The sequence below is a fragment of the Oncorhynchus clarkii genome, chromosome 28 (assembly GCF_045791955.1).
Source record: "Oncorhynchus clarkii lewisi isolate Uvic-CL-2024 chromosome 28, UVic_Ocla_1.0, whole genome shotgun sequence".
NCBI classification, from domain to species: domain Eukaryota; kingdom Metazoa; phylum Chordata; class Actinopteri; order Salmoniformes; family Salmonidae; genus Oncorhynchus; species Oncorhynchus clarkii.
Window position 1 is genome coordinate 30,049,713 of NC_092174.1, and position 144,179 is coordinate 30,193,891.

The 144,179-nt window shown below is 40.7% G+C and overlaps 2 protein-coding genes across 6 annotated transcripts; one reads left to right on the forward strand and one right to left on the reverse strand.

The window, feature by feature from the left end:
* The first annotated feature begins 26,158 nt into the window (after positions 1–26,158).
* On the forward strand, positions 26,159–30,321 carry LOC139386954 (myosin light chain 1, cardiac muscle-like). Of its 2 annotated transcripts, none has more exons than XM_071132861.1 (6): positions 26,159–26,396; positions 28,153–28,180; positions 28,978–29,127; positions 29,404–29,577; positions 29,838–29,915; positions 30,026–30,321. In XM_071132861.1, exons 1-6 carry the CDS (start codon positions 26,295–26,297, stop codon positions 30,052–30,054), a joined length of 561 nt encoding a protein of 186 aa, XP_070988962.1. In that variant the 5' UTR covers positions 26,159–26,294; the 3' UTR covers positions 30,055–30,321. The 2 variants fall into 2 exon arrangements, with proteins under 2 accessions (XP_070988962.1, XP_070988963.1); XM_071132862.1 differs by lacking the exon at positions 26,159–26,396 and adding an exon at positions 26,597–26,665.
* A 4,283-nt stretch (positions 30,322–34,604) lies between these two features.
* On the reverse strand, positions 34,605–105,539 carry LOC139386900 (corticotropin-releasing factor receptor 2-like). Of its 4 annotated transcripts, XM_071132772.1 has the most exons (14): positions 105,087–105,335; positions 101,774–101,867; positions 96,744–96,863; positions 96,152–96,169; positions 57,139–57,224; positions 55,007–55,113; positions 54,563–54,680; positions 54,311–54,464; positions 47,399–47,459; positions 44,639–44,711; positions 44,240–44,325; positions 39,482–39,617; positions 38,598–38,639; positions 34,798–37,963 (listed from the first exon to the last, which is right to left on the reverse strand). In XM_071132772.1, the coding sequence occupies exons 1-14, from the start codon at positions 105,126–105,128 to the stop codon at positions 37,823–37,825; spliced, it is 1,278 nt and encodes a 425-aa protein (XP_070988873.1). In that variant the 5' UTR covers positions 105,129–105,335; the 3' UTR covers positions 34,798–37,822. The 4 variants fall into 4 exon arrangements, with proteins under 4 accessions (XP_070988876.1, XP_070988875.1, XP_070988873.1 ...); XM_071132774.1 differs by lacking the exon at positions 96,152–96,169 and having other exon boundaries at positions 34,700–37,963; positions 105,087–105,539; XM_071132773.1 differs by lacking the exons at positions 101,774–101,867; positions 105,087–105,335 and adding an exon at positions 96,970–97,147.
* Positions 105,540–144,179: the final 38,640 nt, after the last annotated feature.

The window sequence follows — 144,179 nt, forward strand, 5'->3', positions numbered from 1 at the left end:
TGCGGTGGGAAGTTCAAATGATTCTTTGTGGAGAAGAAACCAGCGCTGTATTTTTAGGTCTTTTAAATTTCCCTTCAGACTAACTTAAACACTTCAGTATGGAGCTGTGCGCCTTTATGCCATATCCCAAATTTCCTTCCCAAGAACCCCTTCCAAATGTTACTTGTTAAGTGGACAAAATCATATGAAAATGTCACTTATTATATGACCTAAGATAATTTACATATAGTGCACAAACGCATGGTTCATCATGTCATCTGTCACAGTGAAGAACTATGGACAATTGAATTACATAATATTTTCTCGGGAAGCCGTGTTAAAATGAAAAGTGAATCTCAAGGCAAAGCGTCATGTTAGTCTTAGAATTATCAACTTTTTCTAATAAGATTCGTGCTATGACGAAACATTTTATCGTGTAGGCTGTCCCAACAGACATTAATTTCTAAACTGAATAGATGATGGACCATGCATACGAATGACCAACTATTCTAGACATTGTATCGAACTATAAAAAGTGTAACTTCATACTTATATTCATTCTATGTGGATGTATCAAATCTACAAACGTAACCATGCTCTGTTTACGCAAGGTGGTGTAGACAGTCCAAGGAAATCGCAAAGCAGGCTATAAAGATCACACTTACGCTATTTGTGACAAACCAAACTCTGATGCATTTCAGCTTTTTCAGAACCACCTAAATCTAAAAAGGCAGCCTCCTTTCGAAATAAATCAGAAAGTTAAAGAGTTAACCCTAATATTCAACGCGGCGCCAGATGTGAACGGCAGTTGCTCGACACCAGTTGTGAGAGTATGAAGGCGGATGAAAGAGGCAGGTATTAGAGAAGCGCGTGAAAGGTTCTCATTGGTCCGCGCTCTCTTGCGTTAGATTAAACCACGTCTCTAAAATGACATACAGTATTTTCTCACCCCTTTCCACACAATCTCCACATTCAACATATTTCTGAGTGTTGCCAGTTTATTACAGCAAACTACGCTAACATTTTGCATATATTATTGTATTTGCTATCAACAGATAATGTATGGGAGGAGATGTTCCAGGCAAATTTAGCCTACACTGTTATTTTTCCACTGGTAGCCTAGCCATACTGTGCATATCCTCTAACATGATATGTCCACTTTGTCATAATATAATTGTTATCGACATACATATTGTTATTGTTACTGTATTAGTACATACATTTCCAAATGTAAGTGACCCTTCATAAATGTACAATTTACAATCTTTCAAATTGCCAACTATTGTATCTTCAGCAGTGTTGAGCTACCAATTACTTCATAATGGAAGAAGTTTTAAGCTACACTAAAGCTGAAGGGTAGGTAGTATAAACTTAACCACATGTAACATCTTGATTTGCAATAGTATACACATCAAAAATCCCAATGCGAAGTTACACCTCAGTTTTATTTTAGTTTTTACATAAAACCAGAATTCCGAAGAATGCCGAAGTCATTTAGTGATGTAATATGAATGTCATGATCATTGGAATGAATGGACCAAGGCACAGCGTACTTAGAGTTCAACATGTTTAATAAATATGCAACTCACCAAAAACAATACAGTGTGTAGCTGCTCACATGCAGCTACACAAAAACAAGATCCCTCGAACAACAGGTGGAAAAAGGCTGCCTAAATATGATCCCCAATCAGAGACAACGATAGACAGCTGCCTCTGATTGGGAACCATACCAGGCCAACATAGAAATGCAAAAACTAGATTACCCACCATAGGCACACCCTGACCTAACCAAAATAGAGAATAAAAAGGATCTCTAAGGTCAGGGCGTGACAATGGAGGAACTGACAAGCCAGCCTAAATTTCAACCGAAATAACTTCCTATGTATAACTTCAAATTAAGCCAAATTGTTTGCACTCATGACTACTAGTTTCAATTTCATTTTCAGCCAAATTACAAGCAAATACAGTACTTTCTACATTTACTGTTACAAATCAACATGCAAGATTGCTAACCAATTAGCATTCTAACATTAGCCATACCAGCCTGCTAACGTTATGTTAGCACTACATGAGTCAGCCAGTTGCTATCAACACCTAGTTTACAGCTACATTAAAGTAAACCAAAGTTTTGGAAAATTAATAATGGCAAAGAATGTTAGCTAAATGCAATTTTCTTAGCCAGAAAGCTAGCCAGCCATCGAACTTTAGCTATTTAACTAACTAGCTATTAGCCTAACTAGCCTAGCCAACCACCATGGTTATGGTCGGCAACCTAGAGCCCAACTACTGGAGACCAGCTAGAATACAACTAACACAACACAACTAAAAGATAACCACAGATCAAATCAAAGAGAGAGCAGAGACTTGATGGCTGGGCCCATCCAACGGTAAAAATGTTTAAAGAGTGAAGGCTGAGTTAGCTACCATGGTGGGGGCGGGTGTTTCACCGGTCATTGGAGAGTCAGGGAAATCCCAAATAGATAGACTCCATTTCCTGTGATCGGTGGATTGTAGCTCACCACCGTCAACACTTGGTCTGGAATGTAAATACATGCTAGCATGGTTAGTGGCTCACGTTAGCCAGCTTGAGCTAGCTACCGAGCTAGCATACGAACACGTTAGCACAGAGGAAATCCTCCATATGATGTTCAGAAATTGTGTATTGTGGATAGTGTAGAAGATATCCGGAAATAAGTTAATAAAAGTGTAATAGCCAAAAACATAACTGTGTTTTTACTTATAGGAAACCAAATCGTGACTTAAACAAAGTTACTATGTCTTTGACCACAATGTGTGGTTACATTGGTGAGTAGAAACTCATGAATCCTATGGTTTAAGAAACTACTTCTCATATATAAATCTGAAATTTAATACACTAGAAATTGCAAGAACATACAGTGCCTTCGGGAAGTATTCAGACCCCTTGACTTTTTCCAAATTTTGTTATCTTAATCCATTCTAAAATTGATTAAGTAAATAAAAATCCTCAGCAATCTACACACAATACCCCGTAATGACAAAGCAAAAACAGGTTTTTAAACATTTTTCTACATTTCTTACAAATTAAAAACCGAAATAAGTATTCAGACCCTTTGCTATGAGACTCAAAATTGAGCTTAGGTGCATCCTGTTTCCATTGATCATCTTTGCGATGTTTCTACAACTTGATTGGATTCCACCTGTGGTCAATTCAATTTATAAGGTACCACAGTTGACAGTGTATGTCAGAGCAAAAACCAAGCCATGAGGTTGAAAAAATTGTCCATAGAGCTCTGAGACAGGATTGTGTCGAGGCCCAGATCTGTGGATGGGTAAAAAAAATATGCAGCATTGAAGGTCCCCAAGAACACAGTGGCCTCCATCATTCTTAAATGGAAGAAGTCTGGAAACACCAATGAGCAATTGGGAAATAAGGGCCTTGGTCAGGGAGGTGACCAAGAACCCAATGGTCACTCTGACAGAGCTCTAGAGTTCCACTGTGGAGATGGAAGAACCTTCCAGAGGGACAACCATCTCTGCAGCACTCCACCAATCAGTCCTTTATGGTAGAGTGGCCAGATGGAAGCACGTTGGAGTTGGCACCTAAATACTCTTAGACCATGAGAAACAAGATTATCTGGTCTGATGAAACCAAGATTGAACTCTTTGACCTGAATGCCAGGTGTCACGTCTGGAGGAAACCTGGCACCATCCCTGTGAAGCATGGTGGTGGCAGCATCATGCTGTGGGGGTGTTTTTCAGCAGCAGGGACTGGGAGACTAGTCCGGATTGAGGCAAAGATTAACGGAGCAAAGTAAAGAGAGATCCTTGATGAAAACTTGGTCCAGAGTGCTCAGGACCTCAGACTGCAGCGAAGGTTCTCCTTCCAACAGGACAACGACCCTAAGCACACAGCCAAGAAAACGCAGTAGTGGTCTCTGAATGTCCTCTCTGAATGTCCTTGAGTGGCCCAGTCAGAGCCTGGATTTGAACCCAATCAAACTGAAAATAGCTGTGCAGCGACGCTCCCTATCCAACCTGACAGAGCTTGAGAGGAACAGCAGAGAAGAATGGGAGAAACTCCCCAAATACATGTGTGCCAAGCTTGTAGCGTCATACCCAAGAAGACTCAAGGCTGAAATTGCTGCCAAAGGTGATTCAACAAAGCACTGAGTAAAGGGTCTAAATACTTACGTAAATGTAACATTTTTGAATTTATTTTTAATAAATTAGCAAAAAATTCTAAAATCCTGTTTTTGCTTTGTCATTATGGGGTAATGTGTGTAGATTGATGAGGGAAAATAAATATTGAATACATTTTAGAATAAGGCTGTAACCTAATAAAATGTTGAAAAAGTCAAGGAGTCTGACTACTTTCCGAAGGCACTGTATATGGATATTCTAGGTATTCTAAACTGAGTGTACCAAACATTAGGAAAACTTTCCTAATATTGAGCCTCAATTCGTCGGGGCATGGAATCTATAAGGTGTCGAAAGTGTTCCACAGGGATGCTGGCCCATATTGACCAATGTTCAGACAGCAGCATACCACCCTGCATCCCACTGCCGGCTTTTCTCTGGAGCTAAACAGAGTTGGTCCTGGGCGGTCGCTGGATGGGAGACCAGATGTTGCTAGAAGTGGTGCTGGAGGGCCAGTTGGAGGAACTCTTTCCTCTGGTCTAAAAAAATATCCCAATGCCCCAGGGCAGTGATTGGGGACATTGCCCAGTGTACAGTGTTGTCTTTAGGATGGGACATTAAACAGTTGACTCTCTGTGGTAACTAAATATCCCATGGCACTTATTGTAAGAGGAGGGTTGTTAACCTAGATGTCCTGGCAAAATTACCAATTTGGCCCTCATACCATTATGGCCACCTAGTCATCCCCAGCATCCAATTGCTTCCTTAATCCTCATGTAGCTATTCCCTGGGTCATTGCTGTAAATGAGAATGTGTTTTCAGTCAACTTACCTGGTAAAATAAAGGTCAAATCAATAAAAAATGACTCTAACGCTTCCCACAGTTGTGTCAAGTTGGCTGGATGTCCTTTGGGTAGTGGATCATTATCGATACACGAGGGAAACTGTTGAGCGTGAAAACCACAGCAGCGTTGCAGTTCTTGACACAAACCGGTGCGCCTGGCACCTACTACCATACCCCGTTCAAAGCCACTTAAATCTTTTGTCTTGCCCATTCATCCTCTGAACGGCACACATACACAATCCATGCCTCAATTGTCTCAAGGCTTACAAATCCTTCTTTAACCTGTCTTCTCCCCTTCATCTACACTGATTGAAGTGGATTTAACAAGTGACATCAATACTGGATCATAGCTTTCACCTGGATTTACCTGGCCAGTCTGTCATGGAAAGAGCAGTTGTTCTCAATGTTTTGTATACTCAGTGTATATGGCTGTTCTACATATACTACATGGTGTTAATTGCCTTTATTTAAGCATTTAAGTAATTGAAAACACATTATTTTCTACAATAACGACATGGTGTTTGTAAAACCATACTTGTACTCATTTGTTGGCATATTTCTACATGAGGAACAACCATATCATTTATATAGATTCTGTATAGATTAGTGAGTCAGCACGTAGACTTAATGACGCCAATAAGTGCAATGTCGAACAATATTGGTTCATTGATTGGTTTTGTTAGAGGAACATTTGTATCTATTGAATGTCACCACATTCAGGTGACAAATTCAAAACATGTGCCTACTGTGTTTTTTTTCTTCTTTCAAAACCATGAATAAACAAGACTATCAACCACCAATGTGTACAGAAGCCTTAAAGGTAATGCACTCAATAAGAAAAATTGGTCAAGTTCAGTAGATAAATCGCCCTACTGCATGTACTGACACAACCATTCATCTTACTGCTTACTCATTAGAACAGATAGACAAATACCTTTCATTTTATAAGAAAATTATAAATATATTACTAAAAGTAAAGAGTCTGGGAATTAGTCATCAAAGTGTCTTTTTATAGTAGCTTACATGTTGCCTACCACACACATAGCGACAAGGTGATGTGTGTGGTGAGTAGATTGATTTGGATTAAGGCGCCATCTAATCTATATCCATTATACATGGGAGAGAATGATGCTCCTGTGCCACAGAAATGCTCAACCGTATATCACACTGACAGAGATTGTCACACAGCATAGATTTTTCATCTAAGAGTATCTCACCACTCCTATGTGCATACGCTATGCTTATGATAATATCACATTTTATACAGTCTCTACAATATGTAGTCTTATGTTTCACATTTTATCTAGCTTGCAGTCCTCCTGCAGGAGTTAAACATTCATTTAAATTGTCATTTATATGCACGAATAAGCACATAATTAAACATTAAATTACAACATACTCAATAATGAGATGCTTATGTTTTGTGTGCTATGCCGTACTCCCTCTAACCTTACCGTTGCTGGTGTCCCACTGGCTGGATGAAACAGGGTGGCATGCAGGCTAATTTGGATGATAAAGAGCCATACTTTGGTGACAGACTAGGACATTGGTTGTTTTTAGCTGGTGACATCTGAGAAATACTGGCCTTGTGTATGTATTGTGTATGCATAGGGCAAACTGCTCTAGAGAGCAATGGAGGCTGCTGAGGGGAGGATGGATCATAATAATGGCTGGAATGGAGTCAAGGGAACAGTATCAAACACATAAAAGACGTCGTTTCTATATGGTTGGTATGACACCATTGACTCTGTTCTAGCCATTATTATGAGCCGTCCTCCCTCAGCAGCCTCCATTGATAGTCTCACCCAGTTGAATCACAATACTGTTGTGAAATACTTGAACTGTATAATAGAATATGTACTCTACAAAGAAAATATAAAGGAACATGAAGTTAATTATTGTAGCTGATGTCATTCTAACTGACAGTTTATATAGCTCAACATTGGACAGATAGAAGGAACAAATATGCATGATAAAGTATGCATTATTATCACATACTGATACGAGCAGAAAGAACTCAAGATATTTGAAATAACATATACAGTGGGGAAAAAAAGTATTTAGTCAGCCACCAATTGTGCAAGTTCTCCCACTTAAAAAGATGAGAGAGGCCTGTAATTTTCATCATAGGTACACTTCAACTATGACAGACAAAATGAGAAAAAAGATCCAGAAAATCACATTGTAGGATTTTTTATGAATTTATTTGGAAATTATGGTGGAAAATAAGTATTTTTTGGTTTGTAAGGCCTCTATGGACAAATTAAAACCCAAAGTCATGAAATGCCAATGTGTGGTTGGGTTTTAGGGATGTGGTTGCGAGTGGAAAAAATTTAGACAAGGGCACACTCCATTGATTGAACTCAATTAGTTGATGGACCTAGCTAGTCTGGATACATTGGGTCAGAAGTTCAACTCTCTGTTGGACTGCAATGTCAACCCATTACAACCCATTACATTCACATGTATTTTATACCAACTCTCAACCAAAATCATTGAGTTGGCTGTATATTTGACAAATTTATGGTGGCTGGGAAGTACCCTTAAACCTAATCTAGATTATACCAAATGTTTTGCCAGGTTTTTTTGCAATATTGTTAGTAAAAGTTAAAATAACTTTTTTGTTGGGACACCTTAGTGATGACAGTCATGAGTCAGCGGCCCCGAAAGTGTAAAATACAGACTCAATCTGGGAACACAGTTGGGTAGAATGGGCATTGTAGATAGAATAAGAAATAGCATGGTGCATCTCCTCCTGAGCATCTTGCTTTGCTTAATCAGTTGTATAGATGTCATCTGCTTGGTGAGAGCACAACATTCACTCCTATGTTGGCTATGCCTTGTGATATGCCTGAAGTGAAGGGGAAATTATCAATGATGCGGAAACTCAGAGAGAAAGAGAGAGAGTGGGACCCAGGTTAATGCCCCTAGCTGCACAATGTGACACAAGGCACAGTTTATTAGCTTGACAGACAGACTCGTAGCCTTTTCACTTTAACTTCTCATCATCATTGAAGAGTCTATCTATATATATATCAAGAATATAGATATGTTTGATACATGTATCACTTTTGTTGTCTTGTGGAGAAGGATGTAATCACAATCAAGTGATTTAAAAATGTTGCGTTCCAACATTTTCACTTGATTCTTTAGTTTCTTCAAAATACGACCTCCACTATTGTTTTTTTTACCTTCTAAACATTACCTTCTGATCCAATCCTCAGGCTTGAATTTCACAAACTTAAGCATAATGCTTACTACAAAATCAACAACACGTAGATGACGTACATGTTTCCCAAACAATATATACTGAAAGAAAATGTATACGCAACGTGCAACAATTTCTACAATTTTATTGAGTTACAGTTCATATAAGGAAATCAGTCAATTGAAAAAATATATATTATGCTCAACCATGGGTGGGCCTGGCTCCCAAGTGAGTGGGCCTATGCACTCCCAGGCCCACCCATGGCTGCGCCCCTGCCTGGGGAGACATGCCCAGACAATCTGAATGAGTTTTTCATACAGAAATGAGTTTTACATACAGAAATACTCCTCAGTTTCATCAGCTGTCCGGGTGGCTGGTCTGAGACGATCCCGCAGGTGAAGAAGCCAGATGTGGAGGTCCTGGGCTGGCGTGGTTACACGTGGTCTGCGGTTGTGAGGCCGGTTGGATGTACAGCCAAATTCTCTAAAACTATGTTTTGAAGCAGCTTATGGTAGAGAAAATAACATTACATTCTCTGGCAACTGCTCTGGTGGACATTCCTGTAGTCAGCATGCCAATTGCATGCAACTTGAAACATCTGTGGCATTACTCTACACATAAAACTGCACATTTTAAAGTGCCTTTCATTGTCCCCAGCATAAGGTGCACCTGTGTAATGATCATGCTGTTAAATCAGCTTCTTGATATACCACGCCTGTCACCTGTCAGGCAAATGAGCAATGCTCACTAACAGCAACGTAAACCAATTTGTGCACAACATTTGAGAGAAATAAGCCTTTGGGACATTTCTGGGATCAACACTTTTCATGAAACATGGGACCAACCCTTTACATTTTGCATGTATATCTTTGCTCAATATACATTATGTAGAAGTTATAGTAAAAGCTCATGGTCCTCCAGTTTGCTTGCATCCCTCATCCACTCTAACTCTGCGAAAGAAATATGAGGTAATCGATGGTAATAAACACTTCATTACAGTATAATACTTTGGCTTTGGCTTATCTCTCTAATTATGGTTGAATTATTGTTCCAGGACAACAAACAAGGTGAGGAAACACTCTCTCTGAACGCAACAGAACAATAGTTTACTGCCGCCCTCCCCCATCTCAATCTAATATGACAGCAATTCTTATTGCCTTGACAGCTCACCACTCAGATCTCCCAACGGGAAACTGAGAAACAGGAAATAAGATCCAAGCCGGATAAGGAATCTCACGATCTTCTCCCAAGCTGGAAAAAACAATATGTTTCAAACAAACTGATTACTTCACAAATTGATTCTGGCAGCCTATTCTGTTGATCTTAACGTATCAATAATTGATTTTCACCCAACAACCATTTTCCTCACAGGCTTATAGAGGACAACTGTAGCCAATGATCCTTTCACTATAACTACACTTGACTATATCTGTCACGGCCGTCCTCCTCCTCATATGAAGAGGAGAGGCGAGATGGATCTGAGGACCAATACGCGGCGTGGTAAGTGTCCATGGTCAATCTTTAATAAAGAAAGTAGTGAACACTGAACACTATACAAAACCAGTAAACAAAATAACAACCGTGACGCTAATCATATGGACTGTGCTGAAACAAGCCATCAACATAGACAATCACCCACCAACAAACAGTGCAACCCAGGCTACCTAAGTATGATTCTCAATCAGAGACAACTAATGACACCTGCCTCTGATTGAGAACCATACTAGGCCGAAAACATAGAAATGCCCCAAAACATAGAAAAACAAACATAGACTGCCCACCCAACTCACGCCCTGACCATACTAAATAAATACAAAATAACGGAAATCAAGGTCAGAACGTGACAATATCCAAATACTGTATAAGCAGCAGTATTAATATGGCTTGGGAGAAGCATTAATACGTTAATTTGGGGTAACTATCCCCCCTAAGAACAATATCCAATTGCTGACACAAAAAAGCAAAGTTTGGTCAAAATTAGGCATGTGGATGATGGAAGCAAACAAACATAGAAGAGAAATAAGTGGCCTCAGATTACACTTTTTTTTGTTATTTAATTAAATGTTGATTTTAGAAAAAGGTTGTTTTTCCAAAGTATCTTTGGGCTCCCCTAATGGTTAATGTAAAGCGTTTATAGATCTAACTTAGATTATATATATACAACTTTTTGTAAATGACAAAATATTAGATCAACTTACCTCAGAATCATTTTTTTTTAGATTGACTTAAAAAATGTAGATGAGACAGATAACCTTTTTAGTTGAGCAAGAGTAGTGGTAGCTGTGTAGGTTCCTCAGAGGTGGAAGGGGAGGACCATCCTCCTCATTGAATTTCAGCAAAATAGTGAAACAAAAAAAAGTTAGCCTTTTTAGAAAAACCTACACTAAATATATTCACTTCACTAAATAATGTATTTAAACACTGTTTTTCAATGGTGATCTACAGTAGCCACAACAGCACTCTCTAGAGTAGCACCATGACGTAGCCAGAGGACAGCTAGTTTCTGTCCTCCTCTGGGTACCTTGACTTCAAGGCAAAACCTAGGAGCCTCATGGTTCTCAGCCCCTTCTATAGACTTACACAGTAATTATGACAATTTCCGGAGGACATCCTCTAACCTATCAGAGCTCTTGCAATATAAATTGACATGTTGTCGACAGAATCAGGTCTGTTCAACGCTGGTCCGAACAATCTGATTCAACGCTCCAAGACTGCTTCCATCACGTGGACTTGGGTATGTTCCGCACTGCGTCCAACAACAACATTGACGAATACGCTAACTCGGTGAACGAGTTCATTAGAAAGTGCATTGAAGATGTCGTTCCCATAGCAACGATTAAAACATTCCCAAACTAGAAACCTTGGATTGATGGCAGCATTCGCGTGAAACTGAAAGCACAAACCACTGCTTTTATCCAGGGCAAGGTGACCGGATACATGACCGAATACAAACAGTGTAGCTATTCCCTCCGCAAGGCAATCAAACAAGCTAAGCGTCAGTATAGAGACAAAGTAGAGTCTCAATTCAACGGCTCAAATCAAAATCAAATCAAATCAAATTTATTTATATAGCCCTTCGTACATCAGCTGATATCTCAAAGTGCTGTACAGAAACCCAGCCTAAAACCCCAAACAGCAAGCAATGCAGGTGTAGAAGCACGGTGGCTAGGAAAAACTCCCTAGAAAGGCCAAAACCTAGGAAGAAACCTAGAGAGGAACCAGGCTATGTGGGGTGGCCAGTCCTCTTCTGGCTGTGCCGGGTGGAGATTATAACAAAACATGGTCAAGATGTTCAAATGTTCATAAATGACCAGCATGGTCGAATAATAATAAGGCAGAATAGTTGAAACTGGAGCAGCAGCACAGTCAGGTGGACTGGGGACAGCAAGGAGTCATCATGTCAGGTATTCCTGGGGCATGGTCCTATGGCTCAGGTCCTCCGAGAGAGAGAAAGAAAGAGAGAATTAGAGAGAGCATATGTGGGATGGCCAGTCCTCTTCTGGCTGTGCCGGGTGGAGATTATAACAGAACATGGCCAAGATGTTCAAATGTTCATAAATGACCAGCATGGTCGAATAATAATAAGGCAGAACAGTTGAAACTGGAGCAGCAGCACAGCCAGGTGGACTGGGGACAGCAAGGAGTCATCATGTCAGGTAGTCCTGGGGCATGGTCCTAGGGCTCAGGTCCTCCGAGAGAGAGAAAGAGAGAAGGAGAGAATTAGAGAACGCACACTTAGATTCACACAGGACACCGAATAGGACAGGAGAAGTACTCCAGATATAACAAACTGACCCTAGCCCCCCGACACATAAACTACTGCAGCATAAATACTGGAGGCTGAGACAGGAGGGGTCAGGAGACACTGTGGCCCCATCCGAGGACACCCCCGGACAGGGCCAAACAGGAAGGATATAACCCCACCCACTTTGCCAAAGCACAGCCCCCACAACACTAGAGGGATATCTTCAACCACCAACTTACCATCCTGAGACAAGGCTGAGTATAGCCCACAAAGACCTCCGCCACGGCACAACCCAAGGGGGGGGGGGGGGGGGGCGCCAACCCAGACAGGATGACCACATCAGTGACTCAACCCACTCAGGTGATGCACCCCCTCCAGGGACGGCATGAGAGAGCCCCAGTAAAGCCAGTGACTCAGCCCCTGTAATAGGGTTAGAGGCAGAGAATCCCAGTGGAAAGAGGGGAACCGGCCAGGCAGAGACAGCAAGGGCGGTTCGTTGCTCCAGAGCCTTTCCGTTCACCCTCCCACTCCTGGGCCAGACTACACTCAATCATATGACCCACAAGAGGTATGTGGCAGGGTCTACAGTCAATCACGGATTACAGAAAGAAAACCAGCCCCATCACGGACCATGATGTTTTGCTCCCAGGCAGACTAAATAACTTTTTTGCCCGCTTTGAGGACAATACAGTGCCACTGACATGACCCGCAACTAAAACATGCGGACTCTCCTTCACTGCAGCCGACGTGAGGAAAACATTTAAACGTGTCAACCCTTGCAAGGCTGCAGGCCCAGATGGCATCCCCAGCCGCGTCCTCAGAGCATGCGCAGACCAGCTGGCTGGTGTGTTTACGGACATATTCAATCAATCCTTATCCCAGTCTGCTGTTCCCACATGCATCAAGAGGGCCACCATTGTCCCTGTTCCCAAGAAAGCTAAGGTAACTGAGCTAAATGACTAGCACTCACTTCCGTCATCATGAAGTGCTTTGAGAGACTAGTCAAGGACCATATCACCTCCACCCTACCTGACACACTAGACCCACTCCAATTTGCTTACCGCCCAAATAGGTCCACAGACGATGCAATCTCAACCACACTGCACACTGCCCTAACCCATCTGGACAAGAGGAATACCTATGTGAGAATGCTGTTCATCGACTACAGCTCAGCATTTAACACCATAGAACCCTCCAAACTCGCCATCAAGCTCGAGACCCTGGGTCTCGACCCTGCCCTGTGCAACTGGGTACTGGACTTGACCGCCGCCCCAAGGTGGTGAGGGTAGGTAACAACATCTCCACCCCGCTGATCCTGAACACTGGGGCCCCACAAGGGTGCATTCTGAGCCCTCTCCTGTACTCCCTGTTCACCCACGACTGCGTGGCCATGCACGCCTCCAACTCAATCATCAAGTTTACGGACAACACTACAGTGGTAGGCTTGATTACCAACAACGACGAGGCGGCCTACAAGGAGGAGGTGAGGGCCCTCGGAGTGTGGTGTCAGGAAAATAACCTCACACTCAACGTTAACAAAACTAAGGAGATGATTGTGGACTTCAGGAAACAGCAGAGGAAGCACCCCCCTATCCACATCGATGGGACAGTAGTGGAGAGGGTAGTAAGTTTTAAGTTCCTCGGCGTACACATCACAGACAAACTGAATTGGTCCACCCACACAGACAGCGTTGTGAAGAAGGCGCAGCAGCGCTACTTAATATAATGTTTACATACCCTACATTACTTATCTCATATGTATATGTATATACTGTACTCTATATCATCTACTGCATCTTTATGTAATACATGTATCACTAGCCACTTTAAACTATGCCACTTTGTTTACATACCCTACATTACTCATCTCATATGTATATACTGTACTCGATACCATCTACTGCATCTTGCCTATGCCGTTCTGTACCATCACTCATTCATATATCTTTATGTACATATTATTTATCCCTTTACACTTGTGTGTATAAGGTAGTAGTTTTGGAATTGTTAGGTTAGATTACTCGTTGGTTAATACTGCATTGTCGGAACTAGAAGCACAAGCATTTCGCTACACTCGCATTAACATCTGCTAACCATGTGTATGTGACAAATACATTTGATTTGATTTTTTTGTCACGTCTACTCCTGCTCCACCTATCCGGCGTTCAACGTTGCTGGTTTACTAACCACCGGTCCAGGCAACCAACATTACGCACACCTGGCATCAATCATTATGATTATGCGCACCTGTGCATCATCATGAGGCACACCTGGACTCCATTACCTCACTCATTACCTCCCCTTTATCTGGCACTCCCTTAGATTCATTGTAGCAACCTCATGATGGGTACAGGGAAAATATTGACTATGGTGAAGTAGCCTAAACCTATTGATTTTACATTGAGCTGGGTGAATGGAATATGAATTACAGTCAGCCAATATGCTATAATAGAAATATCGTGCTCCCTTTAATTGTATTTTTTTCTGTTAATTTCATTTGGAGGCATAATGCTTATTGCTTACGGAACCAGCAAGCTGTCTACTAGAGAGTGAATATTTAAGTGGTATTCAGTAATGAGACATCAGGTCATTTATCATATCCTGCCCAACAGACATCGAGACAGATGTGTTAAAGCTTAGTCTCTCAGGCAACAGCTACATATGCACACACATGCAGGCGTGCACACACACACAAACACACACACATACTCCCAGTGACTGCCAGGTGAAAGAGGAAGCGCCGAACAACAAGATGGGGGAGTATACATTGTTGGATTACTTCATGGAGCAAAAATGTATTTAGTTTCATAATGGAGCATTTTCTCAATTCCAACGTTCTACCTGCAACTAGCCATGGGAGGTTAAAAGACACTGGTCTTTTCAACCAAGTAAAGGTTGGTCGAAAATGATACAGCTAAACAGGAGCATCGTACGTCTATCAACAGCTATCACAAACCAATTAAATTAATTAGCTAATGATGATAGTCGTTAGATTTGATATTGGCTAAAGGACATGACGCAGCAGGAAAAGGATGCAAAAATGTGCTCAAATTGTGGTTTCTTTCCCAAAATAAGGATAGCGATGGCGCAGTGGTTAGGATATAATAATGTCGGCAAAATAGGTCAAAAAGGACTTTAAAAATCAAAGAAACTATGAAAAAACAAATGGCCCCAAAGAAATCAAAATCAAACTGAACTCAATCCAGGATATTTCCTGGTCTAGGAAACGGTATAATGTCAGACAAATGTACAGCCTACAAACACAAATACGCTCCCGATCAGAGCACAGAACACTGGTAAAGCCAGGTAGAAATAGGGCCTATCTTGTGCCACTAGCTGGGTAATATAAAGTAGCAGGGGTGGAAATACTGAGCGAGTTCCCACTTCAGTTTTTCAGGGGAAACGTAAGTTAGTTGAAAACTGGATGTTAGTGTTTTCTGGCAACTCTGCATAGGCTACAACCTGTGAAAAACCATTGCCTCACCAAGAGGGGTGCCAATATAACTGGCCAATTATAACATTTAAGCTGAAGCCTATACAAACGTATAGAAGCAGACTTAATCATAGCATCACATAACATTTACAGGCTCTTCTCCATCCAACCAGTATACATTTTCAATATGAGAGATCTCATTAAACAAATGAATACATTAGAAAATGACAGAACACGTGTGAGAAATGGTGCTACATGAGCAGAGCTCCAAGAAGTGGCGGGAAGCACTCTTCATGCATCTTCAACACCAGTGACTTTTTCGCAGCATGTTAGGATAACTTACACAGCAGGTTAGGAGAATTAACATAGCAGGTTAGGAGACTGAGGATAAGGTTAGGAAAAGGTTAGGGTTAGCAAAAATCCTCTGCTAACCTGCTACCAAAATCACTTTGTATCGAAGTGGCATGGAAAGAGTGTACCAACAAGAAGCCGGGAACAGAAACAAGATAGACTCAAGGTAAGCACCTGAAATACATTTTCAAATTGAAGGAAAAGAATTTCACTCGAATTGCATAGATAACTTGCTGGCAATAAGGGTAGGGTAGCATTTACAAGATACACATTTATTGAAAGGTTGTGGACATGGGGCAAGTCAAAGTTAGCCTAATTCAAGAGCGCACAAGGAGAGCGGAGCTTGCATTTGGGAGGGAGTGTATTTGAGCAGCAGCAGGCCTAGTGTTGATTTCAATGTTAAATATTATTATTGTGTAGATCTAAATCAGTGTTAATATTTTTTGTAAGTGGGACACTTTGAGTTGACACATTCATTCAGATTGCCGCACAGATCTTTAATTTGTACTTTTTCTTCCAATATTATCAATTATCAATTGAAAGCAAATTCAGAGCAATAGAGCACATGCAATTGATTTGATGTACAGCACATCACAAATATATACATGCACACATCAAATAGGTTACATCACATGTATAAGACACATATTAAGGGTTACCTCAGTAGTTGGATGAGCAAAAATTTCCCTTCGGCTCCTTGACTGAATTAATTATCGATTTATTGTCTGTTGTGAGGCAATCCAGGTCAGTCTGTTTCTCTGTTTTTGTTTCACAATGTTCATTGTTGAGTCCCTTCTCCTTCCCTCGCACTTTGGGGGCGCCGTCAGTGCACTCAGATGCCACATTTGACCAGTCAATATTATTATAAGCAAAAAATGTAACAAGGGCTTTCAAAATATCCCCTCCTCGTGTTTGTCCCTGAAGGGGAAGTAGATATAAAAGTTCCTCTCTGAACGACTCGTTTTGAAGGAAGCGGAGCCAAACACATAATTGGGCAATGTCACTTATTAATACATTTAATAAATGGATCTAAAAAAGGTATCACTATTCACTTTAAGTAACGCCACTTTAATAATGTCTACATATCCTACATTACTCATCTCATATGTATATACTGTATTCTATACCATCTACTGCATCTTGCCTATGCCGCACGGCCATCGCTCATTCATATATTTATATGTACATATTCTTATTCATCCCTTTACATTTGTGTGTATAAGGTAGTCGTTGTGAGTGTTAGATATTACTGCACTGTCGGAACTAGAAGCACAAGTATTTCGCTACACTCGCATTAACATCTGCTAACCTTGAGTATGTGACCAATAAAATTGTATTTTATTTTATTTGATGTGCATAATTGGTCTATTAATAACTTTTCAAGTTCATAACCGTCCTCAAACAATAGCATGGTATTATTTCAGTGTAATAGCTACTGTAAATTGGACAGTGCAGTTAGAATAACAAGAATTTAAGCTTTCTGCCAATATTAGATATTTCTTTGTCCTGGGAAATGTTCTTGTTACTTAAAAACTCATGCTATTCGCATTAGCCTACGTTAGCTCAACCGTCCCGAGGGGGACCCAGCAATCCTGTAGAGGATAAGTGCTTTCGTCAAGCGCAATACTAAAATATGGTGCCACAGATATGTCAGTAATCAGTTGCTTACCGATGTCCTCGCCAATATCTTCTATGCGTCTTGTTATGGTCGAGTCTGAGAGTTCCAGTCCCTTGATTTGCTTTAAAATAGCTTCCTTGTTTGTGAAATCAGCATGCAATATTTCGGCTGAGGCCAAAAAATATTCTTTGACAATCTCTGCGCCTGTAAAGGCCTTTTTGTTTCTTGTGAGTACCCAAGCAATCTCATATGTTGCCTCTATAGTTTTCTCTGCAACAGTGCTAGATCTGTCCAACATATGTTGTTGTCCTTTGAGCTGTCCTTTGAGTTGCACTATTTTGTTGCTTTGTGGTTGCTTTGTGGTGTATATGTTTTTCAAGTGGCATGGTGTGACTGGAAATGTTGCTCTTTATTTGCATGTTTAAAACAATTGACTGCCTTCTGGCAAATAAGACAAAGTGAACTAGTCCCATTATGCAGTACAAAAAAATACTAGCTGCATTTCCCTGCCCCAATCTTCCTGATTTTCCTGGTTCCTCGGTGGTTGTTCATTCGTAGTTGTCACGTTGTTCTCCAGCTCTTCCCCTCATTTTCATTGTCAATAGAGGGGGCAGAACATCCTTTCATTGTGTTTACGGATCACAAGAATCTGGAATATCTCTGCACCGTCAATTTCAGGCAAGCTAGGTGGGCCCTGCTTTTCACACGGTTTGACTTCTCCCTCTCCTACTGCCCGGGATCCAAGAATGTTACGCTTTCACGCCTCTATAGACCCGCGGCTACACCCTCAGAACCCGAGACCATCCTTTCCATCTCGTGTTTGACGGCAGCACTCAGCTGGGGAATAGAGAATCAAGTCTGTGAGGCGTAGCGTTCCCAGCCGGGGGGGGGGGGGAGCAGATAACCGAATGTTTGTTCCTGACTCTGTCCACGCTGTCCACCCCTCCAGGCTTGCCTGCCACCTGGGCTCCCATCGGACCATGGCCTTGGTGCGACAACGCTTTTGGTGGCCCACCATGGTCCCTGACACCTCCGCTTTCGTCGCCACCTGCACGATCTGTGCACAGAATATAACTCATCGGCAAACTCAAGCTGGTCTCCTTCAACCACTTCCTGTCCCTCACCGTCCCTGGTCACACATATCCCTGGCCTTCATCACTGGCCTTCCACCGTCTGATGGCAACACCGTTGCCTTACAGTAGTGGACCGGTTATCCAAGGCCGCCCATTTCATTCCTCTCCCCGAGCTACTCTCTGCCAAAGAGATGGCTCAGCTCATGTTGTAGCACGATTTCCGGATCCATGGACTCCCAGTGGACATGGTCTCCGACCAGGGTTCTCAGTTCTTGTCCCGATTCTGGAAGGCGTTCTGCATGCTCATTGGCCAGCCTGTCCTCTTGGTTCCACCCCCAGTCTAATGGCCAGTCGGAGCGAGCCAATCAGGACCTGGAGACAACTCTTCGCTGCCTTGTCTCCGACAACCCCACCACCTGGAGCCAGCAACTCGTGTGGGTTGAGTACGTCCACAACACCCTCCCCTGCTCTGCCACTGGTCTCTCGTCTTTTGAGCGTTCCCTCGGATATCAGCCCCCACTCTTCCCGGAGCAAGAGGAAGAGTTCGGACCTGGAAGAAAACTCGGTCGGCTCTTCTCAAGTCCACCTCCAGGTAGACCACCACCGGACCCCAGCTCCCCGGTATCGTCTCGGGCAGAGGGTATGGCTGTCCACTCGGGATCTGCCCCTCCGAGTGTAGTCCCGAAGACTTTTCCCCCATTTTATCGGCCCTTTCCCCAACTCCAAGATTCTTAGCCCCTCTGCTGTTCGTCCTCTGTTGCCCCGTACCCTCCGTATACATCTCACTTTTCATGTGTCTAGGATTAAACCTATGTCTCACAGCCCTTTGTCTCCTGTTTCCAGAAGCCTGCCTGCCGTTCTGTACCTTACGAACTCTGCCCTGGATTACTGACCTCTGCCTGCCCTTGAACTGTCGTTTGCCTGCTCCCTGTTTCGTAAATAAACATTTGTTATTTCGAACTGTCTGCATCTGGGTCTTATACTGAGATCTGATATGTGCCCAATAAATGTGCATTAAAGTCGGGTGTCCAATCTTTTGATCAATGGGTAAAATAAAATGCTCATTCTGTAGATACTCCGCTAAATTGACTTATTGGAAAATTGTACCATCATCATCATCTGCAGGAGAAAGGGCATAATGTAGTTTTCCTGCCCAGGTGCAATTTAGATATTGGCTAAACATGTGAAAGCAACAGCAAACATTTCAACAGGAGAAAAATATAGTTTTAAGAGCTCTAGTAAAGAGCCGCGCCTATGGTGTGTCTTCGCCACAGTAATAATTCATTTTAAACAAATTCTAAACGCAAGATTCATGAGTAAATTCGACATTTCCAGCAACTGTTACATACCAAAATACCAGTTGGCCTATGCTACTAATTGATGCCCCATTGCTGATGAGCTTGCAAAGTAAATATTCATATTCTTGATCACCAAACAATTTTTGGAGCTGCATATATATTTATTATGACAATCTGCTCTTCCTATAATTTCACATCTGTGCTGCACCTGATCCAATCTGCTAGCTCACCCGACCTGTGTTGATTGACAGTTTGCTGGTCCAATCAGAGTGCTGCGTGTGCGTTTCACTAGGCAATCTGTTGCAGTTTTCTTTGCAAGGGAGATGCTGCAGCTACTGCCTCTGGGTGCATGGAGAGTAATCCAGGTAGACTCTGTGCCACAAAATGAGTGACAAAACATTATAAAACCTGGCCAGATTGTTTCAAGTCATCAGTCTCAAGTCAAGTTCAAGTAGAGTCCCGAAGTCAAGTCTCACGTTATTTTATTTCTATCAAGTTGAGTATCAAGTCATGAAATTTGGGACTGGAATCAGACTCGAATGCAAGTTATGTGACTCGTGTCCACAACTTTGGTATTAGGTAACTTTGTCTCTCTATTTAGTCAACAGTCAATGTTAGGCATTTGAGCTGGCCCATAATAGTTGGATGTTCTTTGAATGAAATCTAAGAAAACAAATATTTTTAAGTTTAATGTAGATTAAAATTGTTCAAGTGGGTGTGCATGGGTTCGATCGAACAGAGCTCTTGTAAAGTTTTCTTGAGATACTGTACATTCTACAGGAATTATAGTGATGGGGTCATCAAAAACCATGATTTCATGCTTTCATTCATTCAACAGCTTTCATTCATATAAAATTGTACAGCTTGTTCCCTGTCTGTCACATAGAAAGTAAGTGGGTGTTGTTGACTCCATGTCACATATTTAACCTTTTAGCCAAAGGAGGGCACTGTGTCCCAGTCCATGCCTGGTGACAGTTTGACAGTGTGGCACTAGCCTCATAGTAACAGGTTCAAGTTTAGGTTTTTCTATTCAGTGCTGCTCCATGTTGTATGACTTGAAATACTCACAAATATCATGCAATGTTTAACTAAGTGTTTCCTGTGAGTTTAAAATAGGCAAATGTTTTTATAAAGATTGTGTCTTTTTCATATGTTAAATCTAATCAACGAGTACTGAGGTCTAGTCCTATCACTGAATAGATAATACCTGAATATTTTACATACATGCACTTCAATGGTCAGAGAAGAACAGAGGAGATCAAAGAGACCATCAGATCTGAGTAGAGTTCCTGTAGAGAACATATTCCTGATAGCAACATACTCCCAAATGTCTGATCGCCTTTGGGATGTGAACTGGAGACAATCATCAGCTCAGATGAAATGTGAGACGTTTTCTGGAAGAAGATGAGGTACAAATCCGAATGGCTGAATGGATTCTGTAGAAACATGTTTTAGAAAGCTTTACGTGACTTATCTTTCAACCCTTACTGTGTTAAAGTAAGATTCATAAGGATCAACAAAAAGCTACCCAGACAGTGTCTGTTACTGGTTTCCAGATCCAAAATGTGACCATAATAATTTCTTAATAAAAGTACATCAACAAGTTCTTAGTGAAAGTAAATCATTTTTTACTAAAGTTACAGTTGCATGATGAGCACAGTTGCTATGTTCAGATATTACAGCACACTGTTGAAAGACAATGCCTTTTAGGAAACTGTAAAGTGATCTTGTATTAGGTCATTCTGTCTCTCTATTCAGCCAATCGTTAGTGTTAGGCCATTGTGCTGGCCCATAATAGTTTGATGTTCTTTGAGTGACAAGATTGCTTTCGACCCTGCAGGTCTTCAGTAAATACAAATTGTATATCATATACATTCATCCATGCTCTGTTGTAACAGTAAATCAGTATAAATTGTATGTTCCATCATAACGGTCCTATAAGGGAGACCGAGGGCAATTGGTACATTGCAATTGGAACACCTTGAATTACTCCAATCAGAAACAAGTTATGAAACCCCATTGACAAATAAATGTACAACAAAGTTGAACAACTCCGAAAGTAATATATGTTAAGCTTGTTGGGTTAATCTAAAATGTGAAATTACTTTTTGTGTCATCCTCTTTTTTTAGAATGATGTGATACTTTACTTTATTTGATTCTATTTCAGCATGGACAATACACAGCAGAGTAGGCTGTTTGTATGATCACTAAAATACCCATTTGGAGGAATACATTTTCCAGAGGTAAATGTCAATCACATAAGGACATTCATTGTCATCAACATAAAGCTAATCCCGGACATGATGCAGCTGTACGTATGACGGTTACAAAAAGTTCACAAAAGATCGAACTTAACTATTGCCATTCAATAGCCACAGTATGATGACACAGTATGAAGCCTACACTTCGATTATAGATGCCACTGATAATGTACTCCAAACTATGCTTGTACAATCATTTGTTAAAGTTGACTATCTGATTGCAGACTTGGTTCAACAGTATTCAATAATTATTGTCTACAAGATGCTACAACAAGGTAAATTGTCCTAAAAAGTTTGTGTCAGCGCAATTAACCATTGTGACTCTCAATATACAAAAATGTAAAAATGTAGTTTCATATTAGTAGAATGAGTTGAATCGCAGTTCAATGCAACCATTTTTATCTCAATATCAAATAATTTCTAGGAAACTATAAAGTGACTGTGACTTACTGTGACTGTGTTAAATTAAAATGGTCAAAAATAAACAAAAACAGCTTCTTAGCAATGTGCAATTTCTCAAGCAAGAAATTTGCTAGGACTGACTGGGGGTGGCCTGAGTGGGGAGGGGAAAACTGAAAACTAGCTATTATTGGCAGAGAGATTTGGAACTCTCTTTTGTATTGGTCAATTAAGTAATTTCCCACTCAAACTCCATCCAACCAAAACAGGCTGAAATTTCAGGCGGCCTTTTCAAACAGCTCTTACACTCTTAAACGTAAAGGGCATTATCACCCTTTACACAATTTTACAGTATTATTCCAACCTCATAGTGTGGAAATATATATAAAACACAGGAAATCACATGTTTGACAGCACTAGACCCTTATTCAAGTTATTCAAGAAATGAAATTCTTGAATTCAGAAATTCTGGTGAAGGGAAGCTCTAACAATCCAGTCCTGGCCATTGAACTATTATGCAAAGGGATCCACACTAGTTATCGGGGACCTTGATAGGTGTTTCTCCTTCTAATCATCAACTCTCTTCCTCCCTGAGAACGTCCTCCTGAACTTAGACAGAAGTATAACCTGCCACGCGGCAGGGCAGAACCATAATTTGAGACATTGCCAGCTGAATTTCCTGGATAATTGTGCTCTATGGCTGTTATTCGACAGTGTACAGCTTATAAATTAATTAATTTGAGTTAGTACCCTTCTCTGTTTGTCCCTTCTGGATTAAGGGATGTTACTTTGTTTCATTGAATCCAAACAGAAACGTTCAAACTAAGTGTGTCTATACTTACTTAGGACTTTAGTTTGCTAAGCAGCCTCTGCTACAGTACAGCTGCACTGAAGGTCGCTTCGCTTTGTTTGAGGGCCAAATAACAATTGACATTGTAAATCATCTGGACCCTTTCCAAGGTACGTACCAGAGAGAACAACAGGCAGCACCAAAATAGCAAACTGGACAGATCATGCATGTTTTACGAGCTTCCCCATGGGGTGGTCATTCTGGGATGACTGCAATAGCCCTCTTCAATGTCAATCATCTGATATAATGTTCGTGGTGTGGCAGTTAGAGCTATGAAGGGCTTGATCCATTTATACCCTAACTGACACACTGAGTTTCCATCTGTGCCTCTATGTAGGTTGACACTCATTGACTGGCCGGGGTTCTGTTCAAGTGCAAGTGCAAGCCAGCAATGAGTTGGATAGGCATTACAACATAATAATGGCAAGCTGCAGTACTGTCTGTTCAGAGAGTCATTTTATTGACATATATATGCAATTATCAGTAATTTCATGGCTGGAAGAACATTTCACTTTGATTTGATAACTGATGCAAATGACATTGAGCTGGATGATTTCTGAATAGAGGAGCTGATCAATTCAGTAACACAAACAGAGTTCACCAGTAGCCAGTGTATGATGTTTGATGCAATAATTACATTATATTCACAGTATTGTGGGTTATCACAGCCTGTGATAATGAAATCTGCACTGCTGGCCTTAATTAAGCCTACCTTGCCTCTTTCACACATGGCTCTGTAGAGTTATTACCTGATAAGCTTGTATTTTGCCTTTGATTGGTAGGCTCTCCAGGTAGAGTGAGATGTAGCCTTGAATAACCCCTGTATGGATTAACTTCATTCAGCCCAGATTGACACATTGAGAGTTTGGGACTATAAAGTTTTATCTGCAAAAAGATGATTCTGAGATGCTTGGCTTTAAAGGTCCGAATCCTCATTGGTTTGAATGGTGTCGGCAATTTTGAAATTGTATTCTTTTGAACTTAACAACATGAATTGGGGTATTTAGAGCACTTTATCGGTAGAGAACATTCAGAACAAGGCTATGTCAATAACTCAATTTTGACTAAAATGCCGATAGAACATTATAGTCCAAAGCTCTCAATGATCATATAACCCTGTTGTCAGAGTAAAGCTGTTAGCCACCTGTGTGACCATTTAGTTGAGGAAAAGGAAATCTCATTTAGTATTTATATTCCCTTTAGCAGTATACTCACTCATCATTACAAACAGGAAATCTCTAGGCTCATTCAGTATTTACTTGCCAAATGTTGAAACAATTCAAAGACAATCTGGAAATAGGAAGCAATCGGAAGTTAAAAGTGGCACACTGGGAAGCTCAGGAGATGGTGTTGAACCAATCCAAACTTGGTCACATGCCTGTGTGATATTCTAGGAAACAAAAGTACATAAGGAAGAACAGTTCATTTAGATTATATCGGTCACACCGTAAACTTTATTTAACGAATCAAACAAATTGTCAAATTTTCACGTGACATGGGCATAGAATAATGTATCAGTCTTGAAATACAACCACAAAGCAGCTGCCAGAGTCCTTGTACAGTAGCATACAGACAAGAGGACACAAGCATTGTCAGAAACAAACAATGCAATGTGGACTATTATAGACATTGGATGGGAGACCACTTTCTTCGGATTAAATAAAGATACCATTACTTGGCAGGTTCTTGATAGTTCATTGATTATATTAGATGCAGTCATTATTTGGAGGAGTGTGTGCTGTGTTTATGCTTTGTTTCTCTGACACTGATCTTATTTCCATATTCTTCTCTCCATTTTTCTATCCATAGTCAGCAGCATGCATCACTAAACACAGAATTTCAATATCCTCTTATAATTAAAGTTTCCTTCCTTGTCTTTTTGTGCAAGGCAAGCTGAGCAGTCAGTGTGAAACTAACCAATAATTCCATCAGATTGATCCTGCATGTTAACTGAAGGGGAAAATACATGGTGCGGTGGATTTCTCTGGGGCAAGCTGTTCAGAAAGATACAATGGCATCTTGTCATGGATCAAGCAAGCCATTTTTTTATTAGCAGGTCCATAAGCTAACATCTGAAAAGTCCAGTCCAAGAGCAATTAATATGCTGTTGGGTCTACTGCCAGCAGAGAGACTATTCAAATCTCTCACCACACTGTCACTAATGCTCTGCAAATCCCTGCAGATAGGAACATCTGTCCCATAAATAAATAATAATCTCACAGACCCACCATGCTTGCCACACACATGTCCTCCGGTCCTATCCGTGGCAGATAATACTAATTTATTAGCCATTATGCAATATTCAATCTGAGTGGAGAGTAATTGCAGGGTATTATCAATATTATTATGGCAGGATAATGTGAGTCGCATTCACCGTCTGCTTCTCAGATGATCACATACCCCCCCTCAACACCTTAGCTCAGTAGGCGGCAGGGTAGCCTAGTGGTTGGAGAGTTCAAACCCCCGAGCTGACAAGGTACAAATCCGTCGTTCTGCCCCTGAACAGGCATATTAACCCACTGTTCCTAGGCCGTCATTGAAAATAAGAATTTGTTCTTAACTGACTTGCCTAGTTAAATAAAGGTAAAAGAACTAAAAAATAACTGGTAGAACAAAGAGTTCCGGTTACAACACTATCATTTTCCCTTAAAGGGAAAGTTCAGGGTTTTGGCAATAAATCCCTTTATCTACTTCCCCAGAGTCAGATGAACTTGTGGATACCCTTCTTATTTATTTGTGTTTAGTATGAAGGAAGTTAAAGGTAGTTTTGCGAACCATCTACAGGAACAGTTAGCATGCACACCTGAACACATATATGGACTAGATAGAAATAGCTGGATTCAAGGATGAGGACCCAGGCGGGGGATTTCGATCCAAATTAGTAGGCATCTTGATGATGTGCATCCGCAGCCTGTTGTCTGTCTTAAATAGAAGCACAAAGCATGGCCTTTTATAGTACACTCACTATTGTTGGCAGCTCTGCGGGCCAGGGAGGGGGTGAGGATGACACCTGGACTGACAGAATAAAGGGCCCCAGCCCCTACCCAAAGTGTTACCCTCTGCTGTGTTGTTCCTCCTGTGGCTCCTGTGCTTAGTTGTGCATCTCTGTTCTCACAATGGCGCCCAAGAAGAAGGAAGAGCCAAAAGAAGCACCCAAACCCAAGGCCCCAGAGCCTGAGCCCGTCAAGATCCCGGAGTTTAACCCTGCAGAAGTTGTGGTACAGAAAAACTCCTATTTTCACTTTAGTTTGCATGACGATGGGAATAAGGAAAATGTGATGAGCTTTGGATGTGAGTGTTGGATGGTGGTCTAGATGGTAGGGGAAACATTAACATAAACATGTTTTTCAATTATTCGTTATCTTCAAATGTGTTTAAAATGATTAGGGATTTATTCAAGATTGAAAAAGGCTGTTTATTATATGTTTATTAGATGCAACAATTGATACTGGGCTATCAGACAGGACATAATTTTACTATCATATGGGTGAGGTTCCATTCTTTTCACATTCATAAAATTGATAAGAAAAATGTAATACCCTTAATCTCAAGATCAAGCCATCTATCCACTTGAGGGCAAAACTGACCTTTCAAGGAGATGGCACTAAGAGTTCGGTCTTCCATTGATAGTCATCTGTGTTTTTCAAGAACATCAGAGACACCATGTGACGTGAACAGTGCAGTGCATTCAAATAGGAATCCTACTGTTCAGCCGTTTCCACATTGATAAGACAAAACACCAGTAGCATGACAGATTGAAGAGCAACAATGATCATTTTATATGATATGCAAACACAGGCCTTGAGCTTTCTTTGTACTATTATTTACCATTGTAAGTCACATTGTTTTGTACATAAGCCAAAGTAGCTTGAACTTGATGGAGGTTTGAGCTGGTATATATTAGCTTACACAAGACAACGTTTGTTTCTTGCTATTTCTGCCTCTTCTATGTGGGTAAACATGTCCCATGGTTGAGGGAGCAGCTGTATTACAATGTAGTGAGGTTAAAGCCACACAATGTGATTTTAATTTATGTCCATGCATAGCAGACCACCCAAATCGAAAGGCTGACTGGCTTTGTGCAAAAAAGAAAGGGGAAAAAAGTGCAAAGATAAATACATATATATCTTACCAAGGCCATTTATTTAAACATGCAAAAATATGTAGCTCCACCGTTGGCTGGGATCTCTAAATATCCACAGATCTGACAGTAATTTATGACTATCTGAAACAAATCCAACACACACAATAGGAAAATCGCCAAGAAGGGTGCGATCCTCTTTACATGAAGGATATCAAATGAATATAAATTGGATTTTAATACAGCTTTAGGTTAGACCTTTGAAGTTATTCAGACAACCAGAAATGTGGGATAAGCACCATTTCATTTTAGTGTCCTTCTCCTCCTTTTCTCCTCCATTTCACATTCACTTTACAGTCAGGATCATCCAGAGGGACTCAAGTGACTCCACAATGACCTCCTTCATCAGCTGTGAAATGCTTACCCTTTTAATAGGGCACTTTCTCTCTATGCTGGTGAAGTGTCACTTAATCATTTGCATGACACTTGTAACCTCCATCTTACACATCATATTGCGTTAAGACAGCAGACCTGGTGTAAAACATAGACAGGAAAAGCAGTCGGTCAAAGGCATGTGCACAATCAAAACAGTCAGCAGGAGGCATGTGTGTGGAGGCTGTGTGTGTCTGAAGGTCAGCCATAAATTGACACTGACCAAGCCCTGGCTTCAAATAACTAGAATAAGTGGAGTGTAACTGGAGCCTGGGGAATCTCTATATTGTTTGGACACCTACAGTGGGGGCGTCATAAAGGCGAGTGGGGTGATACAACTACTATCAAGGCTTTATGTGTTTGACCTCAGTTTTTCAAAGTCATTTTCAATTGTTGCTCACTTCCCTTCACATTCACATCCTGCACCAAATAGGGTTTAATGATTTTGCTTTTCCTTTCAGCTTGAATTCACCCCCGAGCAAATTGAAGGTAAGATTGAGATTATTGTTGTTAGAGTTTTTTTTTTTTTTTCACAATATATCTAGTCTGGTACATGAGCGTGCAGTGTGACAGAAGTACATGAACATGGCCAGTGGTGTAAAGTACTTAAGTACAAATACTTTAAGTACTACTTAAGTAAATTTTGGGGGGTATCTGTACTTTACTATTTATATTTTTGACTACTTTTACTTTTACTTCACTATATTCCTTAAGAAAATATTGTACTTTTTACTCCATACAATTTCCTTGACACCCAAAAGTACTTGTTACATTTTGAATGCTTAGCAGGACAGGAAAAGAGTCCAATTCACGTAGTTATCAACCGAACATCCCTGGTCAAACCTACTGTCTCCGATCTGGCGGACTAACTAAACACATGGTGCCATCTGTTTTGCTTAATACAAGGAATTTGAAATTATTTATACTTTTACTTTTGATACTTAAGTATATTTTAAACCAAGACTTTTAAACTTTTACTCAAGTAGAATTTTACTGGGTGACATTTACTTTTACTTGAGTCGTTTTCTATTAAGGTATCTTTACTTTTATTATATTTAGTATGACAGTTGGGTACTTTTTCCACCACTGAATGTGACAGAGGTACATGAAAGTGATAGAGATGTGATGAGAGAAAGCAACAGTAAATCATTGTCTTTTGAAAATGTCCATCCTATACTCAAATTGAGATTTGCATGCTGTGAGACCAGCCTGCTTTTAGGGCCCTGACAGACAAGCGTAAAATGATCTAGAAACACACCGCCACTTTTGTGTTGCTCTCTCCACAGATTTCAAGGATGCTTTCCAGCTGTTCGACAGGACACCACTCAATGAGATGAAGATCACGTACGGACAGTGTGGTGATGTGATCAGGGCACTGGGGCAGAACCCCACCAACGCAGAAATCATGTACGTCCTTGGAAAGCCCAAGCCTGAAGGTAAGTCCATGCAACATTCCATGATCAGTTTATTTTGGGGAGTTTCTAAAACCATTAAAAATATATATGTTGATCAGTTGGCTTTCTTTGATGTTTTATCAATAAGCTTTTAAAATGTACCTATTATTAACTTTTTATATTTGAAATCTAATTTGGTTAATCATATATGGAATATGTATTATTTTAATACAAGTTAATGTTCTACATTTCTAGCTCCTCTATTGGTGGTAGTGTGGATGGTTTCAATGACATTTGATTTTGTTGTTTCATACACAGAAATGGCGACAAAGATGCTGGACTTCGACAGCTTCCTGCCAATCCACCAACACATTTGCAAAGCCAAGGACCGCGGCACATATGAGGACTTTGTTGAGGGACTGAGGGTGTTCGACAAACTGGGCGATGGCACAGTCATGGGCGCTGAGCTCAGGCACGTCCTGGCATCACTGGGTGAGTCCATGGCCTTAGACATCTTTAACATAGCATGCAATAACACAGTCTAAAATAGTTTGACTTTGCCTGGTCCCATCCTATATGGGAAGTAGCCAACTCTTTATTGTCAGACCATTGACAACAGTAGAAGAGTTGGCTACATGACATACAGGATGGGACACAGCTAATGTAGACTATAAAGATTTTAGGGCAGACTCAATTTAAATGCTATTTAACTAAAAAAAAGGGAATTGAACAGTATGTTTGATTGGTTATAGGTGAAAAGATGAAGGAGGATGAGGTTGAGCAGCTCATGACAAACCAGGAGGACGCCAACGGCTGTGTAAACTACGAAGGTAAAAAATTATACCCTCTTCTTGCTCTCTTTGACCAAACATTCCAAAACATACTTTTTAAATCAATCAATATTCCCGTACCTAATTCCCTTGTCTATTTTTCTTCACAGCTTTTGTAAAACACGTCATGGCATCTTAAAAAGGCTGCCACTGCCGAGACACCTGATAGTTGAAGACAGATGATTGTTCATATGTTTATGTAAAGTCCACACCATGCCTCTCATCTCATGTGTTCATCCCTATGTGCCCAGTTGGATTGCTATTCCATCACGTGACAGGACCGTTCAACTAACTGTTCATTGTTTTTATCGTTCCCCTTCATGTTGACTCAAATAACAAATGTTATTGTATATCCCCACTGTTCATTTGTGGATCAAAACTTGTAATTAAACAGAATGATTCATTATTATGGTATTATGCAACTTTACTTCCTCATTTTCATTTGACCTATTGCAACCGATTTTCCTCTGTCATATTTCTCTTGCCATGTGACATGTTCTGTATTGGGGTCTATGGTCAATGCTCCCTCATGTAGCCTACAAACAAAAGAGTGTGCTATTGGTCTAACTAACATAATTTACCAAACAAGCACCTCACAGTGATAAATTCAAAGAAACTGCCAAAAATATAACTTAAACAGAACAGGCAAACTCCATACTGAGGTCCTTCATCTTTATATATCAGAAATTACAATTCTTCTTACTGCATCAAGGTAAGTTTATGAACAATCTTTAGCATGAGCTGAAGACATATACAAATTATGTTTTTACGGAGAAAGGAGATGGACTCCTTTTATGACATGTGTGTTCTGTAAGGTACTATATGTCCTTCACACATGGTCAGTAGCCATTGTAGTATTTCTATCACATACATTCTCAGTCCAGGCACACACTATGTGTAATGAAGGATATGGTCACAAAGTATATTTTCTTCCACTGTCTCGTCTGTCTTTACTTTACTTAATAAGACAATTTCACTTGAAAGGAGTAACTCTGCTTAAAGTTATCGCAAATGTCTGAGGTGATTATTGTCAGTGTCCACATACTGTAGAACAAGGTCCCCTTTTTATGTCTCCATTTTTCTCTTCTGTGGTTTATCAAACCACATGATGTATTGTGGCACCTGAATGATGCCACTTGATTTCCCTGATTGCAGACACAAGAGGACAGACTTGCAACTGTCCCGAAAAACATGTTGCAGACCTAATCAAACATTGAATACAAAAGCGGAATTTATTATTATTTTTAAACAAAAAAATCATGCCATTTTATAAGAAGAATTTTGTTGCGTTTTTAAAGATCCCACACATTACTGTAGTGGGTAATGTATAGGCCTACAGTATGCAGTAGGTTCATTGGCCTCTCACCTCCAACCAATAGATGGAGCCAGTGGTCTGAAAACCAGAGACCATTTAGTGGCTGTTTGGTTTGTTTGATTCATTGTTTTCAGCAGGATAATACCCAATAATCACATGGTATTACAAATCTGATTTAAGATGATTCGATACAGATCAGTAGGCATACATCAGTCACCAGTGTTGTCCTTTTTTCTTTTTAAATATTTCCATTTCAGTATATCGGCTTCATCGTGACTGCAACTTATTGACCTTTCATGTGGAACAAATTGTTTGCCAAGTTGAATAACTGACTTCTATGAAGAATCGAGTGAACAGTGGTCTCATTGTCCTAATGTGCTGTAGCAGTAAACAAATCATGTTGTTTTAGCCCCAGACCCTGTGGCTCAACCCCAGGGAGACCCCTACATGCTGCTTGCTGTACTAACTGACACTGAGGGTCAATAAGCCTGAATGACTTGATAAACAAACCTGCTCCCGTCAGTCGTTCTCTGGAGGCACACTGAGACAAATACTGCAATATAGCATGTCTCTCATGTGCATTGTTATTTTACTGTTGTTTTACCATCTTAATTTGTCTCTTCATTTTGTCTCTTCATTTTATTTAAGCACTTTGGAATGCATCCTCTGTAAGAAATGTGCTATGACAAACACCGCTATAGCAGGTATAGTGTACTACTGTACTTTTACAGCTATAACTACAATAGTACTGCTAAAATACTACCATCATCACAACCTCTCCTACTTTTACAATTGCCACTATCAAATCTCCTTCCACTACCACAGAATAATGATCATAAACTACTATAGTTTGAAGGCGTGTGTTAATGCATGCATGTGGCTGTGCGTGTCTACAGCGTTTGGATGAATGGGGTCTGAGTGGTCACATTTATGTGGATGTTATTTGGAGCAGAAAATCCATGTGCAATCATGACATGCCAATCCCTTTAAATTGATCTATGAAATCACAGGGAGGTTAACTTAATTTTCATTGGTAATTAGTTGTTTATATGTACAGTACCAGTCAAAAGTTTGGACACATCTACTCTTTCATGGGTTTTTCTTTATTTTTTTTTACAATTTTCTACATGGAATGCATTTCAATTAACAGGTGTGCGTGTGTTGTTAAAAGTTAATTTGTGAAATTTCTTCCTTCTTAATGCGTTTGAGCCAATCAGTTGTGTTGTGACAAGGTAGGGGTGGTATACAGAAGATAGCCCTATTTGGTAAAAGACCAAGGCCATATTATGGCAAGAACAGCTCAAATAAGTAAAGACAAATGACCTTCATAAAGATATAAAGGTCAGTAAATCCAGAAATGATAGTTTCTTCAAGTGCAGTCACAAAAATAATCAAGCGCTATGATGAAACCACAGGAAAGGAAGACCCAGAGTTACCTCTGCTGCAGAGGACAAGTTCATTAGAGTTAACTGCACATCAGAAATTGCAGCCCAAGTAAATGCTTCACAGAGTTCAAGTAACAGACACATCTCAACATCAACTGTTCAGAGACTGTGTGAATCAGGCCTTCATGGTTGAATTGCTGCAAAGAAACCATTACTAAAGGACACCAATAAGAAAAAGAGACTTGCTTGGGCCAAGAAACACGAGCAATGGACATTAAACTGGTGGAAATCTGTCCTTTGGTCTGATGAGTATGCCATCAAATCAAATTGTATTAGTCACATGCGCCGAATACAACAGGTGTAGGTACAACCTTACAGTAAAATGCTTACTTATGAGCCCCTAACCAACAATGCAGCTTAAAAAAAAATTCTGTATAAGAAAAATAAATAAAAGTAACAAGTAATTAAATAGCAGCAGTAAAATAACAATAGCGAGACTATATACAGGGGGGTACCGGTACAGAGTCAATGTGCGGGACCACCGGTTCATATAGGTCATATGTACATGTGGGTAGAGTTATTAAAGTGACTATGCATAGATGATAACAACAGAGAGTAGCAGCGGTGTAAAAGAGGGGGGAGGGGCAAAACAAATAGTCTGAGTAGCCATTTGATTAGATGTTCAGGAGTCTTATGATTTGGGGATAGAAGCTGTTTAGAAGCCTCTTGGACCTAGACTTGGCGCTCCGGTACCGCTTGCCATGCGGTAGCCATCCCATCTGGTTTGCGCTCAGTGAGACTATAATTTTTTTTCAACAGGACAATGACCCAAAACACACCTCCAGGCTGTGTAAGGGCTATTTGACCAAGGATAGTGATGGAGTGCTGCATCAGATGATCTGGCCTCCACTAACACCCAACCTCAACCCAATTGAGATGTTTTGGGATGAGTTGGAACATAGAGTGAAGGAAAAGCAGCCAACAAGTGCTCAGCGGGGGAAGTCCTGATGGACTGATGGAAAAGCATTCCTCATGAATCTGGTTGAGGAATGCCAAGTGTGTACAAAGCTGTCATCAAGACAAAGGGTGGCTACTTTGAAGAATCTCAAATGTAAATTATATTTTTATTTGTTTAACACTTTTTTGGGTACTACATGATTCCATATGCGTTATTTCATCGTTTTGATGTCTTCACTATCATTCTACAATGTAGAAAATAGTAAAAATAAAGAAAAACCCTTGAATGAGTAGGTGTGTCCAAACTTTTGACTGGTACTGTATATATATTTATACATTTATACATTGTAGCCGGAATTATCATGTTCGTTTTTGATGGAGACACGTAGTTGAGGCCCCTTTGCTCCACTGATTCAATGAGGTCAAGGACACAGGTCATATTCGTGTAGTGCAGTTTGTGAGAGTTATGTCAGATTATGATGACTAAGTAAAGTATATATTTCATTAAAAAGATTCCTAGCTACTCTACATGCAGTTATGACATTTATCATTAGCTAAATTTACGACTGGTGAAATGCGACTGAAAATAGTCACAGTGCACTTGAGGGAAATATTACAAGTTGATGGAGGAGGACCCAGTAGCATCTGGCCCTATAGCCTTGGGGGCACATCAGATCCACAATCCACCTTTGATGCGCCTGTCAAGCAACAGGAGCAGTTATTTTCAAAACAAGTCTTTATTGGCTTGAATAAGAGATACAGCTAATTGTTGAGTGTTGAGGGGTCTGGGCATAGGCAGCCTATTCTGCTCCACTTCACTCAGTCCAACCACAGTCAGAATAATATAAAATCCAATCCACAATCATATTATATAACCTACTACTTCCTTAGGCCATTGTAAAATAATCCCAATGGGTCTAACATCTGCATGTAAGGCTAGCATGCCACACTGGCGGTAAAGCCAGCATCCTTCATCATTCAAATATTTATTCTATTCAGTCATATTAATGGCAGTCTGCGGTTAGAGATGGCAAGCCTTTATCAAACCTTTATTGGATCCAAAATATCCTAATCCAAATCAGATATTGGTATAATGAAATAGAATGAATACAATGCACAACATGCAATCCCTTCTCCTCATTGTCTCCTCAGTGAATACTGTTTATTGAATAAGTATGAATATGTCTGGAAATTCTGGACAAGATTGCAGGTAGCAGACAGTACAAACCAGAGAGAGATATTTATTTCAAATCTGAAGGTTGATTTTATCACATGTACTTGTATAAATGCATATCGATCATACACCGTACAACATTTACTGTAGAAACACAGTTTTTCTTCTTTCCACAAAAACACACTTTTCTGTTTTTCTAAAAGGCAACGTTGGTGTTTCAACATACAGCCAAAATTCCTGTACATGAAGAAGTTATTAAATCGAGAATACATCAGAGAATGGGGAAGCTGTACAAAATATGAAAAATAAATGATTTGGTCAGAGAAAGTGCACTGACAACAAGTAAACATATTCAGGTAAACGTGTCTGTTATCTTTGGTGAATTTGTCATTTTGAATGAACTATTCATTATATATTCATAAAATAATATAAAAATTGCAACAAAAAAATCTAAATTTTCATGTTTCAATCAAAGAAAAATGTTGGGGGTGATTTCGCTTGGTGAGTTTTAACTTTCATAGGAGTATTGTAATATGTACTGTATGTGCAGAATTGTAATGAATTCAATAGACTAAAAACATAATGGAAAGTACAATTTAAGCTGCACAAGAAGAGATTGTGAGATGATGAAGTAAAATGTTATTAAAATATTCATACCTTTCTATGATTGCTTTGGATGGTCCTAGGTATTCATGTAACCTGAATGCTCTGAATGTTCTTAATGAATTACTTTCACTCCAACAGTATAATAGAAAAAAACATATTTACGTCATAACATTTGTACAATTACTAATTACAATATACAACAAACTTTAAAAGAGTTTATGTACATTACAACGAAACATTTTGGTTATACATGTTTTATCGCACTCTTTGATGATATATTCTTCTTTTTAGACCTTCTCAAACTAGAACCCCTAAATCTGAGTAAAACTTCTCCAAAATAAACATTCAACTTGGAGGCACCTCCCAAACATAAATAACAAAATGATGTTCAACCAACAGTGTTTAGTGGTTTAGGACCAGAAAATAGCAAAATATTGACTGTTATTTACGTATTTATATAGATCTCGGGACTGTTTGCTTGAATACTTTGATTCAAGAGATTTCTTGTGCATATGGACCTAGTCACAATTATGAAAATATACATTTTGTATGAAAATATCACAGAGAACTGCTACATAGACAACTGTTCCAGAAAATTAGGCCTAGAGCATGTAAACTCTAATGGTCATGACAGGTCAATCATGTTCACGGCAATTATCAAACGATACTTTCCCCTACAAGCAATTTTAGACCATTTGTCAAGTAATTTTAATTAACTTTTGTACAACATAAATATGGTTAGAGTACAATTTCAATTGCAAGAGAATGTGTAAAGCAATAATTACTTCTGATGTAGTCACAGCCATATCTAAGCCCTTTTCACAACAGCAAACCTCAACAGATGTGATATTGTTTTATTGGAACGGTCTTCCTTACTACTCCAAACATAACAAAAATAATGAGAAAGATTGTTGCCATAATCATTATCTTCATGGCAACTAGTCAGGTAACAAGCATGTATCATTGATACCAAAGAAGTTTGCTTTTGAACCCAAATCAGAGAAATACCTCCACACCAGATTAGTGAGTTTGTCCCCAACATGCCGTCTATTTACACAATTTCTACAATTCCAAATCCCAAGTTAATTCCATGGGTGCATGAGTTCTACTGTTCTATTTCCCAGAACTGCTTACTGAAGCTTGAATAACCAGGCTTGCCTAAGTGCCTGGAACTTGTATGGCACTGCAATGGGCCTGGAGGGAGAGGTGGATAACACCCATGCAGGTCAGATGGTCGGTCAGTCACTACCGGGGCAGGTCTTGGCATGTTGACCTGAGCAGGGCAAAGCATTAAGGAAGCCAAATGGAACTCTAACTCATCAGGCTCTATCTCTCTCTGGCTCCTGGAAACAACAGCTTAGCATTGACAATGATTAAGTTGGGATTTGAAAGAGAGAAAATGATTCAATAATTTTAATACATTAAAATAATTTAATGTACTGTACCTTAAAATGTATCTTGACTTGGGACAGCTGTGGCATTATGCGGACTGAAATAAGGGTCTGCGACACTAAAATAGTGTTTGTGTTTAGTTTTTGAAATAAGTGTCATATAAATGTATCTGAATCACAGTCTCATCTCCATTATTTGCATTAGATAATGGATATAATCTGAACTCGAACCCAGTGAAAGATAGCTTTGATTTATTTAGAGTAGCCTTAGGGTTTTTTATACAGAAGTGAGAAAAACACATCATTGACGTTATGCTGTTCAAAAGAGTTTGAGAGTGATTGGCAAGGAACAATCGGAAAATAAATTAGCCTTAAGACATTTATACAAATGAAAAGCTCTTAGGGTGACATTTTGACAACTCATAAAAGTAGTGCTGATGACAAACCAAAGAGTATCACTTCCTTATTTAACAGTATAATTACATCTCTCTAATCTCATCTCAAACTTGGTGTGCAACAGACACAGAATGCAATTGCATCCCGTGCCCGCACTGTTAAAGCACAATCCTGCTTAAATGATCTCTGCCCTCTCATAGATATCAAATAATGAAGGGTTATGGATATAAATACCACTAGTACAGTACAGTGCTGGGAGTTATTAGGGTCTCTTTTGACACTAACACAGGTTTTGTTTTGCCTCATCAGCATCCAGCACGGGGCCTTGAAAGGTCAACCTTCCTGACCTATTAAAATATAACCTGATGTACTATAGTATGATAACAGCTCTTGATGCAATGGCAGTACAACTTAGACTTTGCAATTACTTCACAATGTTCATTTGGAGAGGCAACCTTGCCCATCTGTTTTGAATGGTCCTGACTTCTGTGTGACGTCCTAGGACGTATTATAATCTGGAAATCCTAATGGTCTCTTTCTCAAAGTGCTCTGTCTCTGTCTTTATGCAGAAGGGAAAATAAATAAAGCAAATGGACAACATTTATGGAGAGATGCCTTAAGACAAGTGTCTTCCCTAGAAAAGGGACGTTTCCAAAGGCGACCTTTGAACTTGGCGATCTAGGTCAAACAGCTGTGGTCTGTTTTATACTGTGGAAGCTGATCCTGGTGGGTGACGTGGGGATGGACATGGCACGTGCCACACGTACTCTCAGGGCATGGTTGTCCTGCCAACGATGCCATCTTTTCCTGGCGGCTGAGCGCACCTGGAAGATTACAATGAAATACTGTATTAGTGGTGGGCAGCCAATGTTTCTTTGTCCTTCCTACAGTATACTACATCTAACCCCACACAAAGCATCTAGGACACACAATATGTAGGACACAGGAAATCCCTTTAACTTAAATTGACATTTGAATAACCGCCAAGAAAAAATCTTTACAAAACAGTACAGAACAATAAATGTCAGATACATGAGGATTCACGTCAAATAGTTTCCAAGGTAGCCACTGTAGACTTCAAACAATTTGTATTTGTTTTGTGTGTATACCAATAACAGCTTCTTAAAGGAAGTGGAGAACAACAGTAGCAGCAGCAGCAGGAGGGAGTCACATTTTTCCAGATTACAGAATGACTCATGACCCTTTTTATGGCACTTAATGACTTTCAACAATCATGCATCACTAAAGTAAGGGGGAAATATGGGGGAAATAGGTCTAGAAAAATAAAGAGCATCTACAGTAATGTATGTTCAAACATAGCCTGCAGGGTAATGATGGCGTTCCATGATAGAGGTGAAATAAGGGTCTCAGGACTAGAAGTCTACTGCCTCTCAGACCTTTACATAGCGATCTGACACACGGCAATGCCCACACATGATAAGATCATTGTTGACTCACTTCGCCATTTAGAAAGCAGTAGAATACTGAAACAAAGAACCCCTGGAAAGCAAGACAGGACACTGTTAGAATGTATAGTACAGAATGTATTTACAATCTGTTTTCATTGAGCTATCTTTATAAATTAACTAAAATAAGGATGCACAGTATTGGACAATATCAGCTATTGGTCAGATATTTTATAGTGTTTAATCTGAGTCCAGATAATCCGACTTCCACTCAAGGTATGCTAGCAATAGGCATTTGTTTCAGAATTAAAATTGGATTAATGTAAACAAAATGCTGCTTTCTGAGAAGTGGAAGATCACATTTTCTTCCCAATTGAGTTAATTTTACAAAGTGCATAGAAATAACAACAAAGTAATTGAATGATTCACAAACTTGTTTACCTTTCCCATTTCAATTATACAGTATACAGAGCAATAATAGGAATATTAAATCAGGATTGAACAACCTCTCATAACATTTGTATAAGAATAGTCTAAAACTGTTATAAAATGGACCCTTATCCTATCCTATACACATCCCTTCACTCAGCACCATTAACAAAGTACCTTCTCCACACCCCCTCAGCCTTGCATTGTGGAGGGAAGATTTACACTGAAAATACCCACTGTGCACAACTCACGCCCACATACATGTCTCTACAAACATTCTCCTGACAGCTCAGAACACTTAAAGCAGCCAGGGCCAGGTTCACAAAGCCTTACAATAGTAGCCTAGAAATAGTCCTTCTTCCACAGGCTATAAAACCTATAACACCTTCAATTAACAGTATATTAAAGCTACAAAGATAATGACACAGATTTATAAAGGTTCAGGGTTTTTGTGTTCTTGGGAAAAGAGGGGCACAACTTGGAAAATAACAGACTCCATGATCTTACCTGAAATGATTGTAGAAATGAATTGAAATAAATAAAAACTATTTGCGAGATGTCGTCCTCTCCGGGATTAACAAAAAATAGCATGTAGGTGATCCCCAGCAGAGGCAGTAACACTAACGTCGCTTTGACCGCTTTTCTGTGAAGGAAATAACAGAAAAACATCAGTACTCCCATTTACTGTACAATAGTTACAAAAGTAACTGGGGAAAGTGGTAGCTTGTTTCAATGTACGTCAATACAAAAAAGCATTGAAAGACCCAAAAAGTTTCCTTTCTATCTATTTTTGTAGATTGCTTGCTTTTAATCATTACCACAATCTGTTTACAAAAGACCCCAAATAATGAATGTCAGAGATACACATTCTGAGTAAGTATGATTAGAACCCCATCCCACAAGACTACTGACATTGTTGACAATGTTGCCCAAGGCTTGCTTCCAGCAGGTTGAGGAGGGAATGGAGCTTATTTCTTAGGGTTTTGCGGTAGATATTACATAACAAAAAGCACTTATCAAAATAAAGCTGAATTAAATTATGCAAGGATTGTTCTACCATTCTAGATGAAAGAACCGCATTGAGAAGAAATACATTTAAAAGTGAAAAGCCGTGGTGTCAACAACTTGATACCAGAACAAAAGTCTGACATTATAAGCCCATTTGAGTATCTGGTTGCAAATGGCGTTATTCATTTTATCGAAATATGATGGGATTTCAGCTAATCTACCTAAGCAGTGAAGCAATTGATGGCCCAGGTTACACCTCAAATAGCACATTACATATTGTATCTAAGGATATAAATCCACTGGGAACCCAATGACAGCAATGTCAGCATAGGAGTAAAATAAGCCATACCCTTTTCTTTAGGACAGAGGTCTGCAGATGTTGCTGGGATTTGAGATTTCCCCCCTTTGAGCTCTCAAATAATCCACCATGAAAAAGAGCTTAAATGTGAATTTGAGGACGATGCAAGTTGTTCTATGAATATGATATGCAAGGTTATTAGACACTGTGCAACATCAGCACTTCATTTATATTGAAAATGTGTGTGTGTGTGTGTGTGTGTGTGTGTGTGTGTGTGTGTGTGTGTGTGTGTGTGTGTGTGTGTGTGTGTGTGTGTGTGTGTGTGTGTGTGTGTGTGGCCATATATTCATAGGAATGTTATGTAATGGTGCGTGCAAGTTAAGTACATATTGAAGGGATTCATCCATAATAAAGCAGATGACTGTTTCATCACTTTGTTGAGTAGAAGGGAGTTTAAATGCTCCGTCAATTTCTCCATAAAATGTGAATGTTGAGCAGTCTCGCATCACAATATATACAATGTATTACGAGTAAGGAGGAAGAGCACATTAGGATAGAGCTTATTTTACAGACCACCTATAGAGCAAACAAACAGTGAGTGGACATTCCAATGTTAACTATGAATTAGAGTAGCCATTGGTACACTATATATAGAAAATTATGTGGACACCACTTCAAATTTGTGGATTTGGCTATTTCAGCCAAATCTGTTGCTGACAGGTGTGTAAAATTAAGCACATAGCCATGCAATCTCCATAGACAAACATTGGCAGTAGAATGGAATTACTGAAGCGCTCAGTAACTTTCAATGTGGCACCGTCATAGGATGCCACCTTTCCAACAAGTAAGTTTGTTACACTTCTGCCCTGCTAGACCTGTCCCAGTCAACTGTAAGTGCTGTTATTGTGAAGTGGAAACATCTAGGAGCCACGAAGTGGTAGGCCACACAAGCTGACAGAACAAGACTGCTGAGTGTAGTGTGTAAAAGTCGTCTGTCCTCGGTTGCAACACTCACTAAATCAAATCAAATCAGTTTATTTGTTACGTGCGCCGAATACAACAGTGAAAACGGAGTTCCAAACTGTCTCTAGAAGCAATGTCAGCACAAGAACTGTTCGTCGGAAGCTTCATTGAAACGTGTTTTCATGACCGAGCAGCTGCACACAAGCCTAAGATCACCAATGCACAATGCCAAGCATCGGCTGGAGTGGTGTAAAGCTCGTCACCATTGGACTCTGGAGCAGTGGAAATGCATTCTCTGAAGTGAGGAATTACGCTTCACCAACTGGCAGCTGGCAGACGGATCTGGGTTTGGCGGATGCTAGGAGAATGCTACCTGCCCGAATGCATAGTGCCAAGTTTGGTGGAGGAAGAATAATGGTCTAGGGCTGTTTTTCATGGTTCGGGCTAGGACCCTTATTTCCAGTGAAGGGAAATCTTAAAGCTACAGCATACAATGACATTCTAGACGATTCTGTGGTTCCAACCTTGTGGCAACAGTTTAGGGAAGGCCCTTTCCTGTTTCAGAATGACAATACCCCTGTGAACAAAGCGAGGTCCATACAGAAATGGTTTGTCGAAATCGGCGTGAAAGAACTTGACTGGCCTGCACCGAGCCCTGACCTCAGCCCCATCGAACACCTTTGGGATGAATTGGAATGTCGACTGCAAGCCAGGCCTAATAGCCCAACATCAGTGCCTGATCTCACAATGCTCTTGTGGCTGAATGGAAGCAAGTCCCCGCAGCAACGTTCCAACATATAGTGGAAAGCCTTCCCAGAAGAGTGGAGGCTGTTGTAGCAGCAAAGGGGGGACCAACTCCATATTAATGCCCATGATTTTGGAATGAGATGTTTGACGAACAGACTTTTGGTCATGTAGTGTACTTCCTGTAAGTGATTGGATTAGGTTGTGTTTTTATCCTCCCCTGACGGTCTTCAATGCACCAGCATCAGAGGGAAAAACAAAATGGAACCTAGACAAGTAGGTTATGTGGTGATAATATTCTTGGAAAAAACAGTCCACTCTCTACCATTCAGTCACATATCATGTCTGTCAAAATTATAGGAAATTCTGTTCCTTTTAGCAAAATTTCACTTCTGGATGGCTTGAAATTTGCAGTGGTGTAAATTACTTAAGTACTACTTAAGTAGGTTTTTTTGGGTATCTGTACATTACTTTACTATTCATATATCCAGCTTTTACATTCCCTTCACTACATTCCTAAAGAAAATAATGTACTTTTTACTCTATAAATTTTCCCTGACACCCAAAAGTACTCGTTACATTTTGAATGCTTAGCAGGACAGGAAAATGGTCCAATTCACGCACTTACCAAGAGAACATCCCTGATCATCAAATCCAAGCAAATTAAATTTGATTTGTCAAATGCACCGAATACAACAGGTTACCTTACAGTGAAATGCTTGCTTACAAGCCCTTAATCAACAATGCAGTTTTTAGAAAATAAGTAAAAGATAAGAATAACAAATCATTAAAGAGCAGCGTCCGACAAGTGTCGGAGCCAGTGTAGTGTGATTCGATCTTAGTCCTGTATTGACGCTTTGCCTTTTTGATGGTTCGTCGGAGAGCAGAGCGGGATTTCTTATAAGCTTCCGGGTTAGAGTCTCGCTCCTTGAAAGCGGCAGCTCTACCCATTAGCTCAGTGCTAATGTTGCCTGTAATCCATGGCTTCTGGTTGAGGTATGTATGTACAGTCACTGTGGGGACGACGTCCTCGATGCACTTATTGATAAATCCAGTGACTTATGTGGTGCATTCCTCAATGTCATCGGAAGAATCCCGGAACATATTCCAGTCTGTGCTAGCAAAACAGTCCTGTAGTTTAGCATCTGCTTCATCTGACCACTTTTTTATAGACCGAGTCACTGGGGCTTCCTGCTTTCATTTTCGCTTGTAAGCAGGAATCAGGAGGATAGAATTATGTTCAGATTTGCCAAATGGAGGGCGAGGGAGAGATTTGTATGAGTCTATGTGTGTGGAGTAAAGGTGGTGTAGATTTTTTCCCTCTGGTTGCACATTTAACATGCTGATAGAAATGAGGTAAAATGGATTTAAGTTTCCCTGCATTAAAGTCCCCGGCCACTAGGAGTGCCGCCTCTGGATGAACGTTTTTCTGTTTGCTTATGCCGGTATACAGCTCATTGAGTACGGTTTTAATGCCAGCATTGGTCTGTGGTAGTCTGTAGACAGCTACGAAAATTACAGATGAAAACTCTAGGTAGATAGTGTGGTCTACAGCTTATCATGAGATACTCATGATTAGCTCATCGAGCAAAAAGAGTTAGATATCGTGAACCAGCTGTTGTTTACATATATGCATAGGCCCCCGCCCAATGTCTTACCAGAGACTGCTGCTCTATCCTGCCGATAGAGTGTATAACCCGCCAGCTGTATGTTCTTAATATCGCTGTTCAGCCACAACTCGGTGAAACATAAGATATTACCGTTTTTAATGTCCCGTTAGTAGGATATACGTGCTTTCAGTTCGTCCCATTGACATCCCTACTGCCTCTGAACTGGCGGACTCACTAAACATAAACGCTTGTAAACTATGTTTGTGTGTTGTTGTGTAGCCCTGGCTATCCGTAAAAATAAAAAAAATAAAAAATTGTGCAGTCTGGTTTGCTAAATATAAGCAATTTGAAATAATTTATACTTTTGCTTTTGATACTTAAGTATGTTTTTGCAATTACATTTACTTTTGATACTTAATTATATTTAAAACCAAATAGTTTTAGACTTTTACTCAAGTAGTATTTTACTGGTTGACTCACTTTTACTTGAGTCATTTTCCATTAAGGTATCTTTACTTTTCCTTAAGTATGCAGAATCTCATCTAAATCTTTTATCAAAGATAGGAAATGGGGGTCAAGTAAAGGTGGCATAATATGGCATGAGATATTCCAAATAACAACCCCACGGGAGAAGTGACTCACCTGTACTGTACGGTTTCTGATGTGGTAGAAGCTCTCAGCTTGGTCATGAGAATTCTTACTATGTTGAAGAGGAAAACGAAGTTTATCTAGCAGAGAATACAGATGGAAAACTTTAATTATGAGTTCATTATGTAGAACATGATGTTTTAGTAATGAAAAAACAACAACTGAGGAACTGAAATGTGTTGTTGCATTAGAGCAGCTTATTTAAAAAAAACAATCTTTAATTTAACCTTTATTTAACTAGGCAAGTCAGTTAAGAACAAATTCATATTTACAAGGATGGCCTATCCCGGCCAAACCTGGGCCAATTGTGCGCCGCTCTATGGGACTCCCAATCACAGCCAGATGTGAGGCAGCCTGGATTTGAACCAGGGACTGCAGTGACTTGTTACTTACCAAAAGAACAAGGATGACCGGCCCTTGATAAATGTAGTCAATATACTTTCCAGGTTCTTTCCCAAACCAGCATCTGTTGACAAACTTTAAATGAATGGCTTTGCTTTCAAAATGTAGCATATGAACCATTTGTATCAATCTACCCTGAGTGTACAAAACATTAGGAACACCTTCCTAATATTGAGTTGCACCCCCCTTTGTCCTCAGAACAGCCCCAATTCGTTGAGGCATTGACTTGACAAGGTGTCAAAAGCATTCCACAAGGCTGCTGGCCCATGTTGACTCCAATGCCTCCCACAGTTGTGTCAAATTGGCTGGATGCCTTTTGGGTGGTGGACCATTCTTGATACACACAGGAAACTGTTGACCATGAAAAACCCAGCAGCGATGAAGTTATTGAGACACTCAAATCGGTGTGCCTGGCACCTACTACAATACCCTGTTCAAAGACACATCTTTTGTCTTGTCCATTCACCCTCTGAATGGCACACATACACAATCCATGTCTCAATTGTCTCAAGACGTACAGTAAATATGCTTATTTAACCTGGTTCCTCCCCTTCATATACACAATCTAGAGCCATAATCATTATGCTTAATTCTGCATATCTAAGCATAACTCTTGAGCTGACTGGTGCTAAAATCTGGGTAAAAGATTGAAAGGAATGTGAGTCTTATTCAGTACATATAGTAATTGCTTGCTTTTCTAAAGTCTACTAACCTTGCCAGCAGGCAAGCCGGCTACGATAGTTAGACAAGCTAGCTATCTAACTTGATTGATAACCTGAAATGGCTTCTTGGTAGCTAGTTATGAGGTTGGGAGATTGGGAACCTATCTAGGCTAGCTAAAGCCAACTTCAGAAAATTGCTAGATGGCTTGTAGTATTACAGAAACATTATTTTATATACTTATATATAAAAGCATTCTTCCTCTCTCTCACGCACATTTACTTTGTCACATGGAACTCTGACCAATCAGCTCGGCTTTAAATGTGGCTAGGTTATTCGTGGGCATGGTTTTGCACCAAGTTTGGCTTGGATAAAAATTACGTGCCCATGTGCCCCCTATGGCCATGACGCCTCTGTTCCAGAGTACCCAAGTCAGAAAATGCTACTATGAAAGAAAGTAAATTTGATCTGAATGAATTGGAGAGTGAATGATGACTCTTCATTTTCCGAGAAGTACCTTTATAATAGCAGCATAGACCTCAAAGTCAAAACTATAAAACAGGACCTCTAACTAATGAACTGACGTCTGACTTTCTTGTATTAAAAAGGACAGAAATAACAATTTCAAATACACTTATCTATCAAATAACTTTAGATAATATAAATTATCCTCTTGTAAATGCTACAGCAAATGCCTCTGTGACACCTACAATACAGTAAATTGCTGAATCAGTATTAGTAGTTTCCCCACCATACTTAAAGGATTTAAATAAATCTCGTTAGGGTTAGGGGGCAGTATTCGAAAGTTTGGATGACTGAGGTGCCCAAAGTAAACTACCTGCTACTCAGTCCCAGAAGCTAGAATATGCACATGGTAGTGTTGGATAGAAAAGACTCTAAAGTTTCTAAAACTGTTAAAATTATGTCTGTGAGTATAACAGAACTGATTTGGCAGGTGGAAACCCGAGGACACATTTGTTTCTGTTGATCTGTCAGCCAATTCAAAGGTTAAGCTATTGAAAACAAAGACTTCCGCCTCCCAAATTGCAGTTCCTATGGCTTCCACTAGATGTCAACAGTCTTTATACATGGTTTCAGGCTTGTATTCTGAAAAACCAACGAGGAATAGTTGTTTATCCTCAGGAAGTCCAAAGGCAAAACTAGTGTCATTGCGCGCGTGACCGAGGGAGCAAGCTGCGTTCTTTTCCTTTCCGATTGAAAATAGTTCACTCTGTTTGAAATATTCTTGTTTATTTAGATATTAGACTACCTAATAATGAATTAGAAATGTTGTTTGATTTGTTTGGAGTACCTAAACGGCCTATTTGGGATATAAAGAAGGAATTTATCGAACAAAACAACCATCCATTGTGTTCCTGGGACTCTTGTGATTGCGATCAGAGGAAGATCTTCAAAGGTAAGTGACTTATTTTGTCGCTATTTGGGATTTTGTGACACCTGTGATTGTTAGGATAATATGCTGTTGTGGGGCGCTGACCTCAGATAATTGAATGATGTGCTTTCGCTGTAAAGGCTTTTTGAAATCCGATGATGCGTTTAGATTGCCAAGATTCTAAGCTAAAGAATCATGTATGACACTTGTATTATCATGAATATTTAATATTGGGTTTATTTTTATATTTGGCGCTCTGCAATTTCACCGGATGTTGTCGAGGTGGGTCGCTAGCGGAACACCTGCGCCAGAAAGACGTAATTACTACACTGTACCACAAAGGATATAAGACATCATTCAAAAAGAGGAACCTTTTGGTCCAATTCTTTAAAAAAATATATTTTGTTAATAATTGTTTTGAGTTCCATCTGCCGTGAACTGTTTTTGCTAACAATAGTTTTGGCCATGGTTTGATTTTGAATAGTGTTACCAATACTGTTACCAAAAACCAGAAAGGCGTAATTACTACACTGTACCACAAAGGATATAAGACATCATCATTCTGAAACGTGATACGTATAGGTTTCTATGCACTCCATCAAAGGTCATCAAATACAACAAAATGTCTACTACACAAACTACTTACTATAAAATGCTTGAGATTCCACTGTTGTTGTTAATTAGAAATGTGCACTTACTGTTCATTTTCATTGTAAAGCTTCCCAATGGCCCAAGCAACAATTATAGGACATGGAATGCCTGAAAGAAAGATATATTTTTTTAACTTATTGGCAATAAACATCACATCTAAAAGTATTGAAGACTACAACGTCTGAGTGATAGTGTTAATATCATTAGGGAGTAGGGACATGCTCTAAATTAGAATCAGGCTGCTGTGTTTAGCAGCTATTACAGAGATTAAATTAAGGGAATCCATTGAGGCCAGTTGGATCCGTCCAGTTCTACTTTGATCTGGCTTAAGAACTTCTTATCTTCTTGGTCTCTAGTGTTGGACAGATAAAGTTAAAGTTCCACTTTTTACATTCAGCGGTTAAAAAAAAAGAAAAAAGATCCCAGAAATGAATCTTAAATTGATCTCAGATCGATTGTCTGGGGCCAAGTTAACCTCCCCTTTCATGTAAGAAAGTCATGGCCATCATGCTTTTAGGGATTGTGGATTATTTTGTTTATGTATTAAACTGTGAGTTCCAGACCCGTTCCAGACTCGTTGCTTAGGGGGTCCGGGGTCTTCCCTGGGATAATTTATATGTAGGACGGAGAAAATCAGTTCTGGTGACTTTTTAAAAGGACATTCTACTCAACATTCATGATAAAAAAAGTATGCTGACACCATCTAAAATATAATTTCCACCTCCAGAAATGGGCCCAATAACATATTGGTAAAATGTATGTAAAAATTATTTGTAGCCAATGCATATCATCAGATGTGTTATTAGCAATAAGCATTATGTCCTATAGCCCAACTGCTGCAGCATAGGGGCATTTTTTCGTTTCTATTACAAAGTATGTCATTGTCCCTTTAAGATGTAATTTCCCCTTTAAGAGCTCTATTGCGCAGCTGGACCTGAACCATGCTTGAAACTCAGTTGTAAAACTGCATTTGTAAAATGATGTCACACGCGCAATTGAAGGAGTAGAGAAATAAATGTGGTAGCGATGGAAAACTGGGATCCCCCTCTTTTTTAGCAAAATACGTTTGCCAAAACTGCTTTCAAAAGTGTTTCCCCGTAATTCCATTAAGAATTGTTGTGCGTTGACTGCTTGTCAGAATACATGTTTTCCTCATATGTCTTTCCCAACTTGAATGCGCCCCTGAGAGGACAAGAATGTCTTGCTCCCAGGCAGACTAAATAAATGTTTTGCCCGCTTTGAGGACAATACAGTGCCACTGACATGGCCCGCAACCAAAATATGCGGACTCTCCTTCACTGCAGCTGACGTGAGTAAAACGTTTAAATGTGTTAACCCTCGCAAGGCTGCAGGCCCAGACGGCATCCCCAGCCGCGTCCTCAGAGCATGCGCAGACCAGCTGGCTGGTGTGTTTACGGACATATTCAATCAATCCTTATCAAAGTCTGCTGTTCCCACATGCTTCAAGATGGCCACCATTGTTCCTGTTCCCAAGAAAGCTAAGGTAACTGAGCTAAACGACTACCGCCCCATAGCACTCACTTCCGTCATCATGAAGTGCTTTGAGAGACTAGTCAAGGACCATATCACCTCCACCCTACCTGACACCCTACACCCACTCCAATTTGCTTACCGCCCAAATAGGTCCACAGACGTTGCAATCTCAACCACACTGCACACTGCCCTAACCCATCTGGACAAGAGGAATACCTATGTGAGAATGCTGTTCATCGACTACAGCTCAGCATTTAACACCATAGTACCCTCCAAACTCGTCATCAAGCTCGAGACCCTGGGTCTCGACCCCGCCTTGTGCAACTGGGTACTGGACTTCCTGACCACCGCCCCAAGGTGGTGAGGGTAGGTAACAACATCTCCACCCCGCTGATCCTCAACACTGGGGCCCCACAAGGGTGCGTTCTGAGCCCTCTCCTGTACTCCCTGTTCACCCACGACTGCGTGGCCATGCACGCCTCCAACTCAACCATCAAGTTTGCGGACGACACTACAGTGGTAGGCTTGATTACCAACAACGACGAGACGGCCTACAGGGAGGAGGTGAGGGCCGTCGGAGTGTGGTGTCAGGAAAATAACCTCACACTCAACGTCAACAAAACTAAGGAGATGATTGTGGACTTCAGGAAACAGCAGAGGGAGCACCCCCCTATCCACATCGATGGGACAGTAGTGGAGAGGGTAGTAAGTTTTAAGTTCCTCGGCGTACACATCACAGACAAACTGAATTGGTCCACCCACACAGACAGCATTGTGAAGAAGGCGCAGCAGCGCCTCTTCAACCTCAGGAGGCTGAAGAAATTCGGCTTGTCACCAAAAGCACTCACAAACTTCTACAGATGCACAATCGAGAGCATCCTGTCGGGCTGACAACTGCTCCACTCACAACCGTAAGGCTCTCCAGAGGGTAGTGAGGTCTGCACAACGTATCACCGGGGACAAACTACCTGCCCTCCAGGACACCTACACCACCCGATGTCACAGGAAGGCCATAAAGATCATCATGGACAACAACCACCCGAGCCACTGCCTGTTCACGCCGCTATCATCCAGAAGGCGAGGTCAGTACAGGTGCATCAAAGCAGGGACCGGGAGACTGAAAAACAGCTTCTATCTCAATGCCAACAGACTGTTAAACACCCACCACTAACATTGAGTGGCTGCTGCCAACACACTAACTCAACTCCAGCCACTTTAATAATGGGAATTGATGGAAATGTAGGTAAAATATATCACTAGCCACTTTAAACAATGCTACTTAATATAATGTTTACATAACCTACATTACTCATCAAATACAGTATGTATATGTATATACTGTACTCTATATCATCTACTGCATCTTTATGTAATACATGTATCACTAGCCACTTTAAACTATGCCACTTTGTTTACATACCCTACATTACTCATCTCATTTGTATATACTGTACTCGATACCATCTACTGCATCTTGCATATGCCGTTCTGTACCATCACTCATTCATATATCTTTATGTACATATTCTTTATCCCTTTACACTTGTGTGTATAAGGTAGTAATTTTAGAATTGTTAGGTTAGATTACTCGTTGGTTATTACTGCATTGTCGGAACTAGAAGCACAAGCATTTCGCTACACTTGCATTAACATCTGCTAACCATGTGTATGTGACAAATACATTTAATTTGATTTGGATTTGATTTGATTTACTCTTGCATAGAACACACAACAAAAATATGACTAGGTACATGGGTCAACTATTCTACTATGGAGTTGTCTGATTCAGTTTTAATAACAACATTACATGACAAAAATAGTAGCACTGGAAAGTTACCTGAGTGATAAAGTATAGGCTTTGAATTAGGTTGCAGCAGCTATAGTAGGCTACACAGCTGTTTGAGTTTAGCACTGAGATGGTACCCATTTTAGACTATTTAATTCCCTTCATCTGAACATCAGTGTCAGCAACAATAATGCATGTCAGTTCAGGCACACAAGTATTTGAGAATATATTTAATAGAACAGACATGCTTCTGTCTATGTTAGGCTATGTCATCTTACATTTACCAGACACACTTATGCAGAGCAATTTACAGGAGCAATTAGGGTTAAGTGCCTTGCTCAAGGGCACATCAACAGATGTTTCACCTAGACGTCTCAGGGATTCAAACCAGCGCTACTGGCCCAACGCTCTTAGTTGCTAGACTACCTGCTGCCCTTCAAATATTGTCCCAAGGGTGTTGGTAGTCATAATTTAAGTAACCTAATTTATATTCCTCTAACTCCACTGAATGCCTCTGTTAATCCAAGCAATGTCATTTTGAATTCCCTAAAGTGAGTGTGGAAGAGGTGAACAAATTATTTTCTATCAACAATGACAAGCCACCTGGGTCTGACAACTTGGATGGAAAATTACTGAGGATGATAGCGGACTATATTGCCACTGTTATTTGCCATCTCTTCAATCTAAGCCTACAGTAAAGTGTGTGCCCTCAGGCTTGGAGGGAAGCAAAAGTAATTCCGCTACCCAAGAATAGCAAAGCAACCTTTACTGGCTCAGACAGCCAACCAATCAGCCTGCTACCAACCCTTAGTACACTTTTGGAAAACATTGTGTTTGACCAGATACAATACTATTTCACAGTAAATTAATTAACAACTGACTTTCAGCATTCTTATAAGGAGGTGCACTAAACATGTACATCACTTCCACAAATGACTGATGATTGGTTGAAAGAAATGACAATAAGAAGCTTGTGGGAGCTGTTTTGTTAGACTGCAATGCAGCTTTTGACATGATCAATAATAATCTGCTGCTGGAAAAACGTATGTGTTATGACTTCACATCCCCTGCTATATTGTGGATTGAGAGTTACCTGTCTAACAGAACACGGCAGGTGTTCTTTAAGGAAGCCTCCAACAGAATACAGGTAGAGTCAGGTATTCCCCAGGGCAGTTGTCTAGGCCCCTTGCTTTTTCCATCTTTACTAATGACCTGTCACTGGCACTGAATAAAGCCAGTGTGTCTATGTATACACATCAGCTATCACAGTAAGTGATAGCAAAGTACTGCAGTTAGTTTTAGAATGTGTGGCAAGTAATAAGCTAGTGCCATTTTTTTAACTAAAAGCATTGTATTTGGAATAAACCATTCACTAAGCCCTATACCTCAACAAAATCTTGTACTGAATAATATGGAAATTGAGCAAGTTGAGGAGATTTATAACCCCATGATTGTAAACTGTCATAGTCAAAACATATTGACGCAATGGTAGCTAAGATGGGGAGAAGTCTGTCCGTAATAAATTCTCCCATTTCACCCGTTCCTCCACATACTGCACTGGCTTCCAGTCAAATCTCGCTTCCACTACAAGACCATGGTACATGTCTATGAAGCAGCAAGAGGAACTGCCCATTTCTACCTTCAGACTATGCTACACCCCAACCAGAGTACTACGTTCTACCACCTCTGGCCCTCCCACCCCCTAATTAATCGCTGTTTATTTTGTCATGTGCCTTAATGTGTCTGGACCCCAGGAAGAGTAGCTAATGGGGATCCACAATAAATACAAATACCTGTCTCCACCCATCTCCAGGTGTCACCCGTTTTCCCCATTAGTCCATGGGTATTTATTGCAGTATTCCCTGTTTGTCTGTTGCCAGTTTGTCTTGTCTTGTTCTTATCACTCTTTTGCTAGTCCTCCTGGGTTTTGACCCTTGCCTGCCTTGACTCTGAAATCGCCTGCCTGACCATACTGCCTGCGCTGACCTCAAGCCTGCCTGCCACTCTGTACCTCCTGGACTGACCTTGTTTATGATCTTTTGCCTGTTCACTGCCATTCTCTTGCCTGCCCCTTGGATTATAATAAATATCAGAGACTTGACCCATCTGCCTCCCGTGTCTGCATCTGGGTCTCGCCCTGTGCCCTTATAATACCTATACAACGCATAGTTGTTCTAATCTAGAAAAAGAGAAGAAAGTCTATGTTAAATTAACCCACATGCCAGACATACTGATTAGAAATTATGATTCACAAGAGTAAGAACCAAGTCTTGTCACGGTAATGCCTGAAATGAGAGATCATAATTCAATGTTGCAAATACTGTAAGATTCCACTTCAAAGCTGAGACCTGCGCATGAAAACCACTTGATCATCAGTGGAACTGTGGCAGACTGAGTAAATTACTGAAGGGTTTTCTCAAGGACATCCCAATAAAACAAACATAAAACCTGATTACAATCTTAACTTTTAACATATATAGACAAATGATCCACTACTGTGCAAGGTTTTCACTTCTTACAGAATAAATGTGCATAGCAAAGACATAACTGTTCAGATAGACTGCTAGATCAATTGAAACATTTTGTTAAATGTAAAAGTATAAAATTCATTCTGACCGTCATCCCACTCCTGACACCAACACATCCCACTGCTGAAACAAAACAACTCCACAACACCTCCACTACACGTAGCTGAATTGAGTGAACACACTTTAGTTAATTACATTTTGGGGCCAATATGAGATTTCTAATAACTATACTGGATGTATTTACTATACCCTGGCCTTTACCCTAGCCTACAATAAGTACAAAGAGCTATTTGGGATGATTCACTTAAATGTGAGCTATATACATATCCATTCAGATCAATGTTTTTATTCCAGTGCATATAAAGTCCTACACTACTGTACATGTTTCATAAAGAAAACGGCAAGATGGCTCAGCAGTGAGCTCAGCTCAGCCGAATGACTCAGGGCTACTCGTGTCATTTCAGGTGCCTCTCCATGGTGTGAGTCAGCTTCTAACATAAGTGCTAGTCTCTCCTGACTGCAATGTGCTTTCACTAACACTTCAGCTCTAGGTGAGCCTGGGTCATTTATGTGGTGATGACTGGATGCATCTGCTGCCCGTCCCATCAAGTACTTGCTCAATCACAGGCCTGAAATGATGCACAACCAACTCTGATTTACCCACAATCCAATAGCATATGGTCTTTTCTTGAAAATACATGCTTTTGGTTTCATCTCACAAGGTGCTTTGAGAGAAATGGAATGGGGTTTTGTTTTGCTAATCAGCTATATTTAACTACATTGTCTACATACGTATACTCAAGCATTCTGTAGCATTCACCCTTTGTGACAGAGGTGAATTAATAAAATCACTGGTCTGTTCTATGTAATATGTGGGGATTTACCTCTTACAGCTACAGTAAAATGATATTCCTATTTCTAGAAACAATTTGTTTTAACCAGACTGTCACATTGGCTCATGGAGGTGACAATATGATTTTTGAAAAGAGGGTAAACATAATAACTGCCATTTCATGTTTCATATTTAGGCGGTGTTAATTCTGCCTTATGCAGTTTTATGATAGAAGCCAGTCACTTGTCATAGTCTGACATAGTAAATTGGTACTCAAACACTTGCTGATGCTGAACATTATTAATTAGAATGCACTTACACCAGCCAATGAACAAGAAGACCCATTTCTTTAGCTTGTCTGTTGAATAAGTCATCACAATGGCTGTGTGAAGGTAGCATCCTTCAACAAACATCCAGAAAAAATTTGTCACCACAAAATAGTTATATATAGTCGTTATAAGACGACACCAAGGCTGTAGAAAGATAGGAAAACAATCATAGTTAGTTATTAGTGCAATAAAAAGCTGAACAGTCAGGTGAATTGTAAATAATCATTTTTAACGACAGTTACCTCATTGCTCTCATGTATATTGTGATCAATCAACTGAAGTAGGAACCACATAACATTCCTCAAAATGAAGGTTGTTATCAAGTTCCAGTGGATTATGTTTCGAAGGCATCTTATGCTCCTAGAGAATGAAATAAAGAAAACAATGTTTTAGTCTACATACCTAAAGTTACAAAATTCCAGTCAAAAACATATTCCTATAGTAGGCGACAAGTATACATTTAAACACATTTTATTCTTGGGTGCAATTTACTTGATCAATTTAAAAAAAAAGTGTTATATTAACAAGCATCAAAACACAATGCATTAAATAGACACTTAAAAGACATTAAGCGAGTTAGCCTAATAGGAGGGCAGTCCTGCAGTTCACATACATTTCAGTCATTCTTTTGTAAGAGGTCACATGTACTGCAGATACATTTAGAAGGGTACTATTTCTGTACTTGCCTTAAGCATAAGAAGAGAATGAAGGCTATGACAAGAGCTCCCACAGAAATACAGTGGCCGAGGTAGTTGATGATCAGAGCAATCTTATAGTGCATTGGGTATTTCCTCTGTGGGGAGAATATCACAAGATCTACTTCACAATCTCGATAGACACAAAATGTTAAACTAAAAATAAAGGGGTTATATACACATTGACAGAGACATACATTTGCAATGCACAATTCACCTTCAAAAGATATCGATAATACATACAAATGGAAATGTGAAACATTCTGATGATAAATTACATACTTTAGCTGACTGGATTAGTAAGAATAAATAAACTGTTATTATATAGTAAATGTGCCATAAATATGCCCTAATCAGACAAGTAAGGTGCCACAACTAATTCTGCACTATTTGTGAAAATCTTTCCGTATTTGTGACATTAGTAAAGCAGCAAACATAAATATCATCATTTTGAATGTCCTAAAGTATGCAAGAAAATAATCCACTAATCATGTTACACAATCATTCCAAATGTCACACCCTGGCCTTAGTTATCTTTGTTTTCTTTATTATTTTGTTTAGGTCAGGGTGTGACATGGGGGATTTATGTGTTTTGTCTGGTCAGGGTTTTTTGTATGTTTATGGGGTTTGTAGGTCTATGGTTCCTAGATTGGTTCTCAATTAGAGGCAGCTGTCTTTCGTTGTCTCTGATTGGGAACCATATTTAGGCAGCCATATTCTGTGGGTACTTTGTGGGTGGTTGTCTTCTGTCTTTGTGTCATTGCACCAGATAGGACTGTTTTGGTTTTCACATTTGTTGTTTTGTATTGTGTAGTGTTCTCGTGTATGGTCTTGATTAAACATGTTGAACTCTAACCACGCTGCATTTTGGTCCTCCTCTCCTTCAACGGAAGAAAACCGTTACACCAAAGATATCATTTTAAATGTTGTTATCTAGGACATATTGTACATCATCGTGTCTAACAGGTTGATCTGATTACACTATATACACAAAAGTATGTGGACACCCCTTCAAATGGATTTGGTTATTTCAGCCACACCCGTTGTTGACAGGAATATAAAATTGAGTATACAGCCATGCATTGTCCATATACAAACATAGGCAGTAGAATGCCTTTACTGGAGAGCCCAGTGACTTTCAATGTGGCACCGTCATAGGATGGCACCTTTCCAACAAGTCAGTTCATCAAATTTCTGCCCTGTTAGAGCTGCTTCTGTAAGAAACGTCAGCACAAGAACTGTTAGTCGGGAGCTTCATGAAATGGGTATCCATGGCTAAACAGCCGCACACAAGCCTGAGATCACCATGCTCAATGCCAAGCATCAGCAGGAGTGGCGTGGCCAACATTGGACTCCGGAGCAGTGAAAACGCATTCTCTGGAGTGATGAATCACACATCACCATCTGGCAGTCCGACGGACGAATCTGGGTTTGGCAGATGCCAGGAGAATGCTACCTGCCCTAATGCATAGTACCAACTGTAAAGTTTGGTGGAGGAAGAATAATGGTCTGGGGCTGTTTTTCATGGTTCGGGCTAGGCCCCTTAGTTCCAGTGAAGATAAATTTTAACACTACAGCATTCAATGACATTCTAGACAATTCTGTGCTTCCAACTTTGTGGCAAAGTTTGGGAAGGTCCTTTCCTGTATCAGCATGACAATTTCCCCTTGCACAAAGCGAGGTCTTTACAGAAATGATTTGTTGAGATCAGTGTGGAAGAACTTGACTGGCCAGCACAGAGCCCTGACCTCAACTCCATGGAACACCTTTGGGATGAATTGGATAGCCGACGGCAAACCAGGCCTAAGTGCCCTACATCAGTGCTCGACCTCACAATGCTCTTGTGGCTGAATGGAAGCAAGTTCCCGCAGCAATGTTCCAACATCTAGTGGAAAGCCTTCTCAGAAGAGTGGAGGCTGTCAAGGCTGCAAAGGGGGGACCAACTCTATATTAACGCCCATGGTTTTGGAATGAGATGTTCGATGAGCAGGTATTCACATACTTTTGGTTATGTGATGTGTGTGGTTCTGGTTGTTAACGTTGTCTCTAACAGGTTACTTGCAATGAGCATAATAAAAGAGAAGGCATAGGGTTTGAGCTGTATAACCAATAGTTAAACCAACCTTCTCCTCCAAAATGGGTTCACAACTGGAGTAGTTGCTCTTCAGAGCCCACGTTCCATTATCCATGCATTCTCTGTAAGCACTCCCTGCGAAAAGAGGAGTGAGAGGATTGTAAATGTATGGTCACATTACTTATGGGCTATAATTCAAGTACAGGTACATTCAATAGAGTAAACAGAAATATACAGGTGTAGGATCTTAATTTGAACTATACTGTCACAGAAAAATAATCATTCAGCAACAGGATTTGAACGTTTAGTCCATAATATTGCTTGATCCGTGGTTAGGCTATCAGCTGGCTAAAAGTAGTCTACATGAAAAGTGCAATACTGTTAATATAACTGTGTATTAGTGTGGATTTTCAGTGAATTTATGTAAATCACAAAGCTCATCTGCATTTCCTATGATGCAGGAAAATTCTCAGTAACAAAAAAGTGTTTAAATTAAGATGTGTACTCATAGCTGGTTGCTCCTATTGGCCAAAAATCAAATGTATGAATTTAGTCTTGCCATCAATGTTGAGTTCAATATTACACAATACATATGATTGTGCTATATTTAAGATAAGAAGATAATAGTAAAACAACAATCATTCATTTGTAGTAACAGTTATGAAGTAAGTCGATAATATACTGAACAAATATATAAATGCAACATGTAACAATTTCAAAGATTTTACTGAGTTACAGTTCATTTAAAGAAATCAGTCAATTGAAATAAATGAAGAGGACCAATATGGAAATAAGACCCAAACTTTACTGTGTGTTATCCTCAATTATTATATTCATGTGCATGTATGGATTTTTCAAGTTTTATGTGTGCTTGTTTTTCTATATGGTCAAATTAATAAACAAACAAAAAATGATTAGGCCCTATTCTATGAATTTCACATGACTGGGGATACAGATATGCATCTGTTGTCACAGATACCTTAAAAAAAAAAACGCTAAAAAAATATTTGCCTGCCTCACACATGTCGTTCTCATAGAGTTGATCAGGCTGTTGATTGTGGCCTGTGGAATGATGTCCCACTCCTATTCAATGGCTGTGCGAAGTTTCTGGATATTGCTGTCATACATGTCGATCCAGAGCATCCCAAACATCCTCAATGGGTGACTTGTCTGGTGAGTTTGCAGGCCATGGAAGAACTGAGCCATTTTCAGCTTTCAGGAATTGGGTACAGAATCTTGCGACATGGGGCTGTGCATTATCATGCTGAAACATGAGGTGATGGAGGCGGTTGAATGACACGACAATGGGCCTCAGGATCCCGTCATGGTATCTCTGTGTATTCAAATTGCCATCGATAAAATGCAATTGTGTTCGTCGTCCGTAGCTTATGCCTGCCCATAACATAACCCCACCACCACCACGGGGCACTCTGTTCACAATGTTGACATCACTAAACATTATACGTGACCAACAGATGCATATCTGTATTCCAAGCCATGTGAAATCCATAGAGCCTAATGAATTTAATTCAACTGACTGATTTCCTTGGATGAACTGTAACTCACTCAGTAAAATCTTTGAAATTCTTGAATGTTGCGTTTATAGATTTGTTCAGTGTAGTTTTGTTCAGTGTAACTCAATAATAGTTACAAGATCATTCATGTGTAGAATTAAGTCAATGATAGTTAAATAACATTGTAAAGCAGGTTGTTTGGATCCTGGATGCTGATTGGTTGATATGCAGGAGTTGTGGGACAACAACTCCTACAAAATACCATGACGTATTAATGTCATAATTCCACTGCCCTACAGCCCAGGCAGGAAATTCATGAACTTCATCTGCTTCGGGGAAAAAGCATCTACACATTATTTTTCCATGTGTCAGGTATGCTCTCTCTCCGGCGCTCTAGGTCAAATCAAATCAAATCAAATGTATTTACATAGCCCTTCGTACATCAGCTGATATCTCAAAGTGCTGTACAAAAACCCAGCCTAAAACCCCAAACAGCAAGCAATGCAGGTGTAGGGCGCCATGCTCCCACACCTCAGCCAGGTCGACAGGTTCCTGTGCCTCAGCAGAGGTGACCTGTCCGCTCTTGATCCCCGGGATCGTCATTTTGGTCTGCGTCCTGCGGCTGGAGCCGCGCATCAGGGAGGGGGTCCTGTCACGTGTGCTCCCTCTCCGGCCTCTAGGTCACCAGGCTGCTCGTTATGGCGCACACCTGTCACCCTCGTTACGTCCATCAGCGCATAATGACACTCACCTGGACTCCAATACCTCCTAGATTACCTGCCCTATTTATGTCACTCCCTTTGGTTCCTTCTCCAGGCGTTATTGTTTCTGTTTCATGTCTGTGCGTTGTTCGTGTTTCTTGTGTTGTGTTGTATTGTATTATGTTTCGTTCAGTCATTAAATGTATTCACTCCCTGAACTTGCTTCCCGACTCCCAGCTCACACGTTACACCATGCTACTATTTGGTTTGCAATAGTTGGGGGTTGTATAAACATACCTGTCTGCCTCTACGACCTGTGGAACAACGTATCATTTTACAAATGCGAACTCTCTGTATGTAGGCCTATTGAATATTTATTAAATCATTATTCATTGAAGTTATTTTCTCTCCTCATCATTGAATCTCTGCTAGCTAGCTACATGCCAATGATTTGTTTAGCATAGCAACGTTGTCACGATCGTCGTATGGAGTAGACCAAAGCGCAGCGTGCTGTGAATCCATTATTTTATTGAATGACGAAAAAACACGAAGAACACTTAAACAAAAACAACAAAACGAACGTGACGCTATGACAACGAGTGCAGACACAGGCAACTACACATAGACAATAACCCACAAAATACCCAAAGAATATGGCTGCCTAAATATGGTTCCCAATCAGAGACAACGATAAACAGCTGCCTCTAATTGAGAACCAATCTAGGTAACCATAGACATTCATAAACACCTAGATGGAAAACAACCCCATAAACCTACAAAACCCCTAGACAGTACAAAAACACATACATCACCCATTTCACACCCTGACCTAACCAAAATATATAAAGAAAACAAAGAAACCCAGGTCAGGGCGTGACAGTACCCCCCCACAAAGGTGCGGACTCCGGCCGCAAAACCTAATCTAAAGGGGAGGGTCCGGGTGGGCCTCTTTCACGACGGCGGCGGCTTGGGTGCGGGACGTGGACCCCGCTCTACCTCAGTCTTGGCCCACTTAAGTGGCACCTCAGGAGCGGGGACCATCGCAGCGGGCCCTGGACTGAAGGTCATCGTAGAGAGCGCCACTGGACGGAAAGGCGCCTCTGGACTACCTGACGGCTCTGGCGGCTTCTGGCTGGCTGGCGGCTCTGGCGGCTCCTGGCTGGCTGACGGCTCTGACGGCTCTGGCGGCTCCTGGCTGACAGATGGCTCTGGCGGCTCCTGGCAGGCTGCCGGCTCTGGCGGCTCCTGGCTGGCTGGCGGCTCTGGCGGCTCCTGGCTGGCTGGCGGCTCTGGCGGCTCCTGGCTGGCTGGCAGGTCTGGCGGCTCCTGGCTGGCTCGCGGCTCTGGCGGCTCCTGGCTGACTGGCGGCTCTGGCTGACTGACGGCTCTGGCAGGTCCTGGCTGACTGACGGCTCTGGCAGCTCCTGGCTGATGACGGCTCTGGGAGCTCCTGGCTGACTGACGGCTCAGGACAGACTGGCGGCTCTGTCGGCTCAGGACAGACTGGCGGCTCTAGCGGCTCAGGACAGACGGGAGACACTAGGGGCTCAGGACAGACATGAGACTAGCGGCTCATGACAGACGGGAGACTCTAGCGGCTCAGGACAGACAGGAGACTCTAGCAGCTCAGGACAGACGGGAGACTCTAGCTGCTCAGGACAGACGGGAGACTCTAGCGGCTCAGGACAGATGGGAGACTCTAGCAGCTCAGGACAGACGGGAGACTCTAACAGCTCAGGACAGACGGGAGACTCTATCAGCTCAGGACAGACGGAAGACTCTAGCAGCTCAGGACAGACGGGAGACTCTAGCAGCTCAGGACAGACGGAAGACTCTAGCAGCTCAGGACAGACGGGAGACTCTAGCAGCTCAGGACAGACGGGAGACTCCAGCAGCTCAGGACAGACGGGAGACTCTAGCAGCTCAGGACAGATGGGAGACTCTAGCAGCACTGGGCAGGAGGAAGGCTCTGGCAGTACTGGACAGGTGGGAGCACCTGTAGGGATGAGACGGCGAGACAGCCTGGTGCGTGGGGCTGCCACCCGAGGGCTGGTGCGTGGAGGTGGCACTGGATAGACCGGACCGTGCAGGCACACTGAGCCTGCCCAACCTTACCTGGTTGAATGCTCCCGGTATCCAGGCCAGTGTGGCGAGGTGGAATAGCCCGCACTGGGCTGTGCTGGCGAACCGGGGACACCATGCGTAAGGCTGGTGCCATGTACGCCGGCCCGAGGAGACGCACTGTATACCAGATGGGTAAAGCCGGCTTCATGGCCCCTGGCTCGATGCCCACTCTAGCCCGGCCGATACGAGGAGCTGGAATGTACCGCACTGGGCTATGCACACGCACTGGGGAGACTGTGCGCTCCACCGCATAAAACGGTGCCTGCCCGGTCCCTCGCTCTCCGGCAAGCATGGGAAGTTGGCGCAGGTCTCCTACCTGGCTTCACCACACCCCCCTTTGTCCCCCCCCAATACATTTTTGGGGCTGCCTCTTGGGCTTCCAGCCACGCTGCTGTGCTGCCTCCTCATACCGGTGCCTCTCTGCTTTCGCTGCCTCCAGCTCTGCTTTGGGGCGGCGATATTCCCCTGACTGTGCCCAGGATCCTTCGCCGTCCAGAATCTTCTCCCAAGTCCATGAGTGCTGCGTTCTTTGCCCGCTGCTGCTGCTGGCCATTACCACGCTGCTTGGTCCATTGTTGGTGGGTTATTCTGTCACGATCGTCGTATGGAGTAGACCAAAGCGCAGCGTGCTGTGAATCCATTATTTTATTGAATGACGAAAAAACACGAATAACACTTAAACAAAAACAACAAAACAAATGTGACGCTATGACAACGAGTGCAGACACAGGCAACTACACATAGACAATAACCCACGAAATACCCAAAGAAGATGGCTGCCTAAATATGGTTCCCAATCAGAGACAACGATAAACAGCTGCCTCTAATTGAGAACCAATGTAGGCAACCATAGACATACATAAACACCTAGATGGTAAACAACCATATAAACCTACAAAACCCCTAGACAGTACAAAAACACATACATCACCCATGTCACACCCTGACCTAACCAAAATATATAAATAAAACAAAGAATACTCAGGTCAGGGCATGACAAACGTTGAATGAATAGAATGATTAACAATTAACAACTGGGTCAAAACATGAAAAAATAACTAAGGACCATCATCATTGAATCTCTGCTAGATAGCTACATGCCAATGATTTGTTTAGCATTGCATAGTCAAATGAGTAGAATGATTAGAATCGGCTTCACCTCAGGCCTAAGAACAGCCCTTAGTTGGGAGTTATCACACAATAATCCCTGGGTTAAAGGGCCTTATTGCTTAAATAATCCTTAATTCATTTAGTTGATAATCATTACATAGCATCACGCCACGTATAGTAGCAAGTCAATAATAGTTACACAATTCTTCATGTGTAAGATTAATTCAATAATAGTAACAGAAATATTAGTAACACTTTCAATCATTCACTTGTAGTAGTCCTAGTAGATAATAAATCGATAATAGTTACAGATTCATTCATGTGTAAGATTAAGTCAATAATAGTAACACAAATGTTAGTAACACTTTCAATCTTTCACTTGTAGTAGTCCTAGTAGATAATACATCGATAATAGTTACGGAATCATTCATGTGTAGGATTAAGTCAATAATAGTTACACAACAATCAGTAACACTTTTAATCTTTAACTTACAGTAGCAGTTATTAAGTCCATAGTAGTGACACAAGAGTCTTTCACTTAGCACTCTCCTGTGAGTCGAGACAAGAGTGTTACTTTGCCCCTCGGTTCAAAGTTTACCGGTTTAATCTTTTTTCTGCCACCCTAGACACTTTAGGAAAAAAATGTTAATTTGTGAAAGGGGATTTGCAAAGCCTCTTTGTCCTCCAGTTAATATATTTGCATATCTTTTAAAACCTCTTATTGTAATCAACTTTGAACAGATTTGTAAAAAAATGTCATATCCCCATTTTCTACATTTCAGTATACTTTTTTTATCTCCTTCTTGAAGACCACTTCAAACTTATTTTTAATCCTCTTAATTTTGTGCATTATGTTATGTCCACTTCATGAAAGAGAATCAGATCATTTCAAATGAATAAGTCCTTTCCAACGCCTCACACTATTTTCTTTTCAACATTTTGATACTGTATGATTGTCTCTCTTTTATATAATGAGATATACAAAATCCTGATGTATACAATTAACATTGGGGAATGTTCACTGACCTTTTTTAGCTAAATATTGGCTTGATGATTGATTGGAGGAGCAGGGTGTGCTGAGTTAGTGGATGGGGTGGCAGTGAGTTGAATAAAGACGGTCATATCTGGCCATGCAATCTGTTTTATTACCTTTCAACACATGAGGATTTACTGAGACACAAGACAAAGGACAACACCTGATTATGAATAAAGCTAACATGTGTGCATAACGAGGTATCACGCTATCAGTTAAGCGTGAGTCAAATCTTATTGTTCTGAGTTCAATGGTATTTCCTAATCAACAGTAAGACCTCGGCTCATAATCAATGTTTTTAATTTGCACTGGATGGATATTTAACCATGAAGAATCTATACAGTTGAATTGGATGCAGCGTACACCTTCAGTTAAATCATTTGGAACAAACAGGCAGCATGAGTCCCATGAGACAAGGCAAAACAATCAATGACATTACCCAACCAAATACATTGAGTCTGTTCATTTGACCCTGTTTAACAAAACTAACTGGACATGTGCATTGATCCAATGCCAGAGGCAGTGCTGAACTGGACAACAGATGAGAGATGTACTAAATACATTTTGAGTGTATTTTTAGGATATTAAAGAGAACTGGATTGCACCTCTGACTCCCTAAAGATTCATCCTCCTCTGTACTCAGCCACTCCAGAGTTGACAAAGTAAATCCAAAGTAATTGGGTGGCATTCCGGGAATACTCAGATACTTTCACACCAACAGTGCCTGTCTGCAGGCAAAGCCTTGTACGGTAGCTCAAACACCCCCAGTTCTACACTTCTAAGACGAGGAGGATTTTCCCAGATACTTCATTTTTCTCTGTGTTCATATCATCCTTTCTTTGTGAAGAACACACTTTCAGTCAAGAATTTAGGTCTGGGGAGCAGGTTGAGAGGAGTACAGGTTTCTGACTAACCATCTGTACAAAACGCATGATGAAGCCACTTTATTCATATATTTGTTTCTCTTTTCATAACTATGGCACTCTAGAGTCAGTTTCAACTCTTACTTTGGACTTGGATAAGGAGAAACTGAGGCTTCTGTGTACAGTATACAAAACAGTGTACAAAACATCTTTCCATGACATAGACTGACCAGGTGAATCCAGGTGAAAGCTAAGATTCCTTATTGATGTCACCTGTTAAATCCACTTAAATTAGTGTAGATGAAGGGGAGGAGACAGGTAAAACAAATTAAAAATTAAGCCTTGAGGCAATTGAGACATGGATTGTGTATGTGTGCCATTCAGAGGGTGAATGGGCAAGACAAAATATTTAAGTGCCTTTGAATGGGGTATGGTGCCAGGTACAATGGTTTGAGTGTGTAAAGAACTGCAATGCTGCTGGGTTTTTCATCCTCAACAGTTTCCTGTGTGTATCAAGAATGGTCCACCACCTAAAGGACATCCAGCCAATGTGACACAACTGTGGAAAGCATTGGAGTCAACATGGACCTGCATCCCTGTGGAACGCGTTTGACACCTTGTAGTCCATGCCCTGACGAATTGAGGCTATTCTGAGGGCAAAAGGGCTGAAACTCAATATTAGGAAGGTGTTCCTAATGTTCTGTACACTCAGTGTACAGTATGTTGTTTATAGTATTGAAGGAGGTTTCCCAAGGGTTGAAGAGAATCCAGCTGGTTGTACAGGTTGAGCAGGTTGTAGAATTCCATACCCACTTTATCACAATGCTGGTGATAAAAAACGAATCAAAAACACAATTAAATCTAATAAAAAGGTATAATTCCTAGGTTTTTGATATATTAATATACTGTATGTTCTCCTAGATTTAGATGAGTTTCCAGGCTTCTGCATATGAAACAACTCCTATAAAGGGATGTATTACTGACTCTATATTCCATGCATGTCACCCACCTGAGCCAGTTAAGTCAGTCACGCTTTCCAGACATTTCAAATTAAATTGTATGACCTGAGGCATGTCAAAGTACAGTAGATATACCTCCCTGCTTAAGAGAGTTAGGCATGTCTTTTTAAGACAGAACAAATCGAGGCATATCTGTCACTGTGATGGTGTTTTCTACACAGACATCAGATACGGGGTAAGGCTAGGGCGTAGTTTGCCTCAATTTTAAAAGTAAAGAAGTCAAGAGGGTCAAACAGTATTCTCAGATTAAGGAAAAAACAGCAGTGCTTCAAAACACAATGACACAAATTAAATATGTCAATGGCTTCTTTGATGTTCCTTTTCGAGCCTTAGAGTGACAGCCTATCCATTTTAACATGGCTAGGATGGAATTCTTAAATGTAAAAAAAAAACACAACATCAAGGGAAAGGCTTTTAAATTCACTTACCAGGGGAAAAATGAAAAAAAGTTTTTGATTTTCATGTCTACAAAAAATATTTACTCATATTTATTTTGCTGCTCTAAATCCCTCAAAATCAACTCTGGACCTCAAAGTCAGTTCCACTGTGTTTTTTAATTGTTCCCCTCTAATTAGGGTCTGATTTAGACCTGGGACACCAGGTGGGTGCAATTTATTATCAGGTAGATCAGAAAACCAGCAGACTCTGGACCTCATCAGAGTAAGAGCTGAATACCCCTGCTCTAATGGGTAAATTGATTATTTTCGAGAGGGAATGTTTACTAATATCATACATTTTGTCCATTGTTAAAGTGTTTCCAGATAGATACTGTACACTTGAATATATTGAAAAGAGGAAGAGGAAATTACGTCGAAGGGTGTTTAGACAGCTCGGCTGAATGCAGTTTATATGATTTTAAAATGGTATGTAAAACAATAGCTAGTGTGTTGATAGTGTGTTGTCTTCAATCCCTGTCTGGCAGGCCACCTTAAATCTTATCCTTGAGAAATCTGACCCTGTATGGCAAATCTCTGTTTCAGATCAGCTGATTCAAATAATTAACTCATCACGCTTTGATTATTTGAATCAGCTGTGTAGTGCTAGGGCCAAAACCAAAACGTACACCCAGGGGAGGCCCCAGGACCGAGTTTGTGAAACCCTGCTCTAATGCAGTAGTATCTCTGACATTGACTCATGACTTCTAAAAAAGGAACAGCCTAAGGACAAAATTAGACCTAGGGCTGGATATGAATGCTTTTTTCCCATGTCGTATTTTTTCTCAACATTATATGTTCTTGTAGATTCATTACAGTAGACATCTACTGAAATACAGTAGACACTGATTTCAGCATACTGTATGTAAAGAAAATCACCCCAAAAAAACAAAACAATTCTGGCTAACCATTCCACTACAACACCCCAGGCTCATAAACAGACTAGGAGAGTATCTTTCAGGCCACAATATAATATGATTGGCCTTTTTTATCTAAGCTCACTGATCAACACACAAACAGCATTTGTCTCTTTGGAAAAGTCCCCAGAATGAGAGCATTTGGTGACCAAATTGAATTGACTACTTCAACCTCTGACCCAGACTCAATGTGATGACATGATGAATGAGATTCTTAAAGGGGTAGCTGTCAAATTCTGGAGAAATATAGCACTTTTATTTGGATAGATAGTTGCATATAATTTGTAAATGGATCAGTGCATTCTAAACAGAGTAGTGGAGTAGAATGAGTTATTTATTTCAAAGGCTAGTAATGTTGCCATTAAATTACAGCACCATATCTACCACAAAAGTTCCCTCAAACAGCTTCCTGAGAAGATGCACACACTGCCGTTCTATACTGTTGTATTAGTCCCTTTCCACCACCCTATCTGGCAGGCTGCTCCTCCTCAGACCATCGATTAGTCAGAGATCAGATATGGACGGAGCTGAACAAGTGAAAGCACTCCATCAGAGGCTGGCACTGATCAAGTGAAAGCACTCCCTGATCCACAACCCTAGCCCACTACCGCAACAGCCACAAGTCACCTTGCCACTGACCCAATCAGTTAGACGTTAGGGGTGAAACCCAAACCCCTTGCCTGCAGCCTTTCTAACCTTCATACTACCATGAGCCTAATGCTGTCATGCTTTTACTACTGCTTTACAAGTGGTATGGATATCAACCTCAAATAGGCTACTGGCTAGCCCTACCCCCTTAACAGCAACCTTTCTAACCACTATACTACCATGAGCTCAACGTGCTCATGCTTTTACTATTGCTATACATACAGTACAATGAGCAGTATGTTTGTAAATGAGACAGAACATTTAATAACACTGACTCATCCCTAACCTTGTTGTGCTAATATCTGAAGCATGCATTAACAAGGCAGGAATGTGTAACGGTCTTCCTGTGGTGAAGTAGAGGCGGATCAAAAAGCAGAGTGATTATATTGATTCATGTTTAATAACAAAAAGGATAAACACGAACACTACAAAACAACAAACGTGGAAAACCAAAAACAGCCCTGTCTGGTGCAAAACACAGAGACAGGAACAGTCACCCACAAACACACAGTGAAACCCAGGCTACCTAAGTATGATTCTCAATCAGAGACACCTAATGACACCTGCCTCTGATTGAGAACCATATTAGGCCGAAACATAGAAATAACCCAAAACATAGAAAAACAAACATAGACTGCCCACCCAACTCACGCCCTGGCCATACTAAATAAATACAAAACAAAGGAAATACAAGTCAGAACGTGACAGAATGACATATGCATCAATGGAAAACAGTACAGACAGTCACATTCACTGTGCCTGCCTAGCAGCGGTTCCTGACTAGCAGTGATCGAGCAATGCTCTCATTTAGTAGAGTAAAACCTATGATAGTAAAATATCATAGGATACGGTACAATAAACAGATATTATGGAGTGGAATTATTTAAGAATGTTTACACATTTATATGAGAATAAAGAAGTAAGGAAAGCCTGTATACATACATGCATACAGGAAAGATAAAAGCACTGTGGGCATTAAGAAACATCTACTATTCCAGACTGTGCAAGGAAGTAAAACATATATTTTTTAAGAGAGATCTTGGAGGTATTAAAGGCATGTGAACCCTACTGTACAATGACGCCAGACATGCTAATATATACAGCATAACCAGTTAAATGTAACTATATGTAATCAAAAATATAATCTACGTAATCCCCAAAAGTTATTATTTATCAATGACTAGTAATGCTGCATACTCAAAGAAAGGCTAAAATGTTACCTTTCTGGTAAAAATAGTTAGAAATTGTTGAGATGTAGTCACTTAGAAATTGTTGAGATGTAGACACAAGCACAAGTACAAATATGAAAATATGAAATATTTTATGATGTAGGCTATATGTGTTCTAAATATAGGATAATCAAATTATAAAATGACGAACTATAAGATTTCACCTTTCTTATAACTGTAAAATATGTTGAGCGTTAAGAGAAAATGTGCATATTTTCTTAAGGTTTCTCTTGATCAAAACGCCTGCCCACATCGTTGTGGACAAATCACAGAGCTCTAGCTTGGCTTTCTGAACTCTTTACGAACTCGCCTTTCATCTCATATTACAGTTTTCCCCAACTGTTTACAAACTAAAACTGGCCCATGAGGCACAATGGCCCAGACCTGTAACTCATTTAGCAGAACCATACACCGAATCTGCAATACTACTGGCACGTTTTGCTTTACACTCAGATTGAAATTCTATAACAAACATTTGGCAAAACACAATACACAATTCTCTACCTCTGGCACAACTTTCACAACTAAAATATTTTGTGTGCAAATGAAAAGCAACTCAACAAGCTAAACTCAATTACCAACTGATCACTTTCACATGGGCAAACACTAATTGCGCAAATGTTCACTTTGCAATAAAAAAGGCCACAGGTGAGTACTCCTGTGTTTGGAGAACAATGGAAGCAAACTTGGCAGAGAGAGAGGTAGAGGTGGGGGTCGGGGTAGAGGTGAAGGTGGTGGAAGAACAGGGAGAGTAATTTCTGATGAAATTTGGGCGACGGTGGTGGACCTTGTAGTCAACCATGGTTTGACCTTGAGAGAGGCTGGGCAGAGAGTGCAGCCCAATCTGAACCACTTCACCGTAGCATCCATCATCCGGACATTCCTAAATGAGAATAGGTCCTATGTCTGCAGTACATACTGTACCTATCTACTACTTTTACTAGTTGACAGTAGTACAACATAAAGCACAATAAAGACTGTAGATTCCAATACATACTGTAAGGGGAAACAAAGTAAATGTTTAATGTATTACTGTTATGTATGAAATTGGGAGCTCTACTACTTTGTAACATGTTTATCTTGTATACTGTACTACTGTAGTGTTAAATGAACTGTAAGCTATTTTGTTTTTGTAGAACTGAAAGACGACCACCACGTGGTGGTAGAACGCGGCTATTTATAGACAAATAGGAGGCTGCCATTGTGCAAATGGATGTTGAAAATAATGGCATAAGATTGCGGGAAATCCAACAACAGATTTTTTAAAACCCTGCCATCTTCCATAACATCAGAGTGAGCTTATCAACCATAGACAGCATCCTTCAGAAACACCATCTCCGGATGAAGCATATCTACAGAGTCCCATTTCAAAGGAATTCCCAAAGAGTGGATAAATATGAATATGTGCAAGTAAGTAATGTACTAGTATTACACTCTTGAAACATTAGAGACTCATTGATGTTGCCAGTGGACTTTACTATACAGCAATTACAGTATTTACTGTCATTTCAGAGAATCATGGAGTTGGATGCAAGTCCCATCCCCCAGCAACTCATATTTATAGATTAGGCTGGATTCAATTTAGCAAAAAGGAGAAGAGGAAGGAAGATAGGTAAACGCGCCATCATTGAGGTACCTGGCCAGCGCGGGTGAAATGTCAGCATATGCGCAGCTATGAGCCACAATGGGGTCCTCCACTGCCATGCTACCCTTGGACCATACAACACTGCCCATCTCCTTCATTTCCTGAACACCTTACATAACAATCTTTTTCAGCCAGAGCAGAGAAGGCCAGGTGATCCTGTGCAGCAAATGTATGTTCTAATTTGGGACAATGTGCGTTTCCATCGGGCCGCTCAGGTTCGCAACTGGTTTCATGACAATCCCAGGTTTACAATTCTCTATCTCCCACCATAATCCCAATTTCTCAACCCCATTGAGGAGTTGTTTTCAGCATGGCGGTGGAAGGTGTATGATCGCAAACCCCATGAACGTATGGCCCTTCTCCAGGCAATGGAGGAGGCATGTGGTGACATTCTAGCAGAGTCCTGTCAGGGGTGGATGCGTCATGACAGAAGATATTTCCCCTGCTGTCTGGCCAAGGAGAATATCGCCTGTGGTGTTAATGAAAATCTGTGGCCAGACCAATACAACAGACATGACTTATTCTGTTTTCACAATGGAGTATTTGTTTCTTGACTTATGATTTAGATTTGACTGTTTTTTGAGAGTTTCCTTATCTGTTCCATACTATTTATTTAACATACAGTACAGTAGTACAAATAGGCACATTTTTCTTCCTTTGCATATGGAAAATATGTACTGTATGTGTGCTTACAGTATGCTGTTTGACATGTATTGAGTCATGTTGAAATTTGTGTCATGTTGAATTTGTGTTCCTTTCTTGTTTGAGTACACACAAACAATAAATCAAATCAAATGAAATTGTATTAGTCGCATGCGCAGAATACAACAGGTGTACATTTGAAGTCAGAAGTAAACATATACTTAGTTTGGAGTCATTAAAACTAATTTTTCAACCACTACACACATTTCTTGTTAACAAACTATAGTTTTGGCATGTCGGTTAGAACATCTACTTTGTGCATGACACAAATAATTCTTCCAACAATTGTTTACTGACAGATTATTTCACTTATAATTCACTGTATCACAATTCCAGTGGGTCAGAAGTTTACATACACTAAGTTGACTGTGCCTTTAAACAGCTTGGAATATTCCAGAAAAGGATATCATGGCTTTAGAAGTTTCTGATGGGCAAATTGAAATAATTTGAGTGATTTGGAGGTGTACCTGTGGATGTATTTCAAGGCCTACCTTCAAACTCAGTGCCTCTTTGCTTGACATCATGGGTTAATGAAAAAGAAATCAGCCAAGACCACAGAAAGAAAATGGTAGACCTGGTTCATCCTTGGGAGCAATTTCCAAATGCCTGAAAGTACCACGTTCATCTGTACAAACAATAGTACGCAAGTATAAACACCATGGGACCACGCAGCCATCATACCACTCAGGAAGGAGATGCGTTCTGTCTCCTAGAGATGAACATACTTTGGTGCGAAAAGTACAAATCAATCCCAGAACAACAGCAAAGGACCTTGTGAAGATGCTGGAGGAAACAGGTACAAAAGTATCAATATCCACAGTAAAATTAGTCATATATCGTCATAACCTGAAAGGCCGCTCAGCAAGGAAGAAGCCACTGCTCCAAAACCGCCATAAAAAAGCCAGACTACGTTTTGCAACTGCACACAGGAACAAATATCGTACATTTTGGAGAAATGTCCTCTGGTCTGATGAAACAAAAATATAACTTTTGGGCCATAATGACCACATTATGTTTGGAGGAAAAGGGGGAGGCTTGCAAGCCGAAGAACACCATCCCATCCGTGAAGTACGGGGTTGGCAGCATCATGATGTGGGGGTAATTCGCTGCAGGAGGGACTGGTGCACTTCACAAAATAGATGGCTTCATGAGGGAGGAAAATTATGTGGATATATTGAGGCAACTTCTCAAGACATCAGTCAGGAAGTTACAGCTTGGTCGCAAATGGGTCTTCCAAATGGACAATGACCTCAAGCATACTTCCAAAGTTGTGGCAAAATGGCTTAAGGCCATCACAAAGCCCTGACCTCAATCCTATAGAAAATTTGTGCACGCAAGGAGGCCTACAAACCTGACTCAGTTACACCAGCTCTGTCAGGAGGAATGGGCCAAAATTCACCCAACTTATTGTGGGAAGGTTGTGGAAGGCTACCCAAAATGTTTGACCCAAGTTAAAAAATGTAAAGGCAACGCTACCAAATACTAATTGAGTGTATGTAAACTTCTGACCCACTGGGAATGTGATGAAAGAAATAACAGCTGAAATAAATCATTCTCTCTACTATTTTTCTGATATTTCACATTCTTAAAATAAAGTGGTGATCCTTCTGACTTAAAAGCCTTTGAATTTTTACTAGGATTAAACGTCAGGAATTGTGAAAAACTGAGTTTACATGTATTTGGCTAAGGTGCACGTAAACTTCCAATTTCAACTGTATATCTTACAGTGAAATGCTTACTTATGAGCCCCAAACTATATATATATGAATGAGAATAAAAAATAAAAGTAACAAGTAATTAAAGAGCAGCAGTAAAATAACAATAGCAAGACTATATACAGAGGGGTACTGGTACAGAGTCAATGTGCGGGGGCACCGGTTAGTCGGGTAATTGAGGTAATATATACATGTAGGTAGAGTTATTAAAGTGGCTATGCATATATAATAACAACAGAGAGTAGCAGCGGTGTAAAAACGGGGGGGGGGGGGGGGGTGCAATGCAAATAGTCTAGGCAGCCACTTGATTAGATGTTCAGGAGTCTTATGGCTTGGGGGTAGAAGCTGTTTCGAAGCATCTTGGACCTAGACTTGGCACTCCTGTACCGCTTGCTGTGCGATAGCAGAGAGAACAGTCTATGACTAGGGTGGATGGAGTCTTTTAGGGCCTTCCTCTGACAACGCCTGGTATAGAGGTCCTGGATGACAGGAAGCTTGGCCCTGGTGATGTACTGGGCAGTACGCACTACCCTCTGTAGTGCCTTGTGGTCGGAGGCCGAGCAGTTGCCATACCAGGCAGTGACGCGATCGATGGTGCAGCTGTAGAACCTTTTGAGGATCTGAGGACCCATGCCAAATCTTTTCAGTCTCTTGAGGGGGAATAGGTTTTGTCGGGCCCTCTTCACGACTGTCTTGGTGTGCTTGGACCATGTTAGTTTGTTGGTGATGTGGACACCAAGGAACTTGAGGCTCTCAACCTGCTCCACTACAGCACCGTCGATACCACGTGGGGGCGGCCCTTCAGGAAGTCCAGGATCCAGTTGCAGAGGGAGGTGTTTAGTCCCAGGGTCCTTAGCTTAGTGATGAGCTTTGAGGGCACTATGGTGTTGCACGCTGAGCTGTAGTCAATGAATAGCATTCTCACATAGGTGTTCCCTTTGTCCAGGTGGGAAAGGGCAGTGTAGTGGAATAGAGATTGCATCATCTGTGAATCTGTTAGGGCAGTATGCAAATTGGAGTGGGTCTAGGGATTCTGGGATAATCAAATCAAATGTATTTATATAGCCCTTCGTACATCAGCTTATATCTCAAAGTGCTGTACAGAAACCCATCCTAAAACCCCAAACAGCAAGTAATGCAGGTGTAGAAGCAATGCAGGTGTTGGTGTTGGTGTGAGCCATCTCTGGGTGAGCGTTTTCCTGTTTGCTTATGGCGGAATACAGCTCATTGAGTGCGGTCTTAGTGACAGCATCAGTCTGTGGTGGTATGTAGACAGCTATGAAAAATACAGATGAAAACTCTCTAGGTGGATAGTGTGGTCTACAGCTTATAGTGAGATACTCTAGGCAAGCAAAACCTTGAGATTTCCTTAGATATCGTGCGCAAGCTGTTATTTACAAAATACATAGTCCGCCGCCCCTTGTCTAACCAGACGCCTCTGTTCTATTCTGCCGATACAGCGTATAACCAGCCAGCTGTATGTTGATAATGTCGCCGTTCAGCCACGACTCCGTGAAGCATAAGATATTACAGTTTTGAATGTCCCGTTTGTAGTTTCACAGTTGTATTTTCCAAAGATTGCATGTTTGCTAGCAGAATGGAAGGCAGTTTGGGTTTATTCGATCACCTACAAATTCTCAGAAGGCAGCCCACCCTCCGGACCCTTTTTCTCTGCCTTCTCTTCACGCAAATGACGAGGATCTGGGCCTGTTCCCGGGAAAGCAGTATGTCATTCACGACGTGCTCGTCAGACTCGTTAAAGGAAAAATAGGATTCTGCCAGTTCGTGGTGAGTAATCGCAGTTCTGATGTCCAGAAGTTATTTTTGGTCTTAAGAAACGGTAGCAGCAACATTATGTACAAAATATGTTTGTTTTTTTAAGTTACAAACAACGCAAAGAAACAAACAAAAAAACACAATTGGTTAGTAACACGTAAAACGTCAGCCTTCTTCTCTGGCGCCATCTTGCTATACAGTATAACAACAAAATCTTAGTCTGAAATAGGTTCTTATAGTAGTGTTTTGAATAGGTCAGTTGTCACTAAGTTAGATTAATTTGATGGGTGTCTGTATTCAGTTTCATTTTGAGCAGGGAGTACATGATTTTGATTGCTGTGTTTCATTTTGAAAGATGTCTGTAGGGTTTGGGAAAATTGGCTTACTGTTTTGTGCTTAGAGTTTTGCGCACCAGAGTACCAGTTTCAGCAAAGGTGTGTTAACAATTAGGAAAAACTGTAACGTTGTCCATCTATAACAGTGTTTTTGTTTAAAATCTATGAATTATTTTAGATGAATGGCTATAAATCGATGTGCTACCGTGATGAAACCACTCTCTCCTGTTGCGTAAAGATGTAATGATTACAGGCACGTGCTTGTCCGTGGCTGTGACATAGGGTTCAGCCAGGAGTTCAGACAGTCAGAAGAGAAAATAAAATGGTAGGGGGGACATCCCAGCTTCAAGTGGTTTCAGATTTCACATCCTACATCACACAGGCTCAGAAAAAAGACTACTGTGACCGTAGGAACCAGGGATATTGCTCAATGCAAGCCATTTCAGTGTCCACAGATCAATTTATATACAACGTCAGTCGGAACCGGTACCAGAACCACGCAGGTCTTGTAAAAACAGGGGACTTTACATCTAATATACACATTAACACCATTAAATGGACAGTATAATTAATTGGAGGAGAGCTGAGCGGCTATGCTTAACATCTGTCTCCAACTGTAAGATGACAGATGGATTCTACTTCCACACATGCCTCTGAGGCTCAGGCCAAACACTTGGAGTCGCTGCATGTTGATCCACATGCAACACCGACATAAAGATCTATGGAAATGACTTGGACTACCGATTACGGTATATAAATCAGGTTATTTTCATTCTCATCTTGCAGTAGTGGATTTATAATTAATGAACATATCGTGATAAATTAGAGAGGTTGATTTGAGGTGCTAAGTACAGTCTACCTCCTGTAGAGAGGCGGCTGGGGGACAATCCAACAATCACTCAGGCTAGGCTGGCTGGGTGGCTGACCCCTTGTAGATTTATGTGAGGGAAATAACATGGAATAAAAAAAATGAAACTAATATAAATGCATATTGCACATCCCTTCAATATATCAGTCATCTCTGATGGTTTGTAACTTTGTGGATGGGACGAGGGTCATGTTTTGAAAGCAGAAAAACCTCTCCCAGATGGAAATGTGAATTGCAATTGAACTTGGGGCTAAGGTAAGATCTCTGAGTCAACACTGCCATTTTGACAGATTATATTGCAGAGGACAAGGAACTCATCTGTAAGCATTAGGGCTGTGCATCTTTCCCTCTCAAGACGATTCGATCCATATCTAGATTCATTGGCTCCGATACGATACAGGAACAATACGTTTTAGTTTGAAGCGATTCGGTTTGATTAGAGAAACAAACCGATGCGATTTGGTTCAATGCACTAACATTTACGGCATAAAAATATTAATTTTCCATTCTAAACCTGCTGCTGATGGAGCTCACGAGCTGGGCCTCTGAGCTGGATCTGTCTGCGTTGACCTGTGTGTGTATGTAAATGATGTAAATGATGTATAGTGTATGTAGGCACCTGAGCTGAGCCATAAGATAAACATCTCCTACCCCATTATCCCCCCCCCCCACACACACACACATGCACACACTTCTGATCTGAAATCACCATTAAACACTAATTAATTTATCATTTTTGAAGATTAAAGGTGTTAGAGCTACTAATGTATCAATATTTATCTTTAAAAATGAACTAGGACATAGCCAATGTTATTTAGTACAACTTTGGATTTGACCCCCATCTCATAATTTAATGATTTAGAACATTTGGAAGTTAACAGACTCAAAGTGAGCTTCTCTTATTCTCCTGCTTCAACCATGTAGTGTGGATAGCAAAAGTGATTGTCCTTATGAAATTGCCAACTTTACCCTGTATATCTAAAATGACTATATATACTGACTGTTTCAAGCAAAACTACCAAAACTATTGCTGATGGTGAACCTGAACAATCAAAATCAAATCAAATCTAATGTAAGCCCCGATCAGCATCTCGTTGGTCAGCACACGAAGCTGTGCCCAGAGCTCAGTTTAGCTAGGCTACTGATATTGCCTATTGTTGTTCGGCATGCAAAATTACTTGTAGATCAATGACTGTCAACACAATGACATGTTTAGTTCCACACTGAAGCTGAGGTTGCAGTTTTTCGGAAGGTAGAAATACATTTATTTGAACTAAATAAATGTGTGACCCGGCGATTCGTAGCATTTAAATAGCTTTTCCTGAACGTTGCATGCTTCATTTGGATTGGTTTGGGATCACGTGGACCGATGAACTCACATTTTAAACATTTGAACCAGAGACTGATGCATGTTGGTGAATCATTACATGTCTAGTAAGAAAACATTTATTCATTACTATGGGTTGAAGATTATCACAAATAAATAGCCTAAATCCCTAGTCATTTAGATTCCAGGAACAGTTGGTTGGATGAATATGGCATTTGGAGACGTTGTTTCTCTCTGTTGTCAGGTTCAATTTACATGAACAGTGGCATTTAAGCCAGCGGGGTACCGTTTCTGAAAAGTAAGAAGTGCATACGAGTACACCTCTTTTTTTTGACCTACTTTTCTTTTGTGAACAGTGTAAGGCTCCTGGGGGTGTCATAAACATGCTAATCCCTCCATGTGGAAGTCGACAAGAAGGAATTTGGGAGTTTACAAACTGGTGTGGAGTGAGATTATTGTTCTGCTGACAAAATACCAAATCTTTCTTTGGTCAAACAAAAGAGGACAGGGACTGAAGATTTCACTATGGGGATGAAAATGAACTTTCTACAGCAAATTCACTCACACTCTACAGGTGGGCACAATAAAATACATTAATACAATTTTTGTACTTCTCAGACCACCAATAACTGACAGATCAGTCAGGATAGCTAAACAGCATGCTATCACTCAGTTAACACAGCAAGTTATGTGTTAAGTTAAGTTATGTGTAGTGTAGCACACAAGAGTACTCCTTCCATTACTGAGGTTAACATGCCTAAGTCATGAGCAGTCATGTGAAAAAGCAAGCATACCACCTGGAATTTAAAAAAAATACAAAAATAAACGTTTTTACATATTTGTACAGATGGATATGAAATCTTCCCTTCAACACTACTGACAGATCAAGGTAACCTAATTTAACAAATGACACTGAAAGATTATACTTTGAAATCAACATGCAATTTCATAATGCAGAAACAAAAGTACACCCCTACTGTAGCTTCAATAGCTGATGTTGCCCCCTTTTGTTGAAATAACTTCATGTAGCAGTTTTTTGTAACTGTCTATCCATCTCTTACATCGACTGGGATGAATTTCCCACTCTTCTTTACAGTACTGCTTCAACTGTACCATGTTTGAGGGCTTTCCTGCATGCACGGCCCGCTTCAAGTCCCCCCACAGCACAGAACTGACATCTGGGCTTTGACTCGGCCATTCCATAACCCTGCGTTTCTTCCTTTTGAGCCTGTCTGTTGTAGCTTTGCTTGTGTGTTTTGGATCATTGTGTGTTTTGGATCATTGTGTGTTTTGGATCATTGTTCTGTTGTAAGATACATGTTCATTTCACTTTTTACATTTTTCACTTTTACCCCTTTTTCTCCACAATTTTGTGGTATCCAATTGGTAGTTACAGTCTTGTCTCATCGCTGCAACTCCTGTACGGACTCGGGAGAGGCGAAGGTCGAGAGCCATGCGTCCTCCGAAACCAAGCCGCACTGCTTCTTGACACAATGCCCTCTTAAACCGGAAGTCAGCCACATCAATGTGTCGGAGGAAACACTGTACACCTGGCGACTGTGTCAGCGTGCATGGGCCTGGCCTGTCACAGGAATCGCTAGAGCGTAATGAGACAAGGACATCCCTGCCAGCCAACCCCTAACCCGGACAACGCTGGGCCAATTGTGCGCTGCCCCATGGGTCTCCAGGTCGAGGCCAGCTGCAACAGAGTCTGGACTCAAACCAGGATCTCTAGTAGCACAGCTAGAAACTGCAATGCAGTGCCTTAGACCACCGCGCCACTCTGGAGGCCTCAGCTTCAGTTTTTAGACAGGTGGTCTGATATTCTTCTCAAGAATTCTCTGGTACAATCATTCATCTTCATTTTTTTTTTGAGAGCCATATGGTTTAAGACCACACCAGACCAATTTCGAATCTTTATGGAAGACTGAACCCCCCCAAGTTACTCTCTAATACTTTTCTAATAATTTGAACTTGTTTTGGTGCACCTGATTCTAATTTTAGCCATTTTAGGTGATGGTAAAGGTAAGGGTGTACTAACTGCTTCTTCATAAGGAAATTGCATTTTTGTTCTTTTTAATTGCATAACATTTTCAAAGTAAAAAAAATGTTGGGGTGTTTTTTTAAAGTTGGTCTATCATTATCAATGAATGTGGTTGGAATTTAGCTCAAATATCCATGTGTCCAAATATATCAAAAAATTATAAGAAAATAAAAAAATACCACCTTCCAGTGTACTTACTTTTCACATGACAGTGTATGCACAGACAACATGCTACTCTTCATACAGTTGTAACAACAATGGGCTCACAGCATGGACAACACAGCCTATCACAGCAGGAAGATACTGTATTTAACACCTAGGCTTACATGCTGACTAGTGCTGTAAATTAAATGTACACATGGCTACTGTGAAGAATCTCAAATATAAAATATATTTTGATTTGGTTAACACTTTTTTGGTTAGCCAGGTGCTAAAATAGTGGGGCTTTAAAGACAACTGGGAATTCCGAGTTGGATGACCGTTCAAAAGTCAGAAGTAGGACATTTTCAAGTTCCCAGTTGTTTTGAATTGGTTCTATTTTAGACGCTTGACACGTTACAAGTTCCGCCTCTCCTCACTCATTGGTTTTAAAAGCATACTAACTAACCCATGTGGGTGATTGAAAGATGAACAAGAAGATATGAATCAAAGAAAACAAACTAAAAACAAACAAAGTTTTCCCTTTTATATGTGGACTAATTGTCGGAGCAGAGAACACATCATTTTGTTAGACTCAAAATAGGTCCAAATTCTACAAAGATCCAGCAAAAGACTATATGCATGTCAGGTAAAATAACAGCCCGATGTTTATCTCCCAGAACAAACTAGCTAGCAACAGCAAGCTAGCTAAATGTCCATGAATGTTTCGTGTGTGTTTCGACCTGTCCCCAAATTAATATAGTTGGTTCATATTTGGTTTTGATATTTTATTTGAACCTGCCTGTCATGAACAATATTTTGTGAACCCACACCCTCAAATGTCCAATATGTTTATCTTTGAATTTATTTGAAAGAAGAAGACAAATCTGATATAGTAATGGTGCTTTCAAGACAACTGGAAACTCTGAAAAATCATGGCGTCAGTGATCTTCAGGTAGAAAATGTTGGTACAACATGGTACTAACTTCTGGATGCTTTCCTTATGTATGGAACCAGGGACTCATTTCCCCTACCCACAAAAGTGGAGACAAATCAGACCCCAATAATTACAGGGGAATTTCGAGGTGTGAGACAAGGCTGCAGTTTGAGTCCACACCTTTTCAACAGGAAAGGTTTGGACTCACACTATTCTGCACAGAGGTAAAATACCTGCTATATGCTGATGGTTTGGTTATTCTATCACCAACCAAATAAGGTCTTCAACAGAACCTTAACATTCTAGAGCAATATTGCCATAATTGGGCCCTGGCAGTACTTTATAAAAAAAAAACGAAAATAATGATTTTCCAGAAAACCCCCAGATGTCAGAAACACGAATCTAAACAAACCTGAACAAAAACCATAATTGAACACACTAAAAATGACTCATACCTTGGTCTGACCATATCTGCATCGGGAAACTTTAATATGGTAGTGAATGCACTCAAAGAAGCTTGCAGAGCATTGTGTGCAATAACAATGAAATTATTCAAGAATCAATATCCCAATTAGAATTTGGACCAAAATATTTGACAGAGTAATACTAGCTCTTTACGAAGTTAGGTTTGGGGGTTACTCAATAAACTGAGCCGAGAAACGAGCCCTCTCAGTCAGCTGTTGTTGGACCTAACCAACTAAGCTGCACCAGCACTGCTTCAAAATAAATAATTAAAATAAACAAAATCATTAACCAATCAAAGAAATCATATTTACAACATTGTAAAAATGAAATAAAATATCAAAGCTGACTAAATTGCTGTCTGGCCCTAAACAGAGAATAGGAATTGGCTGATTATCTCTACTCTGTCAGAGATATGAAGCAGATCCTTACCAAGAACAGGCTGAGTGACCACTAATTGGCAACAGAAATTGGTAGACATAAAAAGACATGGCTACCCAAAGAGGAGCGTTTATGTGGTCACTGCACAACATGGGAGGTAGAAACAGAGATGCACTTTCTCCTTTACTGTGATACATATTTCTTACAAAATATTCATTATTCACAGAAATTACTACTTTTATTCCAAATGTTAACTTATTAAACCCAGAGGACAAACAAAAAATACTCATGGGCGAAGGAGTAATGGCTCCTCTTGCAGCCAAATATGTATTTGCCTGCCATAGCCTGAGGGACACTGAATAATAACATCTGCATAGTAAACAGTAATTTAGTCATTATTAGTATTATTGTTATTACTATTAGTGGTATTATTGTTAGAACTATTGTAGTTATTACTATTATTATTATTGTTGTTGTGATTATTATTCCAAATAGTAGTGGTACGGGTAGTAGGGGTGATGCTAAGGATGTAACTGACAAGTAACCTGTAAGTCTATGTCGTTTTTTGTTTGAATTGTTTACGTGTTCGCTATGTGGGGGAAATGATAAAACAAGCGGAACTATATAGCTAATACCTGTTTAACGGGGACAGTATTGTAGCAACACACCTTTGGAGGGAAGGCAATCCCGCGCTGTGTTAGCTAAGTTTTCATGTCATCAGGTGTAGTTCGTAAAAGTTTAAGCGTGTACGTTATGATGTTAACGTTATAATAATTAAGGATGAAGTGTGAATAAATGTATCGTATAGTTTGTGTGTGGCAGGCTTACAATGATGGAGAAAAAAAAACATTTGAGAGTGCGCTGACCCTGGTGCTATAGAGGGAGTACTATGAAAAGTTTGGGGACCACTGGTCTAGAGAAATAGAAATGTCTGATTCTGTGATGTTTGTGCTGTGATATCCATGAGAAAGAGGTACAAATTTGGCTAAATTACTAATTTCTGGGAAGGTGTTAGAAAGCCCATGTCATGTAATTGTCCATTTGACATACAGACAACACCACAATAGACATACTCTATATATAAAAGTATGTGGACACCCCTTCAAATTAGTGGATTCGGCGATTTCAGCCATATCCGTTGCTAACAGGTGTATAAAATTGAGCACACCGCCATGCAATCTCCATAGACAAACATTGACAGTAGAATGGCCTTACTGAAGTGACTTTCAACTTTCAACCGTCATAGGATGCCACCTTTCTAACAAGTCAGTTCATCATGCTAGAGCTGCCCTAGTAAGTGGTCGCAATTGTAAATGAGAACTTGTTCTCAAATTGCCTACCTGGTTAAATAAAGGTGAAATAAATTTTAAAAAATTAAAGTGCTGCTATTGTAAAGTGGGAAGGTCTAGGAGCAACAATGGCTCGGCCGAGAAGTGGTAGGCCACACAAGCTCACAGCATACAAATACATTCTAGACGATTCTGTGCATCTAACTTTGTGGCAACAGTTTGGGGAAGGCCCTTTCCTGTCTCAGCATGGCAATGCTACTGTGTACAAAGCGAGGTCCATACATAAATGGTTTGTCGAGAATGGTGTGGAAGAACTTGACTGGCCAGCACAGAGCCCTGACATAAACCCCATCAAACACCTTTGGGATTAATTGGAACATCAACTGCGAGCCAGGCCTAATCACCCAACATCTGTGCCTGATCTCACTAATGCTCTTGTGGCTGAATGAAAGCTAGTCCCCGCAGCAATGTTCCAACATCTAGTGGAAAGCCTTCCCAGAAAAGTATAGGGGACCAACTCCATATTAATGCCCTTGATTTTGGAATAAGATGTTCGATGAGCAGGTGTCCACATACCTTTTGTCATGTAGTGTACTTTCAACCATACTGTCGATTTAGGAACTCCAATTTAATTATTCCAAAAACAACAACTTCTTTTCACAAATGGCCCTTAAAAAATGCCTGTTTTGTGCGACGGCCACTGAAAGGGACAAACCGTGAGAACCTGGAGAAGGGTGTTGTGGAAAACGCTTTTCTTAATTCACAGCTGTGTCTTTGAAGCTTCCCCTTCATGCTCCCAAAGCATATTAAAAAAGATTAGTACACTTGGACAAGGATTCAAACGTCATCATCTGCTTTGTCTAAAGCTTCCACCTCGGGGAAACAAACAAGGGTTGGCTACAGCTGAGATTATGTCCGTATCTGGGTCAGACTTTTTAGAAGGTTCACCAGGCCTCAAGCTACCATTCAAAACTTGAGATGTTCCAAGTTAACAACAGTTACAACAGAAATAAACAGTTTCTACCATAACTTTCGAAATTCAGTTATCTTCAAATAATATTCTCACTTTTGCACCTATAGCTGCTAAGATTCTGTGCCATCTATTCACCAGAGCATTCACTTGAGAAATACCCCCCCCCCCCCCCGAATTCTCTTTGTAAATAATTTTCCTTATTATTTGTGTAGTCTCTTTGTCGAATTCTTTCATTTATACTCCGAGAGCAATTTGAATCAGTGGTGGATTACTTTATTATGAACAAGATGTTAATGAACTGAATAAATCATGTCCTCAAGTATCACCAGGATCCATTGAAGCCTCAGAGTCAGAGAGCAGCAGTCTCAGAGAAGCCTCTACACTTTCACATACATCTAAGACAGTAGTCAAAAACATGGAAAGCTGGAAGGCACAGAAGGTCAAAATTCAATAATGTGAAACACAATTGTTTGAAAACATTACCTGACAGGTAATATTTAATTTAATTAATAAGATTGAAATGCCCTTTGAGAACAATGCAGCAAAGGAGGCCAAATCCTCATACTAAACTTAGTTTAATTGTCCTGTACTGTACGGTTGAACTTATCAAGATAAACCCTGTCAGACTTCTTAAACTAGCAGAGCGATTTGGAGAATGGAGATGGCACATGTCCCTTTAAACAATAATTATGTTGGCATTACTTTACTCACCAGTAGATTTAGAAACAAAAAATAAGTGACACCAGCTGTTATGAGGACAGTAGGGTAGTCTCTTTCTGCCATGTGTACTGAAAACACTAAGGGCCCTGTGCAAAAACTGCCCCTATAGCCTATCAGAGGGCAAGGTGGAGCTATTAGCTTATTGCTCAAACCTATCAAATCCTCTCAGATATCCGAAACTGTCGAGGGTCTCTAGGGGTTAGGGATTCTTTTTCTGAACAGGGCCTACATATGTTACTGAACTCTACCCAAACTAAACAATAGTTGATTTTGTTGCAACCTCTAATTCAAGGAAACAGGCAGACAACAGATTTTTTTTTTAAACACCAATAGCTGGCATGATCAACATTATCCCCACATCATCCTAAAACAATGTAGAAAATAGTAAAAATTAAGAAAAACCCTTGAATGAGTAGGTGTGTCCAAACTTTTGACTGGTACTGTGTAATATGACAGTTCATTCCTCCAGGAGTAATAATATTTTTTTGGGAGATCTTCATGTTTGCTGAGTACTGGAGGAGGATGTAAATCTCATGAGCCTCTGGAGTCCTGATTCTGTATGGAGAATAGTCAGCACTCACCATGTCAGTGTCCAGTGTTGAAGTGGAGGGTGACTGGCAGTGTATAGGGAGAATGTGGCATTGTTTAAAAATCAGTGTTTACTTTTAAAGTGCAGTGAAACTGTGACAGTGTTCAGTATTCAGTGTTCAGCATGGGGAGGCTGGTGCTGATTAGACAGCCAATCCCTCAAGGTCGATTGTGTGTCCAATGAAGCCAGTGAAGTGTTCACAAAACATCCTGACCAGGATTTATTCACTGACAAGTGGAGGGAGAGAGAGAGAGAGAGAGAGAGAGAGAGAGAGAGAGAGAGAGAGAGAGAGAGAGAGAGAGAGATAGAGAGAGAGAGAGAGAGAGAGAGAGGAGTAATGTTCATTTAAGTGCTGTCCCATTAAGTGTCAATTAAAGTAACTAATTTGCTCAAGTGGCAAAAGATTACTCAGCCACCCAAGTGAGAAATGCATTTTTGGTACCTAAGAGGTATAATGGTTCAATGTCACAGCAGTGGGTTTACATGAATTCACATTCATTCAAATGTAATGCATGGTAGACTATATACAGTGCATTCGGAAAGTATTCAGACCCCTTGACTTTTTCCACATCTTGATACGTTACAGCCTTATGCTCATCAATCTACACACAACACCCCATAATGGCAAAGTGAAAACAGGTTTGCAGAAATTGTGTACATTTATTAAAAATACAAATCAGACTCATTATTTAAATATTCAGACCCTTTACTATGAGATTCGAAATTGAGCTCAGGTGCAAACTGTTTTTAATGTAATTTAACTAAGCAAGTCAGTTAATTAAGAACAAATTCTTATTTACAATGACGACCTACCAAAAGGCAAAAGTCCTCCTGTGGGGATGGGAGCTGTGATAAAAATATCTATATATATATATATGACAAAACACACATCACGACAAGAGAGACACCACAATGCTACATTAAGAGAGACCTTAGACAACAACATAGCAAGGCAGCAACACATGACAACACAACATGGTAGCAACACAACATGACAACAACATGGTAGCAACACAACATGGCTGTGGCATAACATGGTAGCAGCACAAATCATGGTACAAACATTATTGGGCACAGACAACAGCACAAAGGGCAAGACGGTAGATACAACTATACATCACGAGAAGCAGCCACAACTGTCAGTAAGAGTGTCCATCTTTGAATGAAGAGATGGAGAAAAACCTGTCCAGTTGGAGTGTTTTTTGCAGCTCGGTCCAGTCGCTAGCTGCAGTGAACTGAAAAGAGGAGCAACCCAGGGATATGTGTGCTTTGGGGACCTTTAACAGAATGTGACTGGCAGAACAGGTGTTGTATGTGGAGGATGAGGGCTGCAGTAGATATCTCAGATAGAGGGGAGTGAGGACTAAGAGGGTTTTATAAATAAGCATCAACCAGTTGGTCTTGAGACGGGTATACAGAGATGACCAGTTTACAGAGGAGTATAGAGTGCGGTGATGTGTCCTATAAGGAGCATTGTTGAGCAAAGTACAGTGAATGCAGCAAAGTACGGAGCAAAGTACAGAAAGATCCTTGGTGAAAATCTGCTCCAGAACGCATCGACCTCAGATAAGGTCGAAGGTTCACTTTCTAACAGGACAACAACACTAAGCACACAGCCAAGACAATGCAGGAGTGGCTTTGGGATACGTCTCTGAATGTCCTTGAGTGGCCCAGCCAGAGCCCGGACTAGAACCCGATCGAACATCTCTGGAGAGACATGTAAATAGCTGTGCAGCGATGCTCCCCATCCAACCTGACAGAGCTTGAGAGGATCTGCAGAGAAGAATGGGAGAAACTCCCCAAATACAGTTTTGCCAAGCTTGTAGCATCATACCCAAGAAGATTCTAGGCTGTATCGCTGCCAAAGGTCTTTCAACAAAGTACTAAGTGAAGGGTCTGAATACTTATGTAAATGTGATATTTCAGTTTTTTTACATTTGCAAAAATTTGCAAAGATTTCTAAAAACATTTTTTTTGCTTTGTCATTTGGTGTATTGATGAAGGGGGGGGGGGGGAATCAACTTTATACATTTTAGAATAAGACTGTAACATAACAAAATGTGAAAAAAGTCAAGGGGTCTGAATACTTTCCGAATGCACTTTCCGAATTCCAATCAGTTTCATGAGGACACAAGTGTCCATCACATTGGTGATCTACCAATTGATACAAATTATTATCGTAATTGACTTGAATATTTGGCATACCAGGATATTATTAAAAATAAAAAACACATCATTACAGCAGAGTATCGGAATATTATTTTAGCTGATTTTTATATCTATATGTTGACAGCAGGTATCGACTCTAAAGGTTTCCACACTGTCTACGCAAACAGAGCCGACAGAGGTCCGTTTGTGTCGCTCTCTATGTAGTTCTACGTACATTTATTTGTGAGGGCGATTTTTTTTTACCTGATGCAAATGGACCTCCGTCGGCTCCGTTTGCGTAGACTATGTAGAACCCTTCAGACCCAAAACGTTTTTTTTATAGGTAGCGCAAGTTATCTGTTCCTGCGCCAAAACTCTGTTCTCCTTTTTCTTTTCAAATGGCAAGGAAACATGTTTTCAAAACTTTTATTTTCATGACTGAGCAAAATTGTTTGGACCATCAAAACAGAATGAAATTGCAGTATCAAATCCCAATCGTCACCTACGGTATTGGTCCTACTACTCAACTCTTTCCAACACATTACGTGAAAAAGCTTGACATTCTATTATTGTAATATCACCAACTATTTAGTATGTTAAAGACCAGCTTGCTTTCCGCTGCTCCAGCTTGCTTTCCGTTGGATCGTCAAGCCACGGCTAATCCCTGTGGTGGGACTCTGTTTTCTTTCTCTCTGATTTAGTGGAAGTGACAAGTGCTATCCCCACAATACTGCAAAAAATGTGTTGTTCTCTCTAGACCTGCGGGGCAGGCAGGTGTCAGTGCTTTGTTCCAGCTGACTCTTAATTGCCAGCAGTTGAAGCAATCAGTAGCATTTGATTGGTGTGATATTCGATTTGCTCTTTAAGAAGCTATAAAACTATAAACACTATAAGCCAGACTCATTGCTTTACTGGACACAGGGTCATGCAGAATGATGGGTTGACAGTGGAAAGGAAAAATGATTCAGTCTGACTAATCAGAGTTACACACTCCAATTTTGATTTAACTGAATTGGACGAGCACTTGAGGCAACAGAGAAGTGGCTTGAAATTAGATGAGGCTCCTGAGGGAGGTCACACAATTGTGACACCAAAGTGTTAATATACAGTATTTGTCTCTCTAGAGGTCTTGGGAAGATCCAGTGACCTAGAGGCTGGCCAGTTATTGAATGACACGGTTATGACATCGAAGGGACAGACAATGATGGACCTCCTTCCAAACAGCCTGGTAAAGCATGTTTTAAATAAACCATGGAATTAGATGAACACTCATACAAAAAAGGCACACAGAGGCGGTTTAAAAATGTATAAACCTCTTAAAGAGCCACTCCGTTGACATTAACATTTAGACGTTTTGAAAGGAAAGGAAATAATCAATTTACTGTGCGGCACCCTATCTGAGAGGGTCCGTTACCGTTTGAAACCTCTGATTTCTGTTCAATTGTTTCCAAAACCAACTAATGTAACCCTGGCATGGTGCCCACTAAACTGTTCATTTTAGTGCACTGTCGGCCAACTAGGTGAAATTTGAGAGACTTGACAGTCACAGTGGTATCTTTAGAACCGCAAAGTCAAAATACTGAGACTATTATGAGTCCAGTCATACAGTATCTTCAACCCTCCCAGTAACAATTCAGTGACCTGAATTTGAACCCTTATTCTAATATGCAGGCCTACAACTGCATGTCCAATATTGTTCATTGTACTGTAATCCCAAGGAGACAATCATTCAGTGAATAGAAATCATTCTGACTATCATACGTAGGATCTTAATTTGACCCAGTTTGCTACAGCAGGAAAATTATCCTGTAGCAACAGGAAAAGTTCATTATTAAGTGGATTATAATTAATGGACATTTTTGTAGAGGTTGATTAGATTTTTTGTAAGGGAAAATCAAGTCAGTGGAAATTACAATCTCAGAAGCATTTTTAAACCTCAAAAACACTACACGTTTTAAATATCCTACATTGTAAGAAAGTTCTCCTGCAACAGGGTGATCAAATTAAGATCCTACATCTGTAGGCAAGATTTGTGTCGAAAGAGTCACCTGTCACAGAATATGTTGCTTTTACGTAAAATACAATTTTACATAATCTTGACCTAAGGTTGTACAGCTTTAGAAGTGTCTTAATAAGGTGAATTCACATAAGAGTGTGGAAGTTGTTCTTGATCTGCATGACAAATTCTCCTGAAATAACAGAAATACTAAGCATAAATTAGCAATCACAAAGTTATGTTAAAGTAAAAATTTACAGATCCAAAGTCTATAGGTAAGGCATATCAAAATAACTATATTGTACGTCCTTATCATGGATTATAGATAGCGGTATTTATGTTCAATGTTGTGTCATATTAGATGTACTGTTGTAAGCGGTGATGTAATAGTAAAAAAAAAGATTGGTGGGTAAATGCTGACCACCGTTCGTGTTGAGTAAAGTAACGCTGTCACGACTTCCGCCCCCTCCTTTCGGGCGGTGTTCGGCGGTCGACGTCACCGACCTTCTAGCCATCACTGATCCATTTTTCATTTTCCATTGATTTTGTCTTGTCTTCCTTCACACCTGGTTCCAATCCCATCAATTACATTTTGTGTATTTAACCCTCTGTTTCCCCTCATGTTCTGTGGAGATTGTTTGATTGTATGTTTTGTGCAAGTCATGTGTCGGTGTGCGACGGGTTTTGTACCCATTTTTATTATTTTTTGTATATATTTTTTTAAGTTTTATGAGCACTTATTAAACGACTCTGTTTATACCAAGTTCGATCTCCTGCGCTTTACTTCCCTGCCACCAACACGCACCCATTACAAACGCTCTCTATATTACATTTTAATACATTTTTCTGCAAAAGGTGGATTTGCATTTGCCCTCCACTACACTTCTGGTGTAAGTCTCTAGGGTGTATTCCAGAGAAGTAAGTGGTTGTGGATACTGGAAAGAGGTATGACCCCTGTATGAATAATTGTATGACACCATGTGGTCAGGATAACCACATTATGGCAGCTCAGTTGGCTCAGGGCCCATATGACCCCGTGCTGTAACATCCTGCTGGGTTCACTGAGTATAACGGCCTGTCTAGCACGCTTAACATGAATCTGTGAAATACATTGATCTACACATGCTGATTTCGTTCCCCATCGTCTCTGAGCTTGACTGTCTGTATTGCTAGGACTCTCAAGATACACTAAATGACCAAAAGTATGTGGACACCTGCTCTCTGAACATCTCATTCCAAAATGCATAGTCACTTTAACCCTACCTTCCCCTAATTACCTTGACTAACCTGTACCCCCACACATTGACTCGGTACCCTTTATATAGCCTCGCTATTGGTATTCTATTGTGTTACATTTTATTTTTTACTTTAGTTTATTTAGTAAATATTTTCTTAACTCTGTTTCTTGAACTGCATTGTTGGTTAAGGGCTTGCAAATAAGCATTTCACGGTAATGCCTGTTGTATTCAGAATATGTGACAAATGCAATTTGATTTGAATTTGATTTGAAATCATGGGCATTAATATGGAGTTGTTCCCCCTTTGCTGCCATAACAGCCTCCACTCTTCTGGGAAGGCTTTCCACTAGATGATGGAACATTACTGTGGGGACTTGCTTTCATTCAGCCACAAGAGAATTGAGGAGGTCAGGAACTGATGTTGGGCGATTAGGCTTGGCTCGCAGTCGGTGTTCCAATTCATCTCAAAGGTGTTCGATGGGGTTGAGGTCAGGGCTCTGTGCAGGCCAGTCAAGTTCTTCCTTTCTGTATGGACCTTGCTTTGTACATGGGGGCATTGTCATGCTGAAACAGGAAAGGGCCTTTCCCAAACTGTTGCCACAAAGTTGGAATCACAGAACCGTCTAGAATGTCATTGTATGCTGTAGCATTAAGATTTCTCGTCACTGAAACTAAGGGGCCTAGCCCGAACCATGAAAAACAACCCCAGACCATTATTCCTCCTCCACCAAACGTTATAGTTGGTACTATGCATATTGGCAGGTAGCGTTCTTCTAGCATCTGCCAAACACAGATTCATCCTTCGGACTACCAGAGGATCAAGCGTGATTCATCACTCCAGAGAACGTGTTCCACTGCTCCAGAGTCCATTGGCGGCGAGATTTACACCACTCCAGCCGATGCTTGGCATTGCGCATAGTGATCCCACACCTCAATCACACCGACAGCGTCATTGCATTTTGGTACACCAGGAATTCATTCATTTCCAACGGAACACTACATTTGCCTTGGAGCATTGCGTTGCAGAGGCAGAGGCAGTTGCAGTGCGCTTTGTGTGATGCATACTTTGGATTTATCGAATGTATGCGCCAAACTGTATGTGTAAATGGCTTGATAGAAATGATAGCAGTTGAATGTTAAAATTTTGTTGCACACATATCCAGATTATGCTCCGTAACATTTTGCGCAATGACGCTGTCGGTGTGATCAACACGTTAGGCTTGTGTGCGGCTGCTCGGGCCATGGAAACCCATTTCATGAAGCTCCCGATTAACAGTTATTGTGCTGAAGTTGCTTCCAGAGGCAGTTTGGAACTCAGTAGTGAGTTTACAAGCACACAAGCACACGTGACCACCCTCCTGAAGCGTTTTATCAGTCGACACCATGCGAAAAGTGGGGACGCTTCAGGCTGAGGAGTACATTTCATACACCCCTATGTCCTTCACTGGCTGTTTTTTCATAAATAAAAAAAATCCTAACACACCACATCTCTCCCTGCCCAGAAGCTTTTAACAGCCTAACAAATGTTAAGACATGAACTCTCTCAATATTACCAGAGATTTCATGTAAAATTTGACTAGTATTTTACATTTTGCAGAGTTTGCTGCTTTTTCGAACATAACATTTTTAAATATGCCCTGAAGAACTGTGGAAGAAACACTTCTTATCCAGACCACTGGGATTCCACACATATATTCCTCATAACTAAACATAACTCATAATATCTCAGTGACGAGCAAAATATCTATTGATTATCCTTACTGAAATGTTCAGGTCATTCATTACATGGTGTAAATGAGTGAATTACATTATACTGCCTGTTTTTCAAAGCATTGAAAATAGGAACTTTTTAAAATATTTATGGCAAAGTTGATAGCACAATTATTCCAAACCATTTACAGCAGATGAATGTGTTGTCCTACCTAACTGCTACTTTTTAAACCATTCATGTGAAACCAAGTTTTCAGCAAACGCAATGTCCCTATTATGCTTATCTAAAGTACCTTATATGTGAGCGCTATGGGAGTGAATAATGTGCTGCCTTGGATGTTGGCGTATTGAAACTCAGTTGGCACTGAGCAGATATAATGCAAATGATGCAAGCAACACTGCACAAACTTTCAACAATAACAAACAGTTTATTCCACGGACTTGAGACGTTTCTGACCATCGATTTGTCATTTTAGCTGATCTCTTGTTTCCATGTTGTTCATTTAGCTGCTTTAGCAATTGTTTCATTGCTAACCAGTGTCTTGTCCCTTTAACTTGGGCTAACATTATAGTGCTGGCTTTGACATCCAGCTTTTTAGGGTACAATATACAGTACATGAGAGTGCATGGGAAGTCTGTGTTCATAGTTTACCCAGAGAAGGATTGGGATGATTAGATTGTTTGGAAAAACCTATGATTGAACACAGTGTTCTAAAACAAGTGTTAATATACAGTTAATAAGCACTTTATAATTGAACACAAACAGGGTTTGAACGTTCGCACAACCTTGTTTGAACCCATAACACGGTTACGAAGTGGTAGTGTGATCATAACAACATACAGGAACTCAATTCCTTCGGTTCACCTGACTTAGAATTCCTCACAATCAAATGTCGACCGAATTATCTACCAAGAGAATTCTCTTTGATTATAATCACAGTCGTGGATATCCTACCCAAGCAGACACATCGACGGCCCTGAAAGAACTTCATTTGACTCTATGTAAACTGGAAACCACATATCCTGAGGCTGCATTCATTGTAGCTGGGGATTTTAACAAGGCTAATCTGAAAACAAGACTCCCTAAATTCTATCAGCATATCGATTGTGCTACCAGGGCTGGTAAAACCCTGGATCATTGTTATTCTAACTTCCGCGATGCATATAAGGCCCTGCCCCGCCCTCCTTTCGGAAAATCTGACCACGACTCCATTTTGTTGCTTCCAGCCTATAGACAGAAACTTAAACAGGTAGCCCCCGCGCTCAGGTCTGTTCAACGCTGGTCCGACCAATCTGATTCCACGCTTCAAGATTGCTTCGATCACGTGGATTGGGATTTGTTCCGCATTGCGTCAAACAACAACATTGACGAATATGCTGATTCGGTGAGCGAGTGCATTAGCAAGTGCATTGGCGATGTCGTACCCACAGCAACTATTGAAACATTCCCAAACTGTGGATTGATGGCAGCATTCGCGCGAAACTAAAAGTGCCAACCAATGCTTTTAACCAGGGCAAGGTGACCAGAAACATGACCGAATACAAACAGTGTAGCTATTCCCTCCGCAAGGCAATCAAACAAGCTAAGCGTCAGTATAGAGACAAAGTAGAGTCGGAATTCAACGGCTCAGACACAAGAGGTATGTGGCAGGGTCTACAGTCAATCACGGATTACAAAAAGAAAACCAGCCCCGTCGCGAACCAGGATGTCTTGCTCCCAGACAGACTAAACAACTTCTTTGCTCGCTTTGAGGACAATACAGTGCCAATGACACAGCCCGCTACCAAAACCTGCAAACTCTCCTTCACTGCAGCCAACGTGAGTAAAATATTTAAACGTGTTAACCCTCGCAAGGCTGCAGGCACAGACGGCATCCCTAGCCGCATCCTCAGAGCATGCGCAGACCAGCTGGCTGGTGTGTTTACGGACATATTCAATCATTCCTTATCCCAGTCTGCTGTTCCCACATGCATCAAGAGGGCCACCATTGTTCTTGTTCCCATGAAAGCTAAGGTAACTAAACGATTACCGCACCGTAGCACTCACTTCCGTCATCATGAAGTGCTTTGAGAGACTAGTCAATGACCATATCACCTCCACCCTACCTGACACCCTAGACCCACTCCAATTTGCTTACCGCCCCAATAGGTCCACAGACGAAGCAATCGCAACCACACTGCACACTGCCCTAACCAATCTGGACAAGAGGAATACCTATGTGAGAATGCTGTTCATTGACTACAGCTCAGCATTTAACACCATAGTACCCTCCAAACTCGACCCTTGGTCTCGACCCCGCCCTGTGCAACTGGGTACTGGACTTCCTGACGGGCCGCCCCCAGGTGGTGAGGGTAGGTAACAACATCTCCACTCTGCTGATCCTCAACACTGGGGCCCCATAAGAGTGCGTTCTGAGCCCTCTCCTGTACTCCCTGTTCACCCACGACTGCGTGGCCATGCACGCCTCAAACTCAATCATCAAGTTTGCAGATGACACTACAGTGGTAGGCTTGAATACCAACAACGACGAGACGGCCTACAGGGAGGAAACTGAATTGGTCCACCAACACAGACAGCGTGGTGAAGAAGGGGGAGCAGCACCTCTTCAACCTCAGGTGGTTGAAGAAATTCGGCTTGTCACCAAAAACACTCACAAACTTCTACAGATGCACAATCGAGAGCATCCTGTCGGGCTGTATCACCGCCTGGTATGGCAACTGCTCCTTCCACAACCGTAAGGCTCTCCAGAGGGTAGTGAGGTCTGCACAACGCATCACCGGGGGCAAACTACCTGCCTTTATGGAAGGCCATAAAGATCATCAAGGACAACAACCTCCCGAGCCTCTGTGTCACGTTCTGACCATAGTTCTTTTGTGTTTTCCTTGTTTTAGTGTTGGTCAGGACGTGAACTGGGTGGGCATTCTATGTTGTGTGTCTAGTTTGTCTGTTTCTATGTATGGCCTGATATGGTTCTCAATCAGAGGCAGGTGTTAGTCATTGTCTCTGATTGGGAACCATATTTAGGTAGCTTGTTTTGTGTTGTGGTTTGTGGGTGGTTGTTTCCTGTCTTTGTGTTCTCTGCACTAGATAGGACTGTTTTGTGTTGTGGTTTGTGGGTGGTTGTTTCCTGTCTTTGTGTTCTCTGCACCAGATAGGACTGTTTTGTGTTGTGGTTTGTGGGTGGTTGTCTTCTGTCTTTGTGTTCTCTGCACCAGATAGGACTGTTTCAGGTTTTGCCACGTTTGTTATTTTGTATATGTGTAGTGTTCACGTTATCGTCTTTTATTAAACATGTTGCACACGAACAACGCTGCATTTTGGTCCTCCTCTCCTTCGACGGAAGTAAACCGTTACACACTGCCTGTTCACCCCGCTATCATCCAGAAGGCGAGGTCAGTACAGGTGCATCAAAGCAGTGACCGAGAGACTGAAAAACAGCTTCTATCTCAAGGCCATCAGACTGTTCGACAGCCACCACTAACATTGAGTGGCTGCTGCCATACATGTACAAAATGTATCACTAGCCACTTTAAACAATGCCACTTAATATAATGTTTACATACCCTACATTACTCATCTCATATGTATATACTGTACTCTATACCATCTACTGCATCTTGCCATCTTTATGTAATACATGTATCACTAGCCACTTTAAACAATGCCACTTAATATAATGTTTACATACCCTACATTACTCATCTCATATGTATATACTGTACTCGATACCATCTACCGCATCTTGCCTATGCCGTTCGGTACCATCACTCATTCATATATCATTATGTACATATTCTTCATCCCCTTACACTTGTGTGTATAAGGTAGCTGTTGTGAAATTGTTAGTTTAGATTACTCGTTGGTTATTACTGCATTGTCGGAACTAGAAGCACAAGCATTTCGCTACACTCGCATTAACATCTGCTAACCATGTGTATGTGACAAATAACATTTAATTTGATTTAGTGTGGACATAGGGCTTCTGTTAAATCACATTTGAATATGAGAGGCAAACTCATTGTCTGTGTATATCCTGAAATTATCAAATCAGTCAACCTATCCCGCTATCATAGCCAACATATTGAATTTCCATATCAGTGCCAATTACTAACAAAAAGCTAAACATTTCACTTTGGATCAGTTTAATACCCTGTATTTTTATTTATGCTAAATGGCCGACTGGATTCAAACCTCTGTCTCCTGTGTGAACCTGCTGGGTTAAAGCTTAGGCATTAGATTGCTGAGCTAGCACAAGATCTACTGGACAATTAATTGTATGTTAACATTTCTCAAAATAGTTGGCTGGTCAACCATCATCTGTGATCTATTGTTTTCATATTGACACCTGTTAGTATTTATTAATCAGAGGTTGTTATTGTATAATCTCATCAACTACTTTCCTGGATGCTGACAATGATGCATTGGGTGACACAGGTGTTTTTCTATATTATCAATCAGCAGGGTGTTGCTGCTCACCAATGTGGTCTAATTCATCTGGAGAGGTATGGTGATGAAGAGTGAGTGAGTCCACCAACAGCACAGGGAAGGACAAGGCCAAAACAGACAGGAGCGATAGTGTGTCTTATTTTGACATTGATGATCATGTGTCATAACAGAATGGTTCTTACATAACTGAACAAATTGCTTACAAACAGTGTTCAATATTCGAAAAAAAATTATTCGCTCAAATAAAAATGTATTGTATCGTCACACATCTTGGTAGAAGAAACACATTTCAGCTAATATTTGAGAGCAAGTGGCTGCAAACACTGCATTAATTAATAATTTATTCGAGTTTAAAAATGGCACTTGAGTCTTTGGCTCCATTCCAGCAACCCACCCGCAAACTGAATATGATATTATTACTGTATCCAATATTAGAAGATTGGCTCCGATTGCACAGTTTACAGTTTCCCCTTCAATTAATAATCAGAACATTACGGCTAAATAAGTATTGCCACCCAATTACGCATGGACAGGGACAATCCCCACTATGTAGCCAATGTTAACAGTGTAAAGATGCACGGTGAAAAAATAAAAATAATATTTAAATGGTTTAATATCTTACTTGTGGTGTTGTACTTTACCCCGTTGATGTACTCTGGGCAGGGTCTCTCCATCATCCGTCCGGTGTTGCTCCTTGGCCAACATGTTCCAATCTCATCAGTTGTGGCATTGCAATACAAACCTTTAAATAAACAAAAAGGCGTTTAAATAATGATAATTAATTGCCCAAGACTTCAAGGGAAAGCATTAACCATTGATGACAGTGTCAAAATCCCCCCAACTCGTACCGTCAAAATCCATCAAAGAGAACGATGCGTTTTCGTAGAAAGTGTCTTGAAAGGCATCCATCAAACTACAGTTTGGGTCCCCAAACTCCCCAAAGATGATTTGGTAAATCGTAGCATCCATGGTTCAATTGATACGTTAAATCAAAGAGCTAGGCTTGAAGTCCGAAAGGCTCCTAACACGTTGCCTACTACGTGCATGTGTTTCATCCAAAATAGAATGCCAAGAAATAGTGCGCCCGTTTCAAACCCGTGGAAAGCTGCTCGTCCAATTGACGCACTCAGAATTTTGACTCCACGTAGGCTACTCGAGAGTTTCCTTCTATCTCCTCCTCTCCCTGTACAATCAGATCGATGCAGTGAGCTTCAGCCTACTAGCACAAATTCATAATCTTTCTGTTGAATTATGCACAAATTATAAAAGTTAGTTAAATTCATACCGAAAGACGACGGTCTTTTACACACTACCCATCTGCTATGTCTCATGACAGCCGGTGTCAGTGAGCTATTGAGACAAATGCGTCCAACTTTGAAAATACCAATCTGTTAGCAGTGGCTGATCCAATGTTCTGATGGAAGAACTGTTGGAAACGATATTTTATAGTTTTTTTCATAAACCTTTTAGTAAAAAGATTAAAGGTATTTTCTTTAGGTAAATATGAGGGGGGGAGAGGGAAGGAACAGGAGGGAGGGAAAAGGGGGCATTGAAACAGGTTATGGATACATCCCAGACATGATGTGGGTGACATAAATGTTACCTTAAATAGTTTTCAGTGGCATGTAGCCTAGAGAATATATAAATATCTATATTCTATTTATATGTTTAAATCGAAAACACAGATTCATTCAAGAAAATGGTTTTAAACTAACTACAGTCTGTTTTCCTCTCAGAATCCCCCCAAAGGGACCCTTTCTGACTAATCTCTTATTTTATTTAAAGAAGATCATTTTTGTAACAGTTAGTCAGATTACTATCAGATTAGGTTTTCCATACCTCTGAGTTATGCCAAGCACCGTTGTGAGATTCCGAATTCCCTAATATAATTTGCGTTATCCATCTAAAGTTCTGACTGCAGGGAAAAGTGTTTATTTCAATGTATTTTTAAGTCGACCTATCTATTTTGTGTGGGTGAAAAGAATCTGTTAGGTTGATAAAGGAATGAACATTAAACGGTTGTGAAATTGCATGAAAAATGTGTCAAACAAACTTTTGAAGATGTCACTTTTGAAATAAATGTTTCTATAGCTTTTGATGAAGCTGATGATAAATGTCCTGTAGGAACACTTTCTCCAATGCTTTCTGTATTACATATGTATCACCATTATGTCATCACAGACTGATGATCTATCTGTTTATTTGTTCAATTAGACTCATGACCTTTATCTAAATGAGAGAGTTCTCTCAGTTTTGCACTGGACTCGCACATACAATTACTGTTCCATCTCATTTACTGTAATATGCAGTCTAGACACGTATTAGGAGATCTGAAACATACACGTCCATTCGTCCCCCAACCCAGCTCTGTGAGTGTCAACTTCAGCACAGAGTAGCCTAGTGGAGGAAGTTTTAATTGCCCATGTCTATTAATAGCACCACCTAAATGTTAATGTATTCCCCCAGAGCAGGCTACCAGCTATGGAATTAGACTAGATATCATTATCACCATCATGATGATGATGATCATTATTAATTTACTTGTTATGCTCCATATTCCATTAGGCTAATGGGGGAAGCAGATAAGTAAACAAGTCTGTAAATAACATTGATTGTCGTCCCTGCACATCCAATTTATAGGCCTTAGGCACAGTATTCACATATTGGCTGTCATACTATATCGCCTGTGGTTCTGCTGTGAAATGTTCAGACTGGTTGAAAGTAAGTCTTTAATCTAACTGCACTGTCCAATTTACAGTAGCATGCAGTAGCAATTTACAATTGCAAGAATACCATGCTATTGTTTGAGGAGAGTGCACAGTTATGAACTTGAAAATGTATTAATAACTGATTTAAACAAAACTGCCAAGTGATCATTAATTAGAGTTTTTCAGGGTTATTCCCTGAATGCATAACCGTAAATTAAGAAGGGTTTATGAATATTGACTGATATGGCTTTATAAAAATAAAGTGGCTGTGGTATAAGACAATTATATTTCAGTTTGAATAAAACTAATAGCAATGCCTTTGATTGCTTTTCTAAGAGCATGTTGAAGGAATAATTATTTGTTTTTAATATCTTTCGCCTAAAAGGGATTTTAAACAAATAGCCTGTGGTGCTCTGTATACTTTGGGACAATAGGCTAGACCTGCAGTCATCAACTCTGTGCATCTTAGTGTAGTCTGTGCATGTCCAATAAAATATGCATTCTCTCTGCTGAGGAAAGGTAAAGGTAAACCCTTCTGGGTTTTCTGCTTCAAAAGTCTTGAAGTGAAGATGAGAGACATTACATCAGGGTTGCAAAGTTGGATCAAAATACCTGCAAATATAGGAGACCGATGGATCCCAGAGCCGCCTTGAGACCGTGAAGGTTGTGAATCAGTCCTGCACAGCTTTCACCTCTCATCATATATTTCAGATGAAGAATGCATTGGCCCATAATGTCTGGTAAATTAAGGAACCTCTACGGGATCGGTGCCACCCAACCCCCCCCCCCCCTCCCAATGGGACAGTTGAGCTAACGTGCACTAATGTGATTAGCATGAAGTTGTAAGTAACAGTAACAATAACATTTCCAAGAACGTAGACGTATCTGATATGGGCAGTAAGCTTAAATTCTTGTTAGTAAACCAATTAGACTCATTTGGGCAGTCTTGATAAAAAACTTTGAACAGAAATGCAACAAAATCTAAATTGCGCCTAAACTGGAATAATACATTGTAGCCTTTCTCTTGCATTTCAAACATGATGGAAAAACAAAACAAAAAAACACCAGATCTAGTGTGTTATATTCTCCTACATTAATTTCACATTTCCACAAACTACAAAGTGTTTACTTTCAAATGGTATCAAGAATATGCATATCCTTGCTACAGGAATGTAGATTTGGGTATGTCAATTTGGGAAAAAAAGGGTCCGATCCTTAACAGATGAGAGAAGACCTAGATTTCATCTACTGGCGCCATGGACCATCTAAACCAGGTGAATTGAATGTGTTGAGTTTCTGGTAACTTTATATAGTTTATCATCATAACAGGTCTTCCTGGTAACTCTTTATATGTCATCATAACAGTGAGAAGTGTGGACCATTTGAGGATAACAAAAGAAACCAGCAATTTAATAATATGTTCTTCCTTCTGGAGTCAACTTGTCTGACCTAATTTTAAACACTGACTGTCATACTTTATCTGCAAGCCCAGTTCCTGACGTTCTTTGTGCTGGTTCAAAGAGACACATTTGCTTCAGTTGTCTGATTGAAAAAGACTGAGTCTTCTAGGCCCGGCGGACAGAGAGAGAATCTGCAGATTCTCACTCAGTAAGGTGTTGCCCAGAGCAAGGGCACAATGGGCTGGAAAAACAGATTGCGGAATCATGCAGGTAGGAAACACAGCACGAATGAGGAAGAAGCAGCTGAAAGAGTTATTGCCATTGTTCTGTATCAATTGGCTTCATGTCAGATACTACATAATGTTTCCCCTAGGATTTTTTTTTGCAGCGGTGGCAGAATTAGTGGGGTGGGGGGGATACAGACCAATACAAAAGTCTCTATTGTAATAGATACATGATTGTAGAATCTCTCTGACAAAGTTGAGTTTTTTCACGATGCATCTAACTTATGTTTTAGACTTGATCTAAAATAAGCAGGGAGAGGGAGCTTTTAGTTTGACATGCTAGTGAGAATACAGGAGCAGAAGATGCCTTTTTCAAATAATCCTGTCAACAGGAATGATGATTAATGCTCTCTGTGTGTAACAGTGTTACTTCCGTCCCTCTCCTCGCCCCAACCTGGGCTTGAACCAGGGATCCTCTTAACACATCAACAACTGCCTCCCACAAAGCATTGTTACCTATCGCTCCACAAAAGCATCAGCTCTTGCAGAGCAAGGCAAACAATTACTTCAAGGTCTCAGAGCGAGTGACATCACAGATAGAGCACAACACTAGCTAGCCATTTCACACTGGTTACATGTGGAGGAGAGAAAATACGAATTTTCTCTCATAACACACGTGTAATTCATTATTTTGTCATCTCCAAATCTTGCTGAAATGTTTATCCACATCCAACAGGCTAAATACATTGGAAAATAATTTGACATGTTGTGCTAGGAGGTCAGACTATTCCCGTATTCCTTCATTTACGATATTCCGGGGAAAAAAATGTTTATGACACAATAGAGCTGTTGGTATTTACATGTTTCCATGTCCCAAAAATAGTTGGCTACAGCAACACTGACTCATTCCTCACATATTATGAAGCTAGGTTAATTTCACGCTCGCAAACGAACAACCAAGTCTGTGTAAAACCCCAGACATCCAACACTCTCGGAATAAGTGCTGCTCAAGCATATTAATTGGTATGACTGAGAACACTGAAGGTGGATGTGATTATTAATACTAGCTAATTGTGCCAATAAACATCCTCTAGTTAAATGATCTGCCTTGGCTTAAGCAGTGCTTGTCATTCAATCAGCCCGTTGTGCACACCAGTGAGTGTTACCTCAGTCTTGTTGCGTGACAAAGCTACTTTGGGGTATGTGCTCTGACTGAGCATCACTCTAATTCTTCAGTCAATAAATAAAGTAAAGTCATTAACAGGCTGTAAAGAACAAACACTCATTGTGTTCCCCACTTTCATTAATATTTTACATTACCTGTGACATTGTAGAGTGCGGAGAGAGCCTCACAGTATTTCTGTAGCAGGGCAAGCAGGGAGAGCTGGGAGAGCTGCTCACACAATGTACTGGGCTGGAAAGGCAGGAGAAGAAGAAAAATAAAGTGCATGTGAGCAATTTGATGAATGAATGTAAATATTAATTTACTCTGTAAGTGTTCTATGATTAGGGATGCAAATAGGCTTTTTTAATCATCTGAATAATTTTGACAAATTGTTCAAATCTGGCAACAAATGCATTGCATTAAGGATTAAAAAACGTCATATTAGACATGGTGGTATTACCTAGCTATGGTGAATAACCAAACAGACAGTAGATAGATCTGAAGGTTAATTTAGCTGTGGTTCTAATCAGAGGCAGTCGACAGTGTGTCCCTCCTGTCCTCAGGTAATGCAATGACTCCTGCTAATGTAATGTACCCACCTGACTAAGTTCATTTGGCAGGCAGGAGGACTCTACAGAAGCATGTGTGCAGCTTATCAGAGTGACCCTCCCCTCCCAGACAGAGTGGCTGGCCTGACCCCATGACTTGCTCCTCTGGGTGATGTGAAGGCATGGCAGAGCACAATAACAAGGTAGCAACGTGAGCTCCCACATGGCTGAGTTTGGGTGTGGGCCAAAATATAAGCTTCATCTTTATCCATACCTCTTCTCTACCGTTCCCTACTCTCCTCCCCTATCCTGTCCTCTCCTCTCTCCTCCTCTGCTCTCTAACCACCTCTACCTCCACTGGTGGTCAGATATGACAGTGTGGCAAACGTGGCAACAAGAGGTTACAGATGTTTGTGTTTGGGCAAAAGCAACATCCGCTTCTCCTCTATCCCTCCCTTTTTGACGGGCACTGACTGGTGGTCAGATTAGATAGTGGGCAAGGTAAGCCCTCATTTTATAGCTGGGGGGCCAGCTGTGTTCTGTAAAATGAATGTCCTTTTTTGGAGGGAGCGGGGGACAAGAACAGGCTGGAGCACAAAGGAAGCTGAGGGTAGAAGGGCAGCTGCAGCATTAAGGTCTCCTCTGGGGTTGGACTGAGATCTCTGGGGGGTTCTGGGGGTTGTGGTGGACGAAGTCGTTCTAAGGACGCTGTCTAAAGGGTCTATTACAGGGCAGGTCAGGGCTGTTTCACATGTGGCGTAGTCATACTAACTTACAATCTTTCACCCTGCAAGAGAGTTTGTCACATGAATGATGTACCGCTGCAGCAACAAAGATATTTAAAAAATGCAACATATTAATGCTCCCTAATATAGGGTTGCAGAATTCTGGGAACATTTAATAAATTTCCTGGTTTACCCGAAATCCCGGTTGGAGGATTCCGGGAATCAGCAGGGAATAAGCAGGAAATCCATAAACCTCCAAACAGGATTTCTGGAAAACCAGGGAATTTATTGAAAGTCACGGAATTTTGCAACCTCACTCACAACTGTAGCTCTGGACTTGAGGAATTGCGTAACAGCACAGCAAGCCTAATTAGAATGCTCAGCTGACTGCTGCTGCTGTCACAGACCTCCCTCCCCTCTAGTCTATACATACAGCACCTTCAGAAAGTATTCATCACACCCCTGACCTTTTTCTGCATTTTGCTGTGTTTCAGTCTGAATTTTAAATGTTTTAAATTTAGATTTTGTTTCACTGGTTTACACACAAAACCCCATAATGTCAAAGTGGAATTATGTTTTAGGAAATGTGTAAAAATGTATTAAAAATGAAAAGCTGAAATGTCTTGAGTCAATAAGTATTCAACCCTTTTATTATGGCAAGCCGAAATAAGTTCAGGAGTAGAAATATACTTAGTAAGTCACATAATAAGTTGCATGGACTCACTCTGTGTGCAATAATATTGTTTAACATGATTTTTGAATGACTACCTAATTTCTGTACCCACACATGCAATTATCGGTATGGTCCCTCATTCGAGCAGGGAATTTCAAACACAGATTCAACCACAAAGACCAGGGAGGTTTGCTAACACATCACCGAGTACCACCCTTCATATTTTCAGGCATGGTGGTGCCTCATCATGTTAGAGGTATGCTTGTCATTGGCAGGGACTAAATAAACAGAATAAAGCTAACCACAGGCAAAATCCAAGAGGAAAACCTTGTTCAGTCTGCTTTCTAACAGACACTGGGAGACAAATTCACCTTTCTGCAGGACAATAACCTAAAACACAAGGCCAAATATACATTTCAGTTGCTTACCAAGAGGACATTGAATGTTTCTGAGTGGCCTAGCTACAGTTGACTTAAATTGACTTGAAAATCCATGGTAAGACTTGAAAATGGCTGTCTAGCAAATATTGTACAATCCAGGTGTGCAAAGCTCCTAGAAGACTTACCCAGAAAGACTCACAGCTGTAATCGCTGTCAAAGGGGATTCTAACATGTATTGACACAGGGGTGTGAATACTTATGTAACAAATTGGAATCTGCACTAACAGTTTTACAACGGCTTCATAATGGTAGCCTAATTTTGAAATAGTTACTGGGATCTGGAACAAACTGTTAACGACTAGTTAGCCATGTACAGTTTTCACTTCACTGCTATAGCCCTCAAAATAATTTGATGAACAAGGTATCCATTGACCTGTACTGTATAACTGCATCGAGAAAATGTTCCCTTTAAAAAAAAGATACTAGTCTACCTGTAAAACTATGTAGGAAATGTCCACGGTTCGTTCAATACATTTTAGAAAACATTCCCACACAGTTCCTAAGGGATCACATTTGCTTTTCCATTACGTGTGTTTGTGTGTGTGTATCTGCACATGTCCGCGTCTAGGTCACTCATGGTGAGGTCTCAATATGTTACTAGTCAAGAATTCTTTAAAACCATTCATAATTGGTAAGCATTAAACCCCCACACATGTAGGCCTATAACATACTGTATATTCAATTCCGATCTGATCCAAATATCAAGTACAGATTTGATTAGCATTATCTGGACTGCATGCTGTCTCACAAATGTATACTCAAACAGAATTGCATGCCTTGAGTGTAGAATAGATCAACTAAGGACGTCGAAAATAAAGTCACATTCTGAAGTAGATGTCACTGAAGTGGCAGTGAATTGACTCAAAGCAATCCATGTAGCCCCTCAACATGTGCCTGGTTAGTTTTCAAGTACTGTATGTGTATAGCCATTTATAATCTCAAGGTAAGACGAATAGAATACATTAAAGAAGATTGACATAGTTTCAAGGCATTTCTGCCTTCAGTCAAGGTAAAAACGGCATTGCAGTTGAAGTGTACATAGAAAAAAATTTGTCAGGAAATGTAAAGTATTAAATACTCACATACAACAGTAACAGAAGTAACACAATATTTGCAGCGTTCATGTTGATGCTGAAATCATGTTAGGAGAGACAGATCCAAAAAAACGACAGCTCTTTCACGGTCTGTGTCACATCCCATATCTCAAACTGTCATCAAGACGGAATCACATACTTATGAATGAAAGAAAACATTCTGCTCAGTTTTACATAGACAGAGACGGACCAATAAAGCATTAGAAAAGAGATAACAATCATCCATGCACTAACATGGGTGAGGTCAACTCTTAAAAGACTGCAATATGAAACTTCTCCTCATTAACTGTGAATGACTGAATGTCCTCATGCCGCCATGTATTCTCTGCCAGGAATCAGAATCTGATCTAACTGGTTTCTAAAAAACAAAAATAAACATTGCCATGTCAGATGTGGAGCAGAGCAGAGCTAGCAGAAATAGCAGAGAGAGTAAATCATTGTGGGAAAAAGCAACTCTAGTGTAATGAGACCATCAGATCAACTGTTGAGGCCAAATATTTCTCTCCCATTTCTCCAAGCTTTCACCTCCCACTCAGTGATCAGCTGGTCTTGGGACCTTCTGCCATAGATTACATTCTAAAGTTCAGGCCTCTATTTTTTTTAACTTCCATTGTGTGTGTGTGTGTGTGTGTGTGTGTGTCAAATCGAATTGTATTTGTCACATGCTTCGTAAGCAACAGGTGTAGACTAACAGTGAAAGGTTTGCCCTTCCCAACAGTGCAGAGAAGAATAAAATAGAGAAATAATAGAAAAGTAATAACACATGGTGATAATTCTGTCAACGAGCTACAAAAAATTCTCAGATGTCAAACTGGAAGAAAAATAACATTTGTAAAAAAAATGTTTTTTTTAAAGTAAGGTAAAACACGAATATATTTTGATTAGATAAGTACTCATCCCCCTGAGTCAATACATGTTAGAATCACCTTTGGCAATGATTACAGCTATGAGTCTTTCTGGGTAAGTCTCGAAGAGTTTTGCACAACTGGATTCAAATTTTTGTAATTATTCAAGCTCTGTCAAGTTGATTGTTGATCATTGCTAGACAGACATTTTCAAGTCTTGCCATAGATTTTCAAGCCAATTTAAGTCTAAACTGTAACTAGGCAATCAGGAACATTTAATGTCGTCTATGCAACTCCAGTGTGTATTTGGCCTAGTGTTTTAGGTTGTTGTCCTGCTGAAAGGTGAATTTGTGTCTGTTGGAAAGCAGACTGAAGCAGGTTTTTTCTTTATGATTTTGCCTGTGCTTAACTCTGTATTGTTTCCTTTTATCCAACAAAAACAAAACTCCCTTGTCCTTGCCAATGAAAAGCATACACATAACATGATGTAGCCACCACCATGCTTGAACATATGAAGAGTGGTACTCAGTGATGTGTTGTGTTGGATTTGCCCCAAAAATGATGCTTTGTAATCAGAAAATCATTTTTATTTTATATGTAACCTTTATTTAACTAGGCAGGTCAGTTAAGAATAAATTCTTATTTACAATGATGGCCTACCCCGGCCAAACCTAGACAGCGCTGGGCCAGTTGTGCGCCACCCTATGGGACTCCCAATCACAGCCAGATGTGATGCAGCCTGGATTCAAACCAGGGACTGTAGTGATGCCTCTTGCACTGAGATGCAGTGCCTTAGACCGCTGCGCCACTCGGGAGCCCAACATAAAGTACATTTCTTTGCCACATTTGTTGCAGTTTTGCTTAAGTGTCTTATTTCCAACAGGATGCATATTTTTGAAATGTTTATTCTATACAAGCTTCCTTCTATTCAGTCTATCATTTAGGTTAATATTGTGGAGTTACTGCAATGTTTTTGATCCATCTGTCACGTTCGTCATAAGGAGTAGACCAAGATGCAGCGTGGTAGGTTTCCATCCTTTATTTTGGAAATGAAAACTTAAAGAACAACACTAACCGTGCCGCGAAAAATAATGCTCACTGGCAACTATATCTAGACAAGATCCCACAAAGCACAATGGGAAAATGGCTACCTAAATATTATCCCCAATAAGAGACAACGATAAACAGCTGCCTCTGATTGGGAACCATATCAGGCCACCATAGAAATACAATTCCCCTAGATAACCCACCCTAAATCACACCCTGACCCAACCAACATAGAGAATAAACAGCTCTCTATGGTCAGGGCGTGACACCATCTTCAGTTTTCTGTTGTCACCAAATAACTGATTAAAACACACTATTTTGCAAAGAAGGTCTACAATAGCCTCAACACTACTCTGTGGGGTAGCACCATGGTGTAGCCGAAGGACAGCTAGCTTCTGTCCTCCTCTGGGTACATTGACTTCAATACAAAACCTAGGAGGCTCATTGTTCTCACCCCTCCCATAGACTTACTGCAGTGTATACAATGTGGTGAGTAGTTGACTCAAAGAGAGAGAAAGACAATAGTTGAACAGTTTGAAGGAGAAGCAAGAGATAAATAGAAAGACAGAGTGCCATTTTTTTCAGTTTGACTTACTTAGCTAGCAAATGCAGCTAGCTAGCTTAGCCTACTGAAACACCCCGCTCAAAACAGAGGGATGCTATGTTAGCTAGCTGGCTATGACTTTTCAACACAACACTGGAAGTCTTCCAAGTCAAGGCACACTTTTGGTATTACTTATTTATTGAGGGGCTTGCTGGTGTAACTGCTTACTGATTGTAAACTAATGTTACTGCATGATTTTAGCGGGTTCACTAACATGTTAATTCGGCGCCGACAGAGATGGCCGCCTCGCTTCGCGTTCCTAGGAAACTATGCAGTTTTTAGTTTTTTTACGTGTTATTTCTTACATTAGTACCCCAGGTCATCTTAGGTTTCATTACATACAGTCGAGAAGAACTACTGAATATAAGATCAGCGTCAACTCACCATCAGTACGACCAAGAATATGTTTTTCGCGACGCGGATCCTGTGTTCTGCCTTACAAACAGGACAACGGAGTGGATCCTATGCAGCGACCCAAAAAAACGACTCCGAAAGAGAGGGAAACGAGGCGGTCTTCTGGTCAGACTCCGGAGACGGGCACACCGTGCACCACTCCCTAGCATTCTTCTTGCCAATGTCCAGTCTCTTGACAACAAGGTTGATGAAATCCGAGCAAGGGTAGCATTCCAGAGGGACATCAGAGACTGCAACGTCCTTTGCTTCACTGAAACATGGCTCACTGGAGAGACTCTATCCGAAGCGGTGCAGCCAACGGGTTTCTCCACGCATCGCGCTGACAGAAACAAACATCTTTCTGGTAAGAAGAGGGGCGGGGGCGTATGCCTCATGGCCAACGTGACATGGTGTGATGAAAGAAACATACAGGAACTCAAATCCTTCTGTTCACCTGATTTAGAATTCCTCACAATCAAATGTAGACCGCATTATCTACCAAGAGAATTCTCATCGATTATAATCACAGCCGTATATATCCCCCCCCCCCAAGCAGACACATCGATGGCTCTGAACGAACTTTATTTAACTCTCTGCAAACTGGAAACGATTTATCCGGAGGCTGCATTCATTGTAGTTGGGGATTTTAACAAGGCTAATCTGAAAACAAGACTCCCTAAGTTTTATCAGCATATCGATTGCGCAACCAGGGGTGGAAAGACCTTGGATCATTGTTACTCTAACTTCCGCGACGCATATAAGGCCCTGCCCCGCCCCCCTTTCGGAAAAGACCACGACTCCATTTTGTTGATCCCTGCCTACAGACAGAAACTAAAACAAGAGGCTCCCACGCTGAGGTCTGTCCAACGCTGGTCCGACCAAGCTGACTCCACACTCCAAGACTGCTTCCATCACGTGGACTGGGAGATGTTTCGTATTGCGTCAGATAACAACATTGACGAATACGCTGATTCGGTGTGCGAGTTCATTAGAACGTGCGTTGAAGATGTCGTTCCCATAGCAACGATTAAAACATTCCCTAACCAGAAACCGTGGATTGATGGCAGCATTCGTGTGAAACTGAAAGCGCGAACCACTGCTTTTAATCAGGGCAAGGTGTCTGGTAACATGACCGAATACAAACAGTGCAGCTATTCCCTCCGCAAGGCTATCAAACAAGCTAAGCGCCAGTACAGAGACAAAGTAGAATCTCAATTCAACGGCTCAGACACAAGAGGCATGTGGCAGGGTCTACAGTCAATCACGGACTACAGGAAGAAATCCAGCCCAGTCACGGACCAGGATGTCTTGCTCCCAGGCAGACTAAATAACTTTTTTGCCTGCTTTGAGGACAATACAGTGCCACTGACACGGCCTGCAACGAAAACATGCAGTCTCTCCTTCACTGCAGCCGAGGTGAGTAAGACATTTAAATGTGTTAACCCTCGCAAGGCTGCAGGCCCAGACGGCATCCCCAGCCGCGCCCTCAGAGCATGCGCAGACCAGCTGGCCGGTGTGTTTACGGACATATTCAATCAATCCCTATACCAGTCTGCTGTTCCCACATGCTTCAAGAGGGCCACCATTGTTCCTGTTCCCAAGAAAGCTAAGGTAACTGAGCTAAACGACTACCGCCCCGTAGCACTCACATTCGTCATCATGAAGTGCTTTGAGAGACTAGTCAAGGACCATATCACCTCCACCCTACCTGACACCCTAGACCCACTCCAATTTGCTTACCGCCCAAATAGGTCCACAGACGATGCAATCTCAACCACACTGCACACTGCCCTAACCCATCTGGACAAGAGGAATACCTATGTGAGAATGCTGTTCATCGACTACAGCTCGGCATTCAACACCATAGTACCCTCCAAGCTCGTCATCAAGCTCGAGACACTGGGTCTCGACCCCGCCCTGTGCAACTGGGTACTGGACTTCCTGACGGGCCGCCCCCAGGTGGTGAGGGTAGGCAACAACATTTCCACCCCGCTGATCCTCAACACTGGGGCCCCACAAGGGTGCGTTCTGAGCCCTCTCCTGTACTCCCTGTTCACCCACGACTGCGTGGCCACGCACGCCTCCAACTCAATCATCAAGTTTGCGGACGACACAACAGTGGTAGGCTTGATTACCAACAACGACGAGACGGCCTACAGGGAGGAGGTGAGGGCCCTCGGAGTGTGGTGTCAGGAAAATAACCTCACACTCAACGTCAACAAAACTAAGGAGATGATTGTGGACTTCAGGAAACAGCAGAGGGAACACCCCCCTATCCACATCGATGGAATAGTAGTGGAGAGGGTAGCAAGTTTTAAGTTCCTCGGCATACACATCACAGACAAACTGAATTGGTCCACTCACACAGACAGCATCGTGAAGAAGGCGCAGCAGCGCCTCTTCAACCTCAGGAGGCTGAAGAAATTTGGCTTGTCACCAAAAGCACTCACAAACTTCTACAGATGCACAATCGAGAGCATCCTGGCGGGCTGTATCACCGCCTGGTATGGCAACTGCACCGCCCTCAACCGTAAGGCTCTCCAGAGGGTAGTGAGGTCTGCACAACGCATCACCGGGGGCAAACTACCTGCCCTCCAGGACACCTACACCACCCGATGTCACAGGAAGGCCATAAAGATCATCAAGGACATCAACCACCCGAGCCACTGCCTGTTCACCCCGCTATCATCCAGAAGGCGAGGTCAGTACAGGTGCATCAAAGCTGGGACCGAGAGACTGAAAAACAGCTTCTATCTCAAGGCCATCAGACTGTTAAACAGCCACCACTAACACTGAGTGGCTGCTGCCAACACACTGACACTGACTCAACTCCAGCCACTTTAATAATGGGAATTGATGGGAAATGATGTAAATATATCACTAGCCACTTTAAACAATGCTACCTTATATAATGTTACTTACCCTACATTATTCATCTCATATGCATACGTATATACTGTACTCTATATCATCGACTGTATCCTTATGTAATACATGTATCACTAGCCACTTTAAACTATGCCACTTTGTTTACATACTCATCTCATTTGTACATACTGTACTCGATACCATCTACTGTATCTTGCCTATGCTGCTCTGTACCATCACTCATTCATATATCCTTATGTACATATTCTTTATCCCCTTACACTGTGTACAAGACAGTAGTTTTGGAATTGTTAGTTAGATTACTTGTTATTACTGCATTGTCGGAACTAGAAGCACAAGCATTTCGCTACACTCGCATTAACATCTGCTAACCATGTGTATGTGACAAATAAAATTTGATTTGATTTATTAGCTATGCTGACTATGACATTACTTTAGCTAATATGGTGACAACGATGTAGGCTGTGTGTAGCGGTTTGGCTGTATGTGACCAGGTGAAAAAACCTTTCCAAGCCTAACCTCTACACACAGTTGTCTATTGCTATTGTTAGGCCTAATCAATTGCTATTATTCAAGTTTATTATGTTACTATTATGTTTCTCAAGTCATTTTTGCCATTTCAATTGTTTTTGTAAATACTCTGCATGGATCCAGTCTTCTTCCACCATATTTGTACCTGATCGAAGAATCAACTGTCTCAACTGTTGCGTTTCCTAACTTAAAGAACTAGGTGAACAATTGTTAGCTCCTTTGGGCAAATACGGCACAGTGCATGATGATCATGCATGAAGAGCTGTGATGGGGTGTAATTATCAGCACCTGAGGGGATAGCGAGTTAATGGCTGTGACATATTAACTACAACGATTATGAGATATTTGAGATAACTGATCAATGACCGTGCTCATACTTGGTACTGAAATCATAAGACTTTTTTTGTGCTCACTTCATTTTCACTGAGCTCTTTTGTCTGAAGGTCTGGAAGAGAAGAGACTAATGTCTGAGCCGTCTGTTGACACAAAGAAACCATAGTTAAGGAAATATGGGGGAAAACGTCATGCTTCTCCATTTTAGTGGTTTCTTCTTCCCCTCCGGATAAACCGAAGCAAATTTTTGGTCATACCTTGAGAGCGCTCATGACAGTTCAACACTTCTTTATCACCCAGGTCAAATTACTGTAAAATGAGCTACTGTTAGTTGACAGGTTCTTATCCAAAGACACAAAGACACAATGATAGCAGAATAGCTCTTCTATCTTATCTTCACAATGTATTCTAATTACACAATGATCAGGGAGCTGCTGGGTCATACTATTGCATCAATTCCTAAATTGTTTCTATTTATTACAGACAAAGGATCTGTGGATGTGATTCTGCTGCATCTGTGGTTGTGAGTTGTGAAGTAATATGTCTAATTAGTTTCTGTTCTATTCATCATGAGTAATGTTTTCATGTTTTGTCACTAAGCCAGTTATCAAACTCTTTGAAGTAAACAAAGATCTCTCTCTCTCTCTCTCTCTCTCTCTCTCTCTCTCTCACCGAGGCTGATGTTGATGATCGTGCAGCAGTAGTGTGAACTACTGAGTTGTTGGGGATCTAAAGGTAATGCTAACTCTCCCTGGCATCTCTCCTCTGTTTACATCTGGCTCTGACAGACCAAGCTACTGCTGCAGCTTACATTGAGCTGGCTAGGCACTGACCTGACCACATCACGCTCTCTCAAGCAAAGAAAAATAAGGCTGATGATCTCATCTCCCTTTTCATCCCCCCTTTTTCATCACATTATGGTTTGTTAGAGTGATCTGTCCCGTGTGACATTCAGATGTCACTAGACTGAAGGCCTGTGCTTTGCTTCAGAGGATGGATGGCATATATAACATGCCTCAGTTTAACCTTCTGTGAAATGCAATCATATACAGTAGTGATTCTTATGCATTCTCATAAAATGATGCTGTCATGACTTTCGCCGAAGTCGGTCCCTCTCCTTGTTCGGGCGACTTTCGGCGGTCGACGTCACTGGCCTTCTAGCCATTGCCGATCCACTTTTCATTTTCCATTTGTTTTGTTTTGTCTTTGTCTTACACACCTGGTTTCAATTCCCCAATTACTTGTTCATTATTTAACCCTCTGTTCCCCCATGTCTGTTTGTGAGTAATTGTTTGTATGTAGTACGGTCCGTTAATGTGGGTTATCTTTTTGTACTACATTTGTATATGTTGGGTAAAGTATGTTTATTTACTCATATCTGCTGTCCTGCGCCTGACTCCTCTACACCAGCTACACACAGATCCGACTACAGATGCACTAAGTGCATGTCAAATAAAATAGTATGTTATTGGTCATGTCGTGTACACATATTTTGCAGTTGTTCTCGCATGTGCAGCAAAATACTTATGTTTCTAGCTCAGACAGTGCAGTAATACCTAACAATACACACAAATCCCCAAAATAGTTAGTTAGTTATATTATGTTGTGTATGGGCAGTATAGACAGTATACGAATAGAAAAGATGTGTACAGCAGTAGTTATATAGGATGAGCCATGATTAGAATACAGTATATACCGCGCCTTCAGAAAATATTCATACCCATTAACTTATTCCACATTTTGTTGTGTTACTTGCAAGGGTGTGCAACTCCAGTCCTCGAAGGCCTGATTGGTGTCACGCGTTTTCTCCATCCCTAGCAAATACAGCTGATTAGTCAAATTGCATTCTAAACTGAAGATCATGATTAGGTAATTATTGGAGTCAGGTTTGTAAGCTGGGGCTGGGGCCAAACTGTGACACCAATCAGTCCCTCGAGGACTGGTATTGTCCACCCTTATTTACGGCATGAATTCAAAATGGATTAAGTATTTTTTTAATCTTAACCATCCACACAGAATATCCAATAATGAGAAAGTGAAAACAGGGTTTCAGACATGTTTTCAAATTATTTAAAATAAATATCTAATTTACATACACTACCGTTCAAACGTTTGGGGTCACTTAGAAATGTCCTTGTTTTTGAAAGAAAAGCACATTTTTTGTCCATTAATATAACATAACATGTATCAGAAATACAGTGTAGACATTGTTAATTATGTAAATTACTTTTGTAGCTGTAAATGGCAGATTTTTTTTTAAATGGAATATCTACATAGGCGTACAGAGGCCCATTATCGGCAACCCTCACTCCTGTGTTCCAATGGCACATTGTGTTAGCTAATCCAAGTTTATCATTTTAAAAGGCTAATTGATCATTAGAAAACCCTTTTGCAATTATTTAGCACAGCTGAAAACTGTTGTGGTGATTAAAGAAGCAATAAAAGAAGCAGGACACCTGTATCTTTCTAGTGACTGGGTGTATTGATACATCACCCAAAGTGTAATTAATGACTTCACAATGATCAGGGGGATATTCAATGTGTGCTTTTTCATTTTTACCCATCTACCAATAGGTGCCCTTCTTTGCGAGGCATTGTAGCCTGGCGGGTAGGAGTGTTGGGCCTCGAATCCCCGAGATGACAAGCTAATAGTCTGTCGCTCTGCCCCTGAGCAAGGCGGTTAACCCACTGTTCCTTGGGCGTAGACGGTGTGGATGTTGATTAAGGCAGCCCTCCGCACCTTTGATTCACAGGGGTTTGGTTAAATACGGAAGGAAGACACATTTCAGTTGAATGCATTCAATTGTACAACTGACTAGGTATCCCCCTTTCTCTTTCCCTAAAACCTCCCTGGTGTTTGTGGTTGAATCTGTGTTTGAAATTCACTGCTCGACTGAGGGACCATACAATTATCAGAATGTGTGGGGTACAGAGATGAGGTAAAATCATGTTAAACACTATTATTGCTTATTATTATGTGACATTCAAGACATTTCAACTTTTAATTTTTATTCATTTATAAAAAGGTCAAAAAACACAATTTTCATTATTAAAGTGACCAGTGTTCAATAGCTATGTACATTTGGTAGCAGTCTCAGGTGCAGGGTAGAGTACTGGGTGGTAGCCAGCTAGTAACAGTGACTACGTTCAAGGCCAGGTGCTGCAGGCTACCTCTTAGAATGTGGGTAGCTAATTTATTTAGAAGTGATCCATTAGGCTGTTTGTTGTTTTCAACATGCTTCATGACAGCTCCAGGAACAAGACTTTATGTGAAGTCAGCTTTACAACAACCACAAAATCAATGTAAGATTCCAAATGTGTCGCTCAGTTGAAGCATGTCACACATAAGTCACATAATTTCATTCGGATGTAAACAGAAATAATGTTAAGGACCAGTGTGCTAGCTGGACCATGAAACAGAAGATTATGTTGGAACAGGAAGTTGGCAGGTTATTCATCAAGTCTTTCGAGTAGGACAGGCATCAGCTGCTGCTCTCAGTCTTCCTATCTGGGTAAGTCCATTCCACAACGTCTAACATATTCATCCAGACCACAACAGCCCTCTAACTCAGCTGCTCGCTCCCAAGACATCTGACACCTGGAGTTCATGGTCAAAGGAGCTAGTTAGCGTGAGGCAACTTCAGGGCTAGCCAAGGAGGTATTTTACTTCTAGTTTTCCTTATCAAGTCACAAAAAGAGTTCCACCTCTGGGACTGAGGTTAACCTCTGAGTACGGTGGCTCTGTCCAGGTTGAACAACCTTGTCCTAACTCTCCTCGGGAAGACAGTTACTGTATATCATGTTAGGGTTTAACTCTGGTTGACCAGAACTATAGCGGTACTTGCGTTTTGAAATCCTGCCAACCACAGCCCATTTGAGCCTATTTTGGAGGCAGTGGGGTCATGTACCAAGACATTTTTTAAATGGGGCAATGATGGCCAAATTCCGTGTCTTTGCAATAATCATGTGTATCTTCTATAACGTTTCAGTGAGCATGCAACCTCTGTTTGGCAGACAAATCAGAGGTTTAAGAGAGTTCACCCCTGGTATTTGGGCAACAAACACATGCCCACTGTTGTGGTATTGATACTGTTTAGTCATGCACAAGATACTGAGGGCTGAAGAAGGATAGGCATTGTGCCATTCTATTTATGTTGGAACATAGTGTACACAAGACCTGCCGTTCATGTTGACTCACTGGCATGGTCACATGACTTCATTACACCATTTACTACAGAAGAAGGAAACGAAAGGTGTTGTAATTAAAAATGATATGTATAAGAAACATCCAACTGCATATGCATGACAACAGTTTAATCAGAAGGTAGACAAAATGACCTGCAAGCATTCAAGAAACTTTCTTGACTAATTGGAAAACTGAACACCAAATGACAACATTAGCAAGACACTCCGATAGACGTGTATGATTGGTTCTTGGAGCTACTTAGGAGATTGTGGTGAATTCACAAGTGAGATGTCTCACTCATATCAGAGGACCTGGGTTACGCAAGTAACCTTAAGTTATTTCGCTTCTTAATGATCATACAGTACCACACAATTTGATTTACAGCAGATGATTGAAATTTGCCAGAGTAGCTGTATGCCCACGTTCCACTTTAAACGGCATGTCTTCCTCCTGCTTAGCCAATAATTAAATAGCTACTTAGACTCCCTGATTATGTCATGCTAATGTTTGCAATAGCCTCATTTCATTTTCCAAATGTTTTATTATATTTTTTATATTATTATTATTGTTATTTATTTTTATTATGAACCCATCCACCCCCCTCTTCGAAGGACAAATATTGTTTTGTTTTAGATTTTTGGGGTGTTTGTATAATTTGATTTTAACAACATGCCTACCACTTTGAAAATGACAATTATTTTTTATTGTGAAACAAACAAGAAATAAGACAAAAAACTGAAAACTTGAACGTGCATAACTATTCACCCCCCAAAGTCAATACTTTGTAGAGCCACCTTTTGCAGCAACTAAAGCTGCAAGTCTCTTGGGGTATGTCTCTGTAAGCTTGGCACATCTAGCCAATTGGGATTTTTGCCCATTCTTCAAGGCAAAACTGTTCAAGTTGGATGGGTTCCGCTGGTGTACAGAAATCTTTAAGTCATACCATAGATTCTCAATTGTATTGAGATCTGGGCTTTGACTAGGCCATTCCAAGACATTTACATGTTTCCCATTAAAAACACTTGTTGCTTTACCGGTATGCTTAGGGTCATTGTCCTTCTTGAAGGTGAACCTCCATCCCAGTCTCAAATCTCTGGAAGACTGAAACAGGTTTCCCTCAAGAATTTCCCTGTATTTGGCGCCAGACCCTGCTGATGAAAAACATCCCCACAGCATGATGCTTCAAGGTGGGTATGGTGTTCTCGGGGTGATGATAGATGTTGAGTTTGCGCCAGACATAGCATTTTCCTTGATGGCTCAATTTTAGTCTCATCTGACCAGACTACCTTCTTTCATATGTTTGGGGAGTCTCTCACATGCCTTTTGGCAATCACCAAACGTGTTTGCTTATTTTCTTATTTAAGCAATGGCTTTTTTCCCTGGCCACTTTTCCCTGGCCACTTTTCGACTTTTCCAGCTCTGTGGAGTGTACGGCTTAAAGTGGTCCTATGGACAGATACTCCAATCTCCGCTGTGGAGCTTTGCAGCTCCTTCAGGGTTATCTTTGGTCTCTGTGTTGCCTCTCTGATTAATGCCGTCCTTGCCTGGTCCATGAGTTTTGGTGGGCGGCCCTCTCTTGGCAGGTTTGTTGTGTTGCCATATTCTTTCCATTTTTTATTAATAATGGATTTAATGGTGCTGTGTGGGATGTTCAAAGTTTCAGATATTTTTTTATAACCCACCCTGATCTGTACTTCTCCACAACTTTGTCCCTGACCTGTTTGGAGAGCTCCTTGGTCTTCATGGTGCCGCTTGCTTGGTGGTGCCGCTTGCTTGGTGGTGCCCCTTGCTTAGTGGTGTTGCAGACTCTGGGGCCTTCAGAACAGGTGTATATATACTGAGATCATGTGACACTTAAATTGCACACAGGTGGATTTTATTTAACTAATTATGTGACTTCTGGAGGTAATTGGTTGCACCAGATCTTGTTAGGGGCTTCATAGCAAAGGGGGTGAATACGTATACTCGCACCACTTTTCAATTTTTAATTTTTTATAATTTCTTGAATAAGTTATTTTTTTCATTTCACTTCATCAATTTGGACTAATTTGTGTATGTCCATTCCATGAAATCCAAATAAAAAATAAATTTAAATTACAGGTTGTAATGCAACAAAATAGGGAAAATGCCAAGGGGGGTGAATACTTTTACAGGTGATGAATCAAGTATTGTTTTTTGTACCAGTTCATAAACCATGTGCATGGAATCGGTACGTCTAAAATCTCTTCCCATTTTTTTTGCAACCTGTATGGTGCAGCTTTCAACATTTTTGTCCTCAAATGAAGCTGGTATATTTTTCCATTTATGCCAATTCCGTTCAGCCAATATAATTTAATATATGGCAGGCAAACAAGTTCCCTACCTTCTCCCTTTTCATCTTGTCTCCTCCAAGCTTCCTAATGCTAAGTGTACTTAATGTTTTGTCGTGCAATCGATAAACTTACACAAACGTTTGATGCAATACGAAACATATTCCAGTCCACGTGATGGAAGCAGTCTTGGAGTGTGGAATCAGATTGGTCGGACCAGCGTTGAACAGACCTCAGCGCGGGAGCTTCTTGTTTTAGTTTCTGTCTGTAGGCAGGGATCAACCAAATGGAGTCGTGGTCAGCTTTTCCGAAAGGAGAGCGGGGCAGGGCCTTATATGCGTCGCGGAAGTTAGAATAGCAATGATCCAAGGTTTTTCCAGCCCTGGTTGCACAATCGATATGCTGATACAATTTAGGGAGTCTTGTTTTCAGATTAGCCTTGTTAAATTCCCCAGCTACAATAAAAGCAGCCTCAGGATATATGGATTCCAGTTTGCAAAGAGTCAAATAAAGTTAGTTCAGAGCCATCGATGTGTCTGCTTGGGGGGGAATATATACGTCTGTGATTATAATAGAAGAGAATTCCCTTGGTAGATAATGCGGTCGACATTTGATTGTGAGGAATTATAAATCAGGTGAACAGAAGGACTTGAGTTCCTGTATGTTGTTGTGACCACACCACGTCTCGTTAACCATGAAGCATACGCCCCATGTATGTTTTGTTTCGATAATGTGCATATTTATATCCAAAAATCTCAGTTTACATTGGCGCCTTACATTAGTAATGTTTTGATTCCAAAACATGCAGTGATTTTGCAGGAATACTCATAATAAACATCATAATAAAAGTGTTTTTCACAGAAATAAAGATAGACTTCTTAATGCAACCGCTGTGTCAGATTTAAAAAAAACATTACGGAAAAAGCATAATCTGAGAACGGCGCTCAGAACCCAAAACAGCCAGAGGAATATCCGCCATTTTGGAATCAACAAAGTTAGAAACAACACCATAAATATTCACTTACCTTTGATGATCTTCATCAGAAGGCACTCCCAGGAATCCCAGTTTGACAATAAATGACTGATTTGTTCCATAAAGTTCCATAATTTATATCCAAATAGCCACTTGTTGTTAGTATGTTCAGCCCAGTAATCCATCTTCATGAGGCGCAGGCACTTCATCCAGACAAAAACTCAAAAAATTCAAACGATGTATGGAATCAATCTTTAGGATGTTTTTAACATCAATAATTTACCAACCGGAGAATTCCTTTGTCTTCAGAAAAGCACTGTAACGAGAGGTAACTCTGTCGGAGGCGCGCGTCATGAGACCAAGGCTCTCTGCCAGACCACTGACTCAAAGAGGTCTCATGAGCCCCTCCTTTATAGTAGAATCCTCATTCAAGTTTCTAAAGATGGTTGACATCTAGTGGAAGCTGTAGGAAGTGCAACTTTATCCATATCTCAATGTGTATTTGGTAGGCCAAGCTTTGAAAATCTACAAACAACAGATGTCCCACTTCCTGGTTGGATCTTTCTCAGGTTTTTGCCTGCCCCCTATCCCAAAAAGGTTAAGGAGAAGTGTATCTAAAGTCCCATGCATAACACTTGAATTTTCATCAACATTTATAATGAGTATTTCTGTGAATTGATGTGGCTCTCTGCAAAATCACAGCATGTTTTGGAACTACTGAACATAACACGCCAATGTAAAATGAGATTTTTGGCTATAAATATGCACCTTATCAAACAAAACATACAGGTATTGTGTAACATGAAGTCTTATGAGTGTCATCTGAAGAAGATCATCAAAGGTTAGTGATTCATTTGATCTCTTTGTGCATTTTGTGACTCCTCTCTTTGGCTGGAAAAATGGCTGGGTTTTTCTGTGACTTGGTGGTGACCTAACATAATCGATTGTGGAGCTTTTGCTGTAAAGCATTTTTTAAATCAGACACTGGCTGGATTAACGAGAATTGTATCTTTAAAATGGTGCCTAATACTTGTATGTTTGAGAAATTTGATTTAGGAGATTTCTGTTGATTTGTACTTGGCGCCCTGCATTTTCATTGGCTATTGGCGAGCGGAACCCCAGTCCTAGGGGATCTGCTATACCTACTGTATGTTGTGCAAAATAAAGTAAATAATTAATTATTTTGTCTTAGTTAACAACACATTTTCATCCAATAGGCTTTGATAAAATTTCTAACATCCTCGTCCATGTGGAAATTCTGTAAGAGTTATATGGAGGCCAATTAGATGGTGGTCCGATCACATTCAGTCTCCTATGCAGGTAGCCTAATGGTTAGAGCGTTGGGCCAGTAACTGAAAGGTTGCTGGATTGAATCCCTGAGCTGACAAGGTTTAAATCTGCTGTTCTGCCCCTGAGCAAGGCAGTTAACCCACTGTTCCCCGGGCGCTGAAAATGTGGATGTTCATTATGGACCTCTCTGATTCAAAGGGGTTGGGTTAAATGTGTAAGATGCATTCAGCTGTACAACTGACTCGGTATCCCCTTTCCTTTCCCTTATTAATACTTTTTAAAACTTTTGATGCCAGCAAGAATGAGTGTTTGATTGCAGTGACTGTCACACTCTATAATGGGGTGTCTCTGGTGGAAAAACATCTACTTGACATGGCTGAGTGAACTAATGCAGCTGAATGCGCTTCAGACGGCCATCTATGAGAAAGACCTGATGATGCACTCATTTAATTGCTTTTTTGTGCAGTGATGGATGATGTACAGAAATGTCTGACTTGCTGCTAGGAATCCTGAAATGGACATCCTTCCTTTCCTTTCTCTTGGGGATGGGATGATAGTAGTTTTTTGTTGATTATCACTCAATTACATTTCAGTCCACGTACCTGTAAGCTCAGCAGCCAGTTAATATTAATATATAAATTAATATTGCCTATATCAGTAATACAGTACACCACATCAAATGTTTAATGAAATCTGTTTGCAACAAGTGGTCTATCTTTATCACTCATAATAATGTCTGTGAACTCAGTGAACTCTCCTTTGTCATGTGTAATGAAGGTGATGCATTGGCCATTGGGCTGAGTGACGCAATTAAATGTCACCTTTCTTTCCCTGCATGCCCACACATCATTATTCATGAGGTGTCTTGTCTCCCTCTGCTACAAAGAAAAACCCTGACACTTTCTTCATCAGAAGAAAAACATCTGATTTGCTCTGAGAACACTTCTGTAAGTCAGTGGAAGGCGGCTGAACCCATTTGGCCATTTTTCTTAAGCAAATATGGATGGACGAAATTGGACACTTTGTAAAACATGTTTTATCACCTTTGTCTGGTCATGTGCACTCAGGTGCTGTATTGGTGAAAAACACAGTGGAACAGAGGATCTTTTGATTGAAAATAACAACAACAACAAATAGCTTTCAGTTCAGCAAAATACTTTCCCACTATCTCCAAGACCCTGATGAATTGTATTTGCAATTTCCTTCAATTGAATGTTTTTGTCCTTGCATCACGATTGCATTCTCACTGTAATCCATTTCCTTTGTAGGTATTTTTTAAATATATATACAGATGGAACATTCTGAGCTAGTATAGCCATTGAGGGGTTTCTTTGGACTTATTTGAGTGGGGCAAACACTTAAATTGAATGGAAGTACTGCTACTTGTTTATCGCATGCATATACTCAACTGTACTGTACATTTGCTGTGTGAGTGAGTTCACCATGCTGTGTGGCGTAGTGTGACTCTAGTGAATCATATCCCAACTCAGATTTAAAATACTATTTCAGGAATCCTAAAAAAAATTGAACAAATGACAATTGAACAGATGCCTTGTCTTAAAAGCTTCATGGTTTTGCAGTTGTCCTGTCAGTTTGTGATTATGAACTTAAAAGTTGTTTTCACTTGAAAACACCTTGGGTGGTATTTTGTGCACCTGCAAGTCAATCAATCAATTGTATTTATAAAGCCCTTTTTTATATCAGCCAATGTCACAAAGTGCTGTACAGAAACCCAGCCTAAAAGCACAAACAGCAAGCAATGCAGACGTAGAAGCACAATGGCTAGGAAAAACTCCCTAGAAAGGCCAGAACCTAGGAAGAAACCTAGAGAGGAACCAGGCTCTAAGGGGTGGCCAGTCCTCTTCTGGCTGTGCCGGGTGGAAATTATAACAGAACATGGCCAAGATGTTCAAATGTTTATAGATGACCAGCAGGGTCTAATAATAATAATCACAGTGGTTGTAGAGGGTGCAACAGGTCAGCACCTCAGGAGTAAATGTCAGTTGGCTTTCATGGCCGATCATTCAGAGTTAGAGACATCAGGTGTGGTAGAGAGAAAGTCCAAAACAGCAGGTCCGGGACAAGGTAGCACGTCCAGTGAACAGGTCAGGGTTCCATAGCCGCAGTCAGAACAGTTGAAACTGGAGCAGCAGCATGACCAGGTGGACTGGGGACAGCAGCGAGTCATCAGGCCAGTTAGTCCTGAGGCATGGTCCTAGGGCTCATCTCCAAGAGAAGAGAGAGAGGAGAGAGAGAGAGAGAAAGAGAGAGAGAATTAGAGGGAGCATACTTTAATTCACACAGGACACCGGATGAGACAGGAGAAATACTCCAGATATAATAGACTGACCCTAGCCCCCTGACACAAACTATTGCTGCATAAATACTGGAGGCTGAGACAGGGCTACACTGTTGCCCTGTCTGACGATACCCCCGGACAGGGCAAAACAGGCAGGATATAACCTCACCCACTTTGCCAAAGCACAGCCCCCACACCACTAGAGGGATATCTTCAACCATCAAGCTACTACCCTGAGACAAGGCCGAGTGTAGCCCACGAAGATCTCCCCCACGGCACGACCACGAGGGGGGCGCCAACCCGGACAGGAAGATCACGTCAGTGACTCAACCCACTCAAGTGATGCACCCCTCCTAGGGACGGCATGGAAGAGCATCAGTAAGCCAGTGAATCAGCCCCTGTAATAGGGTTAGAGGCAGAGAGAGCGGAACCGGTTAGGCAGAGACAGTAAGGGCGGTTTGTCGCTCCAGTGCCTTTCCGTTCACCTTCACACCCCTGGGCCAGACTACACTCAATCATAGGACCTACTGAATAGATGAGTCTTCAGCAAAGACTTAAAGGTCGAGACAGAGTCTCCGTCTCTCACATGGATAGGCAGACCATTCCATAAAAATGGAGCTCAATAGGAGAAATCCCTGCCTCCAGCTGTTTGCTTAGAAATTCTAGGGACAGTAAGGAGGCCTGCGTCTTGTGACCGTAGCGTACGTGTAGGTATGTATGGCAGGACCAAATCGGAAAGATAGGTAGGAGCAAGCCCATGTAATGCTTAGTTGGTTATCAATAAAACCTTGAAATCAGCCCTAGCCTTAACGGGAAGCCAGTGTAGGGAGGCTAGCACTGGAGTAATTTCATACAATTTTTTGGTTCTAGTTCTAGACTCTAGCAGCCGTGTTTAGCACTAACTGAAGTTTGTTAATTGCTTTATCCGGGTAGCCAGAAAGTAGAGCATTGCAGTAGTCTAATATAGAAGTGACAAAAGCATGGATACTCTTTCTGCATAATTTTTGGAGTTGGTCCCCTTTTGCAGCTACAACAACCTCCACTCTTCTGGGAAGGCTTTCCACTAGAAAATTGCTGGGGGGACTTGCTTCCATTCAGCCACAAGAGCATTAGTGAGGTCGAGCACTGATGTTGAGTGATTAGGCCTGGCTTGCAGCCGGCGTTCCAATTCATCCCAAAGGTGTTCGATGGGGTTGAGGTCAGGGCTCTGTGCAGGCCAGTCGAGTTCTTCCACACAGATCTCTACTAACCATTTCTGTATGGACCTCGCTTTGTACACAGGGGCATTGTCATGCTAAAACAGGAAAGGACCTTCCCCAAACTTTTGCCACAAATTTGGAAGCACAGAACTTTCTAGAATATAATTGTATCCAAGACTCGCCTGCTACTGTATTTGTGTGTGCTGTCTGTCTGGGTGGCATCAGAACTGAACAAGATAAAATCTCAGAAAATTGCCTCCAATCCAAAACCTCTATATAGAATTGAAGGGTTGACTGACTTGGGGAACGGAGGATAGATGACTTCTGCAAATAAGCAGCATTGGCCCGAGTACTCTGTCAATAAAAATACCATCCGTCAAAGAAGATGACTCATCAAACAACAGTTCTTAAATCAAACCACATTCCACCTTTACCATCAAGGGAGAAAGAAAATGACAGTGGTTCTTTTCTTTTCTACATTTCCACTCTGACCATTCCCGTATTTAAACTCTATGAGGATGTGATATAGGTCAAAGGCCAAACACTGATGCCTGAGAGAGCCTGAGGCCTCTGTAAAGAGTACAAAGCTAACCTTTAAGTGTTCTTCTCTTTCATTCCATTGTTGTGGTATGTACATAAAGAGTTTTGTAATACTGCAAACATGGTCTCATTAGAATATGTCAATATTAGTTATACAGTATGTCCCTATTGATATTATATATGGTATGTCACTCCTGGTTTATCATTGCTCTGCGTAAGCAAAAAGTTCATAACTCCAGGTTGCAGTTTTGAATCCTCGGTAGGCTGGTTTGTTTGGTTGTTAATACATTTTATTACATCTATGGATGCACAGCACTTTTATTCTGCTTATGTGCTTTGCTGTTGTGTTGCAAGCAAATTCATTCTGCTATTGAGGTGTTGTAAACAAATTCATTGTTGCTCAGTAATCCTCAAAGTCGATTAGTTGAACTGGCACTCCCCTCTGAGAGTGATTTTCCTACCTCAACTGCCTGATTCTTGACAGTCAGTTCCCCTGGCGCTGGAAAAAGCCAATGACAGGACTCAGAAGTCATTATCCTCTGCATTACTTATACTGTCCTTGGCCAAACCCAAAGTGCAGCTAAGGGAGGAACACCAAATGGCTTTCGCAAAATAACTAAATTGAGACAATTTAGAAAGAAACGGTACAATCTGGCAAAGAGGACAAGAGAGAATTAGAATTACAAATTGTCAGTCTAAACAGGGTTTGGGAGAGGAGTGGGTTGATGATGGAGTAAGGGGGGGTAGAATGTCATGGCGAGACAGAGGAATATCCAGATTAATGTCACCACCTTGGAGGCATCTGTTGCCTAGGCTACAGGGAGGGGAATAATACTGGATATTAGGAGAAGTGGAGAGAGGGAGAAAGAGAGAGGGAGAAAGAGAGAAGGGGGAGCGAGAGGGAAAAAAAAGAGAGAGCGAGAGCTCTGACTGGTGAACCAACCACATGGGGGGGGGGGGGGGGGGGGTTAAACTGTTGTCTAAACTGTTGCTCTTTAGATCTTAGTATACTTCATGTAATAATAAGTCTGGTGCTTATATTTGTCCTGTTTCACGCATGTGCAAGTATGTATTATATGCATGTGTGAAATGGAAATGTGCTTTTTGCATATCCAAACTCCCCTTGAGACACCGTTGGAGAGTGTCACAGCCAGCCATTATCAACAGCATTCCTGGAGCAATTAAGGTTAAGTGCCTTGCACAAGGCACTTCAGCAGATTTGTCACCTTGTGGGCGCAGGGCTTCTAGCTAGTGACCTTTGTTACTGAACAAACGCTCAAAACGTTAGGTTTCCTGCTGTGGTTGTCCTCAATGATGCATGAATGTATCTGTATTTGAGGGGCTATTTACTGTACATACTCAGGCTGTCTTGCTTTGTGTTTGTCTCTGTGTATTTTATTGTGGTTGTAAACATATCAGAAACTTATTGGCCGGTGTAAGTGTTCTCCCAGGTCATTTCCATGTTAAAGGATCCATGAGCACCAACATGTGAAATGTATAGGAGCATATCAAAATTTGTGTCAAATGAAAGCTAAGAGTCTATATTTTGTGGAAATAAAGGCATAGATACAGTGCATTCGGAAAGTATTCAGACCCCTTGAATTTCCTACATTTTATGTTATAGCCTTATTATAAAATGGATTAAAATATTTTTTTCTCATCATCAATCAAGACACAATACCCCATAATGACAAAAAAAAAAAAACAGTTTAGACATTTTTGCAAATGTATTAAAATTAAGAAATAATATAAATACCTTAATAAGGTAAGTAAGTCTTCAGACACTTTCCTATGAGACTTTAAGTTGAGCTCAGGTGCATCCTGTTTCCATTGATCATCCTTGAGATGTTTCTGGATGCCTGGAGTCCACCTGTGGTAAATTCAATTGATAGGTGTAACGGAATTCCTCTTCTTCAGAGGAGTAGCAAGGATCAGACCAATGTGCAGCGTGGTAAGTGTCCATAATGATATACACTGCTCAAAAAAATAAAGGGAACACTAAAATAACACATCCTAGATCTGAATGAATGAAATGTTCTCATTAAATACTTTTTTCTTTACATAGTTGAATGTGCTGACAACAAAATCACACAAAAATTATCAATGGAAATCAAATTTATCAACCCATGGAGGTCTGGATTTGGAGTCACACTCAAAATTAAAGTGGAAAACCACACTATAGGCTGATCCAACGTCCTTAAAACAAGTCAAAATGAGGCTCAGTAGTGTGTGTGGCCTCCACGTGCCTGTATGACCTCCCTACAACACCTGGGCATGCTCCTGATGAGGTGGCGGATGGTCTCCTGAGGGATCTCCTCCCAGACCTGGACTAAAGCATCCGCCAACTCCTGGACAGTCTGTGGTGCAACATGGCGTTGGTGGATGGAGCGAGACATGATGTCCCAGATGTGCTCAATTTGATTCAGGTCTGGGGAACGGGCGGGCCAGTCCATAGCATCAATGCCTTCCTCTTGCAGGAACTGCTGACACACTCCAGCCACATGAGGTCTAGCATTGTCTTGCATTAGGAGGAACCCAGGGCCAACCGCACCAGCATATGGTCTCACAAGGGGTCTGAGGATCTCATCTCAGTACCTAATGGCAGTCAGGCTACCTCTGGCGAGCACATGGAGGGCTGTGCGGCCCCCCAAAGAAATGCCACCCCACACCATGACTGACCTACCGCCAAACCGGTCATGCTGGAGGATGTTGCAGGCAGCAGAACGTTCTCCACGGCGTCTCCAGACTGTCACGTCTGTCACATGTGCTCAGTGTGAACCTGCTTTCATCTGTGAATTGGCCAGTGGCGAATTTGCCAATCTTGGTGTTCTCTGGCAAATGCCGAACATCCTGCTTGATGTTGGGCTGTAGGCACAACCCCCACCTGTGGACGTCGGGCCCTCATACCACCCTCGTGGAGTCTGTTTCTGACCGTTTGAGCAGACACATGCACATTTGTGGCCTGCTGGAGGTCCTTTTGCAGGGCTCTGGCAGTGCTCCTCCTGCTCCTCCTTGCACAAAGGCGGAGGTAGCGGTCCTGCTGCTGGGTTGTTGCCCTCCTACGGCCTCCTCCACGTCTCCTGATGTACTGGCCTGTCTCCTGGTAGCGCCTCCATGCTCTGGACACTACGCTGACAGACACAGCAAACCTTCTTGCCACAGCTCGCATTGATGTGCCATCCTGGATGAGCTGCACTACCTGAGCCACTTGTGTGGGTTGTAGACTCTGTCTCATGCTACCACTAGAGTGAAAGCACCGCCAGCATTCAAAAGTGACCAAAACATCAGCCAGGAAGCATAGGAACTGAGAAGTGGTCTGTGGTCCCCACCTGCAGAACCACTCCTTTATTGGGGGTGTCTTGCTAATTGCCAATAATTTCCACCTGTTGTCTATTCCATTTGCACAACAGCATGTGAAATTTATTGTCAATCAGTGTTGCTTCCTAAGTGTACAGTTTGATTTCACAGAAGTGTGATTAACTTGGAGTTACATTGTGTTGTTTAAGTGTTCCCTTTATTTTTTTGAGCAGTGTAATTAATAAAATCAACAGAACACTGAATAAAATAACAAAAGTACCAACAAACAACCGAAACAGTCCCGTATGGTGAAACCCCTAACACAGGATACAACCACTCACAAAACACAATAGAAAACAGGCTACCTAAATATGGCTCCCAATCAGAGACAACGACTGACACCTGCCTCTGATTGAAAACCACACTATGCCAAACACATAGAAATATAACAACAGAACAAAACATAGAAAAACAACATAGAATGCCCACCCCAACTCACGCCCTGACCAACTAAAATAATGACATAAAAAAGGAACTAAGGTCAGAACGTGACAATAGGACATGATTTTGAAAGGCACACACCTGTTTATATAAGGTCCCACAGTTGATAGTGCATGTCAGAGCAAAAACCAAGCCATGGGGTCGAAGGAATTGTCCATGGAGACAGGATTGTGTCGTGGCACAGATCTGGGAAATGGTACCAAATAATTATGCAGCATTGGAGGTCCCCAAGAACACAGTGGCCTTCATCATTCTTAAATGGAAGAAGCTTGGAACCATCAACACTCTTCATAGAGCTGGCCCCCGGACAAACAGCAAAAATCTGTAACAGAATGACTGCAATGGAATTGGCAACAATGGGAACAACGTACGTAGGATAAGGACAGAAAAAAGCTTGGTCATACAGTATGTTAGAGTAGCAGAGACAGGATCGGGATGCACCAGATGGACGCATACTGCAGACTTATGTTTAGGTACATTAATCTTTAAAGAAGAGATGACGAATTTAATATCCCAAGGGGTGTTGTTTTTATGCAAAAATAAAGAATTGTCATCTAATTTAAAAAGACTGTTGGGCAAACTGGAACTGCAGGTGCAAATGGAGGTGATTTCTGTTTGCTGCTCCCCCAGGCCTTTTTCTCCCTCTCCAACATGAGGACAACTGTGGGAACACTACTATAATAATTATTGCTTATACCATGCCATTAGAAAGTATTCACACATCTTGACTTGTTCCACATTTTGTTGTGTTACAGCCTTAATGTAATTGATTACATTGAGATTTTGTGTCACTGGCCTACCCCATAAAGTCAAAGTGGAATTATGTTTTTAGGACTGTTTAAAAATTAATACAAAATAAAAATCAGTCAAATGAGTCAATAAGTATTCAACCCCTTTCTTATGGAAAGTCTCAATAAGTTAAGGAGTGAAAATATGCTTAACTGGTCACTTATTAAGTTGCATGGATGTTTAACGTGATTTTTGAATGACTACCTCATCTCTTTACCCCACTCATACAATTAACTGTAACGTCCCTTTGTTGAGTAGTGAATTTCAAACACATATTCAGCCACAAAGACCAGGGAGGTTTTCCAGATTTTGGGTCAGATCCAACACAACACATCATTGAGTACCACTCTTCATATTTCAAGCATGGTGGTGACTGCATCATGTTATGGGTATGCTTGCCATCAGCAAGGACCAGGGAGTTTTTTTTTGGATAAAAAGAAACGGAATAGAGCTAGCACAGGCAAAATCATAGAGGAAAACCTGGTTCAGTCTCCTTTCCAACAGACACAGGGAGACAAAGTCACTTTTCAGCAGGACAATAACCTAAAACACAAGGACAAATATGCACTGGAGTTGCTTACCAAGATGACATTAAAGGTTATTGAGTGGTCTAGTTACAGTTTTAACTTAAATCTGCTTGAAATCCATGGCAAGACTTTTAAATAGCTGTCTAGCAATGATCAATAACCAACTTGATAGACCTTGAAGAATTTTTTAACAAATAATGTGCAAATATCGTACAATGCAGGTGTGCAAAGCTCTTATCAACTTACCCAGAAAGACTCACAGCTGTAATTGCTGCCAAAGGTGATTCTAACATGTACTACTGACTCAGGGGTGTAAATACTTATGTAAATTAGATATTTCTGTATTTCATTTTCAGTAAATTAGCAAACATTTATAAAAACATGTTTTCACTTTTTCATTCACATTGTCATTCACATTGTGTGTAGATGGCTTAGAGAAAAACAAATATTTTGAATTCGGGCTGTAACACAACAAAATGTGGAATAAGTGAAGGGGTATGAATACTTTTCTGAAGACACTGTATCTCAGAGCTATACAGGTGTGTGGGACATCGTCAACTCTTAAGTGTCACTTTCCCAAATCCAAATCAACCGTTTTACACTACCTTCTCGGCACTGACGATCTGAAAGGATAGAACCAGCACAAACAAAATGGGAAAGCGTTCCATCCAGCTTATCATATTGCCTGTAGGGGGCAGGTCCTCACTTGTTGTTGGGCATTAGTCACCATGATTCCAAGGTTCTACCCATCCAGTGCCTGCCTGCTTAAAGGCACTAGAGGCGAAGCACTGAGTAACTGTTCAGGCCTGTGACCCAGGCCGGGACTGTTGAAAGTCATAGAGTTAATGTAGGAGAGGAGCCAGAGCAAAGAACAATGTCACTGGAGATGAAGAGGACACAGGGGTGGGTGAAGATGAGAGTGACAGGTCATTGATGCTGCATGGCAGGAATAGAGAAAAGCCATAAATGACAGAGCAAATACGGACAAGAGAGGGAGCGAAGGCCATGCAGGCTCTAACACAAGGATGTAGGGAACTAATATTGACAGAGAGGAGGAATGGTTATTATATGGGAATAAACTGTGTTAACATGGTACAGTGGTTAAACTCTTTCTGACCTTGCCACCTGTAATCTCAATATTTCACCATAACCCTGGAACAGATTTGAAAGCATCTACAAATTGGACCTTTGTTATTTTCCTAGAAATAGTGTAATCTGTCTCTGGTTTTAACATGACCTAATGACAATGTGTCATGAAAAAATAACATCATGCATATTATATTTGAAAGGGAAATATTAGAAAATGCTTTCAAATTTGATTTGGTTTTCATGCTCATAATACAACACATACAGCCACTTGGAATAGGGTAGTTTCACAGCTAATTCCTCTTACTCCATGCTCCAGGAAACTGCTGGTTTGATTTAAAATGCATCCATCATGAAACAGCAAAAAATAAGCCATCCCAAAAACATTACAGTATATAGAAGCTGAAATATATTACAAAACCATGTATCATTTGAATATCAAAACCTTTTTTACAATCAAATGTATTTTTGATAGCCCTTATTATATCACCAACTGCTGTATCTCCAATTTTAAGTGTACCTTCATAAAACTGTTTTGTCATCGTGACAGCAACAATATATTGACACAGTGGTGACATTGTTTCACAATTTTTGGGGAAAGTAGTTCACTAATGTCCCCATAAATTACTATTTGTTGACATTCCTTTACTATGACAAAAGCTATTCTGATTCTGTAAAAGTTTATCAATTACAATGTCAGATATGTTTTATTCTATAATGGGAAGTGTCTGAGTAACTGGGTCCACCAAAGGAGAAGCAAGAGGAATGTTCATCTGTGGGGTTGATTTGGGAAAAAGCTCTGTGCTGTATCCTGAGAATAAGGAAGCAGAGCGACAGGAATCTAAAGGGTAAATCTCACTGTGACACCACATATACAAGTAGAAATACAGTCTGCATCCAAACTCAGACAGCATTGTCAACATTCATTCACTTTACTGTATCTCAGGGAGATTGCTGATATACTGTATCTTGAATAACCATATTTTACACACACACCCCCCCCCCCCAAAAAAAACAACAACTCTCAAATGTGATCTGAAAATAAATAGAATAGCAGATGCTGTAGCTAGTAGCATGAATCCAATTATATGACAATAAATGTTGAAAAACGTCATTACAAGATCATCTGAAAAATGTGATGATTTGGTCATCATTACCAATTCATGCACACTTAGATGGGATGTCATTCACCTAGCACTTAATTTCCTAGTAGTCTTTTTTTTGTAAAACGTTGGATATCCATGTGTGCTTTTGTTGCATTAGCAACTGTGTGTGGAGAATTTTAAGTGCTCAAACCTGTATGAACTCATTGGACGCACTTAATAGTATTCCCCCTGCGGTGCCATGTGTCAGCAGCAGATCATAGAAGCAACAGTGCATAGTAAAGAGGGATGGAGAGAGTGGTCTGATGGAGGTAGGAGGAGAGGATGCCTCCAATCCTGATGAAGCCAGTGTAGTCTTACATCTGCAGTGGAGGAAATGTAAATACTATATAACAGCAAATTACAGTGTCAATACACATGTATAAAATAATATTGAATTATGTCAGCAGTTAATGTTCAGAGTTCCATCCTTTGAACATTTCGATTAAGAAGATCTAGATGTCTGTAAATAATGCAGTGCATTACTAAATCAATAGTATCGCAGATCCTTTGTCATCAACTGATTATTTTATCATCGATGCCCTTGAAATCTCAAGACAACATCTGGTATGCATAGCAATGGCTCCAGATAGGCAATTAAATTAAAAGCTTATCCTCAAATATGCTAAATCCATAATTGAGGCATCCAGCAATGGCTAGAGACTCACTAAACAGATTTCCTGCCCCCAGGGGATCATGTGTCAATTGGGTTATTTTTGTAAGTTGAATAGAAAACGAAAGGTTAGACATTTGGACGAAACTTTCATCAAACTGGCTTAGATGATCGAGAGAAAAAAACACTTTGAAAAACATAAGTAGGTCTTTTGCACACAAAAGGGTTGGATTTCCCTTCTAACAACATGTAGGCATAATGTGCTTCTAATCCTCAGTAGTTTGCTCATTACAAAATGTCATTTTTGCACATAGCATGTTTCTCAGATGTAAATGAAGCATTTGAATTCTGGGCCATGTTGCTGTACACATATTTTTTCCAGGTTCTCTCTTGTGCCTCTTACTTTCTTTTATGCTTTATTTTCTAGTGATCTTCCTTCTCTCCTCTATCTCTGGAGACTAGATAATGACATGCTAATGATTTATTTTTCGATAATCTCAACGAAACTCTCACCCTTACCAAATTGTTTGGTAACACCAGACCCGCCTAGCCTAGGTGGCTGTGAAGGAACTGCATTAAGTCACATCCAAGGTAGAGGATGCATTTGTCATACTTATATCTCTTTTATACGAGCTGAGTTTAACCATATCAACGTGATTTTAAAATGTTTAATTAACATGCTATTCAAAATCTTAGCAACTACAACTATAGTTTACTCTCAGTGATTGTTCATATCAATGTTCAATCCTTTATACATACCTAAGTGAGATGCCAATACCTGCAAACCAGGTGCGCTAATGGATATTGGAAATCCGGATCTGTGTGGGCACTGGGTACTGGACAGATTATGAATATATTCATTTATGTATTCATATTTTGCTGTGTAGTGGTGTGACATGAATAAAATAGTGTCTACAATGAAAATATGTAATTACTTTTATAATTTGTAAATATCGTCTGAATTTGTAATTCCTGTGTCTATGGAAACGAGCACTAGCTGTTGATTTATCAAGGGTCACAGATTGGTTGGTCGAGAGCCATTGCGCCTCTTTGTATTTGTCCAGTGTTATTAGCATCTCTGGTAGGAAGATGTTTGGCCTTAAGTGTCTGTTTTACGATCCAATTATCTCTCCTGCCAAATGGGCCACCGTAGGCCATCAACCAACCGTGACCTGCTATCATCACTCTCTAAGCTCCTTTCCTCTCAACCATGTTAGGTCCAATATATCATTTAAACTACATGTATCCCTAGACCTATCCATCATTGAAACTATCCCAAACATAGATGCAGTAAAGGGGTAAATGGAGTACAGACTGTTCTATTGACCGAACTGGTGCACATTCAACCAATCTGACCTAACAAAGTAGATATTAGTCAAATGTGTCATTATTTACGTATTGTAACAGGACCACAATGTGGTTACTTAGGTCCAATTTTGATATATTTGGCTCTTTTCACTGCATAACAATTAAAAGTTGTCCCTTTTCATGTTTAGAAGAAGTGACTACTAAATGTTAACTCCTGTTTTTATAAGATGGTTAGCATAGCTAGCATACAGAAATCGGTGGTGGTAGTCAAAGTTGATTTAACCATAATGCAATTGCTTGGATGACATTGGTTAAAATGACATGTGTAGGGGTTGACATCCATACAGTACAAGCATTATACTCAGATTTTTACCTCAACATAGTGTGAAAAACACATATAAACAATAGCCTAAATGTAGGCTAATTTTGCTGGGGGGCAATGAGGAAATTCAGGATATTTTCCTACGGCCCTTTCCCCCACACGTTTCCATGGCAATTTCATTGTTTTGGTCCAGTTCAATTGACCTCTACCGCATATACAGTGCCTTTGTAAAGAATTCAGACCCCTTGAATTTTTTCCTCATCAATTTGGCTCACAATACCCCATAATGACAGAACAAAAACGTTTTTTAGAAATGTTTGCTAATTTATAAAAAAATCTAAAATTGAAATACCATATTTACATACAGTAAGTATTAAGACCCTTTACTCCGTACTTTGTTGAAGCACCTTTGGCAGCGATTCCCGCCTCAAGTCTTCTTGGGTCAAAAGGTCTGAATACTTTCCGAAGGCACTGATTTAACCACATTTTACATTATTATGCATTCCATTATTAGAATTCTTGAATTATTCACTATCACTATTAATTGTTGTTTGTTTGTCATGTAGGCCTAGTAGATTGTGGTTTGCTGTACAGTGACTCTAACTCTCTTCAAAGGCAGATGCACTGCCTGCAGTTCACCATGCAGTCCTCTGAAGCAACCCACCCTCCACCCTCCCCATGTCCAATGTGGTCTCAGGGCAATTCGTATTATTCTGTATGTAAATTTGTGCCACTCCATTTAGTATGTTAAGTTACATTACGTTTGGTGACAATATGAATGGAATAGCATGCAAATTGGAATTTCAAACTTATCATACTACTTGGAGGACGTATAGTATTGCACGTCTTTATCTGATACCAGGTTGCTTGTTGCACAGTCAGAACAAAGACAATTACAGGGAGAATTTTCACTGGTGGTTAGGGGAATTCACGACAAAGGTTAGGAAAACTAAAACAACAAAAGATTAGGTGATTTTACGTAGCAGGTTAGTCGAACTGGGTTAAGTTTAGAATAAGGATTAGGGGAAGGGTTAGCTAAAATGCTACAATTGTTCCTACAATTGTCCCTTATGCAACTCAAACATGCAACCATTGCATTGCTAGACTGTAGCGGATTATGCCCGACTAACCTCCCTACTCTCGTTTCTGTCTCAAGTAACTAGACCATTAGTAGGTAAAGCATATTTCGTATGGGTCTGAGGCCAGGCTGCCATGTCAGTCAGATAATGAATGTTTTACCTTCCACTCTGAAACATCTCTTCCTTTGATGAGAACGATCAGTGGCATAGCTAGAGGGAGACACAGAGACAGCTTCAGTCGACTCCAACACTGAGATAATTAGCTTAGTAGTGTAGTTTTGCAATCCCACTTCCAAAGGGGAACAAGACAGAGTAAGTGGGTTGAATTATTCACAAGCAGAGTGTACTCTGTTGTCATAGCACTCCTCTGTCTGCAAATTGTATGAGTAAGGTATTTTTATAATCGTCACGAAAGAGCTCCTGGGGTGTGAAGTCACAGAAGTTAAATTCATAGCCAATAGGCCTAGATTTTTATCACAGTGGGACATTTCCAGCCTACTACACATTTTTTAAGAAGATGTTTTGTATATCCAGATTCATCATGTATTCATTACAGGAATTTGAATACTGTTGTTGCTATTTTGTGAGGAAGGGTAGAAATCAGCACTAGTCTGCTTCAAAAAGCCAATGGTTGTTATTTGTGTGCATCCAGATTAATGTCATGTTGTGCTCATTGGTGTTCCCTGTATGGATTGGTGGATGCTGGTGATGCGTAGGAGCTGCTTTTTCATTATGGAATGGTGGAGTTTGTCCTGCCCAAACAACGTTTCCCGATCAATGACATGAACAATTACGAATAATAATAAATACAACTAACCAGGCCAAGGACTGGATGACAATACCTGACATTTAACAGTGGAACTCTTCTAACCACTAGTGTATGTTTTTAATGGTGCTCTATTTCCATCATCTCTATAAAAACTGTGTGATTATACCATAGACTTGTTTGATGATCTATAAAGCTGCCCGAAAATCAATTTAACTTGCATCGTGGTCATTTTTAGTTGTAGAACCCACAGAGGAAAGCAAAAATTCTCAAACTGTTTATCCTCATAAAATTCACGAGGGAGGGAGAATCTTAATGGCCTTAAGAGAATTACTAGGCCTGTTTCAGTGATTGTCTGAGATGTCAAGATATTTTCTTCATCCCACCTCATTTCAGGTGTTGCTATCAGAGTCATTTAATGAATAATATTACCCTGAGTTGTTGTCATTTTTCATTCTGATATTTGTTTCCGTGTATAGTCTGTTGTGATTTGCTTTAAGGCCAGTCAGCATATAGAAAGAGTAACATATCATTAACCATCCCACAAATGTGTAATTTACATCCAGTGGCATCATTGTGGGGCAGCAGGTTGCCTAGTGGTTAGAGTATTGGGCTAGTAACCGAAAGGTTGCTGGATCGAATCCCCGTGCTGACAAGGTAAAAATCTGTTGTTCTGGACCTCAACAAGGCACTGTTCCCTGGTGGGCCATTGCAAAAGAGAATTTGTTCTTTACAGACTTGCCTAGATAAATAAAGGTACAAAAAAAAAATATGCACCAGAGATATCACAGACATGTTCAGTGGATACACTGTAGCAAAAAAAAAAATCGCAACAGAAATGTAATTGGACAAGTTTCAAAAAAATGTCCTCCTACTTAACAAGTCCCATCACCACCATAATGCACTTGTTCTAGCAACGGCCATCAAAATTGATAAAAGGTTTTAAAAACAATTCTAATAAATGCAACAGTTGGACAATACATTCAAACTTTTGGAATTTGTATAATGCATCAGATTGATTGAATTATAGCACGCAAAATATTTTACTGGCATGGACAAATAGTTCAATGATTTTGGTGGGAATTCAGGTATTTAATTTATTGTAAAATGTAACTTATTATTTTCATAGAACAGACTCATATATACATGTTCTTATTGTACCAGGCATTTTTAAAATATATTTGGTCTTAAAATAAATACATTTATATGGTACCATTTGCATAAATACACCAGGTGCATTTGCATATATTAATACATTAATGTAAAGATGAGGAACAGGGCTGCAACCACCAACCACTTGCTCTGTATACCTTACATGCTCTGTCTACCCTACATGCTCTGTCTAGCCTACATGCTCTGTCTACCCTACATGCTATGTCTACTCTACATGCTCTGTCTACCCTACATGCTCTGTCTACTCTACATGCTCTGTCTACCCTACAGGCTCTGTCTACCCTACAGGCTCTGTCTACCCTACAGGCTCTGTCTACCCTACATGCTCTGTCTACCCTACATGCTCTGTATACCCTACATGCTCTGTCTACCCTACATGCTCTGTCTACCCTACATGCTCTGTATACCCTACATGCATTCATCTGTGTGCAAGTTCATCTGTGTGCATCAAAAGTTTAACATTCACCTTCTGTAACCATTTATTTTGTCAAGCCATCTATGCAGCCATATACGCTTACGTATAAGCCCTTAACCAACAATGCAGTTTTAAGAAAAATAAATGTTATGCAAAAAATAGATAAGTAAAAAAGACATAGATAATAGATAATAAACATAGAGTAGCGGCAGTGTAAAAGAGGGGGTGGGGAGATGCAAATAGTCTGGGTATTTGATTTGATTAGCTGTTCAGGAGACTTATGGCTTGGGGGTAGAAGCTGTTAAGAAGCCTTTTAGACCTAGACTTGGCTCTCCGGCAGCACTTGCTGTGTGGTAGCAGAGAGAACAGTCTATGACACCTCTGACACCGCCTGGTATAGAGGTCCTGGATTGCAGGAAGCTTGGCCAAAGTGATGTACTGGGCCGTACGGACTACCCTCTATAGTGCCTTGCGGTCGGAGGCCAAGCAGTTGCCATACCAGGCAGTGATGCAACCATGCTCTCGATGGTGCAGCTGTCAAACTTTTTGAGGATCTGAGGACCCATGGCAAATCTTTTCAGTTTCCTGAGGGGGAATAGGCTTTGTCGTGCCCTCTTCACGGCTGTCTTGGTGTGTTTGGACCATGGTAGTTTGTTGGTGATGTGGACACCAAGGAACTTGAAGCTCTCAACCTGCTCCACTACAGCCTGCTCCTGTTAATGAGAATGAGTGCATGCTCAGTCCTCCTTTTCCAGTAGTGCACAATCATCTCCATTGTCTTGATCACATTGAGGGAGAGGTTGTTATCCTGGCACCACACGGCCAGGTGTTGAGGATCAGCGTGGCAGGTGTGTTGTTACCTACCCTTAACACCTGGGGATGGCCCGTCAGGAAGTCCAGGATTCAGTTGCAAAGGGAGGTGTTTAGTCCCAGGGTCCTTCCTTAGCTTAGTGATGAGCTTTGAGGGCACTATGGTGTTGAGCGCTGAGCTGTAGTTAATGAATAGCATTCTCACATAGGTGTTCCTTTTGTCCAGGTGGAAAAGAGCACTGTGGAGTGCAATGGAGATTGCGTCATCTGTGGATCTGTTGGGGCAGTATGAAAATTGGAGTGGGTCTAGGGTTTCTTGGATAATGGTGTTGTGAGCCATGACCAACCCTTCAAAGATCGAGGCGTCAGCTTCATGTCCACCAGATGCGTCAAACTCTTTGCATTACTGCAGTCCGCAACGCTAGGTTTTGGATGCCGCACTAGCTGCATTGCACTAGCATGCGGTGGTACAAAGAAAAGTTCATAAAAGTTTCCATGGCGGGGGATGGCACCATACAGAGCCCAAACTATGATTACTATTGTGTCGTTAGAGATGAGAAGATACCAGCTGAACAACTGGAAATTTGTCTCAGGTAAGAATGACACTGGGACAATGCATCATTACTACACTTGGGTAGTGGGCCCTTGGCTAGTGCAAAATTCCTACGCACAGAACTGCCAACATGCAGGCAAGCTAGTGATTTGAAATCAGTACCCTATTGAGTACTGATTTCAAATCTTCAAATCATTAGCTTGCCCTGCATGATGGCATGCTAAATTATGCATGAGAACAGCCAGTTGGAAACAGCCAGATCAATTTATTGATGTAGCTAGAGATGGGTGACAGAAGAATGGTAACAAACTGGATGAATTATTGAAATGCACCCTTGTGCACGCCAGTCTGTTGGTTGCTCTGACAGCTTATGAAACCAGTATATGGATAGGAGAATAACTTTAATCTGTTCTAAATATTAGCTTTGGTGAAACAGGGTTAAAATTATCTTCTCCAGGCTGCAAACCGTTCTCCAGCCTTGCTAAGCACATGTGCATCAAGTACGAAAATTAAATGCGGGCTAGACACCCAGCAAAAACAACATATGGCAAAGCGCATGTACATCTGCTAGACATATGGCGTTAGAGTTCGTATAGATTCAATGGAAAGCCCATGTATCCCATTGAGCCTATTTCAGCCAGGGGGTGTTTGACAGGTTATTACAAACATTTCTGCAGTGGTAACGTTAACGGATAAAATGGCAGACACAACAAGCAAGAATATGAAAGAGTCAGAGGAGTAAAATCAGTCCAGCGAGAATTAAGTGACAAGTGAATTTTGCACCCCTCAAACACAGGAAATAGATGGCTGAAAAATACATATTCTCAGGTGGGTGAGGGATGTGGGTTGCTGCAGACATGTTCAGTGTGCACAGCGTTTTGCAACAAAAAAATCCAGATACTGTAGTACCTTCTCATTTCAAAACATATTCCACCTACTTACAATAGCACGACCCATCATCACCATACTGCAGCATCCACTTGTGCCATCAACATCAGATGGATATTTTTCTAACCATACACTCTGTGAAGCTCAAGAACCATTCAATCGGCCTATCATCACCTCTACATCATTACAGTGCCCCTGCAACCTCCTCTGGACAGTGGAGTGGCTCTTTAATCATCAAAGCTCATCATGAAAACATGCTTAATAAATCCCATTTGGGTCAAACTCTGATACATGGTTGAACCAAACCTTCTTCTGTTATTTTTATAAAATAAATATGAGTCTGAGCAGTTACTCTGTACATCATAGTATGATTCATGTAATAATAAGGTGGGTGCTTAAATCTGTCCTGTTTCATACACGTGTGAAATGGAAATAGGCTTTTTGCATATCCCAATTCCCCCTGAGACACCCCTGGAGAGTGCTGTCCCGGCCAAGGTCAGCCATTATTAACGGCAAACCTTGAGAAACTAGGGTTAAGTGCTTTGCTCAAGGGCACATCGACAGATTTTTCACCTTGTCAGCTCAGGGCTTTGAACTAGTGACCTTTCGGTTACTGGCCAAGCACTCTAAATACTAGGCCAACAGTCTTTATTTTTAGGAAATTAAGGAACAGATATGTTTTTTAACCATTTCATCCTAAAAATGTGGAATTTCTGGTCACACAGAAGTTAAAAAACACCTACTAGAAAAGGTCTTTAAAGGTATAAAAAAAAAAATATAGAAGCACAATATTGTTGAAATAATGGCCCATGCCAACTAATATTAACATTTATATTTAGTTTTGCATAAATTATTTGCCTTCTATACGTTTAAGAAATATTGCATTGTGTCTTGTTGTTACCAAAACTTGCATATCTTTAGATATTGTATCATTTCTTTCCCTCATGAGGAGGGAGGATTATGGAAGTTCACAGAAGAAACAAGTAAAGGTAGCCCTTCCAATTAGTTATAGTGTTTTTACTGGTAACAATGTTGTGTATGAATAATTAAGTAATTAAAATGTGTCACTCTATTACCAATCACTGTGTCACTATGTTACCAAACAATCAGTAACAGAATGACAATGGGAAATAGGAAATCACAGTAGTCACAAACCACAGTTGAGAGCATAGTATAGTAGAACACAGTACAGCACAGTACAGTACATTAAAACACAGTAGAGTACAGTACATTACAGTACAGTAGAGCACAGTACATTACAATAAAAGTAGAGTAGAGTATAGTTCAGTACAGTGGAGTAGAATTCAGTACAGTACAGTGGAGCACACATAGAGTACAGTATAATGTAATATATACTGCTTGTACTCTGCTCTGCTCTTTACTTTACTGTACTGTACTGTGCTCTACTGTGCTGTACTGTGATGTCCAAACATGTGAAACATAGACATCTATGATTGATACAGATTTGGTCCGGTTCGGACCAACCAAATTTGGTCTTGTTTGGGGGCGGAGCTCATTAGAATAAAAACAGTGTGTAGAATAATACTAAACATGCAAAGGAGGATATTACATTTTCATACAATTGTGAACCTATTCAGGATACATCACCATGAAGAGAATGACATAGGCTTAGGATTAGGGGAAGAGTTAGCAGATCAGATCAAGGACCCATGATGTAAGTCTGTTACCTTCATGTTACCCAGACTGGTCTCATAGACTAGATGTAACATAGTAAACATAAGTCCAGGACACTCAAATTAGTATGATTTGTTACATTTGGTATGTTTACGTAAGATAGAAGGCTACTTAGGGAGGTTGGTTGGTTGGTGTGGGTGGGTGGGTGGGTGGGTTGTGATATAATGTGAACATCTAACAATCCAAAGGTTGAATATTTGAATTCCATCACGGACAACTTAGTATTTTATCTCATTAGCAACTTTGCAACTACTACTACTTTTTATCTACTTTGCTAACCCTAACCTTAACCATTTTAGCTAACCCTTCCCCTAACCCTAACCTTAACCCTTTTACCTAATTCCTAATCTTAACCGTAACATTAACCCTAACCTTAAACCCTAACCCCGAGAGCTAGCTAACTTTAGTGTTAGCCACCTAACATATTGGAATTTGTAGCATATCATACATATAGCAAATTCCTAACATATTGCACGAGTCTTAACATATCATACGAATTGTAATTCATACGAAATGAATGATGGACATCCACAAGTTAATATCTACCATACGAAACGTAATATATCATACAAAATGGAGTGTCTCGGATTTACGTACAGAATAATACGAAATGCTCTGAGACCACGTTAACCAGCTGTTACCGGGTATTGATCCACTTTACTTACTGTAGTTCAATAACCAAAATGTGACCACAGTTTTTTTCTGTGGCAGTTGTTAAACGTAGACTGCTGCATATAGGTGTATGGATTGTCAAACTTTGCAATCAATGGTTTTTGGTTGGCATACATTTCAAAGTGAAAAAGTGAGTCTCAGCATCACTTTGTTAGCGTGGAATTGTCCCCCACTAGAACCCTGGAGCTCTGCAAATAAAAGGATTGAAGCTGCAAATACTGCATTGTCAATGCTACCTCTGTGAAACTAAGCACATGCCTCGGATGACCAACGGTCCATTTGTGGCTTTGTCCGGCCTGTTCCAGGTCAGGAGTTCCCAATCTAGTGAATCACATTAAATGTAATGAGTTGGAAAGAACGTGGGTAACCAATACAATACAGTGAGCAGTGAGCATGTCAACTGTAAGCGTGTTAAAGGAACTGTATGGAACACAGCTGTGGGCTACTAGTGCTGGAGGGACTGAATCCTATTTTTAACTGATTAGCCTAGATTAGCCCACTGTTTTTCCAGATTGATAAACAACTATTTCTCTAAGATTGAGCAGTAGCCTCAAGGCTAACCTTTTTCAGTCTCTGACTGTCCTGGAGTCACACATGCACGTCTAAGTATTAGCCTATGTTTCGACCGAAACATATCCAACCACTGCAATTAAAAGGCTTTGGTGATCATGACCCCTCCTTGCAAAATAATCACCCCACTATAAAGCCTGTCAGAACATCCATGCCCCTTCAAAGCAAGTTCAAATATTATTAACCTAACGGCCCCTATTATTCACAACCTTAATTACTGTTCCAAGGCATTCACTCAGTATCAGGAATAACCTATTCAAAGTTAAATCACTATCATCCATATTGGCAGGCGATGTACTGTAAATGCGGGGTACAAGATGAGATACTGTATGGTGACAGCTAGGATTGTCACCTTGGAGGAACAGAGGCATGTCAAGGAGCTATCGGTCTCCCCTGGTGGGATTCTAGAGAGTAAACAAAGAAGTCAGGTGGCTCCTGAACGGAGAGAAAACAGCCTTCTCTTATGGAATGTTCTGTGTCTCTGGGTCTAATCGAGAGGAAGTATTCGATTAGAGAACTTCCTCTCTCATTATTATTTTCCCCACATGTTACAGTACAGCTTTTATGTGCTGCAAGGCTAAAATAAGAAAAAAATAATCATTCCCAAGGATATTTAATATTCTAATCATGGTTTTAATTGCAATTAAGAGTCTTGGGGTTCCTTCTAAGTGAGCTGAATCAATGTTAATAATATTCTAGCATTTTGTATTTTACACCCTTATGGTGATGGTTACCCTATTAGAGAACTATGCCTCACCAATGCCCCATATTAACACCAACATTGTGATGTTGGATCCACATTAAGTGTAACAGAAAAAGCATCACAACCTGTGAAATTGTTTTTGTCATCTGCATTTCAAGAGGTTGAAGAAAAGCTGCATTTAAACAATGTTCTCTCTCTCTTATTTCTCTCACTTTCTCTCTCCCTCCCATCCCCGGACCTGTTGGGGGAAGCTGCTGCTTCTGCATGAAAGTAGGGAAATGTAGGCAGTCTGTCGGCTGCTTCCTTTCTTATGATCTGCTAACGCTTTGATGAGCTGCCGAAACCTGACACCTGAGCAGCTAGTCAGACTGGAATCATTTCCATCTCCATCCTGCAGTACTTCCTGTGGGTTGACTGGTGTCTGATATCTACATACAGTGCCTTGCGAAAGTATTCGGCCCCCTTGAACTCTGCGACCTTTTGCCACATTTCAGGCTTCAAACATAAAGATATAAAACTGTATTTTTTTTGTGAAGAATCAACAACAAGTGGGACACAATCATGAAGTGGAACGACATTTATTGGATTTTTCAAACGTTTTTAACAAATCAAAAACTGAAAAATTGGGCGTGCAAAATTATTCAGTCCCCTTAAGTTAATACTTTGTAGCGCCACCTTTTGCTACGATTACAGCTGTAAGTCGCTTGGGGTATGTCTCTATCAGTTTTGCACAT

Coding starts and splice junctions, on each gene's coding strand:
- LOC139386954 (XM_071132861.1), top strand. CDS start 26,295: ATGGCGCCCAAGAAGAAGGAAGAGCCAAAAGAAGCACCCAAACCCAAG. Junction 28,181..28,977: donor CACCCCCGAGCAAATTGAAG/GTAAGATTGAGA, acceptor CTCTCTCCACAG/ATTTCAAGGATGCTTTCCAG. Junction 29,916..30,025: donor CGGCTGTGTAAACTACGAAG/GTAAAAAATTAT, acceptor TTTTCTTCACAG/CTTTTGTAAAACACGTCATG.
- LOC139386900 (XM_071132772.1), bottom strand. CDS start 105,128: ATGAACGCTGCAAATATTGTGTTACTTCTGTTACTGTTGTAT. Junction 54,465..54,562: donor ATATACATGAGAGCAATGAG/GTAACTGTCGTT, acceptor ATCTTTCTACAG/CCTTGGTGTCGTCTTATAAC. Junction 39,618..44,239: donor TCAGAAACCGTACAGTACAG/GTGAGTCACTTC, acceptor TTTCCTTCACAG/AAAAGCGGTCAAAGCGACGT.